At 41.4% G+C, this 144,179-nt stretch overlaps 2 protein-coding genes across 2 annotated transcripts; one reads left to right on the forward strand and one right to left on the reverse strand.

Moving 5' to 3' along the window:
- Positions 1–46,750: 46,750 nt before the first annotated feature.
- On the reverse strand, positions 46,751–74,954 carry LOC124604528. The gene is made up of 4 exons (XM_047136486.1): positions 74,745–74,954; positions 66,945–67,064; positions 48,428–48,606; positions 46,751–48,339 (listed from the first exon to the last, which is right to left on the reverse strand). The coding sequence occupies exons 1-4, from the start codon at positions 74,803–74,805 to the stop codon at positions 48,253–48,255; spliced, it is 447 nt and encodes a 148-aa protein (XP_046992442.1). The 5' UTR covers positions 74,806–74,954; the 3' UTR covers positions 46,751–48,252.
- A 138-nt stretch (positions 74,955–75,092) lies between these two features.
- LOC124604512 (pleckstrin homology domain-containing family A member 3-like) lies at positions 75,093–97,944 on the forward strand. The gene is made up of 7 exons (XM_047136485.1): positions 75,093–75,371; positions 75,443–75,559; positions 75,634–75,786; positions 78,624–78,748; positions 96,034–96,198; positions 97,401–97,447; positions 97,527–97,944. The coding sequence occupies exons 1-7, from the start codon at positions 75,332–75,334 to the stop codon at positions 97,534–97,536; spliced, it is 657 nt and encodes a 218-aa protein (XP_046992441.1). The 5' UTR covers positions 75,093–75,331; the 3' UTR covers positions 97,537–97,944.
- Positions 97,945–144,179: the final 46,235 nt, after the last annotated feature.

The raw sequence follows: 144,179 nt of genomic DNA on the forward strand, positions 1-144,179 counted from the left end.
CGCACCTCTGTTACAGACGCCGTTTTGAAGACTACGAATAGCTCCGTCATTTATTCGAAGTTCATGAAACTATAGGGGTGGAAGCAGGGATATTTCACGATGTCCGACAGTGTTCCACATCTTTTCAACCGAAATTATGTTGCATTACTCAATGAACACCCCTCGTGTTTCTGGCTTTACCAGCCATCGTACCTACACTACTGTCCATTAAAATTGCTACACCACGAAGATGATGTGCTACAGACGCGAAATTTAACTGGCAGGAAGAAGATGCTGTGATATGCAAATGATTAGCTTTTCAGAGCATTCACACAAGGTTGGCGCCGGTGACGCTGGCGCTGACGCTGAAAAGACGAGCCTATCCTTGGCTCGAGGTGAAGCAGTTTAGACAAAATTTGTCATTCCTGCGGTTCCTGTAAAAGAGAGAAAGATATATTACCACTCTGGTTGATTCATCCTAGCTGGTGTAACCTGAAAAAGAGAAAGACACACTCTGTTGAGGGATCAGTAAAACTTAATCCCTCAGCAGGTCAGGCCAACGCGTGGTTGGCCTGTGATGAGGTTGTTGGCCCAGTCCACGGATGAGCCGGTTGCGGGAGCGTCCCGTCTTCGCGTAGAACTTCCTGGCGATGATGCGAAACCTGTCTCGGAGAGGCAGGATCCCGCTGTCCTCGTGGAGTTGGCGCGTCGAGAAGCGCCTCGGAAGATGCACAGCAGTCTTCAGGGCGCGGTTCTGTATCCGCTGCAGAGTCACAATGTGAGCATCTGCGGCTTTCCCCCAGACCACGGCCGAATACTCTAACAGTGGGCGAACCAATGTTAGGTAAAGCGTGATGCCGTGTTGCGATGGCAATTACGACTGCGGGTTTAGCAGCGGATACAGGGCGCGAAGGCGTCCTATTGCTCTCCCTTTCACATCACGGATGTGATGCTTCCAGGTGAGCCTGCGGTCTAGGGTAACCCCTAGGTATTTCGCCGTCCCATTCCATGGGATAGGTTCTCCCAGGATTTCGACCGGCGTAAGCCCTGGCGGCAGAAGTCTTCGGGTGAAGACGACTGCCTGGCTCTTTGTGGAGTTGAATTTCAGCCGCCACTTCGTTGCCCATGAGCCCAAGGCGTCGCACCCGCGCTGGAGGCGGTTTCTCAGCACTTGGGCGTTCATGCTGCGGGTGAACAGGGCTGTATCATCAGCGTACAGCGCCAGTTCGACTCCTGCCACTTTCGGCGCGTCGGCAGTGTACAGGGAGTACAGCGAGGGGCCGAGAACCGACCCCTGCGGCACCCCTGCGCGTATCTGCCGGTCTGTGGACGTACCGTCGTCAGCCCTCACGTGGAAGGTTCGTTCGGACAGGTACGACTGCAGCATCGTCATGTGGGATGTCGGTATCCCTTGTTCAAAAAGTTTGAACTCCAGACCGTCGTGCCACACCGAGTCAAACGCTCGGGAGACGTGAGGAACACTGCCCCAAAGAATTCCCTTGTTTCCAGTGCCCTCATCGCCGGTTCTACCACCCGCAAGAGCTGGTGGGAAGTGGCAAGTTCTTCTCGGAACCCGAACTGCTCGTCCAGGATGATGCCCTCCTGGGTGACGTGTCGAATCAGTCTTCTCGCGTACAGCCTCTCGAAAACTTTCGAGAGGAACGGGAGCAGGCTGATGGGTCGGTAGCTCGATGCCTGGCGTGGGTCCTTGCCGGATTTCAGAATGGCCACGACCTCCGCGTGTTTCCACGCAGAGGGGTAGGCACCTGATCGGAGAATCTCGTCGAAAACAGCGGTTCTTCTCGGTGATCGCGTCCAGGATAGGGAGCGGTAGCTGTCGCGAGAAGTCTCGTGGTCCTTGGCGACGTCTCGGCGTGGCTTCCTCCGCTGCTCGGAGTATTCTTCGGGTGAAGAATGAGAGGGTGGAGTCTGCCCCTACCACGGCAGGGTTTGGCGCGTCCTCGAGCAGTTCGAGGGCTTTCGTCTGAAAGCGCTCGGCGTCGAGCCTGCGATAGCTCGGACGGCTGTCTGGAAGAGAAGCTCCGGCCAAGTCGAGGCCAAAAATGACCGGTACGTGGTCGGGGGAGAGGACGTTACGCGTCTTGGCGGTCGCGAAGTGCCCGATGCCCTTCAGAACAGCAATATCGAGCACGTCCGGTTGTCCCCGTGCAGGGAAGATCGTGGGGTCAAACGGCCCCACGGTGATCGCGCCGTTGCGGTGAACAACGCAGGAGAGGCGGCGCCCGCTGCGGGTAACAGTTCGCGAGTTCCATTCGGTGTGTTTCGCATTGAAATCCCCGGCAATGAAAGCTCGCCCCTTCAGCGACAGCAGGACGTCGAAGTCGGCTTCGCCTAGCGGTCTGCTAGGCTGCCGATACACCGACACGAAAAGAATCTTTCCGGCGGTGGTGTTGACGGCCACTCCTGTGGCTTCCAGCGCGTTGAGCGCCGACAGTTGAACCCGGTGGTGGCGCAGTGACTTCTTCACGTAGATGGTAGTGCCGCCCCCATGGATGGCTCTGTCATCTCGGTAGCAGCAGAAATTTGCTGCTCGCATGTCGACCCCGGGTTTGAGGAAGGTCTCCTGCACAAGGCAGATGTCGACCGCCTCGTCCCGTAGGAATTGGCGAAACTCGCCCTGCTGGGGGTGGAGACCCCGAGCGTTGAACGTGCAAATGGTTAACCCATAAATATGGTCGTTATCCATTTTAAGGCTGGCTTCTCCCGGCGGTGGCCTGGAGGGCAGCCGTCACTGCTCCCACGAGGACCGGTAGCTGCGTCATCAGCTGGCTGAGCGACCGCAGAAGCACGGCCAGCTCGGTGGTGTCTTCCTTCGCCGTTTCGGGAAGGTTTGACTCCTTCGCGACGTTTCCCGTAGTCGGCAGCGGAGCGGCGTGCTGGGAACGCCCTGCGCGGGCGGCAACCCTCCCTACAGCCGCGGGCGCCGGCAAGCCGGTCTCCCCGACTGCAGGTGGTGCCGCGGGCGAGGGCAGCTGGGCAGCTGCGACGGCTGCAGTGCCGGTGCGGCCTCCCCTGCGAGCGGCCGTGGTCTCTCGGAGGGGGCGGCCGGCTTCCCCTTAGCAACGTCCGCGAAGCTGCGGCTCGGGTTTCCGCGGCTGGCGCGCTTGTCGCTCTTGAATGCGGCGCATCCACGGTAACAGGCGACGTGGTCCCCGTTACAATTGCAGCTCGTCGGTCGGTCTTCCTTCTTGGGGCAGTCCCGCTTCGGGTGCTCCTCGGCGCACTTGCAGCAGCGCACAGGCATCCTGCAAAACTTTGCCACGTGGTCCACGCGTTGGCAGTTGATGCACTGGGCTCGTCTGCCTTTCGCGCGGAGTGGCTCGGCTTTCTCGTCGAAGTCGGCAATGTTTTCAACCTGAAAAATTTTCCGGTTGTCGACATTGTCGACTAAAACCGCAAGGAACAAGGGCATGTCCCTGTGGGTCCTTAGCGACATCAGGCCGACGTGGCGGGTCTGGAAGCCGAGTTCCTCCAGCTGCCACTGTAGGAACGCCGGTTCCATCTTCAGCGGCAGGTGACGAAAAACGACCTTCAGCTGCTTCAGCTGCTCCGTGCTCTGCGTGAAGCAGTCACACTTCTCGGTCTCACAGAGTTGCATGAGTTTCGCATGGTCCTCTATGCACTCTGCTCTGACCTTGTAAATGTCGTTCCCCGCGATCATCTTCCGCTGTTTTGCGACGGAGTAGAGCTTCTCTCTGAGCTCGCTATAGCCCTCACTCCACTGGATGGTAATCAGCGGCGGGCTGCGGGGCGGTTTCGTCGCCGTAGTCCGTATGGTCCCGTCCCCGTCGGTCTCGGCTACTTCCGGTAGGTCTGCAAACCGGTTTGCAGCCTCGACCTGTTCCGGCGTCACCAGTTCGAATGACCTAGCTCTCGCCGTGTGGCCCGGGAGCGCGCGATGACGCCTTCTTCACGGGCTTCCTCGGCGATGCGGTCGTCCTGCGACGTACCCTCCTCTTCTTCCGCCTGGCACTACCGGAACTTGCCTGGAGGGAGGGAGTGTCCTCTACGGCCGCGGCTGGGCGCTTCCGTGAGGTTCGCTCAACCTCAGCAGGCTCGTCGGGTGTTGCCAGCCTGGACGTTGGTGAGGGCGTGGCGGCTTCTGTAGCCACCACGGCTGGTGCGACTGCTGGCACGGCAGCTGTAGTGGCAACTGCGACAGGTAATTGCCTGTCGCGACCCACATGTACCATGGACCGGCGTCTCGTCAGTACCTCCACCCTGTCCGCATCGGTTCCCATGGCCAGGCGTTGCATGCAGATGCAACTCTCCTCGGGAGTCAGCATGGCGATGGTGGCGGCAAATTCCTCCTTTGTCAGGGGGTCGGCGGCTCGATGCGTCATTTCGGCAGAGAGAATGTGCGGGCGCGGCACCGTCCGTTCGCGGAAATTTCCACGTCCGTCCGACGGCCGCGAGCAACACTCTCACTCGTCGTCCTCGTCGGTGATGGGGGGCCAGACGCTGCCGTCGTCCGGGAAACTTCTCTTAGAGCGCTATCTGCCACACCCTGCGACTCGCCGGAGCGATCGTCTCGTTCCGGCTCCTCCTCCATGTCGTACCCCCAACACAACAACTTTGCCTCTTTAGAAAGACACGACAGTTTTTCCTTTCTCAGAGAGTAGGGTCACGCCACGTGGATTTTGCCGCACGAGTCCCAAAAGGCCCTTGCAGGCTGATGTCGACTCTGAAAGAAGGACAGTAAACGCTGGTTAGCGAGAACACGCAAGATGAATAGCCAAATGCATGAACCCGAGCAACCGATCGCTACAAAATCACGAGCGAGAGGTTAGCCTCGGCAGCTTCAGCACAGAGCGTCCGCACACTTCGGCAGCCACAGCGCAAGTGCGTGTGCGTGCGTCGCGTCGTGTTGGCGCTGGTAGCGACACCTACAACGTGCTGACACGAGGAAAGTTTCCAACCAATTTCTCATACACAAACAGCAGTTGACCGGCGTTGCCTGGTGAACTGTTGTTGCGATGCCTCGTGTAAGGAGGAGAAATGCGTACCATCACGTTTCCGACTTTGATAAAGGTCGGATTGTAGCCTATCGCGATTGCGGTTTACCGTATCGCGACATTGCTGCTCGCGCTGGTCGACATCCAATGACTGTTAGCAGAATATGGAATCGGTGGGTTCAGGAGGGTGGAACGCCCTGCTGAATCCCAATGGCCTCGTGTTACTAGCAGTCGTAATGACAGGCATCTTATCCGCATGGCTGTAACGGATCGTGCAGCCACGTCTCGATTCCTGAATCAATAGATGGGGACGTTTGCAAGACAACAACATTCATCTACATTCATCTACATTGATACTCCGCAAGCCACCCAACGGTGTGTGGCGGCACGAACAGTTCTACGACGTTTGCAGCAGCATGGACTATCAGCTCGGAGACCATGGTTGTGGTTACCCTTGACGCTGCATCAAAGACGGGAGCGCCTGCGATGATGTACTCAACGACGAACCTGGGTGCACGAATGGCAAAACGTCATTTTTTCGGATGAATCCAGGTTCTGTTTACAGCATCATGATGGTCGCATCCGTGTTTGGTGACATCGCGGTGAACGCACATTGGAAGCGTGTACTCGTCATAGCCATACTGTCGTATCACCCGGCTAGATGGTATGGGGTGCCATTGGTTACACGTCTCGGTCACCTCTTGTTCGCATTGACGGCACTTTGAACAGTGGACGTTACATTTCAGATGTGTTATGACCCGTGGGTCTACCCTTCATTCGATCCCTGCGAAACCCTACATTTCAGCAGGACAATGCATGACCGCATGTTGCAGGTGTTGTACGGGCCTTTCTGGATACAGAAAATATTCGACCGGTGCCCTGGCCAGCACATTCTCCAGATCTCTCACCAATTGAAAGCGTCTGGTCAGTGGTGGCCGAGCAACTGACTCGTCACAATACGCCAGTCGCTGTTCTTGATGAAATGTGGTATCGTGCTCTGTACACCCCATCCAAGCTCTGTTTGACTCAATGCCCAGGCGTATCAAGGCCGTTATTACGGCCAGAGGTGGTTGTTCTGGGTACTGATTTCTCAGGATCTATGCACCCAAATTGCGTGGAAATGTAATCACATGTCAGTTCTAATATAATATATTTGTCCAATGAATACCCGTTTATCATCTGCTTTTCTTCTTGGTGTAGCAATTTTAATGGCAGTAGTGTAGTTCCAAGATTCTTTCTTCAGAGCAGTAGAGCTTGCAGCATTAGCCGTAAGACGTAATCTATGGTTTGACATACCAGTAGCAATCGTATCTTTCTCGTGGGGAAGACTACCAGAATTTTATTCCATCAGTGTGACTGGCTGAGACGTTCAGACGCTGCACGCCAGAATGCCAGCTTTCTTTCATTAATATTTTAATAACGGTGCATTAAACGTGCTTAACGTTCTGGAATAGGTACCTCTAAACAGCAAGCTATCGCGTACTTCTTTTTAAAGTCAGAATTGCTTGTAAAACTATAACTAAAAGCTAAACGAAAAACAAAAACCCCTGTCTGCCGGCAAGTTGTTCACAGCTGTGACTCCTACGATACTGGAATTTCCGTGCATTCTCACTACAGAATATCGACGGGTCACAATCTAACAAACATTCTCTGATTTGACGCACATAGGAATTAAACAGTTTCTGGACTTACCAGTTAGCATTTAAAGCATCGTTTTTGTATGCGGACACCATACATTGGGCACCAAACAGCACTCTCGAAATTATGGAACGGTTGCTCAAAGTACTGATGGCGATTTTCTGATGCATAATGGTGCACGTTCCGCGAGTTCGCATAACCTGATAGGCTGAAATAGGATGAAAAAATCCTGTTTCCATTTCACTCAGGAATGATCGACAGAACCCCACATGCGGAAGTTCATTAAGACAGTTTAACTCATGTACCACAGGAGAATCGTAAGGATAAAGATGCAGATCCTTTACGACCATCTTTCGACACAATCCTCTAAATACCGCTAGCACAGGTAAACGCCGCTCAGATTTCGTCGGACTTAGTTTCAGATTTCCTTTCTGGTGTTTGAACTCTTTTCGGATGGTTACAGTTTTATTTTTTTTTTTTTTTCACTGCTCGTTTCACGCCATTTTGCTGCTACGTTACGCATAGCGGACATTGCTGGACGTTCTGCAAATCACTTCCAGTTTTTAACTATTGCCCAACCGTTCCGCACATGTTGCCCAAGAACTGTGCTTCGCATAACACTCGGCAGTGAACACGTTCTGTTATACCGTGAACATCATTTACTGTTGCCATCATCTGGTCAGTAACAGCGTCTGCTCTCTCACTCACTCAAACGTAATGGCACAGAGTAATACTCAGTACAGAGCAAGCGGGAGGTGCACATGTACAGATATGTGACAGCAGCCAACTGGTGGATCAAAATCAACGGTTTACAGCGTTATATGCGATGGTCATTTCCCCTGTTCATTAACAAGGGTCAGTTTAGTGTCAGTCTTACAAACATTTTTCAGACCAGCTGTATGTTGCCCATCCAGCATATCTACATTCCGAAAGGTAGCTTATGATATGCGGCGGAGAGTATTTCTGATACCACTGTAATTTTTTCCCCCTCTGTTCCATTCGCGAATTGTGCGTGGGAGGAACGTCTATCGATAAACGTTCATATGAGCTTTGACTTTCTTGTCGTGATCATCCCAGTAGACATACACTGAGGTGCCAAAAGTCATGGGATAGCGATATGCTCGTATCCAGCTGGCGACAGTATCGCATACACAAGATATGAAAGAACAGTGTATTGGTGGGGTTGCCATTTGGACTGAGGTGATCCATGTGAAAATGTTTCCGACGTGATTATGGACGCACGACGGGAATTAACAGACTCTAAACGCGGAATGGTGCCGCATGGTACATTTCATTTGGGAAATCGCTATAGAATTCTATATTCTGAGATCCACAGTGTCAAGAGTGTATCGAGAATACCAAATTTCAGCCATTACCTCTCACCTCTGACAACGCAGTGGCCGACGGCATTCTCTTAACGACAATGAGCACTGGCATTTATGTAGAGTTTTCGGGGCTAACACACAAGCAACCCTGCGTAAAACAACCACAGAAATCAATGTGGGACGCACGACGAACGTATCCGTTAATACAGTGCGCCGAAATCTGCCGTTAATGGAATATGGCAGCACATGCCCGAAGCGAGTGCCTTTGCTAACAGCACGACATCGCCTGCAGCGCCTCTCCCAGACTCGTGGCCATATCTGTTCGACCCCAGCCGACAGGAAAACTGTGGACTGGTCAGATGAAACCCGATCAAAATGATTTGAATTAGTAAGAGCTGACGGTAGGGTTCGAGTGTGGCGCAGACCGCACGACTCAGTGTACCCAAGTCGTCAACAAGGCACTGTGCAATCTGGTGGTGGCTCCATAATGGTGTGGGTTGTCTTTGCTTGGAATAGACTAGGTCCTCTGGTCCAACTGAGCGAGCATTGACTGCAGATGGTTATGTAACGCTACCTGGAGACCATTTGCAGCCATTCATGGACTTTACGTTCCCAAACAACGACAGAATACACTACTGGTCATTAAAATTGCTACACCACGAAGAAATGCAGATGATAAACGGGTATCCATTGGACAAATATATTATACTAGAATTGACATGTGATTACATTTTCACGCAATTTGGGTGCATAGATCCTGAGAAATCAGTACCCAGAACAACCACCTCTGGCCGTAATAACGGCCTTGATACGCCTCGGCATTGAGTCAAACAGAGCTTGGATAGCGTGTACGGGCCCATGCAGCTTCAACACGATACCATAGTTCATCAAGAGTGATGACTGGCGTATTGTGACGAGCCAGTTGCTCGGCCACCATTGAATAGACGTTTGTGATGACTGGCGTATTGTGACGAGCCAGTTGCTCGGCCACCATTGAATAGACGTTTTCAATTGATGAGAGATCTGGAGAATGTGCTGGCCAGGGCAGCAGTCGAACATTTTCTGCATCCAGAAAGGCTCATACAGGACCTGCAACATGCGGTCGTGCATTATCCCGCTGAAATGTAGGGTTTCGCAGTGATCGAATGAAGGGTAGAGCCATGGGTCGTAACACATCTGAAATGTAACGTCCACTGTTCAAAGTGCCGTCAATGCGAACAATGGGTGACCGAGACGTGTAACCAATGGCACCCCATACCATCACGCCGGGTGATACGCTATTATGGCTATGACGAATACAGGCTTCCAATGTGCGATCACGGCGATGTCGCCAAACACGGATGTGATCATCATGATGCTGTAAACAGAACCTGGATTCATCCGAAAAAATGACCTTTTGCCATTCGTGCACCCAGGTTCGTCGTTGAGTACACCATCGCAGGCGCTCCTGTCTGTGATGCAGCGTCAAGGGTAACTGCAGCCTTGGTCTCCGAGCTGATAGTCCATGATGCTGCAAACGTCATCGAACTGTTCGTGCAGATGGTTGTAGGCTTGCAAACGTCCCCATCTGTTGACTCAGGGATCGAGACGTGGCTTCACTATCCGTTAAAGCCATGCGGATAAGATGCCTGTCATCTCGACTGCTTGTGATACGAGGCCGTTGGGATCCAGCACGGCGTTTCGTATTACCCTCCTGAACCCACCGATTCTATATTCTGCTAACAGTCATTGGATCTCGACCAACGCGAGCAGCAATGTCGGGATAAGATAAACCGCAATCGCGATAGACTACAATCCGACCTTTATCAAAGTCGGAAACGAGATGGTACGCATTTCTCCTCCTTACACGGGGCATCACGACAACGTGTCACCAAGCAACGCCGGTCAACTGCTGTTTGTGTATGAGAAATCGGTTGTAAAATTTCCTCATGTCAGCAAGTTGTAGGTGTCGCCACCGGCGCCAACCTTGTGTGAATGCTCTGAAAAGCTAATCATTTGCATATGACAGCATCTTCTTCCTGTCGGTTAAATGTCGCGTCGGTAGCACGTCATCTTCGTGGTGTAGCAATTTTAATGGCTAGTAGGGTATTTATGGATGACAATGCGTCATGTCACTGGACCACAATTGTTGGCAATTCTAGATAATTCGAGTGAATGATTTTGCCACCCAGATGGTTCGACATAAATCCCATAAAACATTTATCCGACGTAGTGCACAAAATTCCGCACCGGCAACTCTTTCGCAGTTATGGACGACTATAGAGGGAGCTTGGTTCAAAATTTCTGCAGGGGAATTCCAACGTCTTGTTGAGTCCACGCAACGTCGAATTTCTGTATTATGCCGGACGAAAGCAGGTCCGACACGATATTAGGAGGCATCCCATGACCTTTATCATCTCAGTATACTTGGCAGGAAGTAATATGTTGCCCGACTATTTCAAATGCTCAGTCTCGAATTTCGGCAGTAAAACTCTTCGTGAAGCGCAACGCCTCTCTTGTATCTGCAGAGTGAAAATCTCATTCTGGAAACATCCCCTAGGCTGTGGCTAAGCCATGTCTCCGCAATATCCTTTCTTTGAGGAGTGCTAGTTCTGCAAGGTTCGCAGGAGAGCTTCTGTAAAGTCTGGAAGGTAGAAGACGAGGTACTGACGGAAGTCAAGCTGTGAGGACGGGGCGTGAGTCGTGCTTGAGTAGCTCAGTTGGTAGAGCACTTGCCCGCGAAAGGCAAAGGTCCCGAGTTCGAGTCTCGGTCCGCCACACAGATTTAATCTGCCAGGAAGTTTCACGACTGCAAACATGTTGCCTGGTCGGACGAGTCTCGTTTCAAGTTGTATCGAGTGAATGGACGTGTACGGGTATGGAGACAACCTCATGGATCCATGGACCCTTCATGTCAGCAGAGGACTGTTCAAGATGGTGGAGACTCTGTAATGGTGTGGGGCGAGTGCAGTTGGAGGGGTATAGGACCCCTGACACGTCTAGATACGACTCTGACAGGTGTCTCATACGAAAGAATCCTGTCTGCTCACCTGCATCCGTTCATGTCCATTGTACATTCCGGCTCACTAGGGCAATTCCAGCAGGACAATGGGACACCCCACACGTCCAGAATTGCTACAGGGTGGCTCCAGGAAGACTCTTCTGAGTTTAAACACTTCCGCTGGCCACCCATCTCCACAGACACGAACATTATTGTGCATATCTGAGATGCCTTGTAACGTACTGTCCAGAAGACATATCCACCTCCTCATAGTCTTACGGATTTATGGACAGCACTGCAAGATTCATGGTGTCAGTTCCCTCCAGCACTACTTCAGACAGTAGTCGAGTCCATACCGCGTCGTGTTGCAGCTCTTCTGCGTGCTCGCAGGGGCCCTACACGATATTAGGCAGGTGTACCAATTTCTTTCGCTCTTCAGTGTATATTTACGTTCAGAGTCAAATGCCAGTCTCTGCACCAACCACCAATCCTCAGCAGGTCTTCCTGCATTTTGGAACAGTTTCCTACCCTTGTAGCATTTCTATACACCATCATCTACAAACGATTTCATCAAGTTTCCAACATTACATACTACATCATTTATATACGTATTGTAAACAGTAACTTCCCTACAACACTCTACTGGGGCAGTCTCGAAATTAGCTTTACATCTATCGATTTTGTGTCATTAATAACAACTTGTTGAGTTCTGCTTACCAGAAACTCTTAAGTCCAGTCATAAATCTGGTCTCATACTCACTCAGATCGTATTTTGTCCACTAAATGATCGTGTAGAAATGTATTGTGCATCCTCTGAAAGTCAAGGAACACGGTTTCAACCTTGGCGCCTTTGTCTGTGGCGCTCTGTGTTTCATGGAGATAGGTGGGAGGAGGGTGGTTGGAAACTGGCAGCTGGTAGGAGGATAGGAAGAAAGAGAACGCGATCCGACAGTTTTATCATCAACACCAAAAACAGGTATCTACCACTGCCAGAGTTAAGTGGAGAAAAGACCCAGGTAGAACGATTAGCAGGAAATGTGCAGCACACTTCAACCGAGGCCAAGAAGCCTACGAATGTACAAAGTCTTAGGAAGAATAAAGTGCTGCTGCTAGGTAGTAGCCATGGGCGCGGTGTAGGTCCTCAGTTAAAGGAAAGTTTAGGGGCAGCGTACCAGGCCACCAGTATTTTCAAGCCAAATGCAGGGCTAAGTCATGTGATAGAGGATCTAGGGTACTTATGTAACGAGTTTACAAAAGAGGACCATGTAGTGGGTGGGGCAGGAAACAGTTTGGACAGGGATGGGGCACATGACATAGGTGGTGACCTGGACAAGATGGCTTCCCTGACTCATGGCACCAACGTACACTTTGTTGAGCTGTTCCAGCGTCATGATCGACCACACCTTAATGGAGCTGTGAGACGATTCAGTGTGGGGTTAGGGATGGCTCTGAGGACAGCCAACTTAGCTTATGTTTCTCTGGTGCCCGTCGGGATTATCAACAGATGGGGTTTCACTAGGCATGGCCTACACCTAAACAGGACTGGGAAGGGAAGATTGGTACATCTGTTTCATGAGAGTGTAGGGGTGGATCTCGGGCCACCCATGGTCAGATACCTGTCGTCATAGATAGGAAAAGTAGGTCTTTTTTAGGACAACAGGTTCCCCTGCCGAAAGAGTATCTCCAGCAGTTTAAAAAATACTGAAACAATCACTCACAAAACAGATTTTAACGCTTCAAATATCACATATACCAGATGTCACAAAGAGAAACAAACCATTGGAAATAGTAACATGGGGCATTTCACAGACTTAACAATCCTCCATCAAAAGATGCAATCAATAAAAAATAGGCCTAAAATACAACTATTAGAAGTTGAGCTCCAATCTTTGAACTGCACAGTAGTTTGTATTACTGAGGACTGGTGTAGCGACACAGAAATCCAACATGTAGTACTATCATTGTATGAAAAGGCAAACTCTTAGTGCAGAACTACTTCAAGGGGTGGAGGATCATGCATTTATATCAGAAAAGGAACACAGTTCAAATCAAGACATGACCTCAGTGGTAGTGTGGACACTTTTATCAATAAATTAACAGAAGTTCTAGATAACGTCTCAAGTACAAAGGTCAACATACTTCTGTGTGGGGACATTAACATCAACACTAATATCATAAATGAATCCAGCAACACCTTCATAAACTTCCTTCAAAGTTTTGGCATATCCCTATTGGTCAACAGTGAAACAAGGGTTACTATAATGACTGCAGCAGTAATTGACCATGTGGCCACAAATATGGACAGGGAAAAATGTGATGGAGCTGTAAAAAATCTCGTACTATCAGACCATCTCTGTCAAATAACAACAATAAAATCAGGCATCGAATCATTCTCTAAACTACAAGCCTACAAACGACATCTATCAGAAATCAAAATACAAGATTTTTCAAAAGAACTAGAAAAACAAAGCTGGGATAAAGTATATGAGGAAACCAATGTAAATATGAAATTCTCTAAATTCTCTACATTGTTTAAATTAAACTTTGAAAAGGCATTTCCAGAAATATGCATGCCTGTATCAACATCTCACAAAAACAAGTATTAAGAAGTCCCAAACACTTGAACACTGTAGCACCTAGCACCACTTGGCCACCCCGGCCGGCAAAGCAGTCTGAGATGTTGTAAAAAAGGAAATGGGGAGAGGCAAACAAACGCAGAATAACATACTGCTAAGGGAGGGGGCTAAGGTAATAAATGATCCACAACATTAGAAAACTATGTAAATGAGAATTTTTCAAGTATTGCAGAGAAGTTACAGCAAAAATTCCCCAAAACAAATATAACACTTGTAAATAATGTTGCACTAAATACAATGATGTTACTTCCAACCACAGAGAAAGAAGTCAATAAAACTGTTCAAAAAAATAAAAAGTCAGTAGGCTTAGATGAAGTACCAATGTGTGCACTTCAACAATGCATAGGGATTATACAGGGCCCTTTAACAAATATAATAAATGAATCCTTCACATCGGGGAAATTTGCAGAGCAGTTACAACAGGCAAGAGTTGTATCTTTGCTTAAGAAAGCTAATGCAGAAGACATAGAAAATTACCAGCCCATTTGCCTGCTGTCAGCATTCTCACAAATAATAGAAGCAAGTATGAAAGACAGATTAATGAATTAGCTGAATAAATACAATCTTTGAAGCGAATCACAGTTTGATTTCCGAAGTGGCAAAAATACAGAGTCAGCCATAGTAGAATTCACAAAAGTTGTACTTGATGCTCTTGAAAAGATGAGTGCGTCACAGGCATCTTTTTGGATCTTTCTAAGGAGTCTGATACAGTTGACCAGAAGATGCTATTAAATAAATTAGAAGCATTAGGAATAAGAGGGGTAGCTAATGACTGGTTTCGATCATACCTAACAGGTAGGGTACAAAGAGTAGAGATAACATATACTTCAAATAGACCTAAACATTTAGTAAAACACTTATCAGAGTCAAAATACGTTAACATAGGGGTTCTGCAAGGTAGTATATTAGGACCAATACTGTTTGTAATATATGTCAATGACTTTCCCAGTAGTGTTGCTCATGGTGAAAAAATTCTCTTCGCTGTTGACAGCAATATTATAGTCACTAAGAAAACAAGAGAACTCCTTGCGAAGAAAGCAAATGAAACTCTCAAGGAAGTTTATGATTGGTCAATAAGCAATAAATTGACATTGAACATAAAAAACTAGTGCCATGAATTTCAATTTGAAAAGGAAATATGACAATGTTAAATTAAATATAGATGACACATCTATAGACTGTGTAACAAACGCGAAATTTTTAGGTATGAATATTGATTCTCAGTTGAAGTGGTGTGAGCACACAAAGGTTCTTGCAGACAGAATATCATCAGCGTGTTATGCCCTTAGAATCCTGTCATCAGTGTGTAACATGCAGTGTCTTTTACTTACATATTATTCATATGTACACTCAATTCTTAGCTATGGCATTCTTTCTTGGGCAACAAGCACACAAAATATGAACACAATTTTCAAACTCCAGAAAAGAGCCATAAGAATAATAACCAAAAATACTAGTTTATCTCATTGTAAAGATGTGTTCAAAACATTGGGGATTTTTAACTGCGCCATGTGAATACATTTACCAGTCAGTTGTACAAATCAAAAATAACATTGGTAATTACTGCACAAACAGCTCTGTCCATGACCATGCAACAAGAGATAGACTCAACTTACATTTACCAAGAAAAAATAAACATAAAACTCAAAACAATATTTTGTACCAAGGAATAAAACTGTACAATAAATTACCAAAAGAGATTAAAGAAACTGCAAAAATACGCTTATTTAAAAAAGCAGCTAAAAAGTACCTGTTATGCAATACATTTTATACATTGGAGGATTACTTAGATAAAACAGAGTAGGGGCTTGATAAAAATGTTATACAAATAAATAACAATAATAATGATTATAAACATCCAACATTCCACATAACACCTTCACTTTCTGTTTTTCCCTCCTTTTTTCCTTTCTAGAAATACTTAGATAGCACAATACTAACACCTCTTCCTCTTTCTGAGCTCAACATCTCACTCATTATGGAGGGATGCTGACTCAGTTTTTCAGTGTAGCAAATGGGAAGTTGCAGTACAGAAAATAGTCCAGAGATCACCAGTGTGTGTGTGTGTGTGTGTGTGTGTGTGTGTGTGTGTGTGTGTAGTGAGTGAAGTGTTATGAAACAACGTGTGTATAGTGCGTGCAGTGACTGATAGTGAGACATGAGTGAACAGTGTGGCATTGCATTATTTAATAAGTTATTTGTGATAAAAGTATTGTATACCAGGAGTAAATCTAATGATTGTTTCTAACTAGAAGTCTGTAAATATATCTGTATATGAATTAGCTCATTTTAAATTGATCTAAACTTGTAAATACTTTGACATGTCCTATATCCTTGTAAAAAGAGATCTACGGATGAATAAAGCTACTACTACTACTACTACTAGAGCGAGCTTGTTTGCTAAAATCGCGAATTACGGAATCCATGTCGATTACTACAGAAGCGATTCTCGTTCTCCTAACCATCTTAATGTATACCAAGCATGAAACATGTTCCATAATTCTACAGCAAATTGGGCTCAGCACCACAGGCCTATAATTAAATGCGTCTATTCAACGAATCTTTTCGAAAACGGAAGTGATCTGTGCTTCTTTGCAATCGCTTAGTATCTTGCGTTACTCCATTGCTGCTAGAAGGGGAGTAAGGTACATGGAAAAATCTCCATAGAATCTCCTACGTATCTCATCTGAGGGTAGCCTACACAACAAGACATGATGTTTCCTGGTCAGTGTTTCAATGTAGTAGCTGAGTTTAGAATCATATGAAGAAATGTTCAATAGAGGCCGCCGTAAGGAGTTTCAAGCATTTGCTACTGTTTTTGTGGTTGTGACACATGAGGTTGCGTTTTGTGCAACATTTTGTAGCCCTCCATCAATTTTTTGATGCTACAGAGTAACACGTATAGCAGCGCTATCATGGCTCTTGCAAAAGGTCCGTGGAAGCCGGCGAATGCAGAGCTGATTGAAACACTATTACGTCAGATGCAACAATACCACCAGACTGATTCCACATTTTGGGCTGAGTGAGAGTGCTCAGAATAGTGTCAACACAGCAGAAAGGCAGTGTGACCACAGCAGCAATAGGCCAGTTGTTACACCTAATTTTGGTGTTCATGGTTGTAAGTTGTTCCTTGGCACAGCAGGCAAGTACCAAACCTATATAAACACCCATCATTTTTAGCAAAAGGCATCTCATTCTGCCAGCACTGTTTACGAGTAGAGGATCATGTCAGGTGACAGGTGACATGGTTCTGCAAACAGCCATTATGTCACTTGGGTTCCACCACCGATGAGCCTACTGTTGGTTCTCAGTCCTCTCCCGTGGACTTGATGGGTTCCAGCTGGTGGGCAACCTCCCAGTTCACTTCAGCCACAGCCAGCCTTCTCTCCTGAAGAGCAGTCGTTCATGACTAAGGCGGTGCAGCCTGCACTTGTGCAGGCAAACTCACACTGTACACATCTGCTTGCAAAGGTGGACGCCACCACTGGGGGCTGGCTTCCTCTAGAAGAATCACAGCAGGCACCCACTTCTGCCGGCATGCTGTGGCCTGATTTACAGATTCACACGAAGGTGGCTCATGTGCCGCAATGGAAGTCAAGATGGCCGCCGAGTAAGTGACGCCAGAAACGATTTCCAGAAAGTTAAGTGATTTAGACAGGAATATAATTTAGTTTAACGCCGACAACAAATTAAATACGTGCATTAGTGTATCGTTTAGTCTTGACATTAAAGGTTTGACTTTTCTTTGCGTATTTTTTCAGAAAACACGAAAAGATCGTAACTTCGCGAAGTCGCGCTTAGGCTTAAATTTTGTAAACGTGTTTGTTTCTTGTTTCACGGTAATTTAACTAGTTTCTCGGTAACAAATAATTAAACTACCGTAAATAGCGTATAACTTCATTGTTTTAATACAGATTTCAGAAAAACAGCGTAACTTTATATCAGAAACTTGCCTATATACATTTGTTTATAGGCCTAATTCTCGTAACGTTTTTGGAGAATCAAAGTTAAAGTATCTCGTTTAATTGTCCTTTTTTTTCATTCCATCAAGTGAAATATATAATAAATAGCGTATACCTTCATTGTTTTAATACAGATCTCAGAAAAACAGCGGATTTTAAATCAGAAACTTGCTTATACACATTTGTGAATAGGCTTAATTCTTGTAACGTCTTTTTTGATTTTCGGTAATTTAATTGATTTATTCTAGCTAAAGTATTATTTTTGCCATGAGTGAGAAGTGCCTGACTTGCCGTAGAATTGTTAGTTCCGGGGTTTGGTGTGATGGATGTAGTAGTTTTTTTCACTGGGGGGACTGCAGTGGCGTGGGTGTTGGGAAAGTGGATCAGGCTCATCAGTGGTTATGTAGGATTTGCAGCAGAGATAGGAAGATAGTGGAACAGGAGGGGAAAATTGCTGTCCTTCAGGCTGAGCTAGATCAGGCTAGGGAAGATCTGGACAGGTTAAGGAGGGAGAAGGGCAAAGAGAGGTGGGAAGTGGCAACAGGTAGCAGAAGGAACAGGCCTAGAACTAAGTCTGACAGTTTTGTGGTGAATGTCAAAAATAAGTTTGACCTGTTGCTTCAGTTAGAAACTGATGAGCCTCAAGCAGAGGTAGGTGTAGACAGGACACAACAAACTTTCAATGGAATGGAAATGAAGTCCCATGCTTCTTTACAGAGCGTAGGGGAACGATGCGGGAGATCCGCACCGCCTTACTAGGCAAGGTCCTAATGGAGGTGGTTTGCCGTTGCCTTCCTCCGACCGTAATGGGGATGAATGATGATGATGACGACACAACAACACCCAGTCATCTCGAGGCAGGGACCCCCTGCTCGGGAAGTGAGAACGCTACCGCGAGACCACGAGGGGCGGACAAACTTTCAATAGGAAATTGAAAAAGAATGTAGGAAAGTCATCGAAAAGGAAGAAAGTTTTGTTGTTAGGCAGTTCTCATGCCAGAGGTGTAGGCCAACTTCTGCAGGAGGAATTAGGACCAGAATACCAGGTCACAAATTTTTTCAAACCAAGTGCTAGTCTGGATCAGGTGACAGAGGATTTAGGTTCACTCTGTAAAGGATTTACCAGGGAAGACACCGTGGTTATTGTGGGAGGGCCAGGGAACAGCATCGACAGAGATCCTGGGTACAGTATAGAGTGTGACCTGGTAAAGATTGCGTCGGCATGGAGACACACCAATGTTGAATTTGTATCTGTCCTGAGACGCCATGACCGGCCTCATTTGGACTCTTCTATTGGGAGAGTTAATTTGGAGTTGGAACGGCTGCTTGGGTCAGGTGTGGGGGCTCATATTGGTGTGGTTCCTGTTGATTATCTCAGTAGGTGGGACTATACCAGGCATGGCCTACATCTCAACAGGAAAGGGAAGGGGAAACTGGCTGGGGTAATAGCAGGAAATTTAAGGGGGGGAGGCACTGCCATGAATGGTAAAATACCAGTGGTTACAGGTGTTGGAGCAGCACCTTTTTTAGGATAGGTAAGACAGAAAGATGTCAAGTTCTACGAGAGGTCAGGATTGAAACAAATCTTCAGTTTAGGAAAGAAATTAAACAGCACAATTCTAGCACATTTGATCACCAATCACAGCTATCAATTAGAAATTCTCACCAATCACCAGAAATTTTATCTCCACCAAGTTGTATCTCAGTCCTAGGTAATTGCATTGATGAATTAAAGTCACCCAACCCAGTTGGCATAATCTGCCTCTCTGAACACCATGTGACCACTGGTATAGGAACTAGGCCTAAGCACAATGAGAAACTCAGACAGGAGAGTACTGCAAATGTTAGAATAAGGAAAGGTTCTCATAAAAGTATAATTAAAAATAATGTAAGTATATTTCATCAAAATATTGGGAGTTTAAAGAATAAAGTAGATGAGCTTCTGGTTTGTTTAGAAGATTTAGAAGCTGAGAATGAAATAGATATACTATGCCTGTCTGAGCATCACATTGTTACTGATATGGATAAGGTAAATGTAAGTGGATATAAGCTCCCTGCACATGTAATGAGAGAAAATATGGAGAAAGGAGGAGTTGCCATATATGTCAAAAGTTATCATTGTGCAAAAAGTATAGAAACAAAAAAGTTTTGTGTAGAGAAACATATAGAAGTATGTGCCTGTGAGCTTAAATTAAATAAAGGCACATTTATAATTGTAACTGTATATAGGTCCCCATCAGGAAATTTTCATCTATTTCTGAAAAATTTGGACTCCTTGTTGTGCTATCTGTCAGACAGGGGGAAGCAAATTATTATTTGTGGGGACTTCAATGTAGATTCTCTGAAAGAGGGTAATAGGAAAAATGACCTTGAAGTATTACTCGGTTCTTTCAATTTGACACCCATTATTGATTTTCCTACTCAGGTGGTAAAGGATAGCAGCTCACTGATAGATAACTTCTTTATAGACCAAGATAAGTTTAACCAGATAAATGCTCAGCCTGTTGAGAATGGTCTTTCTGATCATGGTGCTCAGCTAGTTACAATATATGACATAGCTCCATTCAGCAATACTAAACAGTCCTCCAAAGTAGTACGTTCAATCAATGATTTAACAATTGCAAATTTCGGGGGAAGCCTACAGCAGTTAGACTGGGATGAGGTGTACCGTGAACCTGATGCCAATTTAAAATATAATTTATTTCATGACATTTTTGTAAATGCATTTGAAAACTGCTTCCCCAAGAAAATAGTTAAATATACTCATAAGAAACCTTGTAACAAACCATGGCTTACTAAGGGTATAAAAATATCTTGTAACCGGAAAAGGGAAATGTATCTGACAGCAAGAAAGAGTAGTGACCCAGAAACTATCAAAAATTATAAAAACTACTGTGTTATATTAAGAAAAGTTATTAAAAAATCCAGGAGTATGTGTATCATGTCTGAAATCAGCAACTCTGATAATAAAATTAAAACAATTTGGAATATTATTAAAAGAGAAACAGGTCAACCAAGAGCAGAGGAAGACAGTATTACCATCAAATTGGATGAAAACTTTACGAACAAAAAGTCAGAAGTTGAAAATATTTTTAATAATCATTTTCTAAATGTTGTGGATATAGTAGGATCCAGGTGTTCATTAGAAGATGCTAGGTTGTTAATGGAAGAGGCCATACTTATGCAATTTGATACAATTGAAATCTCACCCACTTCTCCCTCTGAAATTAGGAAAATAATAAACTTGCTTAAAAGCAAAAACTCACATGGAATTGATGGCATTTCCAGCAAAATACTAAAAGCTTGTTCTCAACAGATAAGTAAGATTCTCAGCCACCTGTGTAATAGCTCTCTAGAACAGGGCATTTTCCCTGATAGACTGAAATATGCTATTGTTATACCTTTGCATAAAAAGGGGGATAGATCTGATGTCAACAATTACCGTCCAATCTCCCTTCTAACAGCTTTATCCAAAATTTTTGAGAAAGTAATGTATTCAAGAGTAGCTTCACATATCTGTAAAAATGAAGTACTAACAAAATGTCACTTTGGTTTCCAGAAAGGTTTTTCAACAGAAAATGCCATATATGCTTTCACCAGTCAAATTTTGAATGATCTGAATAACCGAACACCACCCATTGGGATTTTTTGTGATCTCTCAAAAGCTTTTGATTGTGTAAATCATGAAATTCTGCTAGACAAGCTCAAGTATTGTGGCATGAGTGGGACAGTGCACAAATGGTTTAATTCGTACCTAACTGGAAGAGTGCAGAAAGTTGAAATAAGTAGTTCTCGTAACATGCAAAGATCAGCATATTCCTCAAACTGGGGAACTATCAAGAATGGGGTTCCACAAGGGTCAGTCTTGGGTCCTTTCTTGTTCTTATTATATATTAATGACTTGCCATTCTATATTCATGAAGAGGCGAAGTTAGTTCTCTTTGCTGATGATACAAGTATAGTAATCACACCTGACAAACAAGAATTAACTGATGAAATTGTCAATACTGTCTTTCAGAAAATTACTAAGTGGTTCCTTGTAAATGGACTCTCACTGAATTTTGATAAGACACAGTACATACAGTTCCGTACAGGGAATGGTATGATGCCATTAATAAATATAGACCTTAATCAGAAGCATATAGCTAAGGTAGAATATTCCAAATTTTTAGGTGTGTCCATTGATGAGAGATTAAATTGGAAGAAACACATTGATGATCTGCTGAAACGTTTGAGTTCAGCTACTTATGCAATAAGGGTCATTGCAAATTTTGGTGATAAACATCTTAGTAAATTAGCTTACTACGCCTATTTTCACTCATTGCTTTCATATGGCATCATATTTTGGGGGAATTCATCACTGAGGAATAAAGTATTTATTGCACAAAAGCGTGTAATCAGAATAATAGCTGGAGTCCACCCAAGATCATCCTGCAGACATTTATTTAAGGATCTAGGGATGTTCACAGTAGCTTCTCAGTATATATACTCTCTTATGAAATTTGTTATTAACAACCTAACCCAATTCAAAAGTAATAGCAGTGTGCATAACTACAATACTAGGAGAATGGATGATCTTCACTATTCAAGATTAAATCTAACTTTGGCACAGAAAGGGGTGAATTATACTGGCTCTAAAGTCTTTGGTCACTTACCAAATAGTATCAAAAGTCTGACAGATAACCAACAAGTATTTAAGAAGAAATTAAAAGAATTTCTGAATGACAACTCCTTCTACTCCATAGAGGAATTTTTAGATATAAATTAAGAAAAAAAAATAAAAAATAAAAAAATTAAAAAATAAAAATAAAAAATAAAGAAAAACAAAAAAACAAAAAATAAAGTTGTTATATTAACTTAAGTATGTTGTTAAATTAACCTAATTATGTCATGTATTGGAAAATTCGACTCGTTCCACATCATTACGAAATATCGTATTTATGATCCATGGAACTAGTATTAATCTAATCTAATCTAATCTAATCTGTGTCAGTATTCCGCTGCTGGCTACCTGTTTCATCAGTACCGTCAGGTGTATTGCTGTCAGCACACGCCAAGGGGGCGCTGCCACTGTAATATCATGCTATGAGTGCTGTAGCTCGTTTTCTAATTAATGTTAATGATGTTTTCTTGAGCCATCATCGGTCATTAGCCTGAGGACGACACACACCCTCAGCTCATCACTGCACCACTGCAGAGGCCACACACCCCGGGTCTCTACAGACATCCGCAAGTGGACCCAGTATCAAGTCGTAGCCACAGCGGTTAGCTTCAAGAGTTACAGTGGGGTGACTGAACGAAATGTTTTTGAGTTCAAGGCGATGACAACTTGTGAGTAACATTTGCAAAGCCAGAGGAACCAGCTGCTTTGTAGCAATTCTGTGCCAGTGCCACGGAACGTTATTTGCAACCAGTAAGGTGCTCGCAGTGCAACCTATTAGGGCACAATGCGCTGCGTGCTGAGTCAGTATCAGTGGAGTGTTCTACATGCCACTGTAATATCCATACTACTAACCAATGTACTGAGTCAAAGTAGATCATGATTAGATGTAAGAAGGAAGTAGTATTCTATGATTCTGTTTATTGTCCCGATATTGTTGTTTTAGTGTACTTGATTGTGCATTGGGGATAAAGGTTCCACAGTGACTGAGTCCGGGGTCCATGGTGTTTCCAGAGAGGAGGAGATTCAGTCATTAATCAATCAGGTAGTGCAGTTATCGGCGGGTAAGGCAGAGATGCAAGGCAAATGTTTGCTATGTACGAGGGTAGGGAATTACCCAGCAGGGTGAAGACCTGCAGATGGTACCGATGCCTTGACCAACGACAGAAGAAGCAAGGGCGATTGGTGTCCTCTCTCTCCTTTCTGTCGTGGTGCCGGAATGAAGAAGCCACACCAAAGTTCTTGAACTGTACGCTACTGGCCACCACTGCACAAATACACAGTATCTACAATAGAATGGAATGTGCTTTCCTTCATATGCAAATACATGCAACACGGAGATACTCGGAAAGATCGGATGAGGAACTTTTGGACTAAATAGCAGCATGCATCGACAGGGACAAGGTTGGCAGCATAGCTCACATGTGCAAGCAGAACGAACTCGACTGCTGCACTGAACGACAGAAGATAAAGTTTGCAAGTTGCGGGAAGCAGATTGATAAGACGATTCCTGGTATGTCACGCATAGTGGTTGCTAGTACCGATGCGGCCATTTGAGCCCTTCCTTGTGAAAGAACTGAGGAAATACGCACTGAAATAGATAGAATACTGTGTCGAGCAAAACGACCAATTTGCAAGCTGAAGTAAGATGAGTTACAAATTATCAAGAGTCTCAGCACCGATAAGGGTAAATTGGTACTGCCTGCCGATAAGGGAAATGCGACCTTCGAAATGATACCGAAATTGATGAGCAGAAAATCCGGAACCTATAAGATTCAACAACGCACCGAAAACTACGCGCTGATCCGACGCAGCGGATCACACAGAATACAAATCCGTTAATCAACGTCACGCACTTGCTCAGTTAAGATGCATAAAGTTGCAGCAATGTCGTAAATTTTTATTCGACGGTCTTGCATTACTATATCATTGTCAGTAGTTTCATTTGTGGTGACCTGAATTGGATGGTCGGAGTGCGCTTCGCCCTTGGTGGTTGTCCACCTACATTTCAGTTTATTAACCTAAAGAAAATGGTGTTCAGCGATCGGGCGCAATCTGCATGACTTTCATCCAGTTCTCTTTTGATTTGTGTGGCAGTCCGAGTCTTCAAACGAAAATGTTTAATAACAGCACGAAACTCAGTTTTCTCCATTTTCAATCGCAGTGGACACACTGACCAATTCAGAGGGCTATCTAAAATGAACTGCACGCTTTATATTGTTGAAATTCTTTATAAGATCCTTGGAATAATCAAGCTTACCAATCATGGAGACGCAACAAAAATGTTCCATTCTTTCATGGAAATTTACCGGACTTACCAAACAACCCTCACGTATTACTATATTAGCAAAAATCTTCTGTAAAAATTAATTATATACAACGCTTGTAACTTACTTCAACTGAATGTGAGGCACTGTTATAACCAATCAATGGAAAATAATGTACTGTTCTTTACTAAATGAAAATTGTGTGCCTACCCTACCCAGTCGTAACCTTCGAAATGTAAAAGTTACACAAAATGCTTTATCTTTGGTATTAATGATTGTAATTGAAAAAATAGGAAATTCGAACGCAAAGGGTATCAGGATCAATAAATAGCACAAATGAGCCAAACTTCAGGTATTTATGAAACACTGCTTCAAAATAAGTGGAAGCACCATTATTTTGTAACTGGTGATGACGTTCATTTTGAAGAGTTATGAAAGACTGTCATCTGAAGATGGAACGTAGACCCCTAAAACTGGTCGTGAGTAATATATCGAAATCTTAAATGATTAGCCACAAAGTATTTTGTAGTTTCCGTGAATTATCATATAACAGGAGCATTACAAATTATGTAGGTGTGTAAAAAAAGAATTAAGGTCTATTCACATTTTAAACTCGTCAAATATGAGAAAGCAGCAGTAATGTATTACTGGACAAAGTTTGTATGTTAACAGTAGATTGTTACATCTACCTGAAAAAGAGAAAATACCTAAACACGGAGCTCCACAGCAATAGTTACTTAAATAACTTTTATGACATATGAGACATCATGGTTTATTATAGTTTACTAATGAATGAAAACAGAAATATTATCATATCTTGCAATACTAAAAGAAGTCAGAACAAAAGCAATATCAGAACAATTAGTCATTTGTACAGTGATGTCAAATATACTGCCTGACAAAAAAGTATAGTGCTTAGAAGGGGAAGGGGGAACAAAACAAATCTTCACTGATGAGAGGGTATGTGAAACTATTGCAGTTATTAAAAATCTAGTTAGATTCATAAAGAACTTGGCAGTTTGAGCCCACTTATCAGTATGGAGTTGCATCCACTCTGGCTTGGGTACATGCATTGATTCATTTAGGATGGGTGTCCACTATTGAGGTAAACTGGTCAATTAATTGTTGTAATTCGTTCTTGATACCATAGATATTGGCATTGTGACAGAGCAGATCTAGGAATCTTGCCGGCCACAGGAGTACTTCAACGTCGCACAGAAGTTCGTAGAGACATGTGACAAGCGTGCACGATCACCAGCTTCCTGAAATTTGGTACCATGATAATGTCGCATGAGAAGTAACACACGAGGACACAGGACGTCCGTGATATACGTTATATCGTCAGAGTTTCCTCATTCACTACCAACTATGACCTTCAGTCATACCCAGCGGCTCCCCACACGATGACGTCAGGAGTATCAATGCGGTGCCTCTCCAAGACATTGGAAGAATGAGACCTCTCTCTAGGTCATTGCCATATTCATCGACGATGATCATTTCAGGTAGTACAGCAACACGATTCGACGCTGAACGCAATGTGACACTGCTCGACAACGATCCGCATTTTCCAGTCGTAGGACCACTCCAAACAAGACCAACTGTGTTGTGGTGTTAATGGAAACCTACACAGTGGACGGTAATTTCCTAGCCCAGCTACTGTTTGTATCCAGCCAATGGTGTTTAATGATTCAGAACGACATTGGGAGTCCATTACTTGTTCTCAGATGGCAGGCATGGATATGAAGGGGTTACGATGTGAGTGGTGCACACTATGGTGATCCACCCTTGTGGTGGCCAAACTGGTCCGTCGGAACCTGCCCTCACATTCCAATGGAGTCCACCATCAGGCCATTGCCACATCCAAATGGTCCACAAATCTGGATCTTGTATAATAAGACCAGTTGGCCTACTGGAGACCCGCAATGATGCCCCTTTTAGATTATGCCAGGTGCAGATAACACCATCTTATACAAGTACACGCCATCTCTGTGTCCTTCACAGTGATAACTTAACATCTGGTGCTGTTCACGCCCCACTGTACCCTACCAGGTCTGGTAACATCACTAAACACGAATGACGCTAATACAGTCTGGTGGTCATTCTACCTATCACAGACAGTTCAATCCTAATCATTTGGATATCTGCCGATGGTGTGTACGTGTACAAAGTTACATTGACACATAACCATGGCTTCTGGGTGCTTCCCTTTTTTGTCAGGCAGTGCATAATCACCCACAACTTGCTGTGATAGGTACTTCTCAACACTCATTTGATTTAGAGGTGCTGTATAACACCTAACTCATGATGGCAGGAAGGAGATTTCAAATCACTTCCTCCTGACTACAGATACAGTATCTTAACAACTCTGTAACCTTCAGCTCAGCCCAGCCCCGTGTGCTGGCACATAAGGTGTCGAGTCCTTCGGATCTCTCAAGTGATATCCGCTGGCCTGCTCTCCTACTAGAGATTTATCATCACTTATAAAATTATCTCTTCTTAAATTCATTTCTTCTATACTATGCGAAATCTTCAATTCCTGTTGCGATCTTCATTAATCTGTTTCCAGAAAACTACTTTATTCTTTGTAGCGTAGTCGTTGGGGTTAAGTCTGCAACAAAATAAATGTGAACTCTATCCACAGACCCTGACGGGTCCATTGGTGCCGACCGACGGCCGTACCATTCTCCACCAATGACATTATTGGATACGGTATGGAGGGGCGTGGCCAACACACGGTGTCGATTTTTGTTTACCTGGAGCCGCTACTAACTGGTCAAGTAGTTTCTCCATTGGGATCATGAGCTTAGGTTCACTCTGTTCCAGTCCTCCCACCAAGGAAAAGTTCTTGACAGCTCAAAGAATTGAACCTGAGACCTCCACACAGCAACCAGCAGCTCTGACCACTCAGCTATGTAGGCTGATCTATAACAGAAGTGTTGTGTAGGTATTTAAAGAGAGTTATTTTGAAATATAATTGGATCTTCCCCCAAAATGTAAACAGTTAATCTCAGCCTGGTGATTAGAAGCTCACTGTAGAAACATTTGCATGTGAACATGAGAGGAATTATGTAGTGTTTCCCACTACTTCATTACATTACAAGTAGACCAGTTAAAAAGAAAAGTTGATCCACTGCATGTGCAAGATAGGCTGTCCACAGAAAATTGAACCCTAGCCACGAGACTAGATGCTTCGTCACCTGAAGTACACTCCGGATTTGCCAACCTGCCCATGAGTTCATCTTTTCTGCTTTCTGTTTACGCAGATGGCACCCATTAAAAGTGCGTTCGTATGTGGATATGCCTCGCATTATATCCAGAGCGATGGCTCTGAGCACTATGGGACGTAACATCTGAGGTCATCAGTCCCCTAGAACTTAGAACTACTTAAACCTAACTAACCTAAGGACATCACACACATCCATGCCCGAGGCAGGATTCGAACCTGCGACCGTAGCAGTCGCGCGGTTCCGGACTGAAGCGCCTAGAACCGCTCGGCCACCACGGCCGGCTCCCAGAGCGATGTTCAGAGAAGGATCCACCACGAATCACATCTGGGATAGTTCTCGAAGGTGGACCAACCACGCGTTACGTCCGAAGATGTGTTCTATGATGGGAGTTTAGTCCACCAGCGAGAGGACCAGGTCCTGGGAGCCATCTGCGACACATGCATACATACAGAAAACAGAGCAAACGCACTGCAAATGTAGGATATGTGGGTGGAGGGGACTGCATGCAATCGACTACAGTGATATATGCCGCCCGACCAGAAAAAATAGTGCATTTATGCTAGGTGTTGGCTGCTGTACTACATTTACAAGCAATTTTAGAACACGGAACGGCTATTGATGTCATGTCCGCATGGATAGACGTGACATAAAATCGACAGAATTACGAAAAATGACGGAAAATACGTATAAATTGAGGGAAAATACGCCGAAATGCGGGGAAATTGAGGAAGTACTTGTGTGTCTTCTGTTTGGCGCAAACAATCTTTGTACATGGGAATGAGTATGCGACAGCAAGAGGAATCCGGAAAACATTGGTATGGAAGTGCCGGGAACCAGGGAAACAGTCACTTATTTTAACCGTCGAGGCAGCATTCTACTATATATCTATTGAGGTAACAATGATACATGCGAGTTGACTACTGTATTTGACGCTTGCCACGGAAACAGAAAACCATCTGCCTCTAAACTTACATGCATCTGCGTTAAAGGATGACAGAGAGTGGTTGGAGTGATCAGTTGAGATGGAGCTGTAACGAGGTATGATTTAATGGCAGTCTGATGATGCATTATAGAGAGGGAGGGAGATGTCGCTGCAGGTCAAATGGTTCAAATGGCTCTGAGCACTATGGGACTTAACATCTATGGTCATCAGTCCCCTATTACTTAGAACTACTTAAACCTAACTAACCTAAGGACATCACACAACACCCAGTCATCACGAGGCAGAGAAAATCCCTGACCCCACCGGGAATCGAACCCGGGAACCCGGGCGCGGGAAGCGCGAACGCTACCGCACGACCACGAGCTGCGGACGCTGCAGGTCATTTGACCATTTTTTCCCGTTGTTCTGTCAGGATGCATCAGCTGCGAGACTCATATACAATCACGTGTTCTGTGTGTGACTTAGAGAACTGTCTACTTGCGATCTTTAGCAGCAAACCTCTCGGTAATCAGAGGACTTCCATCTCATGTGTGATGAAACATGACCATCCTGTTTCGACACATTCATCTACACAAATGAAGATTTATGTGACGTAATCCATTCCAGTGCCGCATCTTGGATATACAATCGAGACTTCAGTTTCATATCTAAGGTAATTCTAAGTTAGTAACAGGTGTTTGTAAGGCACTGCAATCCCCGTGTATATATCTGCTTGAGTTAGTGGCGATATGACGTGTAACTTCACATATCAAAAGCCACTGCCATGCGTTTATCCGTTTCCTTGTAAGACGTATTCTCCATTACAAATGATCATTTTATAAAGGACTGATGCAGATATAGTATAATATCTGAACAGTGATCGGAAGTGAAAAGTGGACGCTATACATCTCTGGAAGGCTATATTGTGCATGTATCACAAGGAATCGATGTTTTAAGGAAATAGTTTATCACAGTTTACAGTTTGTTACCATAGATTAAAGCAAAGAAACCTGCAAGAAGGATGTATGTCATGCGCTGGAGATATATTTCTTACACTGGAATAGTAACAGCGTTGCATTACACACGACTAATAGGTCAGGAACTGCAGCGACCTAACATTATGGCCCATTTTAAATGCAGAACCATGTAGCCTTAGGAATGCGTGTGTTTATGTTCTCTCTTACAGATACCTTCCTGGTACTGATCTCCGGCACTAGAACAATACTTTAGAATTGCTAGCGTTGTTGATTTACGTAAAATGCTTCGAACCCCATCCGTCTGGAGCTCCATCATTCTTAAAACCCACCCGTTTCTTTTTCTTCTTAACTGTCTCCTATTACATCACAACAATTTCAAATCTACTACTACACACCGATAAGGGGTGCTAACCTCCTAGACATGCGGGTTGGTCAAAGACAGTGCAAGAGGATCTTTCAGTCTCTAACTATGTACTACACTACTGGCCATTAAAATTGCTACACCATGAAGATGACGTGCTACAGACGCGAAATTTAGCCGACAGGAAGAAGATGCTGAGATATGCAAATGATTAGTTTTTTAGAGCATTCACAGAAGGTTGGTTCTGGTGGCGACACCTACAACGTTCTGACATGAAGAACGTTTCCAACCGATTTCTCATACACAAACAGTTGACCGGCGTTGCCTGGTGAAACGTTGTTGTGATGCCTCGTGTAAGGAGGAGAAATGCGTACCATCACGTTTCCGACTTTGATAAAGGTCGGATTGTAGCCTATCGCGATTGCGGTTTATCGTATCGCGACATTGCTGCTCGCGTTGGTCGAGATCCAATGACTGTTAGCAGAATATGGAATCGGTGGGTTCAGGTCGGTAATACGGAACGCCGTGCTGGATCCCAACGGCCTCGTATCACTAGCAGTCGAGATGACAGGCATCTTACCTGCATGGCTGTAACGGATCGTGCAGCCACGTCTCGATCCCTGAGTCAACAGATGGGGATGTTTGCAATACAACAACCATCTGCATGAACAGTTCGACGACGTTTGCAGCAGCATGGACTATCAGCTCGGAGACCATGGCTGCGGTTACCCTTGATGCTGCATCACGGACAGGAGCGCCTGCGATAGTGTACTCAACGACGAATCTGGGTGCACGAATGGCAAAAAGTCATTTTTTCGGATGAATCCAGGTTCTGTTTACAGCATCATCATGGTCGCATCCGTGTTTGGCGACATCGCGGTGAGCGCACATTGGAAGCATGTATTCGTCATCGCCATACTGGCGTATCACCCGGCGAGATGGTATCGGGTGCCATTGGTTACACGTCTCGGTCACCTCTTGCTCGCATTGACGGCACTTTGAACAGTGGACGTTCCATTTCAGATGTGTTACAACCCGTGGCTCTACCCTTCATTCGATCCCTGCGAAACCCTACATTTCAGCAGGATAATGCACGACCGCATGCTGCAGGTTCTGTACGGGCCTTTCTGGATACAGAAAATGTTCGACTGCTGCCCCGGCCAGCACATGCTCCAGATCTCTCACCAACTGAAAACGTCTGGTCAATGGTGGCCGAGCAACTGGCTCGTCACAATACACCAGTCACTACTCTTGTTGAACTGTGGTATCGTGTTGAAGCGGCATGGGCAGCTGTACCTGTACACGCTATCCAAGCTCTGTTTGACTCAATGCCCAGGCGTATCTAGGCCGTTATTATAGCCAGAGGTGGTTTTTCTGGGTACTGATTTCTCAGGATCTATGCACCCAAATTGCGTGAAAATGTAATCACATGTCAGTTCTAATATAATATATTTGTCCAATGAATACCGGTTTATCGTCTTCATTTCTTCTTGGTGTAGCAATTTTAATGGCCAGTAGTGTAAGAATACGAGAATGCCCTGTGACTCCCATCCACATAGAGAAAGATCGAGGTGCCAGAAATATGTAGATTGCTATCTGGTATACTTTGTTGATGTATATGTTCGAGAATTAACAATGAATAAACTTACTGCATAGTCATCTATCCACATTCGCGATGGTACTCGCAAAGTAGAGGATGGGCGGTTTAGTGATGATACTGAAATTGGAAAGCATACTGTAGCATCCCTTCCCCCATGAACCAAGGACCTTGCTGTTGGTGGGGAGGCTTGCGTGCCTCAGCGATACAGATGGCCGTACCGTAGGTGCAACCACAACGGAGGGGTATCTGTTGAGAGGCCAGACAAACGTGTGGTTCCTGAAGAGGGGCAGCAGCCTTTTCAGTAGTTGCAGGGGCAACAGTATGGATGATTGACTGATCTGGCCTTGCAACACTAAGCAAAACGGCCTTGCTGTGCTGGTACTGCGAACGGCTGAAAGCAAGGGGAAACTACAGCCGTAATTTTTCTCGAGGGCATACAGCTTTACAGTATGATTAAATGATGGTGGCATCCTCTTGGGTAAAATATTCCGGAGGTAAAATAGTCCCTCATTCGGATCTCCGGGCGGGGACTACTCAAGAGGACGTCGTTATCAGGAGAAAGAAAACTGGCGTTCTACGGATTGGGGTGTGGAAAGTCCGATCCCTTAATCGGGCAGGTAGGTTAGAAAATTTAAAAAGGGAAATGGATGGGTTAAAGTTATATATAGTGGGAATTAGTGAAGTTCGGTGGCAGGAGGAACAAGACTTTTGGTACAAGTGGACTTTTAGTACAAGTTTATATGCCAACTAGCTCTGCAGATGATGAAGAAATTGAAGAAATGTATGATGAGATAAAAGAAATTATTCAAATAGTGAAGGGAGACGAAAATTTAATAGTCGTGGGTGACTGAAATTCGGTAGTAGGAAAAGGAAGAGAAGGAAACGTAGTAGGTGATTATGGATTGGGGGGAAGAAATGAAAGAGCAAGCCGTTTGGTAGATCTTTGCACAAGGCATAACTTAATCATAGCTAACACCTGGTTCAAAAATCACAAAAGAAGGTTGTATACATGGAAGAAGCCTGGAAATACTGACAGGTTTCAGATAGATTATATAATGATAAGACAGAGATTTAGGAAGCAGGTTTTAAATTGTAAGACATGTCCAGGGGCAGATGTGGACTCTGACCACAATCTATTGCTTATGACCTGCAGATTAAAACTGAAGAAACTGCAAAAATGTGGGAATTTAAGGAGATGGGACTTGGATGAACTGAATAACCAGAGGTTGTACAGAGATTCAGGGAGAGTATAATGGAAAAATTGACAGGAATGGGAGAAAAAAATACAGTAGAAGAAGAATGGGTAGCTTTGAGGGATGAAGTAGTGAAGGCAGCAGAGGATCAAGTAGGTAAAAAGACAAGGACTAGTATAAAACCTGGGGTAACACAAGAAATATTGAATTTAATTGATGAAAGGAGAAAATATAAAAATGCAGTAAATGAAGCAGGTGAATGTAAATACAGACGCCTCAAAAATGAGAGCGACAGGAAGTGCAAAATGGCTAAGCAGGGTTGGCTAGAGGACAAATGTAAGGATGTAGAGGCTTATTTCACTAGGGGTAAGATAGATACTGCCTACAGGAAAATTAAAGAGACCTTTGGAGAAAAGAGAACCACCTGTATGAATATCAAGAGCTCAGATGGAAATCCAGTTCTAAGCAAAGACGGGAAAGCAGAAAGGTGGAAGTAGTATATAGAGGGTCTATACAAGGGTGATGTACTTGAGGACAGTATTATGGAAATGGAAGAGGATGTAGATGAAGATGAAATGGGAGATATGATACTGCGTGAAGAGTTTAACAGAGTACTGAAAGACCTGAGTCGAAACAAGGCCCCAGGAGTAGACAACATTCCATTAGAACTACTGACAGCCTTGGGAGAGCTAGTCCTGACAAAACTCTACCATCTGGTGAGCAAGATGTATGAGACCAGCGAAATACCCTCAGACTTCAAGAAGAATATAATAATTCCAATCCCAAAGAAATCAGGTGTTGACAGATGCGAAAATTACCGAACTATCAGTTTAATGAGTCACAGCTGCAAAATACTAACGCGAATTCTTTACAGACAAATGGAAAAACTGGTAGAAGCGGACCTCGGGGAAGATCAGTTTGGATTCCGTAGAAATATTGGAACAAGTGAGGCAATACTGACCTTACGACTCACCTTAGAAGAAAGATTAAGGAAAGGCAAACGTTCCTAGCATTTGTAGACTTAGAGAAAGCTTTTGACAATGTTGACTGGAATACTCTCTTTCAAATTCTAAAGGTGGCAGGGGTAAAATACAGGGAGCGAAAGGCTATTTACAATTTGTACAGAAACCAGATGGCAGTTACAAGAGTCGAGGGGCATGAAAGGGAAGCAGAGGTTGGGAAGGGAGTGAGACAGGTTTGTAGCCTCTCCCCGATGTTATTCAATCTGTATATTGAGCAAGCAGTAAAGGAAACAAAAGAAAATTTCGGAGTAGGTATTAAAATCCATGGAGAAGAAATAAAAACTTTGAGGTTCGCCGATGACATTGTAATTCTGTCAGAGACAGAAAAGGACTTGGAAGAGCAGTTGAACGGAATGTACAGTGTCTTGAAAGGAGGATATAAGATGAACATCAACAAAAACAAAACGAGGATAATGGAATGTAGTCAAGTTAACTCTGATGATGCTGAGGGAATTAGATTAGGAAATGAGACACTTAAAGTAGTAAAGGAGTTTTGCTATTTGGGGAGCAAAATAACGGATGATGGTCGAAGTAGAGAGGATATAAAATGTAGACTGGCAATGGCAAGGAAAGCGTTTCTGAAGAAGAGAAATTTTTTAACCTCGAGTATAGATTTAAGTGTCAGGAAGTCGTTTCTGAAATGGATGTAGCCATGTATGGAAGTGAAACATGGACAATAAATAGTTCAGACAAGAAGAGAATAGAAGCTTTCGAAATGTGGTGCTACAGAAGAATGCTGAAGATTAGATGGGTAGATCACACAACTAATGATGAAGTACTGAATAGAATTGGGGAGAAGAGGAGTTTGTGGCACAACTTGACAAAAAGGACTGGTTAGTAGGACATGTTCTGAGGCATCAAGGGATCACCAATTTAGTATAGGAGGGCAGTGTGGAGGGTAAAAATCGTAGAAGGAGGCCAAGAGATGAATACACTAAGCAGATTCAGAAGGATGTAGGTTGCCGTAGGTACTGGGAGATGAAGAAGCTTGCACAGGATAGAGTAGCATGGAGAGCTGCATCAAACCAGTCTCGGGACTGAAGACCAGAACAACTGTAGCTGGTCGGTGTTGAAATTACTGTAAAATTCCTAAAATTGTTCGCACTATCAACTGTGATGCTTATTATTACAGCACATCGATGGTGTCTTTTCCATAAAATCCATTCACTGGTACACTGTTGATCATCACATAATGATTGAGTGACATCGCTTGTTTTGAGATGGAGAAAGAGTTTTGGTGGAGGGGTAACACCTTTTGGGGATGGCTAGCACTGAAATAGTGATCATTTACATGACTGCAACATGAGGAATCGAAACAAAACACTGAGCCATCAGCTACAGCGTCACTGTGACAGATGAGTTTAAGTGAAGAGGCCATCAATCACCTTCGGACAGCAGTTTGGAAACGCTTCACAATACCGCAAAACTCTTCCAGTTTGCTTATGTTGTGACTCTCTTTTATTTAAAATCATCCAGTGTGTGTGTGTGTGTGTGTGTGTGTGTGTGTGTGTGTGCGCGCGCGCGCGTATGTGTCTTTGTGTGTTTGTTATGGTAGCAGCAGCAACAACATTATTTACACTGTGCGACTTCTAGTTTTCTGTGAGAGGCAATGGATCAGAATGTGTTAATGTCATTGTAGAACCTGACACAGACCTCAAAGTCATGGCAGAAGAAACAAAATGTACAGACTGTCTTGCGACCGATAGTATCGTCTGTGGGGTACAGTCATCCTCCTACAGTACAGGCGATGAAACTTTACACTGGTCTGTGGACTGGAGCAATATCTATAAATTTAATAGGATTGCCACATGTGCACGATGATGGCATGCAGACGGTATTTGTTTTCGATATATGGGAAGAGGGAGATGCGGTAAAACTCTTATCGCGTTCTCTATCAGATGAAATTAGCGGAGCTTTTATAGCTCATAATTTTTTTTCTGTTGGATGGTACAGAGTAACGATGATAGAATGTTGGAGTGATAGGCGTGAATGAACCCTGAGGGATGCAGATCTGCTTCGAACTGCAGTACCTGTGTGATGTTGAGTCTTCCTGATTTTCCTGATAAGAAACACCATCATAATTGTTCGTACTGTCATTATACTACTTTGTGCTGCAGGAGCGGGCTTCGTTTGCCGCCAACCTTACACATTGTGCGTGGTTCGCAGAGCTACAACATGTTCCCATTTCCACCAAATGGTCAAACCACAGTCCTGTCACACTAACTCAGCTTAGCCTGTTTCTATACAGACTGCAGAATGTGGTAGATGTAGCTTTCTCCGACTTCTACTCAGTGGAATGATCACATGCGTAAAGCTGCAGAGATGGTAGAGCAGCGTCTGAGGAGCAGTTGCAAGATGCATAAGGACTACCTAAAACCACGTTGGAATATTACTATATCAGATAGGTTCGAAAACGGTGACCCGTTTCGAGGTATGAGAATGACAGAAATATGATTCACTAGTGACTTCTCTATAGGATCCAACGCAGATACGTGGCTGAAAGGAAAGACTTGATTCCAAATCGCAGATAGCATTTCTACCGGAAAGTGTAGCACTAGTGATCCGAAAAGCCTGTGTACATTCCTATTCCTTACAACCTCAATCAGCACGCCATCAGCTGTTTGTGATCATTCTCAATCAACCATTGCCTATAACCCAGAGGATATATCGCAGAACCTCTGACATGGCATAGAGACAGAATGCATTACAAATACTGGAGGAGTATCTGGTGGCGGTATGAGGGAACTGCAAATACTGGCTTCAAACTGTGTCCTTTAGCTGAATCACTTTCTGAATTCAGTGATTTTATTACGGGCTTACACCATCAGCGACGTGTTACCGCACTTTCATTCTGTTAATAAACACTCCGGCGATCACCATCTTTTTTCAGTATCATGGTATTCGCGTAGAAAAACCACTTCATTTGGACGTAATGCCATACCACGATTTTTAAGACTGCATAGTTCTTAACATGGTTATCGTTAGTAATGCTTGTGAGCACCTGTAGAAACAAGACCGCTTGTGACAGTAACATAGTCGTTGTGATCGTGTTTTTAACATCTGACGGATTGTAAGACGACTACGTCTCTCTTTCTAAGACACTGTGGTACCACTCGCAAGAAAAACTTATGGGACATGTCCACCCATCGCTGATTTTTGCTCAGTATTTTTTCGTATCGCCAGCAATCTGTTTTTGTTAAAGTATTATACTTAGTAGTAGGGGATGCATGATAGGTTCGCCTTGAGCATTAGGCTCATAAAGTATGTACGTGTGTTCTGACATGTGCAAAGAAAATGATTATGTCCTCCTGTCAATGAGGGAAGGCAGGCTATGGGTTTGAAGTGGAATACTGCCATAGCTGCAAAGGGAATGAAGGATTTTTTTTTTATTTTTTTTTTTTTTATTATTTTTTTTTTTTTTTAGATGAGTATGTCAAGTCATAAGAATGGTACAGATATTTCCATTTCCTGAGCCACAGCTGTCAGCAGGGGCTATTTCCCATACTTTGCTCACTGTCGAATGTTGTCCAATTGAGACCACAATCGTAATATTTAATTGTAAGCATATCGATCAGATATTTATGTCGCCGGTTTCCTAGGACGATTGTGTCTGGGGGCATGTGGCACGCAGCAGTAGTGGCCTGTGGCAGGAATGATACACGTTACCGGCTAATGGCAGGAGCTGTCTAAATGGAAAGGCCTGTTGGGGTATAGGAATGTACCTTACCTAACCGTGTCGTCCTCTAGACAGCTGAATAGCGAACTAATAGTATGTTTTGGGCAGCCTTCATGATTACATGTGTTCTCTGTGAAAATTTGAGAAAATTCAATATGGACGTGTGTTTGTGCTGGACCATTATTCCCTCCCATGTAAATTGTCCGATTGACTGCTTCTGCATATTTGCCGTCTTTATTTGGTTGAGAGAACATCGATTGTGGTGTGTGTTGTGTGCATCTAGCAGGTGAAAGACGGGTGAAAGACACATTTGCTGGCTCCCTAGACATGAGAATCACCTTAGTTGAGTTTGTAAACTATAGGGATTATTTGGAATCTGTTATATCACCAGCACTGGTATCCGTGAGTGAAAATATCAATTTCCTCTAATTTATTTATTATTTTTTTTTTTTAGAGTTTTCACGTAAAGGTCTTTGCAGACAAGATAAGTTTCTAGTTACTCAGTGACGGCCGCTGTGGCCGAGCGGTTGCAGGCATTTTGGTCTGGAACCGAACGACCGCTATGGTCGCAGGTTCGAATCCTGCCTCGGGCATTGATGTGTGTGATGTCCTTAGGTTAGTTAGGTTTAAGTAGTTCTAAGTTCTAGGGGACTGATGACCTCAGATGTTAAGACGCATAGTGCTCAGAGCCATTTGAACCATGTAGTTACTCAGTGGTTTACAGGACACTCCATACTGCTTAAAGTTTCGGGTTTCTAGAGAAATAATTTCCAGTCTATATCTTCGGAATTATAGTGTGCAAGCATACTGCTAAGTGCTTGATATCGAGAAGTATTGCGAAAATGGTATGATATTCCGGTAAACCATGTGAAAATACATATGTTCTTGTAATCCCAGAGTCTGGAGATGGGTGTAGAAAGCAAGCAAGCATGCAGGTGGGGCCAGAAACAGTAATGCCTTTGTGTCTTTGTACAACAGTTTGGAGAGTGACCTCGGTCTGCTGAGGGCATTCTGGTCACGCTTCGGGCCAGTTTGTGTGTGGAGCGAATGACTTGTGATCATCGGCTCCTATGGATGACCGCCCGACCTCGCGGGAAATATCTAGTACTGCGAGGAATATAGATGGTGCAGGTGCTTATGCTGTCTGGCTTTGCGGTATATGTTCGAGTGTCTGGTGCTCGATAGTGGAAATACGGAAGCGTCCGATCCCTCCCGTCTGCTTTGACCCATGACGTCACAAATATGGCGGAAACAAAAACAAACACACACACTTTCCACAAGAAGCCTAATGACACTAACGGGACAAGCGCGGGAAATGGGGTGTTTTGGGTGGGGGGCAAACTAAATATAAACAAATTTAGACGCCTTGCGTAGCTACAACGTGTAAGTGAAGACAGCCATGCATGAATACCCACCCACCTCCCCAGGGGTCGTAACCCCTGCAACCCATAGAAGATAAAGATGCTTCAGTAGCTGATTAGTGCTTTTTGTCTTTAAAAAAAAAAAAAAAAAATCTCACGGGATAGAACGAACAGATCAGAAAGATAAATATAATAAACTAAAACAGAAATTCGAGGAAACAGATAATTAAAATAAGTAATAAGTGTTTTTAAATTTTAAAAAAAATCTCACGAGATAGAACGAACAGATCAGAAAAGTAAATAAAATAAGATAAAACAGAACTGTAGACAGCCACACTCAAACCAAACTCCGCGCCGTCATGACGTCACACACGACAACACCCTTACGTCACGGGTCAAAGCCGACGCGTGGGATCGGACGCTTCTGTCGACCCTCGATGGTTATATGCAGGATGCAGAAGTGGCGATTTTGTATGGCGCAGGATATGAATTGTGTGTTTATTACATCGATATGGTATGTGGAGACCAGTTTCACACTGACAGAGTCAGTGACAGAGCAGTGTAATTGAGGAAGTATCTTTCCGTATTTGACGATCTGTAGACCACTTTGGCAGGGTTCAACTGTCAGTGCAGTATGGCGATCTGTACAAAATAGTTTTGCTGCTGGAAGTCTCATCTGCAGAAAAAAATGATGGACAGTGCTCCCACACTAGCAGCAACAGCAGTTTCGCAGGTAAATTCAGTAAGAGCCAATCAGAATGCTCCATTCATTCACAAGAAATCATTTGTGCTGTAACATAGGAGCCTCTTCAGACTGGTTCGAACAAGATGGGGGCAAGGTATCTATGGAAAGTTCAGAGAGTAAGGTGATGTATTCTTTGTTCAAGTGTCCAAAGACAAGTTGAAGCAGACCATCCACCTCTGACGTGATGCTGTCCCTTATCCAACATTGTGGCATTAGGACATCTCCAGACCAGTAGCTGTAGGGACACTGAAAATTCCAGCCACGTTACGCAAACATCTCACGTCTATGCGTCAGCCACACTGGGCAGGTAAACACTTGCACATGGCTGATGTGTCTCACATGTTTATGACTCATGAATGATTCACTACTTGATCCAGTCGTTTTCCTATACCACTAAAAACAATTTTTGTGAATATCCTTATATTATGAAGCTTTTTGTATCATGTTTGTCTCCGTTCTTGTGAAGAATAACAGTTACAGTACTATTCCAATTTCGAGTGAGTCGCTACTTTAGCTGAATTTTCTGAAAAAATTATTGAAGTTCCCTTTCTGTTATCTTTTGTTTGAGGTATTTTTCCTATTGATGCATCAGTATCTCAAGAAGACATTCCTCTCATTGTATCTTGATTAGTTTTACACACATTTGTCATGATGTTCATTGTTAATGTATCTGTAATTCAGATTCACTTATTGCACTTTACAAAAATTTTCTTTGATGAAGGACATTCTACCATGTGTACATTCCTCTTTGCTTGAAACATGGCCCTTCTCTTTGATAACTGCCACCATTTTGCAACCTCCCCCCCCCCCCCTCTCTCTCTCTCTCTCTCTCTCTCTCTCTCTCTCTCTCTCTCTCTCTCTCTCTCTCTCTCTTACCCTACACATATTTTGCCATTTGGCTGAGTACCTTTGTTAAACGTTGATCCTTTCATCTGTTGTTGTTGTTGTTGCTGTTGTTGTTGTTGTTGAAGTGTTCAGTCCCTGCTAGCCTATCCTGTGCAAGACTCTTCTACTCTCTATAAGTACTGCACCCCAAATTCATTTGAATCTGATTATAGCCTTGGTCTCCCCTTACACTTCCCTCCATTTCCAAACTGACAGTTTCTTGAGGCCTGAGCATGTCCCCCATCAAATCGATCTGTCTTTTAGTGAAGTTGTGCCAGAAATTTCTTTTATTCCCAGTTCAAACCAGTAACTTACCATTAGTTACCGATCCTTCTTTCAGTGAAGTTATGCCATAAATTTATTTTGCCTCAATTAGAATCAGTACTTTACCATTAGCTATCCAATCTACCAATTTGATCTTCAGCATGCTCCTGTAGCATCCTTTCATCAATCAGTGTATTATTTCTGTTTTCTTAGATTCTCTACTTTTCATAGAGTAAACCTGAAAATTTAAGATGAACTGGAAATCTCTGCATGCGTGGCAGTCTATTATAGTCCTTTCCATGGGACGTATTTACATATTTTACATGAATATAAATAAGAACTGAATCCAATCAGTCTCTTGAGGTGTCAAAAATTTGTGATCAGAGATGTTCTACTCACTAAATGGAATCCCTAACACCTGCTCATTGTCCTACAGCCAGGCATGATACAAAATTTATTTAATCAAAATGTAAATGGACACAAACAACACACCATAGTGACAAGTGAACAATCCTCTGTTGTAGCAGTAAGTAATGGTAGTGTGGTATACACCCACTGTTTTCTATTGGCGGGCTCTTTTTCTATCAGAAAATTCACCGCTGTAAATTCCATATGCTTCCTGACTGTTATATAACACTTTTAAGTCAAAGCAGTTATAGCATTGTTCCCTCTTTCCAAGAGAACCAAACTCCCTTTGTACAACATTATTCATGCCAGATGGGGCACATCCATAGGTCAAGCTTCCTTTTTGGTAAATGTAACAATCAATACTTGATGATAATTGTAATTTCTGTCATTCATCCTCCTATGTATAGCCTCAAAGGTCTCAAACCCTTACACAATCAGAATTTTTGTTATGGCTTTCTGATGTACATGTAATAAAACTTGCCAGAATAATTATCTAAAAATAATATATTCTTCATCATGTTATGGTGTTTCAAGGTGTAGCAAATCCCCTTCAATACTTTACACCATTGCCTAACTAATTAATTCATCAGAGTGAGATAAAAAGTGTTCCTACCATGATAAATTACTGTGTTGGACACGCTAACAACACAAGTTGTTCCTCACGAATTGACCAACTCGTAAATGGTCCAGCATACCTGCAAGTTCCCTACTCCACCGTTAAGATGTCTGGTAACCTCGTGTCGTGTAAAGCTGTTTGCCAGTCATGTGTCCAAACATGTATCCAATCAACTATGAATGATGGAATGGCAAGTGGAAAATTAACAGAACTACTTCGATATAAATCTATAAATAAAAGGATGCCACCATGTTTTTAATAAGAAGTAAGGAAAAACCAGTTTTATAATCAATCTAACACTAATATTTGAACTTAAGTTTGTGGATTCTAACCTTCACTCACCGAGCACCATTTCAAGTTCATAAATTACTTCCACATGACTTTAATGTCAGTGCAAACTTACAAATTTGCATGAGCTACCTTCAGTGTTTCACATCTGCCAGCACAGGGCATGTTACTGATTTGTTAGTTTACTCATTCAATGACTGAGAAGTTTAAATAAATTCTAATTAAAATGTGAGGTTGACTTTGGAGTTACTGCAATCATGACATTCTAGTTAATCATATATAAACATTTAAACAGTTAATATTAATAAACAAGGTTATGTTGTTGCCAAGACACGCAAGACGGGTCAGTGTATTCTCTGTTTACTCCAGTACAACACAGTTCATACACGCATCTCCATTCTCATGCTCAGTGACCATCTATTGGTCTATAGGATGATGATTCCTTCCTGTCGTAACTGCTTGTTGGCAGATAGCAGCATAAGCTTTTCTACTCTGTATCATGAAATCTAATGAGATATGTGTTGGCATGGGACATATGTCATATCCCCTCCCCCTCCCACCACCAACTAAAATGTTTAAGATTTTCTATTTTCATTTTACAAAAGGAACATTTAAAAATATAAAGAAAACTCTAACCCTCTTGGGGATTTACCCATTATGACATCTGTGTCTGACATTAGTTCTTCTGAATCTCATCATTCCCCATTTCATAATATTGATGTACTTGAGTTTCATTACTAATAACTTCTCCTAACATCTCCTTTCTGGTACTTATTTTGTCATTTTCAGTATCTGCATTCTTAGCAATTAACAGTTTTCATGCCTGTTAATTCATCTTTACTACTTTGAGTCTTCAAAAACTTTATTTAAATGAACAAGTTGTTCAGTAGTTGCAATTTATTTCATTCAGTGTCTTCACTCGAATCCTCATAAGCCTGTTTCATCTGCCTGTCCAAACTCTTCAATTCTCGTAATAATAAACTGTATACAGCCTGCATCAATCCATATTCTTTTTATCATCGACTATACCTGTTTTACTTAAGCCATTATTTTCATTTTGTTTCCTGGCCATCGTCACTGTGATATCAACCCTCAACCCCTGAGACTATTAGCTTCAGAAATCACAGTACATTTATTATTAGTTAACATATTAACATTTCCCTTCATGGGTGTCTCATTACCCATATTCTCCCTAACAGTGCTCCTTTTGCCTTAGTTATTCTATAGCAACAGCCCACAAATCGTAAGTCCTAAAACAGCACAGTAAATTACCACAAAAATCTCATTCAAAGTCCTTATCTTGAATAAAACGCCACTTACCTTCGTAAACAAAGTTGTCATACTCTACAACCTGATAGTAACTTAATGAAATAAATACCAGTCTCACTGCTAGTTAACTTACGAATATTGTTCTCATTATTAACATTACTTCCTTGGATCGTAAACTCCTTCCCATATCTTCACTAAGATTCATCTTGCCTGCTTTAAAATAGGATTTAAAAACTCATTGCTATTATCGTTATTATTAACACTTCCTTGGAGGAGAATCGCATTACCTTTTCATTAACTGAAATCATCTTGCCTGAATGGCAACAGCAATTATTTACAAAACACAAAATTTGTAAGACCTAAAGTTGCAAGATTAAATCTCATAGAACTGAAAAACTTCCCCTCTTTAATGATTTTGTAAAAGCAACATACATTAATTACTGACAAGTTAGGTGCCACCTCCATTTGTCACATAGCTGAAGCAGTGTGTATCAAGCCGATAACACAGGCAGGTCACCATCAATTGCCAGAAGTCTGCAGGTACTGCCTGCCGCACTTGAATTCTCACACACCGTTTGGTAATTACCACTGATTCCACCACGTTGATGTAGCACAGCCAATTTGATTTTTTGGCAGGCTCACTGTCAGTTGCAGGTAACATGCATTTGCAATTGCCGCACTCTTATCGTGCACACCGTCCAATGATTACATCATCTTTATTCACCCAAATTCACAGGCAATTGACATGCCATTGCCAGATTAATAATGTGGCAATAAACATCCACTCATAGTTCTCGATACCCACAATGTTCCACAACAGACCAATCAATGGCTTCTACTGTCAGTTATTATCTGTCACTGCTACACATAGTATACAGCAACATTCAACATCACTGTTCATAACAACATAACCCTCAATACCAGTTTTGTGTGTCTATCAACATGCCAACACTTTCGTTTGGTAAGTTACATCATCTTTGTTTTCTGATATATAACTAATTAATTAGGGCGAGAAAACGAGTGTTCCTACGATGACACGTTACCGCAGCAGATATGCTTGATTAATAATTAACACTATCTCATATAATAAAATACTAATTTCAACACAATATTCCTTAGTTAACAAAATTAGGAGACTTTTTTTCTTTCAAAGGGTTTTATTTACAAAAAGTATCACAAAATGTGCTTATATTTTCAGTGTTAACACAGCCATGTCAGGACGGAATTACAAGGACGGCATATTTTATAATAATTAGATAGTAATACAAAATGAAAATGTGGTTGAAATGATGTTCTTCAGTGTACTATAACTGTCAGTACTGTATAAGTAATATAATCTTTTACACTGGTATAAGCTCCTTATTTGTGCAAACATTTTGGAAATTCAACTGTGAATGATCATCATTACAGTGGAAGATATCAAGAGTCCCAACGGATGTTTTAATTATAACAGCTATGACATGCATGAATTATTTTTTATTTATTTATTTAAGATGTGGTGTTAGTTTGTATAGTTTTGCTCTGAACTAGTATAAACATATTTTACAAGGAATCATCGAACTTAACAACTAATACTTCCATTAATCACAAATACTTATGCACTATATAACAAAATTCTTGTAAGTATTACATGTCCAGTTGATTGTTAGATGTTATGGCTTAAAACTATGATATGCCCTCCACGTAAGAGTAGTCTGGTATTACACTTAAATAAAAAAAAGATACTATAATTAACAAAAGGGTCTTTCAAACAAAATTTCACATTTATAAAGTATTAACAAATAATTAAAAACTACCTGAATCTGAATCTCATGAGACCAAGCACAGGAATAAAGACTGAAAACAACAAGGTTTGATGTTTAAAAATGATTGTTATGAGTAGCATGCATGTACTACATTTTTCATTTTTTTTATTTAAAATCAGGCAGTGTGTTAGCTAATGTTGTTTCTGACCACAGCCTCATAATTTAATTTGTTGTTGTTACGTCCATGTTATACACAAAAAATTCTTGAGCAGATACATTATGAGATCTCAGCTTTGTGCCTATGCAATACAACAGCATCCATTCCTGCTGTGTCTGTTAAAATACGATTTTATAAATTGAGATTGTCCTTTCATCCATCTGAAATGAAAGTAGACCACAACTGCACTCACAAGCTGTGTGAATAACAGAATGCTATAAGAGCTTTGTTTATAATATTCTCATTAATCATTTCACTTCACACAACTTCTCTGGCACACAATGCCATGCTCACTGCTGTTTTATCAATTCTCTCACTACCATAAATGCATATTCCCTTTAAGTGATTTCAGTACCGGTATCGTGATTTCAACATCACCGGTCATTGAACTATTATAACACGGCCTACAGCATTAGAGCATCTCCTACAGATAACACTATCCAACAGGTTATTTTCATTTGAAGCTGCCACACAACATTAGTCACTTTCTCATACAGTGATGTGAGGCATCAATGATGCAAAGAACTTTGCAGAAGAGGGTACATACACAATTGTGTAACTGTAAAGAGAGAATACATTAACTTTCACACTTCAAATTTGGGATTACTCTACAGCGCTTCACTGAAGTACATACTGATATCTCAATATGTCACACTTAAGTAGTGTACATAGAAGCAGAATTAAACTGATATCGCAATATGACACTTTAGTAGTTTAAATAGAAGCAGACATAGAAGTGGTGGTGGTGGTGGTGGTGGTGGTAGTAACAGTGGGGTTGGATTGATTTGAGGGAGCAGGCCAAACAGTGAGGTCATCGGTCTCATCAGATTAGGGAAGGATGGGGCTGGAAGCCGGCCATGCCCTTTCAAAGAAACCATCCCAGCACTTGCCTGAAGCAATTTAAGGAAATCACAGAAAACCTAAATCAGGATGACCGCATGCGGGATTGAACTGCTGTCCTCCTGAATGCAAGTCCAGTGTGCTAACCAATGCACCATCTCGCTTGGTGTGGTAGTCGTAGTTGTTGTAGTAGTAGTAGTGGTGGTGGTGGTGGTAGTAGTAGTAAATAAGACACCTAACATGTGGGTCATTAAAAAAGAGTACAGCAATCGAAATGCAAACATTATTCTCGTTAGATCACTCAATCAATATGAACCAGCCCTGGAATAAATGTAAATCAAGGTATTAGCTTCACTGAAGGTTGTCACCAAAAGAAGAGTCAAGAACAATATCAGAAATACAAATAATGTTCAAGATAAAGCAGTTATAACATGGATCTGAAATGCAAACTGAAAAGCTACCTTAGACTGTGATTAAATTACAACTATGAAGGCTTTCACGACCGGATGACATATCTTCTGGTAAACCTTGCGGGATGTAAGGTCGTGGTCCATGAAACTCTTCAGCTCCTAACGTTTCGTCCAGAGCTGCGCTGGACATCTTCAGAGGGGTGTTTCTCCTCCGGTGAGTCTTGCCGACTCGGCAAGACTCACCGGAGGAGAAACACCCCTCTGAAGATGTCCAGCGCAGCTCTGGACGAAACGTTAGGAGCTGAAGAGTTTCATGGACCACGACCTTACATCCCGCAAGGTTTACCAGAAGATAAATTACAACTGTTGTCCATCTCCAGAATTCCCCTATAGAGTATTTTGTTCAACATAATTTGATCTTATTCATTCTTCAAAAAGTTTTTCCACCTCCTCTTTTCATTGTGGTTCCCAAGAAAGTGAATTTTGAAATCCAGCACTCACTCTATAGTTTTACTATTTATCATACAACAGCTACTACCAAAGGCAAGTATGCTGCTTTTAATATTATAACCTTCTTCAATGAAATCTTATACAAAATGTGCACGTTGTACAATTAATAACATGAGTGTCCAGGAATGAACCACAGTGAGTCATAGTCATTTTCAGCACTTTTAAGTAGATTATTTAATTAATCTACACAATATCAGAGTAGAAGAAATTAAATACTCAATCAAAAATCTTAACTTATAGCTACAACACTAGCAAGTTTAAACTGTACCAATTTGCAAATGATACTAGTCATATACCATAATAAAAGTATAGCCTGGGCAAACTATGAACTGGACTGAAATTTTGCTATTATGAACATATCTGAGATCTGGTACCCTGAGAGTATCTACCCCTTACTTTTCCAAATTCTTTCCCCAACAGTGAGCTTTTTATCACTTGTAAAAGCTACATTTACAGATTTGTTTTCCACTTTCCCTGAGAACATGATCAGCTTCAACTGTTTCCTTCCTCCCACAATACAGTGCTACCCTCATTATTGGTACACTGTGTTTGGTCAGGTTATACATAATGTATTGGGCGACTCCATTAATATCTAACAAGTGCAGATAAACAAAGGTGAGTTTGTTTACCTGTATTTTCTTTTAAGTTGTGTCACTGTTGAATGTAATTGTGTCTAAAATTACAGTTTTTATCTCCATAAATATAATACTGCATTTTATCTTATGTAAAAGGAGTTGTACAAAATGATATTTTGTGCCTATAAATTACAACAAGCAAAATTCAAACAGCAACATACAAATTCACAATCTACTTCACAATTTTTCCTCACATGTGACAATCTCTTTCTTTCTTTCTTTCTTTCTTTCATTCTTTACTACCCCCACCCCCGCCCTCTCTCCTTCTTCCAGTTTCAAGCAATACATTTTACTGTTCCACATTCTTTCGAAAAACTTCCATATTAGTAAAAATACAGTTATTTACTTAGCAGATCTGTAAAGTTATTAACAATGAAAAGTCTGTCATTGGTAAAAATATTTATGTTACAGTACCAAATAACTATAATATTCGACAGATTACATGTCAAAGGCAACAATAACATTTATAATCAAAATAGAATATTACTCCTCCAAAAATGTTTCCTAAAATGTAAAATATGCATTCAAAGGTTTTCTTAGATACAATGTTTGCTGAACCTCCAATACTACTTTAAAATTAGCACAACTCCGGAGCTAAAAATGAGAGGCAAATTACTGCTGGACGGTATAATGAAGGAAATTTCATTTCCAAATCATTTCTACTGAAGAAATCTGCCAACAGCCAAAATGACAGAAACTGAAGCAAGCACCACAAACAAACTTGAACGAGCTGTGCTTCCACTCAGCTGGAACAGGTTACAAAGAAAAATTAAAGTGTGTTGAAATATATTACATCATGATAAATGCATTTGAACGAGGCTTCAATCGACTTACAAACACATAGAAATTGCAACGGTCACCCTGACAACATTCAGCACACCTCCAATCCTGATACCAGATGTGAGTGCAATATGGCATATTCTTGCTTCTAATCTTTTCACATGCTGACTTCGTTGAGCATCTCTTTGAAACATAATACTGCTTCTGTGCTCCCTGAGACCAGTAAGGAGTACCTAGAGAAAAAGCACATACAAATATCACTAATTCACCTTTATCATGCACAAAGAAGAAAAAAACACTCTGAAATTAGTTTAGCAATTTGATACCTCCTTGACAGCTACTATGCATATCTGTCCAACTAGCTTGTCATATGGCTTCATGAGGGTGAGCAGAATATGTCATAGACATTTTATCACAGGAAAATCTGATATGAACATGAGAACTGAAGCTGAGAACTCTACATCAATAGTAATGCCGACCACTAGACTATAGACACACTCGTTAGAATTAATGAAAATCAATCTTTTGCTTCTGTATGAGTCCAGTGATTGAAAAAAAGTATCGTTCTGAAGTCAAAAATTATCATTTGGAGGGGGTGGAACTTAGGCTTCATGCATTTTAATACTACGAGTCAACAAATTAATAAAAAGTACAGTTTTATTTTCAAGTTTTATACTTAGAAGTGGTCGGAATGAAGGAAGACACTGAAGTAATTCAGAGGCAGGCTTCTACATTTGTTACCAGAAGGTTCGAACAACACATAAGTTTACTGAGATACTTGGGAAACTCAAATAGCAATCCCTGGAGGGAAGACAACGTTATTTTCAAGAAACACTATCTAAAAAATGTGAAGCTGACTGCGAAACAGTTCTACTGCCACCAACATATATTGTGTGTAAGTACCATGAAGATAAGATACAAGAAATTAAGGCTCATGCGGAGGCATACAGGCAGTTGTTTTTCCCTTGCTCTGTTTGCAAGTGGAACAGGCAAGGAAATAACAAGTAGTGGTACAGGATACCCCCCGCTACATACCATGTGGTGGCTTGCGGAGTAGCTGTGTAGATGCAGATATAGATATAGATGTTGATCTCTCAGTTTATAATTATAACAGTCTTCTGAATTTCAGTTCTGAAAATACCAGTGCTACCTGAAGTTCCTGGAATGTATGTGCAGCTGTTGAAGCCTAGGTAGTATGAAAAAAAGCTGCCAGGTGGTACCTCATACAGCCTTTGAGAGTTAGTGGCTCAAGCAGCTTTGCAAAAGGTGGTCTCATTTAGTTTTTATGCACATTCTCATGTGTTGCATGTTTTTGTGAAAATGACAATGGCGGGTGTCTGGAAACAATGTACGTACATAAATTTTAGTTTCAGAGCTGCAAAAACTGCTACATAAACACGATATGTAGAAGCAATCAGTTGTGGAAGACACACAAATAATTCAAAAACTGAGAAGAAAGATTTAATGATGATATGAAACAATTCTTCTGTAGATAAGGACAAATTAGACAGTGACAACTGGTGCACTGCCTTTGTGCAACACAGCATATAACAAATCGATGTGGATGGAACAGTACATATCAGTTATTTGAAAATCTAAGAAAGATAGATAGTACCAAAAATGGAATACAAATTGAAGTATTTGATAAAGGTCAAATACATGTGCAGGTGTTGAATGGACAGAAATGGAGACTCGCTATTTCAAAGATGTTTAGTTTTCTCTAGATGGATCTTGTACATATTTTCTGTTAAGAACGTTCCACAAAGAGGAATATATCAAATAACGATGACAATTTGTATTTTTCCAAGAATAAAATTGTGACTGCTGCAGCTGCATCCAGAGGTAAAAATGAGCTCCATCCTTTGGCTGTGAAGTTGTTTGTCAGGGAAAATCTTGTCTTGTTGCCGAAACTGGCAGTCCAGCTACAGCGGCCAGAGACAGTGGTCAAGTGTGTGCGAGTTGTGATTGTGTGAATGTGTGTCTGTTTTCTACTCAGAAGAAGGCCCTTCGACCGAAAACTTAAATGTACAGCAGTCTTTCCACTGAGCCTGTCTACAACTCAGTGACTCGTCTATATGGTGAGTATCAATCTAACCTTTTCATAGTATTGTTGTTATTCCATCCTGGACTTTCCTTTGTTTGTTTTTACTAGCATTCTTGAATATTCAATGCACATATAAATAGGTGCACTCTCCGTCCAGGAGATCAATCTTTTTCTGGCTGTACGTTGGGGTCAGTAATAAAAGTGCTTTCAGTTCTAAGCTATGTACTACACTGACAACCCTGGCTTTGGCTTGAGACTTGATTGTGGTTTCAATGTGATGCTGTTTGGTGGAGATACCAGATACTCCACAATGTTTACATCTCCGGGCTCCAATTAGGCAACATAAAAACCATCACCTGTGTCAACAGTAACCAGTACACAAGCAGTAAATTGTTCCCAAGATTTATATATTAACATGAAACAGATGAATTCCAATGCAGCAGTAACTCAACTGCACATCAAGCATTCATCAGTGTTTTCTGGAGATGCTGGTCAGGGCCTGTTGAACTGATTGAAAGAATTTCAAGAGACTCCCAGTTCATTTTCTTCAGTATCTCTGTGAAACTCATCTGTGGGTCAAACAAACCTGTGACCATCTGTGCTGCCCTTCTCTGTATACATCCCATATTCCCTGTTAGTCCTATTTGGTACAAATCCAACACACATGAACAATATTCTAGAATGGGTTGCAAGACAGATTTGTAAGCAATCTACTTCGTAGTCCAGTTGCAATTCCGCAGTATTCTACCAATAAAACCAAAGTCCACCACCTGCTTTGCCAATGACTGGGCCTATGTGATCATTCCATTTCATATACCTACAAAATGTTATACTCACATATTTGTATGACTTAGCCAATTCCAACTATGACTCATTCATGTTATAGTCCTATGATATTACAATTTTTTGTTTTGGGAAGTGCACAGTTTTACATTCTGAACATTTAAAGCACGCTGTCAATCTCTACACCACTCTGAAATCCTGTCAAGATCCGACTGAACATTTACGCAACTTTGCTCAGACTGAACTTCATTACAGATAACTGCATCATTTACAAAAAGTCTGAGGTTACTATTAATATTGTCTACATAGTCATTAATATACAACATGAACAGCATAGGTCCCAACAAACTTCCGTTGGGCACCACTTCTAAAACTGACAATGACTATCCATCCAAGATAATATGCTTTCCTACCAAAAAATCATCAATCCATTCATAAATTTCACGTAATACCCCATACAATCAAACTAGATAATAAGCTCAAGTGTGATACTGAGTCAAATGTTTTTCAGAGACGAAGAAATACTGCATCTACATAACTGCCTTGATTAAAATCTTTCAGAACATTATGAGATAAGTGTGAAGAGTGGGTCTTCACATGATCAATGTTTTTGGAATCCATGCTGGCTGGCATAAAGAAGGTCATTCTGTTCGAGATACCTCATTGTGTTTGAGCTCAGAATACGTTATAAGATTCTACATCAAACTGATGCCCAGGATGTGGGACAGCAGTTTTGTGGATCACTTCTATCACCCTTCTTGTAGATGGGTGTGACCTGTGCTTCCTTCCAACTACTGGGCTCAGTTTTTTGTTTATGGGATTTATGACAGACTACAGTCAAAAGAGTAGCTAACTCAGCTGCAAATTCGATGTAGAATCTAATAGGGATCCACTGGATCCTGGAGCTTAATTCAGTTTTAACAATTTTGATTGCTTCTTAACACCACAGACACTAGCACTTATTGCACTCATCTTTTCAGTGGTATGGGGATTAATATGTGGCCATTCACCTGAGTTTTCTTTTGGAAAGAAACATTTGCTACCTTCAGTTTCAGTTCCTGTCTCATTTGCTAGGGATTGCACACTAAATTTCCAGAGAGCTTTGTTTTCCATCTATTATCTATGCTCTCATTTTACATCTATTATCTATGATCTCAGTTTCTCTGTAAATTTGTTTATAGTGACAATATACCATGGAGGGTCCCTCCAGTTATGAGCTTTTCTACTTGGTACTTATCAAACCAATGCAAGGCCAATTATTCTTTTGGATTTGAGTAACAATTCCTCTACATGCTCCTACCCTGTACTGTAAGTTTCAAGGTCCTCATTGAGATATGACATTCTCTCCACATCACATTGTGGTCACTGACACTAGTTTCAATATGCATATCCTCAATGAGATCAGGTCAATTTGTTGCCATTCCAGCCAACATATTTCTATCATAAGCTGGTTTCCAAACTATCTGCTCTAGGTAATTTTCAGAGAAGACTTTTAGTAATGTCTCACAATATGTCTTGTCATGCCCACCACTAACAAAATTGCAAGTTTTCCAATCGATTATCAGATAATTACATTCTCCACCAATGATTACATTATGACTGGCGAACTTACATACAAGAAAGCTGAGACTCTCTCTAAAGTTTTTGGTTACACCAGGAGATGAGTCTAGTGGGCAATAACAAGATCCAATTACCATTTTATGCCCAACCCCGATACCAAATCTTGCCCAAACAATCTTGCATGTGGCTTCAGTTTCTATCTCAGAGGATTTGACTTTCTTGTCTACTGTGACAAATAGACCATCTACATTTCCCATAATCTGTCCTTTTGAGAACACTTAAATTTCCCGAAAAATCTCACTGGTATCTATTTCAGGTTTCGACCAGCTTTCTGTACCTCAGATAAGTCCACGTAGCAGAATAATAATTGAAGAATGGGACCCAACATCATGGAGAAATGACAGTTATAAATGTACATTATGTTTTGCCCCTTAGCAACACTATGGACACGAATGTGACAGAAGCTGACAAAATTTCACACTGATGAAAGAAGTCACGGAAGACATGTAGCAAACTCTCCTGGTAAATGATGTCAAGGCAACAGAAGAATTCATCAAGTGGCGCCAGCACATCAAGAATATGCAACAGAAAATGTCAGACAAAACAGGTATGACTGACTCCCGAATGTGGTCCCTATGTCAGTTGTGGAAGATAACCAAACCTCGTTTCTCTCATATCCCAGATCGTAAGAAGAGAGATACAGCAGTGTATGCTAGCCAGAAATGTCACACTGATTGCACAAGAGATAGCAGCCATGTATGTCAACCCATTACGCCAAGAGGTAATACACAATGTTGCAGAAGATGTGTATCAATCTTTGGCATCTATCTCCACCACCAGTTAAGCACACCATGAGGAATGACTTGGACTTACACCACTGCCAACAAATGACAACCCAGCTTCTGACCAATTTAGGTACAACCAACTCCTCCACCAAGTAAAACGCCCACAGAGAAACAGATATTTGGAGGGCGGAGGACAACACAACTGTCTGTTTTCAGTGTGAAGGGCCTGGATACATTGTGCGCTATTCTAGAGAAAGATGTCACAAACCTCATCCAACACAACAGTCCTATTCATGTCAGTCAACTGTGGACAATTATAGTTGATCTGTGATGTGAAGCTCATCATTATATCCTGGATTAAGTTGCTCCACAACTTGCCATAGCCATCGCTCTCTGCCACACAGTGGTGCAAGCAGCTTGCCTTACCACCAAATTCAGGAAACCTAAGCGAAGAGACCACATATGGAGGTGAGGCCACCACAGATGAAAATCCTCCATGGGCGTCAGTTACCAAAATGACAGCAAATCTCATTCACACCATCATCGGTGGCCAATCAGTCCGGGCACTAGTTGATTCAAGGTCTTCTTTTTCTGTAATGCTGAAAGCTTAATGTCACCAGAAGAAGAAGATTTTTCCATTATATGAAAGCAACTGTGCTGAAGGTCGCAAATGGGAGATACATCCAGCCAATAGAGACATGTATTGCAAGACTGAACACGGTCCTTCAAACTTGTCATATTAACAGAATGTAGTCATGATGTTATTCTTGGATGTGACTTCTTGCAGGCATCACAAGCAATCACAAACTGGGGAAGGTCAGAGCCCCAAAATGACAAAACTATTCCAACAAACACATACAACAAAGCTTGTTCCAAGCAGTTGTTTGCCTTTGAAGAATCTGTTATCCCATCATCATCAATCAAACAAGTTCCAGTCACCCACTGAGATGTACATTTCAACTGTGAAGCTTCTGATGCCTGCAAAAAACTACTCAGCTCACAAAAGAAACCTATATGCCAGCAATGACTGTAAGTGTTGCGCATGACAGATGAGAACTTTGGACCACTAATCGTCATGAGCAGCCACAACTCATCCCTAAAGTTGTATGTGTAAAGACATCCAAGCCAGCCCAGGAAGGACATCACACAAGGGAATGGTCCAATAAGACAGGTCGAAACCTACCCCGAAATTTTTTACACAGGAAGAAGACAATGAAAGAAACGTACTGTCAAAACTTTAGCTGCTAAAAGGCACTGCAAGTATTTTGTGAAAAATGTTGAAGTTACACACTTTTGCCGCACGAAGAACAGCTTATAACAGTGATTTGTACAGCCTGCCCACCTAGCATGCAACTCGGCGAATCACTCACGCTGCGCCACATAGCGGAATTATCCAGAGCTCACAGACACCAGTTTTAAGCACCTAAAGCCTGGTTTCCAATGGAGCGAATGAAAGCAAACACAAGCAAATGAGCATTCGCACAGAATTCACTACCATTCACTTGTATATGGGTAGAACTGTTTATAATAGAGGGAACAGAAAAGCACAAGAGGTAGCAAACATGCCTATGAATGCTGTGTTGTTAGTTTCTGGAGCTAATATTCGGTAGGATACAACTCTACTGTCAGAGCCATAATGTGAAACTTTGCTATTCAGGGAGGGTTATTTTGCATCGCGAGCGCACTGTTCTTGATGAAGTATACAAAATGGCACAGGGAAGGAAGAATTTAAATGTCTCAGTTTGTATGGAAGCATGATACGCGTGGAGATCATGCACTTTACACAGAATTGCACCTCCATCTCTCCTTAGCATCGGTCCAAACTTTTCCTTGTATGTCGGCTGCCATTTTTCCATGGCTTCTCATTACCATTCAGGGAAATTTTTAAGCAGAACACTAATTACCAATGTTGAGCATCATCTCAAGCTGTTGTGACACAGCCACTGTTTCCACTACACATGTAAGGTCTAATGGTCATATTATTATTATTATTATTATTCTCCTCTCACTCTCTCTCCCCCCCCCCCCCCCTCTCTCTCTCTCTCTCTCCTAAAACAAAAATGGTCCGGTGGCAAAGTGCGCGCTTCATGATCCAGAGAGCACGTGATCAAATCCCGATCAGACCACAACTTTTTCATTATGATTTTTAACCGAGCATTCACTTCTCACAGATGTTGGAGTGGCCACAACATACATGTGGTTCGGATTCCATGTTAAACTACAGGTCTCCATTTTCCAATTAGGTAACTGGGGAAGGTTAGGGACACGTAAGTAGCTCCAGTGGCATCCAGTTGAAAGACCTGCAAGACGCCTACCGTGTACACCAGACAGAATTCTCTTTTGCTCGTGCTTGTTAGCTTGTTTGCTCCAGTGAAAATCTGGTTTAAACTATACAAACATATTTTTGAATAACTTCATATTGACAGTTCAATTCTTGCACATGTAATTCTGATAAAAGTGGCTAGCAGAGGAAATAAAATCATAACAGTGTTTGATGTCCCAGATGGCTTCCGTCAATAAGGACTTATAATTTGTTGAAATGAAATGTCTTGCAGTACAACATTTTATAACAATTCCTGTAGGCCATTCCTTATAATAATGTTGTACATTTGACTATCAGTGAAACAGATCTTTGTTTATTCCCTGCAGTCATCCTGAAAATACAAAGTGTCTACTGAATGACAGAAACAAAACATTTTTCTTGCACCAGGCACACTGAACAAAGGAAAAATTAATGCAGTCACGCACTTCACAGTAACCACTAGTTTCATTTAGACAGAACTGAAAGGGAGTCAGAAATGGTCCCGGCCATTGTTCTGCATATTCCACTGCTTACCAGGCATACTTGGATCAAATTTGTAAAACATGGCAAAGAAAACTGGTAATGCACTAATGACTGGAGCTTAAGAATACTGTTGCGCTGATAAATCTGAAATGAGAGAGAGGTATCGGAAATGTTGTTGTCTGATAATTTCCTGAAAAATGCTCTCCACTGTCAAAAAAATTCTTTGTCAAGAGATTGAACTGCACTAGTAGTTCCAGGCAGAATCCACATTACATCTATAGATTTTTCATCGTCGTCCACAATAAGAGAGTCGTCGTTATGTCCAGACCATGAATCCAACAAAAGCAACTAATTAGTTTCCACAGCTGGTAGGAATATGTTTTGAATGAAATGTTGAAAATTATTCTTTCCCATTTTTCCAGATCTCGATACGTTGATTACAAGATTTTTGCAACTAAACAGTCCATTTTTAATTTTTGGGTCTAATTTGCCTTGCGGTTCTTGAAGACGAATATTCAGCTGTGTAAACCGTAAATCACTCATACTTATCACTGGCATTAACATATATGAATGTGTCACTGCATTCATTGATTGGACAACCAACTCCGTCTTTTTTTCACCCTGAAATGACAAAGTGTGGTGTGCAAGCAGTTCTTTCATGGAAACTGACTGATCAGCATTATAAACAGCACCCAGTGATAACAGCAAGTTTCACCTTTACGTCAGCTGTGAATTTCTCTATAGCACTGTCTATCATGGCAGCTGCTGTACACGTTTGCGTGACATTAACTTGGTAATTTTGTGACTTCCTACTCTGTACAATTTCTTGAACCCGCATAGCCAGGTCGATGATTCTGGAAATTAGCAATGCTCATGTCAGATGCAGTTTGGAGGGCCCAGTCTCATATATCCCCATAGATAATGGTGCATAGCCTCTAACGAGCAGTTCTAAATCTTCTGAACAGTTTCTCATTCAGATGGTTTCGAGTTTCTATTTGGCGCATATTTCTTAGTTCATGTAATTCATTCTTCCATTTGTACAGTTCACACTCTGATTTTATGAAACAAAAACACCTTTGCACGCCGCGTAACTTCAAGTGTTTTTTTCCTCCTTTGTTTAACCAATATTTCACTGCCTTTTCTTTGTCGCTGAAAGCTGTTGCAGTACGTGCTTTTTTAGGCTTGGAAGGTATTCTTCTTCAGAAGTGTTACTGGCACAACTGACATCGTCCGAACCACAATTCATGGAATCATCAGAGTTATTTCCTATTTCTTCTAACATGTCCACAATTTCAAATGAAATGTTAATATGATTTGAATGAATATGAAGGAAATCAAGTAACAAATGACACATATGTATGTCTTCAGGAGAAGTAGGTGATTTTGGCTGGAAACGATGTTCTTCATATTTCATCATTGTTAAATTGAGAATGTTAATTGGATTCCACATTACTGTAAAACTGGAAGATAAAAAAAGGTACTATTAGCGGGCATGCCTTGTGAAAGCACAATAAATATTAATTCAGGTTTATCTGTAGTGACAATGCTTACCAATACTGCAAAAAGCAACTGATAATTTATAACAGATGTTACTTAAGAGGCTAATTCGAGAGAATAGTAACAATGTACTGCAGTGTCAGAGAAACTGTCAACGAATCGTAACCTGAGACATCCTTTACAAATTACGATCGGGTTGTGTTGTGTTTCCTGTTTACAAATGTACCATCGACCTCGGCTGAGTGTGTGCCTAGTTGCACATGCACAATTGCCACAGCGCCATCAGGGCTGTACATTTCTACCGTCACCTGGCGCCCTATTAATGTGGCAATTTTCACTTTTTTTTTTTTATATACTTGCAGTGCCTCTTAGCAGCTAAAATTTTGACAGTGCATTTCTTTCATTGTATTCTTCCTGTGTAAAAATTTCAGGGTAGGTTTCGATATGTCTTATTGGACCATTCCCTTGTTAGTGTCATTGATGAAAAATCATGCTCTGCTACCAATACAGACAATGCCAGGGAGAAAGGTATTATCAAATTGCTAATAGGATATGGATTGACTGAGGAACAATGCCAGTGAAGTGATTATGTGTCAATTTTCAAATGCTTTCAAATTTGGAGTAGAGAAAAGACAGACCAAGTGATCCATGATAAAACACTGGGACCATCCACCAATTAGCCAGCATTCGTAGTGTGAGTCACCAGCTGAACAACAGATAATCCAGGAGGAAGTGGAGATGATGCTGTATGTGACATCAGTGAACCTTCAGAAAGTTCTTGGTCCTCTACGGAGATCCTTGTGAAAAAGAAAAACAGCGTGTGGCATTACTGTGTCAACTATCACTGTCTGAACAAAATCAGAAAGATATCAATCCAGTGCTGTGCATTGATGACACAATGGACTGTTAAAAGGAGCAAAGTATTTCCCAACTATAGGCATGCAATCAGGCTGCCAGCAAATTGAAGCTGATGAGGATGATAGAGAAAACAACTGTAATCATAACTATTGACAATTACAAGTTCAGTGTTATGCTGTTTGGACTATGTAAGGCTCCAGGCACCTTGAATGTATGACGGACAACGTGCTTTGACACTATAAATGGACAATATGTCTTTGCTATTGCATGACGTTTTCTTACAGACATCTTAAGAACGTCTAAGCCTCCTGACAACAGTTGTGAAGTGTGTTCATACTGTGAGTCTCTGCCTGAATCCAAAAAGCACCTCTTCGTCAGCCAAGAAATAAAAATCTTGAGGCACCTAGTGAGGGGTGATGGAATCCATCCATATCCAGAGAAAATAAGAGCAATTACAATTTTCCAATGCCTCAGCACATTCATGATGTGAGAAGTTTTCTTGGATGTACTCATACTACCAGTGGTTCATAAACAACTTCTGTAACAAGATATGTTTCTTGTAAGAACTATTGCAGGGAGATGCCAAATTTTCCTGGAATGAGGTGCAAGAAAGATCTTTCCTTGTCCTTATGGATAGTTCTAACATTGTATGATGAGAATGCCAAGACAAAACATCACACCAAAGCTAGCAGCTTTGGGATAGGGGCAGTTCTAAAACAAATTTAGGAAGTCCTGAAAAGGCAATAGCTCAAAATTCCAGAGTATTCTCCAAGTACAATTAAGAAACACTGCCTTGTGGTTGTCTATCATCACCAAGTTGCAGCCATATTTAATTGGCAAACCATTCATCATTGTGACACATCACCATTCTCGACGCTGGCTGACTACCCTGAAGGACCCGTCAGGTCGACTAGCAAGATGAGCACTGAAGCTCCAGGTAAATGACATCGCAATGGAATACAAAAACGGTTGCAAACACAAGGAAACTGGATGCCCTTCAGGCAATCCTTTGGCAGATCACAGTAGTGTGGATGATATTTCTGTCAAGCTACATTAAATGACATTGCTGCTGAACTGAGGGAAGATCCAGCATTACTGAAAACCATATAAATCTTTAAGGATGAGGAACTGACCAAAAGGAGGATTCCAGTTAGTAAATGGAACATTATACAAGAGAAACTATGATCTGCTGGTGTGGAAATGTATGCTTGTTACAGCTCATCTGCAGCCAGCTATCCTGAAGTATATCCATGACATTCCAATATCTAGTCACCTGGGATTCTTGAAGATTCCAGATCGAATCAGACACAGGTATCACTGGCCTGGTCTCCAGTGATCCATTAAAACACTATGTGAACCACTGCAAGGAACGTCAATGACAGGGCACATGCTCTGAGGCACCTAGCACCAATCCCGCCCTTGGCAGCACCATTCTACTGAATTAGAATTGACTTCTTGGGGACTTTCCTGAAGCCGACAAGTGGGAATCGATGGATAGCAGCCTACACTGTCTACCTCAGTTGTTATGCTGTCACCAAAGCTGTATTGACTCCTGAAGCTACAGAAAGTCCTAAGTTCCTTGTACAGTTTTCCATTCATGACAAATATCGGAGATAATTTCAGATTGCAACATCACCCACAAGATGACAACTGCCTCCCAGCCACAGATGAATGGCCTCACAGAATGCTTTAATAAGATATTGGCAGACATACTCTCAATGTACGTTAAACATAAAGACTGGGATGTAATACTGTCAGTCCTGACATTCACTTATAAACGCGATGAAGTAAGACCCTACAGACTTCACTCTGTCCTTCCTGCTCCACAATCATGAAGCTGAGGCAACAATGGATACACTGTTCTTGTTTCATCCAGATGATACTCAGAATGAGAACATTAAAGCCTCATCACCAGGACCAAAGAAGCAAGGCAACTGGCTTGTGTACAGACCTTGGATGCCCAGGACAAAGACTGAGAACACTGTGAAGTCTATCACTTGCCAGTGAGATACTGTTGGAGTCTTGGTATGGATTTTTTAGCCTGTATGGAAAGTAGGACTATCAGAAACATTATTAAAGTGCTACTCTGAACTACATCGCATCCTTTGTCACTTGTCAGAAGTCACTTACGAAGTCTAAGATTACAAGCCTTCATCAAGATGACAAAGTGCTGAGACATTGTCCATGTCCTCCATATGACGACCTACTACAGTCCAAATGCAGACTGACAATGGTAAGTTCAAGGAAACTCAAGGCCCACAGTACTGACAGAAGCTTCAACAGGAGGGGCTACCATTGATGATCATTCTACTGGAGAGGATGTACCAACATGACCAGAACACGAGGATCCACCAGGGCTGCCATAGAGAGGACCATCAACAAGATCCATATCTAAGGTGCTACTATTAGTTCCAATGAGGGCATCTGAAACAGCAGGTCACTGGTCCTGGACAGGAAGCTATGCTGCAAGCTCTGGTGCCATTAGTGCGGAGTAGTGGTCAGCGTCACTGGATGGTGTACTGTGGGTCTGGTTCGAAGTCGACTGCACGTAATTATTTATTATTTCATATTTATCATTTCTGGAAGGTGTCTGAAACTTATGCTTGTTATGTTTGTATATTTGGAAGGTTCAGTAGTTGTAGAAATTAGGCACACATATATAAGTGCACTCTCCTTCCAGAGATCTGATCTGTTCTGTTCTGGCTGGACACCGGTGTCAGTAATAAATGTGTTTTCATCGTTAAGTGTTGTATTTCACTGACAACCCTGCCTTCAGATATAGACTTGATTGTTGTTTCAATGGGACAATATTAACTCCTCTTTCATCTACACCACCTTACTGGGTCATTCCATGTCAGTTCAACCAGGGGCTCCAGCTCATAGTCTCAGATTTGACTGAAATTCAGTACACAAATTCTACCATGTGTGGAACACTCGTGTACAAAGTATTAGTTTCCCCTGCCAATTAGTTCCAGAATTATGACTTGTGAAAGAAGGTGGCGTGACCCGGAAATTGCAACCCGCATCTGGCAATCTATCTTCAGATCCAACTTCAGGTCTTAATAACTTTGGAACTATTCCACACAGTCCAGTGAAATTTTTACAACCCAGTAACATCAATTTAGAGAACACACTCTGTAAATCAAAACACCGACAACATATTTCTGAGGGAAAATAAAAAATTCCAAAATGTGATTAAAAAAATGTAATATGTTAAAAGGTACATATTGTAGGTGCCCTCTATGCCAAATATAATTCACTCAAAAAGGGTATAAATTTTTTGTGGTAAGCTTAATGTGGCCTAAACACACACAGAAATCATCATGCCCATATCACTCACAAAAACTGAGTTACATGCACACAAAAATACAAAAATTTGAAAAATTACCTGAAAAACATGGATTTTTGAAGCGTGGTAGCACAAAAGGGACAAGTGGTATCCAAGCCAAATTTCACACACTGCATAAGAAACAAATACATCACCTTCTGCTTCACAGCACTCTGCAAGACATCCTAAGTACCATTTGTCATCATAAACAGCAATAACATAGAAACCTGGTTGTGTCACACACACTGTGAAGACACGTGTTGTGCATGAACCATTAGTTATAACCAGACAGTCTGCTCATCTGCACATTGTCAGAGTCCGCTGGAGAGAAGTGATGATGGCTCCTTATGCCCGCAACAGTTTTAACGTGTTCTAGTCTGCTTTTTAGCAACTCTTTGGCAGATTTCACCTCATCTTTCGAAACATAGAATGACTGTACGCCAGAGATATTTTTCTGTATCCAGGTAAATAATTGAAGAGGTGTTAGAATGTGACCTTCTGTAGGTTGCTGCAGACTAGCTCGTGATGCCATGAGCTTAATGGTAGCACCAGTACCATCACATACATTTTTACCATGACTTGTTGTGAAAAAATTCCATTCTGAATGAATCTGAAAATCATGGTAATGCATGCATAAATTTTTGAGATTTTTACAGTTTTTGTACTGACTAGCTGCCCCATCACTGAAGTGTTTCGCAAAACGTATGTGAGGCAGCTTGTTTTTCACATATGCCATGACAGTGCGAATGTGGGCATGAACTGTAATGGCATCATGAATTAAACAGTCACTAAAAACGCACAGGTTCCTGACAGACACATCACATGATTCACCTCTATAGTAAATCGCAAATGCCTGGAGAGTTGCTTGACTGTTGTCCCAATGCCGGCCGAAGTGGCCGTGCGGTTAAAGGCGCTGCAGTCTGGAACCGCAAGACCGCTACGGTCGCAGGTTCGAATCCTGCTTCGGGCATGGATGTTTGTGATGTCCTTAGGAGGAGGATATTAGTGTTTAACGTCCCGTCGACAACGAGGTCATTAGAGACGGAGCGCAACCTCGGGTGAGGGAAGGATGGGGAAGGAAATCGGCCGTGCCCTTTCAAAGGAACCATCCCGGCATTTGCCTGAAGCGATTTAGGGAAATCATGGAAAACCTAAATCAGGATGGCCGGAGACGGGATTGAACCGTCGTCCTCCCGAATGCGAGTCCAGTGTGCTAACCACTGCGCCACCTCGCTCGGCGATGTCCTTAGGTTAGTTAGGTTTAACTAGTTCTAAGTTCTAAGGGACTAATGACCTCAGCAGTTGAGTCCCATAGTGCTCAGAGCCATTTGTTGTCCCAATGACATCCTTGGATGGCATCTTGAACTATAAATACATAATTTTCAGAAAAGTTTAGTATTACTATAATTTCATCTTGTTTCAAATTATCCTTAAAAAACTGGAGATAAGCCAATTGTGCTGTTGCTGTGAAGCTGTGTGTGGTCAGTTTGTCCGTTTTTTGACAACACATTTCAACAAAATCTTCCACTGTACTTTGCTTTGCTTTGTTTCAAGACTTGTGCGATCCATGTGTGTCCATTGTTTATAAAAAACAAGTTCATCATCCATAAGGAGTTCACCATACAGTTTGTTACACATGTGTTCTGCAAGATTTGCCTTGCCAGGACACTTTTCACACCTGTGTATCATGCACTGGTAGGAACTGATGTCACACAATAGCAGCTTCATTGCACCTTTGTAATCCAGACCAGAATCCTTTATAGCAGCAAACATCAGCTTAGCATTTTGATGGGTCTCACATACACAAACATTGTGTGTGCTCCTTGCACTTACAGGCACAACCCATTTTCGCTGAAGATTGAAAAAAGATGATAAACCTACTTTGGTATTGGGATACTTTTCCTTGAATTCTACATATAGTTCTGATACGTTGCGTAGCAACAGTCTTTTTTGCATCTGTACACGTACATTTAGCATTTTCACCATTACGTAGTCTTTTTTTTTTTCCAGGCATTATTCGGCTGTAGTCATTATTCTCACAAAACTCCGACACTAGCACCTTTATTTCTGAACTCAATTGCTTACCCTGAGCCTGCTGAAGTTGTGGAAGCACTCCTTGGGTTGCTTTTATTTTCCTAGCCTGCTTTACCATATATGTAGAAACATTGAATTCCTTTGCCGTTTAGTCAATAGACCAGCTGGAAGGTGCAAGGGTAAGAATAGCTACTTTTTTCTGGCATGTGGATATGGCACATTTTTCTTTCAAATCATGCACAATTTTGTCCAAACCAGAGTATTTCTGGCATGATTTCTGTTCCTTTGGAGCAGATAGTTCTTCCTCTTCCACAATTAGTTTGTCAGCTATTTTGTGTTTTAATTCCTTTTGAGCTTCTTGTAGTTTTCTTCTACCATAGCTGGGCCGTCTCTTTTCCCAACTTTGTGTGTCTTCATTGGAGACAAACCAAGAGCAGTCACTGAAGTATTTAATTGCTCATCTGCTGTGGTTGTAGGTAGCTGATACTCTTTGTCACTGTCATGTAAATTATCAGAATATTCTTCATTTTTTAGCAGTGTAACACACCTGGAGCATAACTTTTGTACTGGTTTCATGTTAAGTCCCATGCACTGATTCACTTTCAATACTGATTTTATATCAATTTCTCTGAAGGTACACTTCACTGTCTTCTTATGAATCCGAAATGGATCAAAACAACTTCTTTGTAGGAAAGAATACTTATCCAGAAACACTTTCATATGATGATAACAAACACTAAAGTTTCCTGGAACTGTACTTCTTGTGCCGACATTGTGTTTCCCAGATCTCCATAGCAACAAATCTTGGTCCGATTCATTCAGATCATACAGTACAAAGCGAATGCCACATTTTGTTCCATATGTTGTTTTATGACATTCAGATATTTGTGCTCTACCAATACTGCGCCAGCGTGGCCGAGCGGTTTTAGGCTCTACAGCCTGGAACCGCGCGACTGCTGCAGTTGCAGGTTCGAATCCTGTCTCGGGCATGGATGTGTGTGATGTCCTTAGGTTAGTTAGGTTTAAGTAGTTCTAAGATCTAGGGGACTGATGCCCTCAGAAGTTAAGTCCCATAGTGCTCAGAGCCAATACTGCAACTTGTTTGAACAAGAGCACCACTAGTACACTCTTCTGCCTCCATACTGACTTTGCACAACAGTATTGGCCAGTCTGAACTAGAAACTTAAAAACATGAGTAACCTGTAATTGTTGCTTGTTTCCTTTGTTGTTCCTGCCTAACAATGACTCATTATGTGCCTGAAAACTACCATTGTTTAACTTTCTGTTGCCTAACGGTTTCCAACAATTGCTGCAGCTTTATCTGAGACAAGCTGTCTGCATCATCACTATTACTTCCTAAGTCATGTTAAAGGAAACGTAACCAAATACATCTCTGTCAACTTTTATTGTACACAAATGCCTTGCAATAACAAGTTGAAATTTTGCCACATATTATATTATGGTCTAATTATGCAATCTTTGAAATTTTGTTAGGACATCACTTGTCCCTTTTGTGCTACCACACCTAGAAAATCCATGTTTTTCAGGTAATTTTTCAAATTTTTGTATTTTCGTGTGCATGTAACTCTGTTTGTGTGACTGATATGGGTAAGATGAGTTATGTGTGTGTTTAGACCACATTAAGCTTACCACAAAAAAATTTACACCCTTTTTGAGTGAATTATATTTGGCATAGAGGGCACCTACAATATGTACCTTTTAACGTATTACATTTTTAAATCACATTTTGGAATTTTTTATTTTCCCTCAGAAATATGTTGTTGGTGTTTGATTCATAGAGTGTGTTCTCTAAGTGGATGTTACTGGGTTGTAAAAATTTCACTGGACTGTGTGGAATAGTTCCCAAGCTATTATGACCTGAAGTTGGGTCTGAAGATAGATTGCCAGATGTGGGTTGCAATTTCCGGGTCACGCCACCTTCTTTCACAAGCCATAATTCTGGAACTAATTGGCAGGGGAACTTAAAATTTTGTACATGGGTGTGCTAAATTTCAGCCAAATCTGAGACTGTCAGCTGGAACATTTTCTCAAATTGGTTGAATTGACATGGAATGACTCTACTGTCAGATCCTAAGGCTCTGAAAATATTGCCCCAAAGTAGTTAAGTTTCTATAACCCTTATTATTTGGTCAAGCTGAAGTTTACTCAGTCCACTACTCCCAACATTCTTTCAGCAGCACCAGTACACAATCGTCCCTGAAACTTGTAAATGTCAGTATGGCTTCCAATTCGTAAGCCACAGTACTCAAGGCTGCAAGAGTCCAAAGATTTTGGTAACACATCAGCAGTGCTAAAGCTCGGCAGAGATAGGGCCATGGCAGTCCCAGGTCCAATTTCTGAGCCTAGAATCACCACCATCGCTACCACTACTAGTTTGCATGGCAGCAGTCCTCAAGTAAATACTGTCCTTTAGCAGTCAGTCTGTCTTTGCTTGATTCGTAATATATCCAAGTCATGCCTATAGTGCTGCAGACACTGAATCCCCACGCTGTCTACAGTGTGGGATGTAGAGTAGCCCAACACTATTTGTCCCCACAAACTGCCCTATCAAGAAAGTTGCCTTATGGATACCAAGTGTTGCAAAACATGAATGTCTGGTTTGGACACTTGGATATCCCAACATTAGTCTACTTAATCCTTCTAAAATGTAATTGAGAACCTACCAGCCAGTTCATGGAAACCCTGTCTCAAGTTATGTGCACAGAAAGAGCAATCGCAAAAAGCAAAAGTATGGTCACAAGAAATGAATACATTTTATTTGAGAACAAAATTATCAGTTACATAAAATCAAAATATGGAGAAAACAGTTTTTTAAAATTGGTTTATGCCAATCTGAACAGGACAGATCCAAAAATATGTAAGCTTCCGTTACTTACTTCCCCACTTTATCTCTGTCAGACACACATCCTCTCCTTGTTCACAAGTCTTTATGGTGTTGAGGCACTTCTCTCCATTTGTCTCCTGTGATGTGCACACATAACATTCAAGACTTTCACCTGTGAGGGAATAAACAAACAAATAAAATAAATAACTAAAATATGTCACAAAGTTTCCTAATCCAATCAGTATGATGTGACTAAAGATAAGATTGATTTAAAACAGAAAAATCATAATTATCAGCTAAAAAACCTATTCTAATAAGTGTTGCAGACCAGCACCAATAGAGAAATAACGAGTTACGAATGAAGAATTAAATTTATAAGATCATTATTCTAAATAATTTCTTTGTATTCACAACTGTACATTACGGAAAATAAAATTGCATAAACTGTAAATACTTAATAGAGAACTTTATTATCACTTATCAAATGACGTTTACTTCATAGCCCACTTGAAAATGAACAGATAATTTACACCAATGTTATGAACACATTCTTCATACCTAAACACAAATCTTATGAACAATCAACCCATTCAGTCCATCATTACACAGGCTGAACCTGAACTCACCAAAACAATTTTGGAGGTTGTTCAAGGATATCTCCTGAGTACTTTAATGTAAGTGACCCATGGTCTCTGTGGCTCGTTACAGAGTAAACACATTTAGTTTGATTTTGTACTTCCACTTACCATTACATCTCTGCTGCATAAAAATATCTGCACAACACTGCAAATGTTGACAGTATAAGCTGTGTGTCTTGTTTTGGAAGAAAAAAAATTGTTTGTTTCATTCATGGTAATTGCTGCTGACTATAGTACTTCCTGCTTTATTCTTCATATTTAATTTTGCATTCAAAAATGTTCAAATGTGTGTTAAATCTTATGAGCCTTAACTGCTAAGGTCATGAGTCCCTAAGCTTACACACTACTTAACCTAAATTATGCTAAGGACAGACACACACACCCATGCCCGAGGGAGGACTCGAACCTCCGTCGGGACCAGCCGCACAGTCCACGACTGCAGCTCACGAGACTCTTCGGCTAATCCCGCGCGGCAATTTTGCATTCAGTATTGCTCAGTCCTGCTTGTCTTGATTTAATTTTCCCAGCAGTGCTAGTTGCACATTAAAAGTTATTCACTGCAGTATGAATAGGTTTACTAGGAAGAGTTGATCAATATACACCTCATGTATAGATCCACTGAATGCAATCGAAGAGCAACACTACGATGCTTTGCTGAGCTCTTCTTGCAGCAACAGCAATCAAATCCTGGTGTCTTACATCCTAAATTTTTGTTACAAATGGAGGGAGAATTTCTTCAGGTTCTGGGCTAAGATGCCATGGCATTATATTGTGAATGAGATCTCGACACCGACCAGCATGATGAGCTACTACAAATACTGTTCTCATGAGGAGAAGCTGATGAGACTAATGTTAATTCCTCTGCTTTCGATATACTCTTGCAAGCATGAAAAAACCTGGAACTACATTTACCAGATGCAATAGTAGTAGAATAGTGCACCACGTACGCGAATATTTTTGTGAAGCTCTGACACACAGTTTCATACAGCAACTAGCAAGCATATTTTATTTTTCCAAAATGTTCCTCATAAGACCCATACTATCATGGTTTCTTACTTTCCTTCAATGAACCACAAGGTAGTGCCAAAAGATTTAGTTTTTCAATGTGAGATCTGAATTAATTTATTGTACACTACAGTGATACAGTCATTACCAGTAAGCTTCTTGTGTTCCCCTTTCTTCCCACCTTGGCAAGGACTCCACGACAGCTGGGGGAGCACAGGCAGGTCTTTTTAAGGTTACAATAACTTAATTTCTGATCCTTGTGGTCCGAAATCAACAGTAATGTTTCCCTTTTTTTTATCATATTTTTCAATCAATTACCCTTCCCTCCCATTTACATGGTGACACTTATTGAACTACGTGAAATAAAATTGTTATAACTTCCGAACAGGTTTTGTTAGGATGTTCACACAGCGTCGTTGGCCACGGGGCATGATAAGAATTAGTATGCGCATTGTAGTTTGGTTTAACGACGAAGCCCACTTTCATTTGGATGGGTTTGTCAATAACAAAAATTGTCGCATTTGGGGGGACTGAGAATCTGTGATTCGTGATCAAGAAGTCTCTTCACCCTCAACAGGTGTCTGTGTGGTGTGCAATGTCCAGTTACGGAATAATTTGTGCGATATTTCTAGATGGCACAGAGACTACCGAATGGTACGTGAAGGTTTTGGAAGATTGATTTCATCCTCATCATCCAAAGTGACCCTGATTTTGACAAGATGTGGTTCATACAAGACAGAGCTCAACCCCATCGAAGCAGGAGAATGTGTGACGTCCTGGAGGAGCACTTTGAGGACCGCCATTGGCATCGGCATCGACTGGCTGCCATACTCTCCAGATCTGAACACGTGTCACTCCTTTTTGTGGGGCTACATTAAAGACAAAGTGTACAGTGATAACCCCAAAACCATTGCTGAGCTGAAAACAGCCATTCAGGAGGTCATCAACAGCACTGATGTTCCAACACTTCAGAATTTCACTATTTCTCTGCGCTACATCATTGCCAAAGATGGCAGGCATATCGAACATGTCATAACCTAAATCTGAGTATCTGTAGTGACATTTACATGTTGAATACAGTGTGTACACACTGTAGTTTGTAACTAATTTACATTTTATTCAAATAGTTCAATAATTGTCACCCTGTACTAAGTTCTTTTGGTGAGAAGATGGCAACAAAGCTTGGTGGCATGTATGTTGGTGGTATTTAATCTGCAAGATGGATGGGAGAAGAGACCACAACATTCTTTAAATTACCAGAACACACTCCCTGATAAGCACAGTCCCATCACAAAGGGTACATATTTATAAACAGAGGAAACAGCAGACTCAACTTTGTTGACTGTGACATCTTATTTTTGTTGTAAGCATTTTCAGTGGTAAAGTGAAAAATGTAATTAACAGAAACTACAAGGATTTGAACATCGTTTTTGTCTCAGCAAACGGTACACATTTAATCACCTTTATTCCCTGGACCTTTTTCTACTTTCAACAAATCAAAAAGTCTCTCTTCCACAGTGGATATTTGTCCAAATATTTTAGGCAAATGTCTGGGGTTGCATCTGCCACACTTAACATACATGCTGCTTACCCATAGTTCCTAAATTAGTATGACCTTTACAAGTTAAGGTCGGCCACATTCTTGGCTTTTGAAACAACATGGTTACTTACATATAAATGAATTTTAGGATGATGAATGCTCTCCTAAGACAATATTTATCCAGATAGTAAGATTCTCTAAGGAGTTAAAGAGAAAGAAAATTCATGTGGAAATCATTTATTAGCTCACCAATTATTAACTCTGCATCATGAAAGTTCTGGCCAACTACATATGACTGCCACAAGGGACGACGATTGTATTGCACACCAAGCACATTGTAACCCCATCACATCTGCACCTACCATTCGAGAATAAGTAATAGACTTCCTGCAACATTCTGGGCTGTCCCACACCATGAGTTGGAGACCAGCAGCATACAGACAAGGGAATTACCAGCCTATGCATATGCTTCCATAACACTGCTAGACTGTCAACCATGCATTTGGAGTTGTGCCGTGTCTGTGAAGCTTGGGCTGCTGATGAATGGAATCACATTTGATTCTGCATTATCCTGGATGACCATCGTGGACAAGTATAGTGGTGACTTTGGGAGGGGTTCCATTATTTTGGAAAGGCACAGCGTTGTTAGTCATGGTGTCACAGTCCGGAAAGCCATCAGGTAGGACTTCAGATCATTGCTCATAGAGACTGAGGGAATCCTGATGGCGCAACAACACATCCTCAACCTCCTGAATCCTCATGTATTCTCTCTCTTGTGGCAGTATTGTGATGCAATTTTTCAATAGGATAATGGTTGTCAAAAAATGGCATGTCTCTCCATGAACTATTGACATGTTGTTGAGGTGCCTCCATAGCCAAAAATATCCCCAGATCTGTCCCTGACAGTACGCTTGTGAAACCAGGTTGGATGTCAACTGTGCCCCAGTGCCAGATTTTAGGATACCAAGGACGAGTTAGAACAGTTGTGGGCCAACTTGCCAAAGAAGAGGATACAATGGCTTTACAACACCTTTCCTAAGTGAATCATTTTGGGCTTCCAGGTCAGAGAAGGTGCAACATCTTAGCTCATACTGTCAAGTTATTTCTAAATTTCACTCAAATTTGTAATCACTGAAATAATATCACATTCCCTCTCAATCTGGGAAATTTCATTTCATTTCATTTCTCTCTCCCCTTCTGAGTGTTTCACTATATTTTCTTTCTTTGGCAGACAGTGCATTTATTCCATAATAAGCTTCACTGCTGACAATCATGTGCACTATGAAGTCAATGAAATGCATAAGGATCACAATACATGAAGAAGGACTGACCTCCATTGTGATTTCAAACATCTAACTCGGGTATACAAAGGTGCACAGCACTTCAGTATTAACATATTAACTGTTCACACAAATCAATTTGACGTTGGACATGGCAGCCGAATAGAGCGACCGTAAAGGCATCAAATGTCTATGTAGTAACAGCACATTATTTAAAAATAAAATAAAGCTGTATACACCTGATAAACCTTTCATTTATTAGATGAATTTTTTCATACAGAGTTTTTACACATTTTACGTGCACATTTCTAGTGCTCGTTATGAACCGTACTGTTGTGCAATATGTGTTAATCCTTGTGTGACAGCCCTATCTTTTTTCTCCACTTTGATTCTGTCTGTTACACATTCTGTGTAATTTACATTTTAGATATTCTTTAACTTACTCCGCATCCCAGCATTACACAAGCATAAAAGGATATACCAAATTAAATAAATAGTTCAGCAGACATATATTTTTACAGTGCATATTTTATATTCTGATAAGACGTATCTGTTAGTTTAAATATTTTTCCATCCATCTTAGATAATAATCAGATGAGTGTGGTAACTATTTTGAATGTGAATATGTGTGTGTGTGTGTGTGTGTGTGTGGAAAAAGAGAGAGAGAGAGAGAGAGAGAGAGAGAGAGAGAGAGAGAGAGAGAGAGAGAGAGACTGACTGCAATGTCGGCTGCATCAGAATAGAGTTTATCACTGTCACAGTAATTGGTTGTTTGTTCACTGTATTACCACACCAAGCACTGGTGTACTACAGAGAAGTACAGAATGAAAGATGCTTTAATGGACTGCTGGATTTGTTTCAAATTTTGATGTTAAGAAACATCCTGGTATTGCTCCATTTTGGGGAAAAGAGTGAGAAAACCACCTTTAATGGCTTGAGCATGTTCTTAGTATAGATGACAATACAGTGGTGAAGCCAGGCTACATAATGGTGTCCATGAAAAGAGGCACAAGGGCCCCTGAAACAGAGGTACATAAATCGTTTTTGTTTCAATGCTCTTGCAGTGACCCTGTTTGCATATAAAATTACTGAATATAAGGTCCACCGATTATCCAAATGACCATTTCTTTCATCTCAAGCCAAGGATGTTTCAGCACTTTTCTGCCATCATCAAGGGATAATCTTTATTCTAATCTTTAAGGGCCATCTGCACATTATTAAATATATTGGTATGACAAGCTCCCAGCATCTGATAATGTGCAGAGGGTCCTACACCAGGAAAAAAATTAAGATTTGAATAAACAAGAAGACGAAAGCTCTGTGTAGCACACTGGATGATGCACGGTGAGGAGCAATTTAAGTACTCCATCACCCTCACATTGTGCTGCCATGACAAAAGTACTTTGAATTTTAAATCAACCAATTACAGAAATAAAAGTCAGACATGCTTCCCAATGTATTTCAACCTTCCTTCTCCGAGGAGTCATAGGTAGTGCCCACGATGACAATGAATTACCAAATTACTCATTTCAAAACAAATTACAAAATTAAAAAACAAGCTACTCTATAAGTAATAAAGCATCGTCAGACTGCTTAAGTTGGCAGTGGTCACACAAAAAACACTAGTAGCCTAATGTATTCCAACTTGAGTCATTCCAGACTCAAAGATTCAACAATAAGGAAAAGTTTTACACACAGTGCACAGTGATCTTCACACCAGCAAAGAACAAAACTGTGTAAAATATAAACAACAGATCCATATGAGAAATCTTGCACCATGACAGTTTAAATGATAAGTGTGGAGAAAAAATTCACTAGAAATTAATGGAATCTAGGCTTGAAATCAGCCACTTTGTGTGCTACATGCTTGGTTTCTTCAAGTTACATTTAACATAGCAAAACTCTGAAAAAGCTACTCTTCCATCAGTTATATTAAATAGCTGTTGTTTGCATACAGTTGCTAGCTTAGTATTCTACATGACCACAGCCAATTATTATTGGCCGACCACCTGTCCTACCCTCTCAAAGCACGTTATGTATGCCGTGTCTTGCATATCTTGAGCCATTAATTTGCATTGTATTACAGTTACAAATCCTTTATCAATGTGAGATTATTTGTGGATAAATAAATATAAATAAGAAATTAAAATCATATATCACTAACTGGATTCCTGAATCCTTGAATTCAGACATATTGTACATGTATATCATTCATCTGGTATTTTCACTGATTAAAATATAACATCCCCGAGGAGTTATGCTTTCATTTTGTTTTTGAATGTATTTTACTCGTTTGTTCCAAAAATATATATGTATTCATTTTCAAAATATATATACTCATCTGTGCTTTGGTTTTATACTAATTCCAAAAATATTACAGAGAAGAACTTTCTACACATCATAATGAATTAATAGGTAATATTACAAAGATCTTAAGAGTCATCTCAGACATTAAAAGCATCAATACATATTAATGTAACTTATGGTATCGAAAAGTACTGAACACAAAGTATATAGTAGTATATAGTCATAACTGTATTATTACAAGTTCAGACACACATGCTTTTGGTTTTGTTTATATACACTGCGCTGCAACATTGTTGTGATCTTCAGTCCAAAGATTGGTTTGGTGCAACCCACATCCATTTCAACTCACTTTCCCTTATACCTCCCTCTAAAGTCCCCACCATACTTCCTTCCATTATTAAATTGACAATTCCTTAGTGCCTCCGGATGTATACTACCAACCAATCCCCTACTTTAGTCAAGTTGTGTAACAAATTTATTTTTTCTTAAAATTCAAATCAGCACCGTACCTCATTATGTGTTATTCAATATACCCATATAATTTTCGGTATTCTTTTATAGTTCCACATTTCAAAAGCTTCTATTTTCTTCTTGTCTGGACTGCTTATTGCTGACGTTTCACTTCCAGACAAGGATGCACTCCACACAAATAATACCTTCAAAAATGAATTCATAAAAATTAAATTGATATTAGATATTAACACTCTGCGTTTTACACTCTGTCTACTTCGGCCATGATCTGTTACTTTGCTGCCAAAATAGCAAAACTCATCTAGTACTTTTACTATCTCATTTGCTAAACCAATTCTCCACGCATCACCTGATTGAATTTCTCAACATTCCATTAGGCCCTACCCTTCCTTTAATTTTGTTGGGGCTTATTTTCTGATTTCTTTTCAAGGCCCTATCTATTCCAATCGGCTGCCCGTCCAACTCCTTTACTGCCTCTAACAGATTTACAATGGTATCGGTAAACCTTACACTTTTTATTTCTTCTACCTGTCTCAATAACATATATTAATTAAACGGTTACTTCTATATATATTAACATCTTACGACTGTCAGAACTGAATGATGCTCACCGTAAACGACAAATAACAATATGATGCCAAGACCTATGGGAAGCCTTTCCAAAATCCACATATTGATACCTTACTTTCACTTCAACAACTCATACCACACCCTACAATATTTGTAAACTTTAATTCTTTGTCAAAGATGTTGCACGTCGTCGCAGACACACCATACCGCATGCCGATAATTTTGATGAGAAGTCGAGAGTTTCGTTGAGAACAACGTAAACGTTTTAAGTAATTCGTGTCAGTGGTTGAAAATAGTTTCAACAATAGTCTTTCTCAAGATGTTTACTCATTGTTGACACTAGATAATGTAGGAGGTCTACAAAGCAAGTTGCAGCTGCTGTTGTCACAACATACATACTTTGATCCGAGCTGTTGGTGATGCCGCCGTGTGAATGTCAAAGAAATACTTCGTTTGTTGACGTTGACGTTGTGGAAGACGCGAGCGGTGGAAGTGCGTGATAGTACATAATCGATGTGTGGAAGGAATTTTGACAGTAGGAGAACAAGACAGTCAGTTTGATGGTCTGATGAAAGGACGTACACTGAAACCTGAAAATTGTCAGTTATGACATCCTGCTGGATTTAATATGGAAGGAGTTCTTTGGAAGTGGACAAACTATTGGAGCGGTATGTTAGCTTTCAAAGATTGCTTTGTACAGCAGAAATATTAGGAAACTTTGATATATTAATTGTTACAGGATGGCAGACACGGTGGTTTATCTTGGATGATGGCGTGCTTGCATACTATAAATCTCAAGACGAAGTTAATCAAGGATGTAAGGGGTCAATGAAGGTGTCAGCGTGCGAAATAATAGGTAAGTTTAGTCTGTAAACATACACGACAGAATTATTATGTACGTAAGTTTAGAGATTACTGGTATTGTTGTAGTGAACCCCGTGGATAACACTCGCATGGATCTCGTCATACCAGGAGAACAGCATATCTACTTGAGAGCACCATCATCTCAAGAACGTCAACAGTGGCTTGTAGCATTAGGCAGCGCTAAGGCATGTGTCACAACTAGAAGCCGGAAGGATTCAGGTACTGGTTACAACTCCCTCTCTCGTTGTTGCCAGAGGACTGCTTAATTGTTACGTTGCATTATTTATTTAAATTGAACACAAGAGAAAAGGAGATACATCTACCATTCTTACACTATGAATTTGAAGAAAAAGTTACAATTTTACGTGTTTAAAAATTCTGGTGCACGATAAAAACAGTTCTTTGTAGTAATGTTTGCTCTTAAATGCTGTGTCTGAAGCATTTTTTATTTATTTACTTATTTTTTAGTGTATTGTAAAAATGTAACAATACAGTAAATTACACTTTTCTGACCTAGTGATGCTCTCAAAAACATTAGATGGCTATTTGAGTGTCCTCTGCCACTATTAACTGTATTCCTTGTTCTGTAAATGAAATAATCGCTATTTAAGGATATTGTTTCAAGGATAGACAAACGCTGAACACTTATTGCTGCAAGATCACCAGGCAAATGCCAGACTAGTGTCTTCAACAAGACTACAGCCAACCACTTGTCCTACCTTCACCTAAATGAATTTAATTTTCTATGTATTAAGCTGTTAAATGCTATATCATTTGGGGTCAAGGGAAGCATCTTATTCCATCCATTTGGTTTGACATGTGTTATAGGTGTGTTGAGTTGTGTGAACCAATATTTTTGAGTTGGGTCTTGTTTGTAGATGGTGTGTTATAGTATTTGCTGAAACACACTTGTGTTAGACAGTCATGTTTGAAGATGTTTGTGTTGTGGGCCATTTCCTTCTGTCAACCATATTCTAATTTACAGTCTGACATTTATAGCCTTATTGTATCAGGTGTTCATAAATGATCCCTACAACGTTGACAAGGGATGTCTCAGAAATGGGGTTGGAGAAAGGTATAGTTTGCAGCATAATGTTCACACATGAACACACACATACACCTAAAGTTTTAGTAGCTGTTTAACAGATCTCAGTGTGTGCACAATGTGTAGGAGACAAGATATCCAGGGTATTAGAGTTCCTCCCATGTCTGGCCAAGCAAGTTCTCACTGAGATATGGTAGAAAGTGTTCTTCACAAACACTCAAACAAACAAAAAATCTAGTGGGGTTATGTCTGGAGTCCTTCAAGGCCAGGAAATGGTTCCTCCTCTGCCAATCCAGCGACCTGAAAATGATGTCCAAAGCCTTGATACAGTTAGATGTCCAATGAGAAGGGGTACCATCCTGTTGTAGCATGTCAAGTTGCAGTTCTTCAAACTGTGAAAATGCAGATTATTCCAACAGGTCCAGATAAACACTCAAAAGTTGTCGACACCTCTGTAGAGAAAAACCATCTAACCTCAGTCGTGTAGCAGACCATTCGACACATTTACCTTTGGACTGTCACTCACAGTTTCCATGCTAAAACTGGGGTTCACAGGGCATCAGCTCCTCACATTTTTTTGGTTTACTTTCCCAGAAAGAAGAAACTAAGCTTCATCTGTGAAATCATCATTTCGTATAGTCCGGGTCATTGTTGATGTAACTCAGAAACTCCTTTGCAAATGATCTGCACTTTGGCCTGTCATCAGGTTGAAGCACATTCAGTAGCTGCTGCTCGTAGTATAAAGCTTCAGTCTCTTGTGTAGCACCCAGCGCACTGTGGTTGGAAGTAGCTGCAACAGTAAATACTCTTGATGGATTGAATTGGTTGGGCTCTGGATAAAAGCCTGTTGCACCCATTCTGCATTTGCATGTCATGCTGACACCCAGAACTTGTGCTGTTCATGATACTTCCTGGTTCATTGAATCTCATGTACCACTGTCAGATGGGCAGACTTGAAGGTGGGGTGCTTCTTTAATGTATCCAGAAGTGCTGCTAGAACTGGATGTCAAATTTGGTCTCTGTCAACCATTCTACAACCCATGTCTTCTCTTGAGTAGTGGCCATTTTTGTCAGTAACTAAGCTGATAAACAAAAAGTGAAGATCATTTGGAACACACTGCAGTTATCATTCATTTGACAATTTCATTAGCACAGTTGTAGTTTCAAGCATATATGTTCAAGTCATATTAAAGTTTGTAACAACTTTCTACTGTCACATACAAGCCTCTTGCACTTATTCCACATTTGCATCAGTATGCTCAGACTCCCTGAACTTGGATGTTTCACTGTTCAACTTGTTACCATTGAATTATAAAATAGCATATGAACATTAGTACTTCAAACTTTACCGCTAAGTATCCAAGATATTAAAATTTGCAGTTAGCAAGTAATATTAAAGTATTTAATGACAAAAGTAATTTGACTGCCTTTTCAATAATTAGTATTTCGGCAGCACATTGTGTGGGTGAAGCATATTTTTTTGTAATTGTTTGATTTGTCATTGTTGTTTCTGATGTTATTTAATTATTACAGATGTTATTTTGTGCACTTGTTACTGAATTTAGTTAGAAGTATTGCCGTATAGCCTCTGACTTGTTTGTTTGCTTTCCAGATTTATCTTTCATTTATTGTGCTCTGTAGTGGTCCAGTTTTGAGACATTCCTGTTTTTATATGAAACTCTCTTAGTACTCATACGTTTACTGTGTAGCTTCACTATAAACAGTGGAGTGTGGTAACTTGTCACCATTCAAGGAATCTTTTTTGATCAACTCTGGTCGATATTTCTGACTACTTAAATTTGCAAAAAATTAGGAAAGCATATAAACAATCAATGCCTGAAGACCATATGGCATGTTATAAGAAAATTTTTTCAGTAGAACTATATATTTTCATTTCATTAGCACTGCGGGTTGATTAAATTATGTATACTTTCTTGTTCCATAGCTTGTTCATTAACAGTTAAGGCCTTTTTGTTCATTCCACTGGCTTTATACAGTTTTAAAATTTCAGCTGATTCTAACCCTGATACCCTTAAGACAAAGAAGTCTGAGTTAAGATTGTACTGTGACCTGTTGATGCAGCAAGTCCATATGGTTAAAACAGCAGCCATGAAAGAGGGTGGACCAGAGGTGGAAGTAAGTACTAGATATTTTGACTGCAGTAGTTTGTTCAAAAGAAACATCTCTTCTAATGAGGGAAAAATTTGCAGCCATATGGTAATAAGTAGTCAGTTTTAACATGTGCCTCAACCATTACTTGGACAATAATTTAAACACCCATCAGTACAGCACACTACCTGCAAACTTCATGAATGATAACTGAATAGTAGCTACAGTTTCTGTTGGTTTGGCTCCATGTCCACTGAACAAAATTTCTGAGAAACCGGGTTATAGCACTTGCCGTGTTCTTGTCTGTGCATGAAAACGTATACCCCAGATTATGTACTTACCACCCTGTTTTCTTCATTTTTAAGTACATTATTTTCTTCAATGTTAAGTGCATTGGCTATCAAAATTTCTTTATTGTTCATGTGGATGGTTTCAGCAAGGGGGCACCCCTGGTGATTCAGCTATTTTCCTTGATAGGGGCTTTCAAAGTGCGCCTTCCAGAACAATTTATAAATTATGATGTGGAGTTATATGGCATTGTTACAGCACTGGAATAGATTCACAGGCATCACAATACAAGGTTTCTCATCTGTTCTGACTTGCTCAGTGCACTATAAGTGGTCCACCAAATGTATTTGGTAGATCCGTTGATCCAGCTCATCCATGACTCTTTAGAGGCTCCACCACTGGGGCACAGAGGTGAACTTTTGCTGGTACCTGAACATGTTAGATTCAGGAAAAGGACATAGCCAACAAAGCAGCCAAAGAAGCATGTCGGGTTGGTGTTTTTACATTGATCTGGCAGCCTCTTGCACACCGTCATTTATTATCTGACAAATGAATCGTCATGTCAGTGGTAAACTGAGTGGTTGGAGGTGGGAGAAAACAAACTCCAGTCACTCAAATTGACCACACAGTCATGGTGGACTTCTTGCCAAACTCACCAATGGAAAGAACTTCCTGCTAATGAGACAGCACATAGAACATAATCATTAACACACAGCTTCGTCCTCCAGCGGGAGGATTCACCACCCTGTCAAGTTTGTAATGTACCACTTTTCGTTCAGCATATTTTGGCATATGTCCATCTTATGTACTGATATTGAGGCAGACCTCGGTTTGGCTGGAGACCTGCCCACCATCCTTCCTGATACTGGCACCAGCGGGATGTGGAATCTGAAATTTTATGAACTGTCAGGTCTCATCCCATAAGTGCTGAGGAAGGGAGGCAGTTTTAAAAGCATTTTAAACTACTCCGTTCGTGGGGACAGTCTGAATCGCAGAATAAAAAAGTACACTTTAACAGAATTGTGGATAGAAATAAACCCAACATAGCTGAGGAAATACTAAATGAAATGTGTGTCTTTTGAAGAAAGAGATCTATACACACTAACAGTGGAGGTAATTTGCAACAATATATACGAGGGGTGTTCAATATATAATGTAACACTTTTTTATGAAAGCAGGTTGGTTTTTATTCAAGATTCCAGTACACCATATTATTCTCCACTCTTTTGGCTACAAAGCCCAATTTTTCAACGTAATCTCCATTCAATGCGACAGCATTACACCACCTTACTGAGAGGGTCTGTATGCCCATTGGTACCATGTCTTGCTGCATCAATAACCTCCTCATCATCATCATCATCATCATCATCCACATACTGCTTCTTGCAAAGTGTATCCTTCATTGGACCAAACATTTGGAAGTCGGAATGTGTGAGATCTGAGCTGTTGGTTGGATAGGAGAAAACAGTCCAGTGAAGTTTTGTAAACTGCTCTCAGGTGTCCAAACTCTTGTCATGGGGAAGGAGGTGTTCATTTACATTTTGTTGTGGCAAATGTGCTGAGGTCGTTTCTTCAAACTTCTGAGGTAGCACAATACACTTCAGAGTTGATCATTACACCATGAAGGAGAACCTCAAACAGAATAATGCCTTAAGAGTCCCAGAAGATCACCACCACGAGTTTACCAGCTGAGGATGTAGCACTGAACTACTACTTCGGAGGAGAGGTAGTGTGGCGCCACTCTATAGATGCTGTTTTGTTTCCAGTTCGAAGTGATGAACTCATTTGTCATCACCTGTAATGATGTTAGACAAAAAAATTGTCAGACTCGTAAAACATACAGGTGATCCTTTGTTATTTTTCAGTCTTTTATGAATCAGCTAGGAACCCAGCAGGCACACACTTCTGTGTACCCCAGCTGGTGGACTAGTGTCAGCACTACCAACAGAGATGTTCAGTTGTGCAATGAGGTGTTTGACTGTGATCTGTTGAGATTGCACACAGGATATCAGAGGTTTGCGTGATCTTGTTGCTATGATGACAGATGCCTCACCCAACGACACATCATGGTTAGTTTACTGCAGGTCTCCTTAGATGTTCTGTAAGTGCCTACCAAAATCTCAATGCTTGGGTTGTCCTTCAAAAGAAACTAAGTGACAGCTCTCTATTTAGAATGCATCTGCATTACAAACACCATTTTGAAGGGTACATATAGGAACTTCACGAAACTAAAGGGTCCTGAAGCGGGAATATTCCACAATATGTGTCAAAAAATTCTGCATTTTTTCAACCTAAATTAGCCAAGAAAAAAAAATGGGTTGCAATACTTCCTGAAATGCCATTCTCTATAATCACATGCAGCGCTCCTCACAAGGGAACATCCCCATCGTACCCCCCTCAGATTTAGCTATAAATTGACACAGTGGATAGGCCTTGAAAAACTGAACACAGATCAATCGAGAAAGCAGGAAGAAGTTGTGTGGAACTATGAAAAAATAAGCAAAATATACAAACTGAGTAGTCCATGTGCAAGATAGGCAATATCAAGGACAATGTGAGCTGAGGAGCGCCGTGGTTAGAGTTAGCAGCTGCAGAACGAGAAGTCCTTGGTTCGAGTCTTCCCTCGACTGAAAATTTTACTTTCTTTATTTTCGCAAAGTTACGATCTGTTCGTTCATTCATTGACGTCTCTGTTCACTGTAATAAGTTTAGTGTCTGTGTTTTGCGACCGCACCGCAAAACCGTGCGAAAGGACGTGCCTCTCCAATAGGAACCGAAAACATTTGATCGCAAGGTCATAGGTCAACCGATTCCTCCACAGGAAAACGCGTCTGATATATTCTATACGACACTGATGACAGCATGTGCGTCACATGACAGGGATATGTTGTCGACCCACCTAACTTGCACACTTGGTGAATGGGTAAAAAGATTCTTCTACCTTACCCGATTTAGGTTTTCTTGTGGATGTGATAATCACTCCCAAAAATGTGATGAAAACATAAGAGTTTGTCAGATAAACTGCAACAAATGAATGCAACAGTTTCACAGTCGCACAGTTTTCCCTGTGCTCTGTCAAATCATGTTTTTTTACGTTTTCAAATGTTTCTGTGTGTAGACCGTCAAATCCTGCATATGTCCAAGCAAATCTGAACATGGCCTGGAATTTTGGAGAGCGAAGTTGATTATGTGTGAGTGCCTGAACTTTGATAACTGTCTGAAGATAAAAAATTAAACTTTTCACTAGAGAGAAGACTTGAACCAAGGACCTCTCGTTCCGCAGCTTCTCACGCTAACCACGGCACCACGGCGCTCGTAAGCTCACACTTTCCTTGATGTTGCTTACCTTGTGCATAGACTACTCGGTTTGTATATTTTGCTTATTTTTTTCATAGTTCCACACAACTTCTTCCTGTTTTCTCAATTGATCTGTGTTCAGTTTTTCAAGGCCTGTCCCTGCGCCAACTTATAACTAAATCTGAGAGGGGTGTGACGGGGAGGTTCCCTTGTCAGAAACAGTACAAGCTAACTTAAAAAAGTTTGTATTATCAAGCAAAGTCCAGTCCAAGTCATGTCAGAGTCCTGTATATCAGAAAGTGTGTGCACCAGAACAGTACTGTAGCCAATAAGATAGCACTTGGTAACACGCACTCCACTACTCTCATCTTGTATCCATAGGCTGGTTTGTGTGTGTGTGTGTGTGTGTGTGTGTGTGTGTGTGTGTCTTTTCTGAAGAAGGCTTTAGCCAAGAGCTAAATGTGTAACAGTCGTGATCTTTATGCTGAGGAGGAATCTGTCATCTATCCTTTTCCTGATGTTGTTGATATTCCACTATTTGAACCAATCCCTTACGTTCCCAAAACTCACACACATGACTGCAGTCTCAGGCAGCTGAAACCACACTGTGACCAGCAGCACCAGTGCATGATGACTGGGTGGGGGTGAGGAGGAGGCAGGGGCAGGGAGGGGGACAGATAGTAGGGTAAGGGTGGTGGACAGTGAAGTACCTTATCTTTCTAGTCTCCCACCATCTCCCAAAGTCCCACCGTCCGGCCACAGTGGAGCGTTCCCTCATAACTCAGTACCACCCAGGACAGGAACAGCTGAATTACATTTTCTGTCAGGGTTTCGACTACCTCTCGTCATGCTCTGAAATGAGAAATGTCCTGCCCACTATCCTTCCCACCCCTCCCACAGTGGCATTCTACCATCCACCGAACCTACACATCCCCTGCTCCCAACCCTTTACCTCATGGCTCATATCCCTGTAATAGACCTAGATACAAGACCTGTCCCATGCATCCTCCCACCACCACTACCACCACCACCACCACCTACTCCAGTCTGGTCACAAACATCACCTATCCCATCAGCGGCAGGACTACCTCTGAAACCAGTCACGTGATCTAAAAGCTAACCTGCAACCACTGTGCTGCATTCTATGTGGATGTGAGAACCCACAAGTTGTATGCCCGCATGAATGGCAACCGACAAACTGTGACCAAGACAAGAAACAAGTGGACCACCTTGTTGCTGAGCATGCTGCCAAACATGACCTCCTTCATTTCGATGACTGCTTCACAACCTGTGCCATAAGGATCCTTCCCACCAACACCAACTTTTCTGAATTGTGCATGTGGGAACTTTCCCTGCAATACATCCTATGTTCCCATAACCCTCCTGGCCTCAACCTTCATTAGTCACTGTTCTCATCCATCCAGCCCCTTCCCTGTTCCCATTTCAGCACTACACAGCCCTCATTACACAATCGTATCAACTCTTTTTACTTCTCTCCTTTTCCGCAATGCCCCCTCCCTACCTCTCCCCTGCCCTTCCCTTCTCAAACCTGCAGCACGTCAATGTCCGCTCCCTCTACCCTACTACTCCTTCCCCTCCCTGCCCCAGCCTCCTCCTTATCCCCACCCAGTTGCCACTCCCATCATGCATTGGTGCTGTTACTCACAGTATGGCGCCCCCAGGGGCTCAGCATTCATTTGCTGGGTACGGGCTTGGCGACCCCGGGGTTCCTGAGCTGGGGACTGGTAAGCGCCGCCAGTCCCTTGTCACCGTAAGCTCTGAGCATACTTCAGCGACCACCGTGCGGCGTGGCAGTGGAACGTTGTGTGTCTCAGGGAATGGGGATCTTGGCTTGACCGCCTGGATCACGAGGATGGAATAAACCTCTATAAACAACCCCTCAATCTCAAGGTGTCCTGCGCGCTGATGAGATGCATGGCTGTTGAGGTGGAACAGTTGTTAGCGGGCAACCTCTGGGGAACCTGCCGCACCTCAGTTGTATAAGGCTTACCTAGGCACGCGGGGCTCTGTCTAGGTGGACTTCTAGTTCCCTAGCTGCTCGTGGGACCGAGATGGAACCCTCGAACTTTTATTCTTCTCCTGCCAGCGGAAAGGATGGACCGCTGGTGGGTTCTAACACCCAATTCAACAAGAGGGCTCATGTAGCCAGTCCTCCTGATTCAGTTACTAGTAACAGAATGCAAACTGCTTCGCAGAATGTGTTTCTCATAATTAAAACAAAGGAGGGGAGTTTTGATAAAGTTTCACCATTTTATATACAGAAAGGCTTAGAAGGCATTGCTGGCACCTTAAAATCTGTCAAGCACTTGCGAAATGGAACCTTGTTGGTTGAAACCTCTAGTTTCCAGCAAGTCCAGAACCTTCAGAAAGCACAATTTCTTGGGGAGTTTGCGATAGAGACTGAATTTCACAACACCTTGAACTACAGCAAGGGTGTTGTGACTTGCAGAGATCTCGTTGACATTCCCCAAGACGAATTGAAGGCTGAATGGTCCCGGGAAGGAATTGTCGACATGCAACACGTTATGAAACGGGTGGATGGTACTCTCATAAAGACCGACTCATTTATCCTTACATTTAACAGCACCAAATTGCCAGAGCATGTGAAGGCAGGTTTCCTACGTCTCAGTGTGTGGCCTTATTATCCCAACCCCATGCGGTGTTTTAAATGCCAACACTTTGGACACACTACTCTCGGCTGTAGAGGGGAAGCCACTTGTGGGAATTGTGGTAAAGCATCCCATGAGGGAGTTGGTTGCTCCTCTCCTCCCAAGTGTGTCAACTGCTCTGGGGATCACCCTGTGTGGAGTAGGGAATGCAGAGTTTTCCTTGAGGAATGGAAGATCCAGGAACTTAAAACCACAAAACACATCCCATATGGTGAGGCAAAGAAAATCTAAAAGTCCATGCAGCCGCCCACATTCGCTGCCTCCTTTTCATCCGTTTTGAAACAGCCAGTCTTGAAAACTGATGCCACTACACAAACGGAGGTTGCTACTGTCAGCACTAGCACCTGCATTTGTCAATGCACGTGTGCTGCTGCAGTTCCTGTGTAGCTTGCCGCTCCTCCCCGGCCTTCTGACCAGGCCATGGTAGCTGACATCTTGGACCTTCCTGCACCTTCCCGGGTCCAGTCTTGTGTACTGCCCAGCGCTGCTACACCTCTTACTGCTTCTGAGGATTTGGCTCCAGTGCCACCTCAGACCAAAAAACCTAAGCCAAAGGTAAAGACTCGCCCGCTGAAGGAGACTGAAGTTATACAGTCTGCTGATGTCGATCTTATTCTCTCTGACGTCTCTCTCGACTCCTCCTCAGAGGCGATGGAGGTTGATGTCAGACTGAGGCAATCTTCTCGCCCCAAAACTGAGCCTCCACCTGTTGTGGGCTCTCCTCCCCAACAGAAAGTGAGAATGAAGGTACTCGCACCCTGATAGATGGCTCCCATTATACAGTGGAACATGAATGGATTCCGGGCACATGTGGAGGAACTGAACCTCCTAGCACAGCAACGCCCCCTGTGCTTGTGTTTACAGGAAACGCATTTCAAACCATCTGATGCTCCTGTACTAAGGGGCTATACGTTATATCGCAAAGATGACCTGACTGGAGAAAGGGCCAAAGGCGGAGTTGCCGTGTTTGTCAATAATGACGACCACCACCCCTCTGCTCTCCCCCTGGATACTGACCTGCAAGCAGTTGCAGTTGAAATTCATTCACGTCGGCGACTTACCATTTGCTCCCTTTATATACCTCCTCTGGATGCAGTGAACTTAGAGGCTCTCACAAATCTTATCGCACAACTCCCCCGTCCATTTCTCCTCCTGGGCGACTTCAATGCCCATCATGTCCTGTGGGGCTCCATTTCTCTTTGCACTCGAGGTCGAGTTTTGGAGAGCCTCCTAACGTCTCAAGTGTTGTGCATCCTCAACATTGGTACTCCGACTCATTTCTCTGCTGCTACTGGGTCATTCTCAGCCATTGACCTATCTTTCTGCTCTCCAACCCTCACCGACTCTGTTCACTGGGAGGTCATTGACGACCTTCATTCCAGCGATCACTTCCCCATCCGCATTCATCTCCTGGATGGTGTATTGCTGGAGCAGAGGCCGCCATCTTGGATGATTGGCAAGGCTAACTGGCCACTGTTCAGTCAGTTGGCTGTGTTTGAACGCCACAACAGCGTACAGGAATGAGTGGATCACATCACATTTGTGATCCATCATGCTGCTGTCCTCTCCATACCACAGTCTTCTGGCCCTCTTAAGCGGTGCCTTGTGCCTTGGTGGACAGAAGAGTGCCATTCAGCCATCCGGGACAGGCGTGCAGCTCTTCGACGATTTAAATGCTGCCCAACAGCAGTCAATCTTACCGCCTTTCGAATCGCGAGAGCCAGGGCACGCCGTGTCATTAAGGAGAGCAAGAAAAGGTCATGACAGGAGTTCCTGGACTCCATCAACCGTTCCACTTGTTCCACAAAAGTGTGGGAAGCCATCCGGAGGATTTCCGGTCAACGCAGTCGTTTACCAATAGCTGCAGTCCTGAACCAGGGATGCCTCCAAACGACACCCAGAGCCATTGCTCAGATGCTGGCAGAGCATTTTGCACAACGTACTGCCACTGCAAATCAGGATCCAGCGTTTCGTCGCTACCGTGCAACCGTTGAGAGAGCAAACTTGGACTTCCGGTCGAACAGTTCTGAGGCCTACAACTCCCCTTTCTCCCTGTGGGAACTTGAATTGGCTGTTACTGAGACTTCTGATACTGCATCAGGTCACGACCGCATCCGGTACTCCATGCTTTGTCATCTGCCAGCGGCGTCAAAGGAAATCCTCCTTGAATGTTTTAATCTCATATGGCAGACAGGAGTGTTCCCCACCTCGTGGAGGGAGGCAATCCTCATCCCTCTCCTCAAACCAGGAAAGGACCGCACTTGTCCCAGTAGTTATCATGGTATCGCCTTGACGAGCTGTGTCGGAAAGACCCTGGAACGGATGGTTAACCAACGTCTGGTCTGGCTGTTAGAAACCAGGCAACTCCTTAGCCGCTCTCAGTGTGGATTCCGAAAATTTCGGTCCACGGTCGACAACCTGACCCTCCTAGAGGCGGCTATTCAGCAGGCTTTCCTCCGTCAGCATCACTGTATCGGTATCTTCTTTGATATCAGTAAGGCATATGATACTGCTTGGAGACACTGTATTCTTGCACAACTGCATCAGTGGGGCTTTCGTGGCCGCCTCCCTATTTTCATTCGGTCTTTACTGTCTCAGCGTTTTTTTCGGACCCGAGTTGATAACACACTGTCTGATCGCTTTGAGCAAGAGAACGGTGTCCCCCAGGGCAGTGTTTTAAACGTTACCCTCTTTGCCATAGCCATCAACACCATAATGTCTACAGTGAGGAGTCCAGTACAGTGCTCCTTATTTGTGGACGACTTTGCTGTTTTCTATTCCTCCTCCAGTGTTGCAACCGTGAGCCATCAGTTGCAGCTAACAGTGCGGCGGTTATAGGAGTGGGCTTCAAAGACGGGTTTTCGGTTTTCTGCCGATAAGTGTGTTTGTGTTCATTTTAATCGTTCTCGTCGTCTTTTTACTTTGCCTGCTTTGCATATGGGGGATACTGTCCTACATTTTAGAGACACAGTGCGGTTTCTGGGCCTAATTTTTGACTCCAGGTTGTCATGGCTGCCACACCTACGCGACTTGAAAGCCAGAACCCTGAAGGCACTGAACATCCTCAAGTGCCCCAGCCACAGGTCTTGGGGAGCGGACAGGGCGCGTCTCCTTCAGTTTTATCGAGCTTTTGTGCATTCACGGCTGGACTATGGGTGCACAGTGTATGGGTCAGCGAGGCCGTCTTATTTGCAGATCCTTGACACTGGCCACCATGCTGGGATTTGACGGGCCACGGGTGCTTATCGGACCAGTCCCATACCCAGCCTCTGTGCTGAGGCTGGGGAACCGCCACTTACCATCCGGCGGCAGCTCCTGTTGGTGCGCCAGGCTTGTAAGTTTCTTGCAGCTCCCACCTCGCCTGCTCACCATCTTGTTGCTCATCCACCTCTGGACCGCCTTTTTTCCCACCGTTCCCAGGCTACGTTGCCGTTTGGGATCCGAGTGCGACGTGTGCTAAAGTCCCTTGGTGTGGAGTCTGTTCAACCCCAAAGCCTGGGTTTTAACCGCCTGCCACCCTGGTTACTGAAGAGGCCCAGAGTGATTTTAAATTTATTGCAGTACACTCCTGCCATCATTTTTAATGCAGCATTTTTTGCCATTTTATCTGAGCACCACGACTATGTAGCAGTTTTTACGGATGGGTCAAAACAAGGGGATTCCGTTGGTTGCTCTGTTGTTTTTCCGGATCGTGTCCTCAAGGTCCGACTGCCTAAGACTTTTACTGTCTTCTATGCAGAATTGTCTGCGATCTTGCGGGCACTGGAGCAGATGAGACATTCTTCCTGTCTTAAATTTATTGTCTGTTCTGATTCACTAAGTGCCCTTCACTCATTGCAACGTTTGTATCCAGCAGATAAAATAGTCCAGACCATCCAGGATGCCCTCCTCCAACTACAGCGATTGGGGAAGGTGGTAGCTTTCTGCTGGGTTCCGGGGTATGTCGGCATTGCTGGGAATGAAAGGGCAGATCTCGCAGCCATGGAGGCGTGTCTCGATCCACAAGTATCTCGGTGTGCTATACCCCTGCACGCACTTACCTCGCTGTTGAGCTCACGAGTCATGCGTGAGTGGGAGGATGAGTGGCTGGAAGTAACTGACAATAAGCTCCGTATAGTCAAGCCCACAACGTGTGTGTGGTGTACTTCCTATCAGCTCCGTCGACGGGACGAGGTTCTCCTCACTCGGCTTCGGATAGGCCACAGCCCTATGACGCATGGCTTCCTGCTGCGGCGGGAGGACACTCCAATGTGTGGTGCTTGTGGCGTTCAGGTCACTGTGCGCCACGTTTTATTTGATTGTGTTTTATTTTCTGACCAGCGGGCCGCGGCTGACTTGCCAGCAGACCTGCCATCTCTTTTAGACAACACTCAGACGAATGTGGTTAAAGTTTTCAAGTTCTGTGCCACGTCAAATGTTTTTACAAAGATTTTAGGGAGAGGATCTTAATTTGCTGTGTGACAAGCCCGCCCATATTTTATGTAAGTGGCCAGCCAATGACAATTTCCCGTGGCATTCTTGTTGCTATGTTTTCCCTTTCCTTACGTTTTACTTTCTTATGTAGCATTTACCTTCTTTTCCTGCTTTCTTTGCATGTGTGCTTCAGTTTTATTAGGTCTGTCCACATTCGTTCCTTTTAATGTGTGTCAGGGCACTGATGACCTCGACGTTGAGCGCCCATAAGCCCTAACACACACACACACACACACACACACACACACACACACACACAGTGGTGTGTGTGTGTGTGTGTGTGTGTGTGTGTGTGTGTGTGTGTGTGTGTGCCATCTATTTTTTTTTTTTTTGACAAAGGCCTTACTGGCCAAAAGCTTTATTTGTGACAGTCTTTTGTTGTGCCTATCTACGACTCAGCATCTCCGCTATATGGTGAGTAGCAACTTTCCTTTTCATAATATTGTTACATTCCATCCCAGATTTTCCATTTTTTTAATTTAAGGATTATGATGAGGTGCTCAATAAAATATAGCCCATCCCCCACACCACGAATGCGAATGACATACAAATGTTTCTGGGTAAGGTCAAACCTAGCAGAACTTTCTTACTCTCTGACCCAGTTGCAGCACCTAGGTGCGCATTTTGAATGGTCACTTGGATGTCAACATGCTTTCAAGGCTTTAAAAGATTGCCTTAAGTGGGCACCATGTTTAATTATGTATACACCTGGTTTAAAAGACTGCCTTAAGTGGGCACCATGTTTAATTACGTATACCCCGGGTTTGCCTCTGGTAGTAGCAACCGAAGTATCCACCCCTGATGCTAGTGCAGTACTATCCCATTATTATTATTATTATTTCTTTCCTTTCTCAGGCGTTATGTCTGGTTAAAAATGGAAAGTGACGCGGACCTTGATCCAGCGTGACTTCATTTTAACTGTACGGTATATGTTACATTGCATTTAGGAACTTTCGGGTAATTGAACATGTATCAATAATTACAGATTTCTGTAGTTGTATATATAAGTTTGGATGTAGCTGTATTGCGTTGATGTACTAGTGGATATTGTGTGGTATGTCTCCTGTAGTTGATAGTATAATTGGTATAATGTCAACTTTATCCTGATGCCACATGTCCTTGACTTCCTCAGCCAGTTGGATGTATTTTTCAACTTTTTCTCCTGTTTTCTTCTGTATATTTGTTGTATTGGGTATGGATATTTCGATTAGTTGTGTTAATTTCTTCTTTTTGTTGGTGAGTATGATGTCAGGTTTGTTATGTAGTGGTGTTTTATCTGTTATAATGGTTCTGTTCCAATATAATTTGTATTCATCATTCTCCAGTACATTTTGTGGTGCATACTTGTATGTGGGAACATGTTGTTTTATTAGTTTATGTTGTATGGCAAGTTGTTGATGTATTATTTTTGCTACATTGTCATGTCTTCTGGTGTATTCTGTATTTGCTAGTATTGTACATCCGCTTTTGATGTGGTCTACTGTTTCTATTTGTTGTTTGCAAAGTCTGCATTTATCTGTTGTGGTATTGGGATCTTTAGTAATATGCTTGCTGTAATATCTGGTGTTTATTGTTTGATCCTGTATTGCAATCATGAATCCTTCCGTCTCACTGTATATATTGCCTTTTCTTAGCCATGTGTTGGATGCGTCTTGATCGATGTGTGGCCGTGTTAGATGATACGGGTACTTGCCATGTAGTGTTTTCTTTTTCCAATTTACTTTCTTCATATCTGTTGATGTTATGTGATCTAAAGGGTTGCAGAAGTGGTTATGAAATTGCAATGGTGTATCCGATGTATTTATATGAGTGACTGCTTTGTGTATTTTGCTAGTTTTTGCTCGTTCTATGAAGAATTTTCTTAAATTGTCTACCTGTCCATAATGTAGGTTTTTTAATGTTGATAAATCCCCTTCCTCCTTCCTTTCTGCTTAATGTGAATCTTTCTGTTGCTGAATGTATGTGATGTATTCTATATTTGTGGCATTGTGATCGTGTAAGTGTATTGAGTGCTTCTAGGTCTGTGTTACTCCATTTCAGTACTCCAAATGAGTAGGTCAATATTGGTATAGCATAAGTATTTATAGCTTTTGTCTTGTTTCTTGCTGTCAATTCTGTTTTCAGTATTTTTGTTAGTCTTTGTCCATATTTTTCTTTTAGTTCTTCTTTAATATTTGTATTATCTATTCCTATTTTTTGTCTGTATCCTAGATATTTATAGGCATCTGTTTTTCACATCGCTTCTATGCAGTCGCTGTGGTTATCCAATATGTAATCTTCTTGTTTAGTGTGTTTTCCCTTGACTATGCTATTTTTCTTACATTTGTCTGTTCCAAAAGCCATATTTATATCATTGCTGAATACTTCTGTTATCTTTAGTAATTGGTTGAGTTGTTGATTTGTTGCTGCCAGTAGTTTTAGATCATCCATGTATAGCAAATGTGTGTTTTTGTGTTGGTATGTTCCAGTAATATTGTATCCATAATTTGTATTATTTAGCATTTTGGATAGTGGGTTCAGAGCAAGGCAGAACCAGAAAGGACTTAATGAGGCTCCTTGGTATATTCCACGCTTAATGTGTACTGGCTGTGATGTGATATTATTTGAATTTGTTTGGATATTAAGTGTGGTTTTCCAATTTTCCATTACTATGTTTAGGAACTGTATCAATTTAGGATCTACTTTGTATATTTCCAATATTTGTAGTAACCATGGGTGGGGTACACTATCAAAAGTTTTTTGGTAATCATTGTATGCATAGTGTAGCAATCTTTGTTTAGTTTTAGCTTGATATGTCACCTCTGCATCTATTATCAGTTGCTCTTTACATCCTCGTGCTCCTTTGCGACAGCCTTTTTGCTCTTCATTTATAATTTTGTTCTGTATTGTATGTGTCATTAATTTCTGTGTAATGACTGAAGTTAATATTTTGTATATTGTTGGTAGGCATGTTCTGGGGGGAGATTATTATTATTATTATTACCATTATTATTATTATTATTATTATTATTATTACATCCATTGTAGAGTAGCAATATAACATGCAAACACAGACTTGCTGTCCCGATTCCCCATGGACTCTGACCTGGCCTTCGACCAACATCAATCAGTGTGCTTCCAGCTAGAATTAGATCTGTATTTGGACACTTTTACCTTTCCCTTAACATCACACCATGTAGTGGCTGCCACTCATAACTCAAAAGTTACGACCCTTATTCACTTTATACAAAGCGGGTGGTCTGACTCGCCTCCCGGGTGCAAATTTTGTCCCTATTGGCTACAACAGCATTAACCATACCTAAATCAATTGCTTCAGCAGCGAGTGCTGCACCTCCTGCACGTTCCCCATTAGAGCATGTTCTGCATGATAAGTTTGATACGACATAATGTGTTCTGGCCAAATGCTGGCTCTGACATCATGACCTGGGCCGCCAATGTTCCGCCTGTTAGGTACATCAACACTGCATCTCTCCAGCAGTACTCTCCCTGGCGAGATGATGCAGGACCATTCAAGCATATCCACTTAGAATTCACTGGCTCAGTTTTGATCTCCATGTGGTTGGTCATGATTTATTACTTTCCTTACTCCCTCCTTATGGTTCGCATGTCCAGGTCACTACTGCCACTATCACTGTGGTCTTGGAAACAAGTGTTTGCCCTTGAAGACAATCCATGCACTTTGGATTCTCATAATGGGGCAGTGTTAATCTACATCTACATACATACTCCACAAGCCATGGTATGGTATATGGCAAAGGGTATCTTGTACTACTAATAGTCATTTCCTTTCCTGTTCCACTCGCAAATGGAGTGAGGGAAAAATGATTGCCTAAGTGCCTCTGAACAAGCACTAACTTCTCTTATCTTCGTAGTACCTTAAAAAATTTTGTGTTCTGCCGTACGGCAGGTCTTGTCATGGGTGAAGCCTCATCAGAGAAGTCCACTGCATGAGCGTCTTGGGAAGTGATTCCAGTGGTGGTTTCCCGTTGCCTTCCATTGATGATGAAATGATAATGAGAACAACACAACATCCAGTCCCTGGGTGGAGAAATCTCCAACCCAGCTGGGAATCGAACCCGGGACCCTTGGCGTGACAGACTACCACGCTGACCACTCACCTATCGGGGACTTGTGCAAAAAGTATGTTGTCAGCAATAGACTCTTTCTGCAGTCTTATCTTCACGGTACTTATATGAAAACTGTTTGCACCAGCAGAATCTTTGTGCAGTCAGCTTCAAATGCTGGTCCTCTAAGTTTTCTCAGTAGTGTTTCAAGGAAAAAATATTGCCTTCCCTCCAGGGATTCCCGTGTGATTTCACGAAGAATATTTGCAAGTTGATAAAGCTTAATGGTAACAAGTTAAGCAGCATGTCTCTGAATTGCTTTGATGTCTTTCTTTAACCCAACGTGGTGGGGATGCCAAACATTTGAGCAGTACTCATGAATGGGTTGCACTAGTGATCTGTATGTGGTCTCATTTGTAAATGATCTTAACTTTCATAAAATACTCACAATAAACTGAAGTCAAGCTTTTGACTTCCTTACTTTTGTCCTTAGGTGCTCATTCCTTTTCATATCACTTCGCAATGTTATGTCAACATATTTGATCCAAGCGACTGTGTCAAGTAGCAAACTAATAACGCTGTATTTGTATATTATAGAATTGCTTTTCTTTTCATCTGCATTCATTAACACTTTTCTACATTTAGATTAAGCTGTCATCACACCAAATAGAAATTTTGTCCAAGTCATCCTGCATCCTCCTACATTCACTAAACAATGACACCTTGCCGTGCACCACAAAGAAGAGAAAAACCCTGCAGATTGCTGCCCAGTGTTTGTCAAATCATTTAAATAGGTAGAGAACAAGAAAGATCCTATCACACTTCCTTTGTCTCAGATAAACACTTGTTATCAAGTGCAAAGCATTGGGTTCCGTTATATAAGAAGTCTTCGAGCAACTCATACCTGGGAACCTAATCTGTACACTCACACCTTTGTTAACAGTCTGCAGCAGGGCACTGTGTTTCCCCAAGTCTATAAATATGTAATCTGTCTGTTGCCCTTCATTCATGGCTCACATGATTTTGTGTGAGAAAAGGGGAAGGTGAATTTCACATGAGTGATGCTTTCTAAATCTGCGCTGATTTGTGAACAGAAGTGCAGCTGAACTGAACAGATTTTACTAAGTGCTCTGTTCAGGAAAGAACTTATTCATTCGCATAAAAATTCTAAGAACTTCGTCGGTGGGATCTTTACTCCATTTCCTATGTGTCTGCAGATCTAGTAAGTCATTAATCTACTACGATAATCGGTTGCATTCATAACTACCATTGCATTTCCCTTGTCAGCGGGAAGAATGACAGTTATATTGTCATCATTCAAGTGTTTTATGGCATTCCTCTCATCGACAGTTAAATAACTTTTCATGAACAGTTAAACAACTTTTTGGAGACTTTGTTCAAGCTGATACTCTTACAGCTTTGTTCAAGCTGATACTCTTACAGCTTCTACACAGGATTCTTCGGCTGTAACCCTGTCCGCACTGGATGTCTGCTTCTACACTGGCTACTTTTCCACCCCTGGCAAGCACAAATCTCTTGCCATCAGATGGTGAAGTTTGAATAATTTGATAACCATGCAGGAAGTGGCTAAGTGGTAGTTCATCAGATTGGGTTGCAACTTATCAAATTTAAGAAGCAGGCATTTGTAGTATGGACACAGTTACAGCTAAAGAAATCCATGTAGAAGCTATAAGAGTATTGTTGCATGCAAAGCGTCCAGAAATTAATTTAACTATGAGTAAGAGGAATGCCATGTAACATCTGTATGGGTTTTTAATGTGAAACCCATTCAACTATGACATAATAGTGCGGGATATTTTATTAATTGTTACATTTCCAGACCATGAAAGTTTACATTTATCCATACACACTGTATGCACCTGAAGTTCCTCCCCATCCTTTGCTGCCATTTCACTATGGGGTAAATTTATTCACTATACGTTTGACCTGCCAATGATTAATAGACCCCTACCCTTTTCCGTTTCCCTCCCATTGACACAGGACATGCATGTTTCCCAGCAGATGAAGTGAGACTCACTGACTCAGCTTCAGTGGAAGCCACCGCCTCAAACTTATTGTGCACAGAGGCATTTAAGCAGTCATTCTTTCCACTCCCTGCACATAAAAGAAATGGGAAGAAACTGTAAGGTGCAGCGTGATGGGACATACCTACTGACATACACCTCATAGTGGTTTTCCGGTGTAATGTAACACATGTTATTCATTTTTAGAAATGGATTTTGCAGAAACTTCATCAGTTGAAGTGATTATTGACTGACTAAACATTACTCTGGTAATGTTGGCTTGGGTGTTAATCAATATTCAACAAGGTGAAAAATACTTAACTTTTAAGAACTGAGAACTAAAATTCATCCTACATGCCAGTGCAAACCATTATTGTGTGTACAATAATTATCTGGTTATGTTCATATAGTATTGCTTTATTTCTGTGTACAGGGTGGTATTCTACGTATTTATTGTTTTTCTTTACTGCTTATAGAAATTAGATGAAGCAACGAGTTTACTGGGAGCAACTTGTGATACGTTCATCAGAACGCTAGAAGACTGCATGAAACTCTCGAATGCAAATTTTACATATGAGCTTCCACATCAGCATTTGACTGACACTGCTCTTCCTCCTGTCTCCAACCAGACAAAAAGCAAGGTGTGTATGCTGTACTACTGTGTTTTAGAGCATTGTTTTTTTTCTTCCATTTCTGAAACTGGGTAACTCCACTATATTCAGAATTGATCAGCATATTATCAGTGTGTGGACAAGGATTTTGGTAGTCTGATATAAAGTATGTTATGCATCAGAAAAGAAAAGCTTCTCTCCAGAAACTTCCATAGACTCAGGATGCTTCCTTCATGTTAACCACAGCACCATCAATATATCATAGTTTACATCATAGGTGCAAGTGATCAGATCAACTCAAATCCATCATAGGTGCAAGTGATCAGATCAACTCAAATCGCTCCCTCTCTGAATTTACATTGAAGAATTCTCAACAGATTGACACTAATAACTTATCTTGGATGGTGAGTCGTCATTAGAAAAAAATGTTATGTCAGCTATCTCCCGACCTCCTCCCCAACAACACTAATTATGATGCAGTTCCTTAGGTATGTGCATAAGTAGGAGAACAAAAGTGTTGAAATCTAACAATGGAAATTGTTTTTGAAAATATAAGGATGTTACTGACCACATAGGAAAAAATCTGAATCACAGTAATCTACAAATCCCCCGGAAGATAGAGGATCACCTTATATTTATTGAATAAAGTAAATTGTTTGGCTTTTATTAAAACATTAATCGCAGACCTGGCCAGTGGACTCGGAATAAACTAAATGCATAATTGGAATAGTTCTGGAAAGGTACTGCCTTTCATGTAGTAAGTTCCATGTAACTTTATTGTGACCTGTTAGTGACAGTGTCATTTGGTATCCTATCAATTTAACACAAAGAAATTAGGCGCGGTAGTAATGAATGAATCCAGATACATAATATTAGTATTGTTAATCTGTTTTGAAATGTATAATTGAGGACATTGCATCTTTGGGAAACCACGGCCACTGTTAGTATAATGAAACGAAGAATGTCTAGGTTGCACACCCGTTTTTGATTTTGTGCACATATCATCTTCAGATCTAAAACTAGTGCTGCAACATGCAGTTTCTCTGGCAGGGTGAGGATGTCACAGTAGACCATTCACCATTATGTCCTTGCTCTGTTGGACAGCTTTTTACTGTAGGGTTTAAAACTGCTAGCTGAGGAAAGAGTTACTTACTTAAAAGTACATGCAAAGTAGCTTATTTTCATGGTATAATGCCTTTCTTGGAATATACAGAAGCATTAACCTGTTCCAGATCATAAAACCAGCCATGCCTGTCATTCGATCAAACTCCAGTGACAAGTAAGTCACCATTTCTTCGATCATATATTGTTTCAACCATTTACATTCACGCAGAAACTAACATATTTTTTTGTTGCAGAAAAGTGTAGCTGTTTGTCTACCAATATTTAGAGAATACTGTGGCTTTGAAAAAGACGTCCTAATCTTTTGAATGTATTTACTCAGGACTTGAAAAAATTTAAATATCAATTTATATGAAAATGTGCAACTGAAATGTCTTTCAGTGATGTAAATAAAGTTATGTTGTTATGTATAAGTTAGTTAAGGAACAATTTATATATTTTCATGTTGACAGATAGTTTACTGCAGCCTGTGTTTTCTTCAGTTCATGCAGTTTACATATTTTAATATATATAAAAAATAATTTATTTTCACATTGTAAGAAAGTGTTTTCCAAACTGAGATGCCAAAGTAGTCTACATTTTGGAATCTATTTACTGAATGGATCGCACTTATGTTTTTAATAAGAAATTTTACAATAAAGGCATTAAATTTGATTAGTGTGTGTGTTTAGATTCATGTACCCTATTTATACTCCTTAGTTTTGGTGTCTTTGTATATTCATAACCAGAAAAAGTAAATTTGACAACCATAAATTTCTACAGACTTATCATTAATTGGTAATAATTCAGTACTTTTCTTCTTTTAAACTGGCACTTATATTGGAAGCATCACTATTCACGTATTTGGTAAGTAAAGGGGAGTGTTTAACAGTTCTGGCAATTGTGTATTAGCAGAATCCTTTTATACAGTTTTCATAATATGCTTTGAAATTCCATTAACTTCTGTGTCAGCGGGACATTAAAGTGAACTGTAAAGAAATGTACGGAAAGTTCTGGTTGAAAATTACAATTTATTTAAGGATAAAGGAGACGACTCACTGAAATGCAGAAGCGTTGCCTCGACAATAGACACACAAACATGAGATATGGAGCTTGCCTATGTTTTGGAATGCACTCTTTTTTTAAAAAAAAAGGAAAAATATGCACACGCACGCTTGCCTCCCTACATTGTGCTCAGTCGACTGCCAGGTCTTTATTCAAAGAGTAAAGAGCAGGCATTTGACTGAGCACAATGTAGGGAGACAGGCATGTGGATGTGAGTGAGGGTGTGTGCATATTTTTGCTACAGCTAGCCGAAAGCTAGCCAAGCTCTATACCTTTTGTTTCTGTGCCTATCAACAATGCAATGCTTCTGCCTTTCAGTGAGTCGTGTCCTTTATTCCTACACAATTCATAAAGAAATACCATTGTTTTGTGCTAATGTGAAATGAAAAATAAATTCCTCTAAATGATTGTTAGAAGTACACCAACAGTTCTAGGAACAATTATAGTATTAGATAACACCATTGCTTCCGCAGTTTGTCTCTAAGTTTAAAGCTTAATTGTGAAAAACATATAAAAACTCTACATCACTGGCCAATAATTTCTATTGTCTTTTGGGCAGCATATGAATCCTCCAGCTGAAGAACTGAGCATATTTTGAAGAGACCCCTGAATCACTTCACTTATAGCGCTTCTTCATATGACTGGAGGCGCTGGTCAGCCAGGACATGTGCAATTGATCAAAAAAGGTGGTAGTCAGACAGAGCAATGTCTCGAAGATGGCAGGTGGGGTAGAACTTCCCAATTCAACATTTCCAATTATCTTTTGACGGGTTTTGTGATATGGATTGATGACTGTCATGCTGCAAAATAATCTTTTCTTGTCTATCACTGTACTGTGGCTGCTTCTCCTGTGACTGTTTCCGTCAGTTTTAGTAGCTTCAAAAATCTTATCTTCCTCCACCATAATGTTCTTCGACATCAAAATCACCATTCTTGGAGCACTGAAGTTATTCTCTCCACATTCTGTCCTCACTGTTGGTCTCACACAGAATTTTATGAGCCTCAGGTGCAGATTTCTTCATATTAAAATGGAAAATTAAAACTCCCACAAATGACGAGAAATGGGCTTGGAAGTTGACATATTCATTCAAGAATAACTTTATGATGCAATCACAAATTGACTAATACTTTGATAGTATTATGTTTACGGATGCTTAAGTTTCTAGTAAGATGCTAACAACCATCCACCCGCATCACCACTTGCCATATATTGCAAAATGGTGGAAACAAAGTTTTAGACATAATAATGTTTATGATTCATACATCTAACAGAATTATAATGAGGTTGTGTTATGAATTGCTGCATTGGATGTGGGGTGTCAATTACCGGTATGTGTTATTACCAGCAGTTCAGGAATGATGTATATGTTCAGTATTTTGGTTGCGAGCAGCAGTGGCATATAGATTCATGCCTGTACTGCAGTATCGCAGAAGTAGTCGGTGTTGGTTAGCTGTTAACCACAGCACAAATTAGATCAAACATTGTACCCAGTATAATGACAACCTAATTCTGTTGTATGTTGAACAGTACTGTATGCATTCAGTCCACTCTGCTATTGAGCCTACTATGTCAGGGAGATGTGCTCCTTCAGTAGTGTTCTTGCACCAAGTGTACTAACAAAATTATCCTCAAATGAAAATTATGAGGTAGTGAAAAACAAAATTTTAAAGTGTTGGTTGCTTAAATTGTCAATTGTAATTCTTTATTAGTATTATTTAAGGGGCGAGTTTATGACTGCCTGCATACAATGCATACATTTGATAAACTTAGAGGTTTTCTACTCAGAAATTTGAGAAATGGTAATGACATGGTTTCTAATTATATTTTGTTTTCGGTTTACATGCTACAAGAACAAGGCAGAAAGATTGATTTGTGGGATATAACTGACTTTCTTAGGCATACTTTATGATTTTTGAAAATCAGTTTTGAACACATTGCAAAAGTTCTCTCTCTGCCAAGTTGTTCCTCAGTAACTACTGACATTTCACACAAGAGAAAGTTTATTATGTCAACAATGTAGGAAATGACACACAAGCAAGCACATCTTGTGCACACACGGCCGCCAACTTCAGCATCTCAACCCGAGGTGCTGGAGTTGACTGCCGTGTGCATGAGATGTGCTTGCTTGTGTGTATGAATGGTGTGTGTTTCTGTTTTCCTGATGTAGGTTGTGGAATCCAGGAGAGAACTCTATAAGTTTTTGTAAGGAGAAATGAGTCAAAATCACACTAATCACTATATCCCTTGGAATAATTGTTGGAGCATGTTTTGGTAAACTGCATTTGTTTACATTAATACCACATGTACATTGTTTCAAACAATGGAAAATCCAGGATGGAGTGTAACAATATTATGAAAAGGAAAGTTGCTATCCACTATACAGGGTGCCCATGAAGTAAGTATCCATTTTGTGGAAAATGTACACATGGATTATTTCTGTTACAGGTACCGTGAAGAGACATCACAGTGTTAACAATTGCCGAAAGAATCACAATTCTGCAACATTGTTTACATGGCGAAACTTATGTTGAGAAAGTATCGGAAGGATGCCCCTAGAAGACTTTCCATTCGGAAGCTTGTCAACAAATTCCGGTGTACAGGATCTGTAACTGAATAAGGACGCACTGGGCGACCACCAGTCAGCCCACAATCTGTACAATTTGTGAGGGAAGCTATCAAAAGAAGTCCAAAGGCATCTACCCACCGGCTGAGTCATGAACTATCTATGCCAAAATCGAGTGTGGAAAGTGCTTCACTATACCCTTAAGAAGGAGGCATATCATATCCAGGTTCTTCACCAGCTAGAAGATGAAGACCATGTGGCACGAGCAGCCATGTGTCGTGGCCTGTTGGAGGCTGTAGCCAAGGAGGACCTGATGAATCATGTTATATTCAGCAATGAGGTGACATTTTGTGTCTGCTGCATTGTCAACAAACACAATTGCCAGATCTGGGCAGAGGAGGAACCCCATGAATGCACTGGGTGGCAAAGGGACTCTCCCAAAGTCAGTGTTTGGCTCCCAAAGTCAGTGTGTGGCTTGGTCTCATGAACGATGTTTACTGAAAAGACAATTGCTGGAGCAACCTACCTGGACTTGCTGCAGTTGTTCTTGGAGCCACAGTTGCAACAGGGTGGTATCCTGTTGCCACATTTGAATGAACTGAAACGGCGAATACGAGAGACATGCTTGTTAATAACCCCTCATACGTTTACAGCGCGTGTTCCACGCAACCACAGGGCGATGGGAACAGTGTGTAGCCAATGAAGGTGGACATGTTGAACAGTATTAGCAACTCTCTCTAAATATAATATTTATTTTGCTGTAGCACATCTGGAAAATGAAAATGGATACTTACTTTATGAGCACTCTGTATATCTGAGATGCTGAGTCGCAGATAGGCATAACAAAAAACTGTCACAATATAAGCTTTCAGCCAACAAGGCCTTTGTCGAAAATAGATTACAGATACCCAGACACAGACATACACACACACAAATGTTCCGCACACACAGGACTGCAGCCGCTGAAGCCAAAATCTGTACATTTTTTGTTGTATATCACATTAAAAGTGTACAGTATTAGCATGTTTTGCTGCAACATGGAACAGATTTTACCTCTAAAAGTGCAAAATAAAAACCTTTTTTACATGAACATTATCCAGGGTTGTCACAAGTTCTGAAAATCAGGAAATTTGAAACATGTCAGGTAAATCAGGGAAATATCAGTGAAATTTGAAGGAAAAAAGAAAGCTAGAAAAATCTCACTTTTGTGTCAGTAGATGAAATGGTTTGTTTACTGAGATGTCATGCATTGTCACTGACTGTGCGCAGCAGAGTACTGCTTCCCTGCTCCCTCAATCTTACTGCTTCTCCCCTTGCTACCATTCCCCTCAGCTTGTAGTCAGCACCGTCACTGCTTCTTGAGTGGTTTGTTTGGATCTGATTCTCAGAGACTATTGACGAAGTGGGCAGCAATGGCAATCATGTGTGCATGAGTTGTGTCTGAGTGATTATGTGAAAGTGTGTGTGGTCTAGTTTTCTGGCAAAGACTACAGCAGAAAATTTAGTTGTGAGAGTGTGATATTCTTTTCTACGTGCCTCTCTGTGGTTCATCGATCATCTTCATGGTGAGTTGCTACCTATCCTCATTAGCATTGATTCTCAGAGTATTTGTGCAAGTTATCTGTTGCTTGGATTGATCATTGCAGTCTCATTTCATCAACATGGTATCTGTGATATGTGAATAGCTGGCCACATGAGTGGGCTTCCACAATGGGCCAAAACCACAGGCCATTTCTGTCGGTATCTCTGATGGATTGGGCCTACCGATCTGAAGTCTTTCATTTCCCACTAATTTGCAGGTCCTGCCCATCAGATCTAGTAGCACCAATCTGCCTGGAGGCTGGGTCTGTTTGTGTATGGCAGATTTTCGTCATATACCCAGTACTCTGGTGTTCCTCGGCAGGCCAGAGGCCATGGGTGACAGATTTCAAGAACTGCGACTGTCTTACCGCACGTACATTCTAAAAATTTCTCGAAATAAAAATCACACAGTGCCTGTAAAGTGAAATGATTGTGTGGCATTTATAGCCGGGATGCCCTATCCAGGGAAGTTTGGCCACCGGCTTGCAAGTCTTCATTCACATGACACCACATTGGCAACTTGCATGTTGGTGATCGTGAACTAATGATGAGGACAAAACAACACCCAGTCCATGAGAGGAGAAAATCTCCAACCCGACGGGAACTGAATCAGGGCCCGCTGCATGGTAGGCAAACAAGTTACCACTCAGCTAAGTAGGTGGATACACAAGACCACAAAAATAATAGACATAACACAATATGTAATAAATGAAGATAATGAACATAGTTGGACCAACATTTTATTGGCGACCACCTATACTGTTTGTTTACACAACTATTCCTCGCCTTATACTCTTCTTTACTCACCCTTCAGATCTCAAAATTTGTCAGGGAAAAATGCTAAAACTTATCTGTAAATCAGTGAATTTCACTTGGGGAAACTTGTGGCAAACCTGTTATCGTTAAGTGAATTTACCTCCTTCAGTCCAGATATTCAGATAAATTACTGAAGGAATGACTATAAAGTCATTCTTTTTCTTTTTAATTTATGAGAATTTCCAACTGTCTGCCTTATGTCTACTGACAATCAAAGATATTTGCACTAGAATATAAAACTCTCTTCCTGAGCACAATAGTCCTTAGTCCGTGATTGTTCTAAGTGGGCTTGGTGCAGCTGCTTCATGCCTATGCCACACCCATCACATAACACAATTTTGTTTGTTTCTTTAGTAAAAACTCATTGTTACCAAATCAGTAGCCAGCTGTTGCCCACTAACTGAAGACCTGGTCAGAGTGCCGGCATTGTCTTGTCTAAAGGTGAGAAATGAAGAGGATGCAGTAAGTGCACACTCCATTATTCCTGTGCGTCAATTAAAATAACTCTTGATCGACAACGTATGAAAAGGATAGATTGCTGCTCACCATGTAGAGGACGCACTGAGTTGCAGCCAGGCACAATGAAAAGACTGCTTTCGGAAAAAAGTCCTAGATATCTGTGGTGGTGAGTGGAGTTGCCAGCTCAAACGCAGTATGCCATATGGTCAAGCAATCAGTCATTGTGCATACACAAAATAGTACATTGTTTCTATATGGCATGCCTTGTCTGGCAAGATTCTGCTGCCTACGCCAGCAGACAGGCAACCTATTGAGCACATGGAACCCAAGAAACATCTGCCATTGGCTGATGCCCAGCCTGTATCACTGATTTGCAAAATCATCAATCATAAAGTTATTTTAATTGAAGATATAAATGCAGCACTGCCTTACACTATGTGTCTGTCTGCTGACGCCCTACATATATCACAATTAAAAACTGATTGGCTTAGCTTGTTTCTTTGTGCACCTTTTAAAAGCAAATTCCGTAGACAGAGGATTGTTTTTCTATTGCTTTGCTGAACTTGAAACCCAGTCCCATCCAACAGAAGCTGCTAAGTTTTCACAAGTTAGCATTTCCTTTTGTTGTTCATAATATTTCAGAAATTGCTGCCCAATTACATGCAAGTACCTATCCATATCACCACGAGATTTTTATCATGTGCAATTCAATGCTTTTTCTTTGTGGTAGATACATTAATTCCACTATCTCAGAATCTTGTCTGTCTTAGTGTAATTTGCACACCACGGACGTACTCAGCTTTTAACATTACACTTGCACAATTTGTTGGTTTTTCCATCAGTAAGGGTTGTTGTTCTCCCCTGTCACCACCATGACATTAACAGCAAGTTGTTGCAGCTGACTCAGACATTATACGTTATGGCTTTCTCTGTGTGTGCTGCAAGGTAACAACACACATTAGTTTGAACTGGAACTTGGCTGTAGTGGATCATCTTTCGCTGTATGAAATACATGCTGGTATTCATAGTCTGGAAATTTACTTCTATTATTTTGTTTATGAATTTCACAGTTTACTATCAACTGCCTCATATTACGCAGCACAAATATTATTATAAAAATGTGCTGGCTTGTAAGTGTAAGAATATCTGTCCCAGAAAGGTCTTTGGTCAGTTGTTTGCTTCTCAACTTTATGTAATATTCTTACTGCATTCCTGTACTAATGTCTAGAACGTGGTTTTGTGGTCTACAACTTGGATCCACTAATGTGCTTGAAAATGCTGGAGTCATTACACCATGAAATCATCAGACTGGCCACAGGAGCCTACAGGAGAAGCCCTATACTGAGGTTACATATAGTGGCAGGTGAGGCCACCATTATGCAGTTGATGGAGGTTATAGTGGCTAAATAAGAATTTAAGCTTTAGTTGTTTTCAATATTACTGGCTTTTTCTGTAACAACTAATATCTGCATCACCTCGGAATGACTTTACAGAAATAGCCCACAATTATACAACCGAAATAGCACTTAACAGATCTTCTTCTCGTTTTTCTTCTTAGCGTGCCTGTCCTCTTCGGACATTGGCAATCATCATGGCTATTCTGTCTTTATCAGTTGCAATGCAGAACAGTTCTTCAGAGCTAATATTAAACCAAGATCTAAGTTTGCCAAGCCAGGAAATTCTTCTTCACCCCAGAGGTCTCTTTCCCTCGATTTTTCCTTGTAGGATGCATTGAAGCAACACTTGATTATGTTGATCAGCTCTGGGCTTTTGTTAACTCGGCATAGAACCTTGACGTTTGTCATTTTTTGAGTCCACAACATTCTCAACATTCTTCTGTATAGTCAGAGTTCAAAGGCTTGTAGTCTGGCAGTGGTTGCCTTTGTAAAGATCCATGTTTCCACACTGTATAAGAGAACTGAGAACACCCAGCACCTGAGGAGCCGCATTTTTGTGTTCATGGTAAGATCATGACTCTTGAAGGCTGAGCTCATAGAGTTGAAAACACTTCTCGCCTTTCTGATGTGACACTTTATCTCCTGCGAGTTGTCCCATGCCTCGTTAATGATGGTGCCCAGATACGGGTACTGTGAAACTCGCTCTGTGATGGTGCCATTGATATACAGATTCACACCTCGAATGTTCTTCCTGCTGATGATCATAAATTTTGTTTTGTTTTTGTTGATGTCCAAGTTGTATTTCGTGCTTGTCTCAGAAATTTTGTCCCCATTCGCTGAGATTCCTTCTTCCACATCAAGTAAGGCTTCTTTGAATATGTGTTCTGAATACAGGTTAAAGAGTATCGGTGATATTATACAGCCCTGCCTGACGCCGAGTCTTATTCACACTTGTTGTGATTGGTCTTGATCTATTCTCATGTCTGCAGATTGGTTCCTGTATAAATTGGCTATTATTCTTAGATCTTTCCCATCAGTTCCTCTTTCCTTTAGTACTTCTATCATTTGTTCATGCTTCACACGATCAAATGCCTTCTGATAACCAATGAGGTAAGTAAATACATCACAATTGATGTCCCTACATCCTTGGAACAATACTTGTACACTAAATACTGCTTCTCTTGTGCCAACTGCGTGTAGAAACTCGAACTGGTTGGGTGCTATTTGGTCTTCACAAATCTTGTATATCCGCTTGAGGATCACTTTAAGAAACAGTTTTAGCAGCTGGCTCATTAAACTGATGGTATGGTAGTCCCCACATACTTTGGCATTCGGTTTCTTGGGTAGAGTAATGAACTCTGATGTAAGCCATTTTGGAGGGATTTTGCCTGATGAGTAAATGTGGTTGAATATTTCTGTGATCATTTTTACTTTTTCTTTATTGAGTAGTTTGAGGAATTCTGCTTGTATCCCATCTGGCCCAGCTGCTTTCCCTTCCTTCATTTGATGTACGGCCGCTTCCACTTCACTTACTAGGATATCTGGTCCCTCTGTGTCTAATATCTCTAGTTCTTGCCTCCACTGGTTATCTTTGAAGAACTGTTCTCGATATTTCTCCCACTCTATCTTTTTTTCCTTCCTTATTGATTATGAGGTTGCCACTGTCATCTACTAGCTTCCCACTGTCTGATTTAAGATTTTCCTGTTGCATCTCTGACCGTCTGATGCACGTTAAAATAATCATACCTACTCTGATAAAGCTCAATTCCTGTACATAATTCAGTTTTTCCTTCTCTTTGGCTTCTCCGATTTTCTTCCTGATTGTATTCTGTATCGCTTTGTATTCCACCAAATTACCTTTTTTCTTCCTCCGTTCTTCCATGAGGTCCAGAATCTCACTTGTCATCCAACTTTCCTTCTTCCTAAGGTCCAGTCTCAAATACTCTTCTTTAACTTCTTGTACTTCTTCTGTGTGTGTGTTTTTCATTAGTGTCATCCCCACTGTCTCTCCATTTGTTGTTTAGGGCTGTCTTGACTGTCTGCTCTAAGGTAGCATCTTTCAACTTTCTCAGGTCATATTTTCGTGATATTTTGGAGACAACCTGTTTCATTCTGATTTTGAAATTTACTATGAGTGGCATATGGTCTGATTGTGTGTCTGCTCCCGGATACATTCTGACATCTGTGCAACTATTTCTGTATCTCTTGTTCACTAGCATGAAATCGGTCTGATTCCTCACAATTTGTCCTGGTTTGTCCAATGGTGATTTCCATGTGTATAACTTACGTGGTGGAAGTTTAAACCATGTATTCATCACCACTAGTTGATTTGTTTCTGCAGATACTTCCAAGTCATCTCCTCGGGTGTTCCTATCCCCTAGACCAAAGGGTCCAACAGAGCTTGATGTTTTTCCTGATCCAAGTTTTGCGTTAAAGTCACCTATGACTATACTCAGGTCTTCTCTTTTTAGCTTGTTCAGAATATGGTCGATGTTATCTCGTTTGTCTGCTGTAGGTGCGTAGACTTGAATAATGTTAAGTTAACTGGTCTAGCTTTGATTTGAACTAACATAACACATTCTGAGACTGGGGTAATGCTGTCAACACATTTTGCGATTCTTTTGTTCAGTATGATTCCACCTCCAAGTTGATGCAATTCATTGTCTGCACCTGAGTGGTAAACTTGGTGATCATCTATGTTGATGTTTCCAGTTCCTGGCCATTGCATTTCACTTATTCCCAGTATATCTGTTTTCATTCTTGTCATCTCCTTTATTGCATTGTGAATCTTCCCTCCCTGGCTCATCATCCTGCTATTCCATGTTCCAATTTTGATTTTATCTTGATATTTCAATCTTCCTATTTCTGCACTTGTAACGGGCCCCTCCCAGAGATCCAATTGAGTAGCTTACGCTGGATGCTAATTTAGCTGCAAGCGTAGCCATAGTGATTAGTAGGACGTATCCATTCGGGATGTTTAATGAGGTGAGTGTCCAGTCTGCTTCCTCATTCTTATGCCATTGACCACATTCTGTAGTCCATCCACCTTCAGAGCCAGTTTCCTGATGCCGGGGCAAAAGAATGCCCTTCTCTTTTTGGCTCATCCATCCGAAGCTGTTGCCCAGCAAGAGTTTTTTGTTCTCTGTTAATTAAACCCCAGCAGAGAGAGTTGGTGTCTCCTCCGCCTCCTTGACTGTTGAGGAGTATTTCCTTTTTCCACTCCTGGAGCCGTTGGACATCTGACGCAGTCACAGCCGCCTCACTCCTGTCGCTGCTCTCCCGCATTGTGGACTATACTTGGCTTCCCCTCACCTCTTAACAGCCAGCAAGCAAGCTGTCCCGGTTGATTGGTTCATTGGGTACTGAGCCCTCCCACCACGTCAAGGTGATAGTTCCATGGAGATGTAGGTGTGTTTAAGATAAACATACAGAGACAGTTTTGGAGCAAAGCATCACCCTGGTTGTTGATGAATTGTAGGATATTTAGACTTAACAGAGAAGAATAAACCATTACTCAAGATGATGATTTTGAAGAGGAATTTTGTACCATTGTAAATGATCACAATGATGTTAATGAAGTATGTACTAATGGCTCCAGACATGGAGACACAACTGTCTGTTCAACATCTACATGACTGCTCTGCAATTCACAACTAAGCAATGGTGATAATTCCAATTTAAATTGTTCATGATTGTTATCCCTCTGAATTTAATTTAATTGACAGCTTTTATGTTTGTGTGCTCTTATTTTGTAATCAAAATTTAGCTGACTGATTTTAGAACTCATGTGGCTGACCTCACACTTTTCATTATTTAGAATTAACTGCCACATTTTGCACCATACAGATATCTTGTTTAAATCATTTTGCAATTGGTTTTGATCTTCTGATGACTGTGCTAGATTGTAAATGATGCCATCACCTGCAAACACTCTATGAGGACTCCTCACATTGTCTCTTAAATCATTTGTATAGAGTAGGAACAGCAGAGAGCTATAATGCTTCCTTGGGGAACACTAGATGTCACTTCCATTTTACTTGATGACTTTGTGTCAGCTGCTACAAACTATGACCTTTCTGACAGGGAATCAGAAATCCAGTCACACAGTTCAGATGGTAATCCATAGGCAGTTTGTTTAGTATCCTCTTGTGGGGAACAGAATCAAAACCCTTATGGAAATCTAGAAATACCGAATTAGTTTGAGAACACCTGTCAATAGCACCCAGTACTAAATGAGAATAAAGAGCTAGTTGTGTTGCAAAAGAACAATATTTTCTGATCCCGTGCTGTGCTGAGTGCGTGTCAGTAGTTTTCTTCCAGATAGTTCATAATGTTGAAACATAGTCCATGTTCAAAAATTCAGCTGTAAATTGATGTCAGTGATGTGGATTACTTCCGTTTTCTTTCTTGAGTGTTGGTGTGACTAGTGCAACTTTCCAGTCTGTAGATATTGATCTGTCGTTACGTGAGTGGTTGTATGTAACTGTTAGGTATGGAACTATTATGAGGTATGGAACTTAAATAGTGGCAACTATTTATTCACAACCAACACACAATAGTTGCATGCTTGCACCTGTTACTGTCCTTCAGAGTAGTCACCAGCATTGTGTAGTTGCAAGCAATGTGGAAGATATAGTATACCATTAACAGAGCCTGTTCTGTTGATGGTGTGAATGGAGCGGTTTGTTGCCTGTCGAATCTCTGGAACAGTTCTGAAGTGAATGCCACAGTTTGGTTCCATCATCTTCAGAATCAAATCAAAGTCACAAGGACTTAAGTGTTGTCATTGTTCTGTGGCAGGTATCTCTTCCAGGTCTTCATGAAGAAAAAACCTGAAAAGTGCAGTATACTTATACAAAAGCTCACAGACACTAAAACCAGATATTTTCTTAGCATGGAGCCGTATGCAGGGAAGAAAAATGATGGTCTATAACAATCAAATTCAGCTGCAGCTGTAGTGAAACGCCTGGTTGTTGTTGTTGTTATCTTCAGTCCTTAGACTGGTTTGATGCAGCTCTCCATGCTACTCTATCCTGTGCAAGCTTCTTCATCTCCCAGTACTTACTGCAACCTACATCCTTCTGGATCTGCTTAGTGTATTCATCTCTTGGTCTCCCTCTATGACTTTTACCCTCCACGCTGCCCTCCAATGCTAAATTTGTGATGCCTTGATGCCTCAGAACATGTCCTACCAACCGGTCCCTTCTTCTTGTCAAGTTGTGCCACAAACTCCTCTTCTCCCCAATTCTATTCAATACCTCCTCATTAGTTATGTGATCTACCCATCTAATCTTCAGCATTCTTCTGTAGCGCCACATTTCGAAAGCTTCTATTCTCTTCTTGTCCAAACTATTTATCGTCCATGTTACTCTTCCATACATGGCTACACTCCATACAAATACTTTCAGAAACGACTTCTTGACACTTAAATCTATACTCGATGTTAACAAATTTCTCTTCTTCACAAACGCTTTCCTTGCCATTGCCAGTCTACATTTTATATCCTCTCTACTTCGACCATCATCAGTTATTTTGCCTCCCCCCCCCCCCCACCCCACCCCCCAAATAGCAAAACTCCTTTACTACTTTAAGTGTCTCATTTCCTAATCTATTCCCTCAGCATCACCCGACTTAATTCGACTACATTCCATTATCCTCGCTTTGCTTTTGTTGATGTTCATCTTATATCCTCCTTTCAAGACACTGTCCATTCCATTCAACTGCTCTTCCAAGTCCTTTGCTGTCTCTGACAGAATTACAATGTCATTGGCGAACCTCAAAGTTATTATTTCTTCTCCATGGACTTTAATACCTACTCCGAATTTTTCTTATGTTTCCTTTACTGCTTGCTCAATATAGAGATTGAATAACATCGGGGACAGGCTACAACCCTGTGTCACTCCCTTCCCAACCGCTGCTTCCCTTTCATGCCCCTCGACTCTTATAACTGCCATCTGGTTTCTGTACAAATTGTAAATAGCCTTTTGCTCCCTGTATTTTACCCCTTCCACCTTTATAATTTGAAAGAGCGTATTCCAGTCAACATTGTCAAAAGCTTTCTCTAAGTCCACAAATGCTAGAAATGTAGGTTTGCCTTTCCTTAATCTATTTTCTAAGATAAGTCGTAGGGTCAGTATTGCCTCACGTGTTCCAACATTTCTGCAGAATCCAAACTGATCTTCGCCGAGGTCGGCTTCTACCAGTTCTTCCATTCGTCTGTAAAGAATTCGCGTTAGTATTTTGCAGCTGTGACTTATTAAACTGCTGTCAACACCTGCTTTCTTTGGGATTGGAATAATCATATTCTTCTTGAAGTCTGAGGGTGTTTCGCCTGTCTCATACATCTTGCTCACCAGATGGTAGAGTTTTGTCAGGACTGGCTGTCCCAAGGCCGTCAGTAGTTCCAATGGAATGTTGTCTACTCCCGGGGCCTTGTTTCGACTCAGGTCTTTCAGTGCTCTGTCAAACTCTTCACACAGTATCGTATCTCCCATTTCATCTTTGTCTACATCCTCTTCCATTTCCATAATATTGTCCTCAAGTACATCACCTTTGTATAGACCCTCTATATACTCCTTCCACCTTTCTGCTTTCCCTTCTTTGCTTAGAACTGGGTTTCCATCTTAGCTCTTGATATTCATACAAGTGGCTCTCTTTTCTCCAAAGGTCTCTTTAATTTTCCTGTAGGCAGTATCTATCTTACCCCTAGTGAGATAAGCCTCTGCATCCTTACATTTGTCCTCTAGCCATCCCTGCTTAGCCATTTTGCACTTCCTGTCGATCTCATTTTTGAGACGTTTGTATTCCCTTTTGCCTGCTTCATTTACTGCATTTTTATATTTTCTCCTTTCATCAATTAAATTCAATATTTCTTCTGTTACCCAAGGATTTCTACTAGCCCTCGTCTTTTTACCTACTTGATTCTCTGCTGCCTTCACTACTTCATCCCTCAGAGTTACCCATTCTTCTTCTACTGTATTTCTTTTCCCCATTCCTGTCAATTGTTCCCTTATGCTCTCCCTGAAACTCTGTACAACCTCTGGTTTAGTCAGTTTATCCAGGTCCCATCTCCTTAAATTCCCACCTTTTTGCAGTTTCTTCAGTTTTAATCTACAGTTCATAACCAATAGATTGTGGTCAGAGTCCACATCTGCCCCTGGAAATCTCTTACAATTTAAAACCTGGTTCCTAAATCTCTGTCTTACCATTATGTAATCTATCTGATATCTTCTAGTATCTCCAGGATTCTTCCATGTATACAACCTTCTTTTATGATTCTTGAACCAAGTGTTAGCTGTGATTAAGTTATGCTCTGTGCAAAATTCTACCAGACGGCTTCCTCTTTCATTTCTCTCCCCCAATCCATATTCACCCACTATGTTTCCTTCTCTCCCTTTTCCTACTCTCGAATTCCAGTCACCCATGACTATTAAATTTTCGTCTCCTTTCACTACCTGAATAATTTCTTTTATCTCATCATACATTTCATCAATTTCATCATCACCTGCAGAGCTAGTTGGCATATAAACTTGTATTACTGTAGTAGGCATGGGCTTCGTGTCTATCTTGACCACAATAATGCGTTCACTATGCTGTTGGTAGTAGCTTACCCACACTCCTATTTTTTTATTCATTATTAAACCTACTCCTGCATTACCCCTATTTGATTTTGTATTTATAACTCTGTATTCACCAGACCAAAAGTCTTGTTCCTGGTGCCACCGAACTTCACTAATTCCCGCTATATCTAACTTCAGTCTATCCATTTCCCTTTTTAAATTTTCTAACCTACCTGCCCGATTAAGGGATCTGACATTCCACGCTCCAATCTGTAGAGCGCCACTTTTCTTTCTCCTGATAACGACGTCCTCCTGAGTAGTCCCCGCCCGGAGATCCGAGTGGGGGACTATTTTACCCCCGGAAAATTTTACCCAAGAGGACGCCATCATCATTTAACCATACAGTAAAGCTGCATGCCCTCGGGAAAAATTACGGCTGTAGTTTCCCCTTGCTTTCAGCCGTTCGCAGTACCAGCACAGCAAGGCCGTTTTGGTTAGTGTTGCAAGGCCAGATCAGTCAATCAACCAGACTGTTGCCCCTGCAACTACTGAAAAGGCTGCTGCCCCTCTTCAGGAACCACACGTTTGTCTGGCCTCTCAACAGATACCCCTCTGTTGTGGTTGCACCTACAGTACGGCCATCTGTATCGCTGAGGCACGCAAGCCTCCCCACCAATGGCAAGGTCCATGGTTCTGGTTGTTACCATATGCAATTCAGGTTGCAATGTCACCAAAGATAAATATTAAACTTCAGTTGATTTGGCAAAAGATTTGTGGAGGAATCACAAGCTAACTTTTGTGGGAACATTACAAGCTAATAGGAAGCATATACCTCCAGAACTGAAAGACATCTCCAGAAGAGAATTATATTTCAGTAAATTTGCTTTCAGTGATTCTAGTACTGGAAATATCCCAGTCACAATTGTTTCTTATAACCCCCATGACCCCTTCCCCCCCCCCCCCCCCCCCAATCCATTAAAAAAACAACAACAACAACTACTTCTGTTGCTGTCAACTCAACATTATGATGCTGCAATTGGTTCACCTACTCACACTAAGAAGAAAACAGTGATAAATTTGTATTATAATGCGGCAAAAAGTGATCAAATGGTGAGGAAATTTTCAACTAATATGGCTACAAGAAGTTGTCCACTATCTATTTTCTGTACTCATGTGAACGTAGCAGTGTTAAATGGTTGTACATTGTTTCTGCTCAGCTTCCCAGGGTGGAATAAGATAAAATGTAATAGCGACGGCTTTACTTCAAGAATTGGGACTACAGCCCACGAAACCATACACTGAAAAAAAAATCAAGAATATTGCAGCGCTCCAGAAATACGTGGTTTCAGCCTTGGGAGGTATTCTCACAAGGAATATCAAACAGAAGTTCACTGCAAAGGAAGCTGAAGGAGGAAGGGGAAGATGTCATTTGTGCTGTCATGAGAGGCAGTCAAAAGCAGTGAAGCACAATAAAGTGAACAAAACAACAGTGATCCATAACAACTGTAAGAGATACACATGCAGTAAACACAGCAAGAAAGCTGTTATATGTTCCAAGTGTGAAGACGTTTCCAAATAAAGTGATCCCAGAAACTATGTAATATATATATGTCTGTATTTAATGTGTTCTTCAATAACTCTGTAATAACTTTTACTATCAATGTAAAGAGACTTTGCTCAAGAAAAAAGACTTTTTCTTTCTTTCGGTTTCACCTTGTTCCACAGCTTTCACAGGGTCAGCATTGTTACGACGGATTTGGCATGGTTAATGGAAATGGGTTGCCGGATGCCCTTCCTGCCACCACTCCATACCCCCCCAATGTCTGTGAGTCATGTAATTGAGGTGGAACTTCGGGACCAGTGCGATATTCACCTAGCAGGATGTGGAAAACCACCTAAAAACCACATCCAGGCTGGCCGACATACCAGCCCTCGTCGTTAATCCACCGGGCGGATTCGATCCGGGTCCGGCGCGCCTACCCAAGTCCAGGAAGCAGCGCATTAGTGCTCTCGGCTACCCTGGCGAGTCCTCAAGAGAAATAAGACTAAATAAACTTAAGTGATGAAACAAGTGAAAAATACACTCCTGGAAATTGAAATAAGAACACCGTGAATTCATTGTCCCAGGAAGGGGAAACTTTATTGACACATTCCTGGGGTCAGATACATCACATGATCACACTGACAGAACCACAGGCACATAGACACAGGCAACAGAGCATGCACAATGTCGGCACTAGTACAGTGTATATCCACGTTTCGCAGCAATGCAGGCTGCTATTCTCCCATGGAGACGATCGTAGAGATGCTGGATGTTGTCCTGTGGAACGGCTTGCCATGCCATTTCCACCTGGCGCCTCAGTTGGACCAGCGTTCGTGCTGGACGTGCAGACCGCGTGAGACGACGCTTCATCCAGTCCCAAGCATGTTCAATGGGGGACAGATCCGGAGATCTTGCTGGCCAGGGTAGTTGACTTACACCTTCTAGAGCACGTTGGGTGGGACGGGATACATGCGGACGTGCATTGTCCTGTTGGAACAGCAAGTTCCCTTGCCGGTCTAGGAATGGTAGAACGATGGGTACGATGACGGTTTGGATGAACCGTGCACTATTCAGTGTCCCCTCGACGATCACCAGTGGTGTACGGCCAGTGTAGGAGATCGCTCCCCACACCATGATGCCGGGTGTTGGCCCTGTGTGCCTCGGTCGTATGCAGTCCTGATTGTGGCGCTCACCTGCACGGCGCCAAACACGCATACGACCATCATTGGCACCAAGGCAGAAGCGACTCTCATCGCTGAAGACGACACGTCTCCATTCGTCCCTCCATTCACGCCTGTCGCGACACCACTGGAGGCGGGCTGCACGATGTTGGGGCTTGAGCGGAAAACGGCCTAACGGTGTGCGGGACCGTAGCCCAGCTTCATGGAGACGGTTGCGAATGGTCCTCGGCGATACCCCAGGAGCAAAAGTGTCCCTAATTTGCTGGGAAGTGGCGGTGCGGTCCCCTACGGCACTGCGTAGGATCCTATGGTCTTGGCGTGCATCCGTGCATCGCTGCGGTCCGGTCCCAGGTCGACGGGCACGTGCACCTTCCGCCGACCACTGGCGACAACATCGATGTACTGTGGAGACCTCACGCCCCACGTGTTGAGCAATTCGGCGGTACATCCACTCGGCCTCCCGCATGCCCACTATACGCCCTCGCTCAAAGTCCGTCAACTGCACATACGGTTCACGTCCACGCTGTCGCGGCATGCTTGTACAGCCCTCTCGCAGTGTCCGGAGCAAGTATGGTGGGTCTGACACACCGGTGTCAATGTGTTCTTTTTTCCATTTCCAGGTGTGTACTAAATGCATTTGTGTAGAGTGCTAGAAGAAATTTGCAGTTTCTGGACCTTTATTACACATCATCAGCTCTTCATACAATATTTTGTTAATATAGATCAATAAAAATTAAAGAGCTTTGAATAACAGAATTTTTTTGTGGTGGACACAAAGTAACCCTCCCCCCTCCTCTCCCTTCTTACTACTGCACGTTATGAAAAATACTTTGGTACTTTAATGGTTAAAGCCTTAAACCAATATTGTGTATTTAGATGACATAATTGTTTCTTCAACAGATATACCAGAGCATCTGGGAAAGCTGGAGGATGTGATTAGGGTATTACAGTCAGCACATTTTACATTGAGCATGGACAAGTGCCATTTTGTTCAAACTTGAGTTAACTATCTGAGACATATAATTAGTGAATGTGGTGTGCAGACTGATCCTTGTTTTACACAAGCAATTTAAAATTTTCCGGCATCACGAACAACCAAACAGATACGTAAGGAATTGTGCAAAAATAGGCGAACCTTTGAAAAAATTTCTCAAAAAGAATATAAAGTTTCAGTGGGCACAGGGGTGTCAGCTAGCATTTGAGAAACTGAAGGAGATATTGATTTTGAAAAAGAGTTCATCCTCTCATTTGTTGCTTCTAGTGAAGCAGTTGGCTATATTTTGGGTCAGATGGTTAATAACAGGAACATCCAGTAAGATATGCTTTGAGGAAATTGAGAAAAGCAGAGAGTAACTACTTGACAACTGAGAAGGAAATGTTAGCAGTCATATATGGTATTATGTATTTCCAGTGTTACTTATATGGAAGAAGATTTATGGTTGTGACTGATCATATATCATTGAAACGGTTGCTTAGTCTAAAAGACCCACTTAGTCATCTGACATATTGGGTTCTCATGCTTAGTGAATTTTATTATGAGGTCATCCATAAGCCAGGTAGAAAATACATGAATACAGACATATTAAGTGGTAAAGTGGCCATATCGAGTAATTTGGGCAAGAGTGTGTTGGAAAAGCAGTAAGCACAGGCTGAGTGTTTTAAGTCATAACTGCACTTTATCATACATGAAAATTTTTTTGTGCAGTCATGAAATGTGGACCATGTGTCATGGTCCCGGCAGTTTTTCAAAAGCATGTGTTACAACAGGCTCTTGACCATGTGTTGTCAGTTCTTGGTGAGTGACAAGCAACAGTTAGGCATGTTGCAGAATGGTTTTGGTGTAAGAATGTGGAGCACAACATGGAGCAGTATGTCATAGATTGTGTACCATGCATGCAAAAAGTGGATATTTCACATCAGATAATCCCTTTGCGGACGTTATCAGGGGTGTCAAAGGCATTTCAAATACTGGGCTTGACATTTATGGACCATACAATAAAACACCTGCACGGAATAGGTATGTGCTTATGATCAGTGACCATCTTTTGTGGTTTCTAGTAATGGTAGCAATTCCAGACCAATAGGCCAGTACTGTGACAAAGGCATTAGTTAACAGTTGTCTTGTGACAGCCAGAGCGAGAGCACCAGCAGCAGCGAGTACTGTTTGTATAAAGCGTTTATTTTGCATTTTGTTTATGACCTTCCACTAAGGAAGGGATTCTATTTGTGTTTATCTGCTCTGCATAGTAACTAACAGTTCTTGATAAAACTTTACGTAGTTTTCGTGTTAGATTTCTTAGTGTTTTCTTGATCGTTTAGAACAGAAAGCGCCCTAAAACCGTCTTTTGTTTGTTTCGCGGCCGTTAGCCACTAGTCACTTGAATCAGGAGTTGTCTTGTGACAGCCAGAGCGAGAGCACCAGCAGCAGCGAGTACTGTTTGTATAAAGCGTTTTTGTACTTATTTGCTGCGCTTAGCTTTTAAATAGTTTTTCTGGGAAAACCTAGCGTAGTTTTCGCGTCTCGTATTTAGTGAGTGTTTCTTGATTATCAGAGTAGCTCATCAGAAGATTATCTTGGGAATCTGTCACCGTATAGAGTAGGGTAAACATAGTCATGTGTAGGGACTGTGGTTGTTGTGAGCGGACGCAAGGAGAATTGGCCACTCTTCGGGGGCAGGTGGAGGCTTTGTCTGTTAGGCTCATCGAGCTCGAGGCGCAGGCGTCGGCTCGTAGTGGCGTTGGGGCAACTGTGGTGAGACCTATGCCTACTTTGGTGGCCTTGGAATCACATGGAACCCCTGATGTCGCTGCGTCTTCCGGCAGTGAGCATCTTACCGGTCAGCCATCACTCCAGGGTGAATGGCGGACAGTGGTGGGCTCGCGCGTGCCTGGCCGAAAGGCGAAGGTGGGATCTGGCCGCGTGGCAGCTGCCTTACCCCTTTCCAACAGGTACGGGGTGCTTCCTAGTGGTGATGACATCGTTTCCGAGCCACCACAGGATGCCTCGCCTGTTGGGCCAGTGGCCGATTCTCCGGCAAGGTCCCGACAGTCACAGAGGGCGGGCCTATTAGTTATAGGGAGCTCCAACGTTAGGCGGGTTATGGAGCCCCTTAGGAAAATAGCGGGTAGGTCGGGGAAGAATGCCAGTGTGCACTCGGTGTGCTTGCCGGGGGGTCTCGTCCGTAATGTGGAGGAGGCCCTTCCGGCAGCTATTGAACGCACTGGGTGTGACCGGCTGCAGATAGTAGCACATGTCGGAACGAATGACGCCTGCCGCTTGGGTTCTGAGGCCATCCTTGGTTCCTTCCGGTGGCTGGCTGATTTGGTGAAGACAACCAGCATCGCACGCGGAGTGCAAGCTGAGCTTAATATCTGCAGCATAGTGCCCAGAGTCGATCGCGGTCCTCTGGTTTGGAGCCGTGTGGAGGGTCTAAACCAGAGGCTCAGACGACTCTGCGACTATAATGGTTGCAAATTCATCGACCTCCATTATTGGGTGGAGAACTGTAGGGCCCCCCTAGACAGGTCAGGCGTGCACTACACACCGGAAGCAGCTACTAGGGTAGCAGAGTACGTGTGGCGTGCACACGGGGGTTTTTTAGGTTAGAGGGACCCCCCCCCCCCCCTTGGGCGAAATGATAAAATACCTGACGGCTTACCAGAGAGGACATTATCATCGTTGATAAAGAACGTCCGTCCTCAGAGACCAAAAACAGGAAAAGTTAAAGTAATATTGGTAAACTGCAGGAGTATCCAGGGCAAGGTTCCTGAATTAGTATCTCTTATTGAAGGAAATAGTGCGCATATAGTATTAGGAATGGAAAGTTGGTTAAAACCGGAAGCGAACAGTAACGAAATCCTAGACACAGAATGGAATATATACCGCAAGGATAGGATAAACGCCAATGGTGGAGGAGTATTTATAGCAGTAAAGAATTCAATAATATCCAGTGAAGTTATTAGCGAATGCGAATGTGAAATAATCTGGGTTAAGTTAAGTATCAAAGGTGGGTCAGATATGATAGTCGGATGCTTCTATAGACCACCTGCATCAGCAACCGTAGTAGTTGAGCGCCTCAGAGAGAACCTGCAGAACGTCGTGAAGAAGATTCGTGATCATACTATTGTAATAGGGGGAGACTTCAATCTACCAGGTATAGAATGGGATAGTCACACAATCAGAACTGGAGCCAGGGACAGAGACTCTTGTGACATTATCCTGACTGCCTTGTCCGAGAATTACTTCGAGCAGATAGTTAGAGAACCAACTCGTGAAGCTAACGTTTTAGACCTCATAGCAACAAATAGACCGGAACTTTTCGACTCCGTGAATGTAGAAGAGGGTATCAGTGATCATAAGTCAGTGGTTGCATCAATGACTACAAGTGTAATAAGAAATGCCAAGAAAGGAAGTAAAATATATTTGCTTAACAAGAGTGATAGGGCACAAATCGCAGAATATCTGAGTGACCACCATCAAACGTTCATTTCTGAGGAAGAGGATGTGGAACAAAAATGGAAAAAATTCAGGAACATCGTCCAGTACGCCTTAGATAAGTTCGTACCGACTAAGGTCCAAAGCGAGGGGAAAGATCCACCGTGGTATAACAATCATGTACGAAAGGTACTACGGAAACAAAGAAAGCTTCATCATAGGTTTAAGAGTAGTCGAATCATAGCTGATAAGGAAAAGCTGAACGTAGCGAAAAAGAGCGTAAAGAGAGCAATGAGAGAAGCATTCAACGAATTCGAACATAAAACATTGGCAAACAATCTAAACAAGAACCCTAAAAAGTTTTGGTCATATGTAAAATCGGTAAGCGGATCTAAATCCCCTATTCAGTCACTCGTTGACCACGATGGCACCGAAACAGAGGACGACCGAAGAAAGGCAGAAATACTGAATTCAGTGTTCCGAAACTGTTTCACTGCGGAAAATCGTAACACGGTCCCTGGCTTCAGCCGTCGCACGGACGCCAAAATGGAAAATATTGAAATAAACGATATCGGAATTGAAAAACAACTGCTATCACTTAGTAGCGGAAAAGCATCCGGACCAGACGAGATACCCTTAAGATTCTACAGTGATTATGCTAAAGAACTTGCCCCCTTTCTATCAGCAATTTATCGTAGATCGCTGGAAGAACGTAAAGTACCTAGCGACTGGAAGAAAGCGCAGGTCGTTCCCATTTTCAAGAAGGGTCATAAATCAGATGCGAATAATTATAGGCCTATTTCGCTTACGTCAATCTGTTGTAGAATAATGGAACATGTTTTGTGTTCTCGTATTATGACGTTCTTAGATAATACAAATCTCCTTCATCATAACCAACATGGATTCCGCAAACAGAGATCATGTGAAACTCAGCTCGCCCTATTTGCCCAAGAAATTCACAGTGCCGTAGACACTGGCGAGCAGATTGATGCCGTATTCCTGGACTTCAGGAAGGCATTTGATACGGTTCCGCACTTACGTTTAGTGAAAAAAATACGAGCTTACGGAATATCGGACCAGGTTTGTGAGTGGATTCAGGATTTCCTAGAAGAAAGAACACAACATGTCATTCTTAACGGTTCAAAATCTGCAGATGTAGAGGTAATTTCGGGAGTACCGCAGGGAAGCGTGATAGGACCTTTATTGTTTACAATATACATAAATGACTTAGTTGACAACATCGGTAGCTCCGTGAGGCTATTTGCAGATGACACGGTTGTCTACAAGAAAGTAGCAACATCAGAAGACTCGTACGTACTCCAGGAGGACCTGCAGAGGATTAATGCATGGTGCGACAGCTGGCAGCTTTCCCTAAACGTAGATAAATGTAATATAATGCGCATACATAGGGGCAGAAATCCATTCCAGTACGATTATGCCATAGGTGGTAAATCATTGGAAGCGGTAACGACCGTAAAATACTTAGGAGTTACTATCCGGAGCGATCTGAAGTGGAATGATCACATAAAACAAATAGTGGGAAAAGCAGGCGCCAGGTTGAGATTCATAGGAAGAATTCTAAGAAAATGTGACTCATCGACGAAAGAAGTAGCTTACAAAACGCTTGTTCGTCCGATTCTTGAGTATTGCTCATCAGTATGGGACCCTTACCAGGTTGGATTAATAGAAGAGATAGACATGATCCAGCGGAAAGCAGCGCGATTCGTCATGGGGACATTTAGTCAGCGCGAGAGCGTTACGGAGATGCTGAACAAGCTCTAGTGGCGGACACTTCAAGAAAGGCGTTACGCAATACGGAGAGGTTTATTATCGAAATTACGAGAGAGCACATTCCGGGAAGAGATGGGCAACATATTACTACCGCCCACATATATCTCGCGTAATGATCACAACGAAAAGATCCGAGAAATTAGAGCAAGTACGGAGACTTACAAGCAGTCGTTCTTCCCACGCACAATTCGTGAATGGAACAGGGAAGGGGGGATCAGATAGTGGTACAATAAGTACCCTCCGCCACACACCGTAAGGTGGCTCGCGGAGTATAGATGTAGATGTAGATATTGAAGTTTGTAGTGTCTGATACCTTAGTCGTGGATCAGAATATGAGCATTGTTTCAGAAATTATGAAACAAGTATCCCATGTGTTACATATTTGGAGGTTACGAACATGCCTGTTCCACCCTTAAACCAACTATAGGATGGAGCTTATCCATAAAACCATATTGAAGACGCTAAGCTTCTCTGTGAATGCTAGACACAATTATTGGGATATCAATCTTCTATGTATGATTTATGCATACAACTCATATGGGAACAGATGTAACGCCATTTGAGGTGGTGAACAGGATGAAGATGACATCCTCCTTTAATGAAAATCCTAAATTGGGACCAGATTGTGAATCAGTAAAGAAGTTTGCAAGAAGAATGTGGGAAATAAGGAGAGATATATAAAAGGCAAACACAAAGGCTCTGGAATGCCAGGAACAGCCAAATAGGCAGATGGGTAAACTACCAAACTATCATTTAGGGCTGTGAGTATTGGTCAATGATACCTATACACTGAAGGGAAAGACAAAGGAGATCTTGACCAAATATCATGGATGTTATCAGGTCATGGAGATAACCTCACATGTTAAAGTAAGGATACAGTTTCCTACCAAAATATCTATTGCTCATTCAGTAGGGGTAAAATAGTTTAACAGAATGATGGATGGGACACCACAGTTATCTGCAACCGACCTGGTATGTAAAGGTACAGCAGGCAGAAAGAAGGAATATTTAGCAGTTGGTGCTAGGCAGTTGACATGCATTTTACTTGGAGGTAACATAATTAGTTATTTGATTCTTTGCAATGTCTTGGTGTTGTTAAATATATTCTTGATATTTTAGTGTATGGATATATTTTACATTGTTTGCGTCTGGATAGATTTAGTGTTTTCATGTCATTGCCACATGTATTTTTCTTTATTGTAGTAGGATAGTTTTCTGGTTTCTTTGGTGTTGTTTCTTGTTTTCTACTTGTTGATAGTTATTTGTTTCAAAAGGAGGGGGGTACGATGTACCTTTCCTCAGGTGGTGATTTCGTGAGGACATCCTGGGTGCTTGGGAAATAGATACATATAAGGATGGAGGAGGGGCTGTTGATTTCAAATAGTAGGGAAGCTTGTGTAGCTATGTTGTTAGCAGATTTGGAGAAGTGCACTCAAGGGAGTATTGTTGTCTGCCCAAATGGACTGATACAGACTGATATGTAGGCATGTGAGGCACATATGTTTTTGGTGAAACTGAATGAGACAAGTTGCTTAAAGGGAATCTTGCCCACATCGTCCTACTTCCAAATGATGTGGATGCACTGGCTGTACTTGATCTTCTTATCTTCTTGCCAGAAACTGTGTTGGCTAGTCACTATGAAAAAAGCAAATCTGTGGGATTGAGGGAATTAGAGATGCAGGGAAGCGCTAGGGCTTGTGAGGTGGTTGGGAAGGATTTCCAACTCCCAGCTACACTCACTGGTATGACTGTCAAGGCACTGACGCAGAATCATTGTATTGGCCTGAAGGGTCACTAAGGGTATTATTAACCCAAAATTTAACTTACCTTAATGCCATGCTCAGCTCTGAACTTGTGTATTGACTATACAAATCTATCGTGTCACAGCAGGGGAAAATTTCAGTGGAGCAAATGTTACAACATGTTCAAAATTTTAAAGAAAATCATCAGTACAAGAGTATGTGAATAAGCATTTCACCTTCCAGTTGTGACATGTTTCTACTAGGTATTTACATATTTTATTTCTGTAATAAATGCAGATGTGCAGTACATGGATCCACTGATGCATCAGTTGCCACTCGAGTGGTTAGCCAGCATGGTCTGAGGGAACAGTTTGTAATATTACCCTTCCACACATCACTATTAAAATTCTCTTAGTCTCCTCACTATTTTCAAAAGCTTTGAGAGGCATAAGACACACAAAAGAAAAACTTTTCGCTTATCTTCATTATCTCATTGTTGTTGGCTCCAAGTCTTGTGTCTACGGGTAGGGTGACCAGATGCAATTGTTTAAAAAAAGAGGACAAACAGCTTCAAAAAGGAGAACAAAGAAAGAAAAAAGAGGACACATCAAACAGGTCAACTGCAGATGAGGATACCACCCGTCAGCTTCGGACAAGTCACGTGACTGCCGGGAATTACCGGTAAAACTAGTACTTAATTGTTACTGGTGATCACGTGGTGATTCCCAGAGCAATAGTTTTTTATTTTAAATTAAAAACATTGATTGTGGTGGCAGTGTGGCATCAGTTGTTTTTATATTTACGCGTAGTTTTAAGATTTAACAAAGACGACTGCCTAAACGACACTCCAGATTGGCTACTTTCACGTGACTTGTCTAAAGCTGACAGGTGGTATCCTCATCTGCAGTATTCCCTATCAAACATATGTCCAATTTTAATAAATGAGTTTATTATTTATAGACATAACATACATACATTCCTTAACAATTATTGATACTTTAAGAAAAGAGCAATAGAACGAGACAAATTGTAAATTTAACTGTTCAAATTTGCGAAAAAGCCGGACACTGTAAAAATCCGCCCGGACCCCGGACGAAGAGCTAAAAAGGAGGACATGTCCGGATTAATCCGGACATCTGGTCACCCTATCTAGGGGTACATTCTTGTGGCAGAAATTTCGACTTAGTGGGTTCCTAATAATTGAATAACTGATGAAGATTTGCCTATTGCTATGAATATCTTTTTATTTAATCCCATTCTTCTAAATCACACCAACTTTACAATTTTCACTTCTGTCACACAACAAATTACATTCTTGTTGACAAACTTAGAAAAACGTCTACTTCCATCTGAGGCATGCCCACCACTCCTACATTTAGTGGTCCTCACAATGTTCCAAAAAGTTTACAAAACAAGAGAGCTTCCAAACTTTCTGGTCAAAAGAAGAATCACCACCATGATATAACATTATTTTACAAATGAATCTAAAAATCAATTTAATAATTATCATCAGATTGTGCAATTAATGAAAGGAATTTTTAAGTATACCAGAAATTTTGTAATTTCAAATATTTTTAAAAGAAGAGTAATTTTAACTGTACATACAAAGTACTACCAAATTAATTTCTTTTTATACATTGTAGCCTGAAATATAATACATTGTATACAAAATCATATGAAGTTCATTCAGTTAAACAGCTGATATAATGTTCAATATATCTAAAAACAAAGATGATGTGACTTACCGAACGAAAGCGCTGGCAGGTCGATAGACACACAAACAAACACAAACACACACACAAAATTCTAGCTTTCGCAACCAACGGTTGCCTCGTCAGGAAAGAGGGAAGGAGAGGGAAAGACGAAAGGATTTGGGTTTTAAGGGAGAGGGTAAGGAGTCATTCCAATCCCGGGAGCGGAAAGACTTACCTTAGGGGGAAAAAAGGACGGGTATACACTCGCACACACACACATATCCATCCACACATATACAGACACAAGCAGACATATTTAAAGACAAAGAGTTTGGGCAGAGATGTCAGTCGAGGCGGAAGTGAAGAGGCAAAGATGATGTTGAATGACAGGTGAGGTATGAGTGGCGGCAACTTGAAATTAGCGGAGATTGAGGCCTGGTTACCCACCAACTGCTACCCATGGCCCAGGACAATGAACGTCGTCAGTGTAATTGGGGCATTCTGCAATCAGGCGCCAGAGTGCTGTATGAGGCTGCTTGAATAAACACCTGCCAATACTACCACTATTTGGCTGCATGCCCTGGCGTGACTCTGCCTCTCCCTCAGTATTTCTCTCACCCATCCTGATACATAGTGACCTGGAATAGGCCAAATCATTGCAATACTTGTAAGAAGTGTATAATATGTGGTATTCCTCACTCACTGTGCTAAGTATCTTTTTCTTCCCAGCTTGCTGATGGATTTCTATGAAGATTTCATCCAGCCTCGAAACCTCATTTCTTAATGCTCACTCAATGTATATTATCTTTATTGGAATGCAACATCTGCAATGCTGGCAGCAGCCAACTGGAATGGCCTTGCATAGCTCTGTTGCAGAAACAGGTAGCAGCAAGTGCTGTCAGCAGTTCTGGAGGCAGCAAACAAGATTCAGTATGGCCCGAGTCAAACCTAGGATATCCATAGAAGATGGAGTGCTAGGTTCTGGCATGCACTGAACGAACCCCCCCCCCCTGCCCCCCCCCCCCCACGGAGTGGACAAGTTCATTGCCCAAGAGCATCATGGTGGCAGGTGCTAGCAGGCTCATGACTGCATCTAGAAGCCAGTGCCAACTGAAGAGACAGCTGGCTGGTGCTGAGACAGCATCACTGGTGAGCCTGGAGCTGAAGCCAGGACTGAATCTGAAGCACAGCACAGCATCAATGGTAGTCCCATCAGAAGTCCAGTCTGACAGGCCTAATGTCCTAATGTGGGACAGGACAGGCCTAAAGCCGGGTCATGAGAGACATGCCCAGAGTGCAAGTGACCTTCAGCTGGACTGCAGGTCTAGGTATACTCCTCTGATTGACATTGTTGTGACAAGAAGCCCAGCTTGTGACATATTTTCGGGTGAAAAGTGCTGCCCCATGTGTTGGTGTGAAGCATTGTGGCCCATTGTAAGGCAACTTGTGGATTACGGGAAGCTGAGGAGCAACATTACGGTACCTGCCATTGGAATTTTATAATTGGCGGCCTACTTGCCTGCGTATCATGTCCAGCTTGAGCCAATGCCAAAAGAATTACCAAGAACTATTCAATCCTGTTACTTATTTGGTTTGATATTTTTAAGCATGTTTTTTTTCTATTGATTAGTTGGCAATATGGAACTGTGTTGAACATTTTCTGCAAGTCAAGGAACTGTCACCAACTGGGACTCCTTTCCTCTACACCCTTCTGGGCCTCATAAACCAAAACCATGATGAACCACCATCACATTTACAGAACAGTCTGATCTACCAAAATGTCACCATATGTGAGCCCATCTCATGTCCCATAGCTTCGCAACATGTTAGTGCTTTAGGTCTGTAACTTTGTGCATCTCTCCCATGACTATCTTCAAAAACCTGGGATGACGTAGGTGTTCTTCCGATCGTGTGGAAAACTCCTTGGCTTCAAAGATCTACATTAAACTGCTATTAGAAAATAGCCATTTCTTATGTATGCTCAATGTGAATTCTAACCCGTCATGTAAAATGGTCTTCCCTGTATAGAGCAACTTCCATTAGTTCCCAATTTTGATATTTTCCCACTATATCTGTCATCACTGTGTACATGAAATTGTCCATATTATCACCAGTAGCTTCCTTGTCATGCCCATTAAGTACAAAAATATTCTTAGATTTCTTTCTACTACAGAAATCCACGATGCTACAACAGTATCATGGTCACTTGTTTCTTCCTTTACATTTGATTTATCAAAAATTCACTCCCTGTTTATTGTCAGGGGTATCTCTCACTGCCACCCATGCTGAAAAATCTGTGCCTCCCAATTTATTTCTGCCAGATTGAAATCTCCTTCTATTGCTATACCTATAAGGAGGGAATTAATGCACATGTCATTTTGTTCGAGATAACACATCATGTTAGATCCCTGAATGTATCCTAACATTAATCAGCAAATGGATGTAAAAGATATGGTCTGGTAGTTTTGTGCATCACCTACAGCATTCTTCTTATAAAGTAGTTGATATGCACTTTCTTCCAACCACTCGGCACAGTTTTTTATTTCAAGGTATCTGCAAGGTATGACAGTTAGGAGAGTGGGTTAACTCAGTGGCAAATTCTGTATAGGAACTGAAAGGGATTACATTGGACTTCCCGGTCAGCCATAACAATTTCTACTGTGTCTCACTGTCATTGACAATAATCTCTATATCATTCATCTTCATGGTAGTATGAGAATTAAATTGGGGCAGCATTTGTGCATCTTCCTTTGCAAACGAACATTTAAAAATCAAGTTCACTGTTTTTGCATTTGCCTTCCTGCCCTCATACCCTCACTTGTGGTTACTGTGTAATCCATGAGAGTATTGGCACTACTTTTGATGCCACTAACAACTGTTACACGTTAACACAATTTCTTTGGATTTTGTCAGACTTCTTTTGATAATATTCTGATGTGCTAGCTACTGAAGGCTTCACATATAGCCCTTTTGACAGCCAAATGCATTTCATTTAGCATCTATCTACAGCCCTATTCTTTGCACTAGTCTCTTTTTCTTTAGAAATTTCTTTACAGAGACTGTGTACCATGGATCCACTATCACTTACTGTTCTAATAGGTATGTACCATAATCCCAATGTGGATATATTCAAAGAGGTCAGATGTATTTGTTGTCATTAGATGTTACATATTTCTGTCATGACTGAGCTTCCAAACATCAGTTCTAGGTGGTATTCAGAGAAGGCATTTAGTAATGCCACTTTGACAGCTGCCACCCGTTCCATACCAAGAAGTCCCTTCCATACAGCCTAGCCACCCGTGGTCATCACATATGCAGTGATGAGCAGTCCCTCTGGAAATATACCGAGGGTCTCACTGAAGCCTTCATTGACCATAATTATCCTCTCGACCTTGTACAAAAACAAATCTCCCATGCCTTATCTTTCCAGTCTCCCACCACCTCCCAAAGCCCCACCGTCCAGCCACAGAGAAGCGTTCCCTTCATAACTGAGTACCACCCGGGACTGGAACAACTGAATTACATTCTCTGTCAGGGTTTTGATTACCTATCATCATGCCCTGAAATGAGAAATGTCCTGCTCACTATCCTTCCCACCCCTCCCACAGTGGTATTCCGCTGTCCACTGTACCTACACAACACACTCATCCATCCTTACACAACACTGCTCCCAATCACTTACCTCATGGCTCATGCCCCTGTAATGGACCTAAATGCAAGAGACCTGTCCCATACATCCTCCCACCACCACCTGTTCCAGTATGGTCACTAACATCATCTATCCCATCAAAGGCAGGGCTACCTGTGAAACCAGTCATGTGGTCTACAAGCTAAGCTGCAACCACTGTGCTGCATTCTATGTAGGCATGACAATCAACAAGCTGTCTGTCCGCATTAATGGCCACTGACAAACTGTGGCCAAGAAACAAGTGGACCACCTGTTGCTGAACACGCTGCCAAACATGATTTCCTTATTTCAATGACTGCTTCACAGCCTGTGCCATATGGATCCTTACCACCAACACCAGCTTTTCTGAATTGTGTAAGTGGAAACTTTCCCTGCAATACATCCTTCATTCCCATAACCGTCCTGGCCTCAACACTCGTTAGTCACTGTCTTCACCCCTCATCCAGCCCCCTTTCCTATTCCCATTCCAGCACTACACAGCTGTCATTCCACCACCACTCCCAGTCTTTTTATTTCTCTCCTGTTCCACTACTCCCCCCCCCCCCCTCCCTCCCCACCTCTCCCCTGCCCTCTGTCTAAGCTGCAGCACTTCAGTGACTGCCACCCCCACCATACTATCCCTCCCCCTTCCCGTCACAGCCTCCTCCTTACCTGCACCCAGTCACCACTCCCATCATGCACTAGTGCTGCTGCTCACAGTATGGTTCCAGTTGCCAGAGACTGCAGTCGTGTGTGTGTGTGTGTGTGTGTGTGTGTGTGTGTGTGTGTGTGTGTGTGGTGTTGACAAAGGCCAATTGTGAAAGTCTTTTTGTTGTGCTTATCTGTGACTCAGTATCTCCACTATATGGTGATTAGCAACTTTCCTTCTCATAATATTTTTACATTTAGTAATGTAGTCATTTAGTAATGTTTGAACATGCTACTGGCAATAAAATTCCGGAAAGAGTGAATACCATATGATACCAATGAGTAATCCACTGGAACCAGAGTAGTGCAGAGCGGCCCTCTGCCCAGCACTCTGAGACTGCGGACTTCTCTGTCCCAGTCCACTATATCCAACATGACCACCTGCCAGCTCGTGACTCTCGGTTGCCAGGGCAACACTAAGTGGAAGTACCGCACTAGTGAGTATCCCCATGAGACTTGCAACATGCCAGGTGTTACTTTGCAGCATGCACACTGTCACCTGCCCTTACTGGAAGATTTTTTCATTGCAGATGTCTTGCTTGAATTTGTTAAGATGTCTGGAAATGCATCATTGCAATGGTAGATGGTGGTGACAAATGGAAGTTCATCTGACCACATGCCATGTGTCCCTTGTGTGTTTTGTGGGCTGTGTGATTGATGCAGCATACTGTAAGCAGCAGAACGGTCCAGTATTCATGTCAGGAACAAGCTGAGATGGTGTTTGTGTATGGCCAAACACATGGATATGGTCAAGAGGCAGCTTGGTTATATCAAAATAAGTACCATCACAGACATCAACCACATCACACAACATTTCAAACGCTTTTTGGGCATTTGGATGATCACGGTTCCTTTCAGACAGACGAACTTATATGGAGGCAGTGGTTTTCTCTAAAATGGTATTTTTTTTTAAATACTAAATTTTAGAAATGATATGTTGAGGCTTAAATAAAGCTGCACAATGATAATTTGGAAATAAACTGAACTTTATTTCATTTCAAAAGTTCAAAACTGATTTAAATAGCAGTGTATGTAAATCACACAAGCAACAAAATGTGCAAGGAACAAAAATTTTCCACCACTACAAACGGCATAAAACAAAACTTAATGTCCAAAAAGAGTTTCAGCATTATTTTTTATTTGGAGAGATACTGTCAATGAAAAGAAGAGCATCAACATGGTCTGGGTGTAAAAGTGACACAATTAAAATTTTGTTTCAGAAGCTGAGCTAGATGCTGGTATGCACAATATTTTTCTGCAATCTTCTGAAGAGTCAGAAATTTTGCCTGCTCGTTTTCCAATAAGAAGCCAAATTTTCTCCCAATTGCAACTTTGATTTTAATATCTCTCCAACTTACTTATCAGAGTGTATCTACCCACAAAGTAAACTTCTTTGCTTTCTCTGGCAGAGGAGTTTTATGGAATTTGATGAAAGAATTATCTCTTTGTGGCTCACATGTGCCTCTTTCAACATAATGTTTTTTCCCTGAATGGCGAAATACAAAAGTTCTTTAATACCTAGATTTGCAAATCTGTGACAGTGTGGATCCAACTCTGAATATGAAAGTATATTGAAAACAAAAGTATTCACATATATTCATTTCTCTTTGGACCTGGCCACTTAGGAGCTATTAACATAACAATAAACAGATTGTACATTTTACTTCTGTCATGACTTTGTGCCTCTTATCTTCAAATCTCATTTTTAAATGATGAAATGGTGGCAAAAGGGAAGTTGCTACATCTGGACAATTAACTTTTTTCCAAGTATAATTTGACGCATTCACATAAAAACTCTATTTTAGAGACTTCTCTGTCCTCAGGTGCCTGACTCAAATACTGTTGAGTGTCAGAAGGTGCAGTGGATGTGATTTCTCTAGCTCTCATTTGTTGGAAGCCTCCTTCAAGAGCTGCAAAAACTTTTGTGTTTTAAAAATATAAAATAAACTGTAGTGCTTAACAATTACAGTAATACAATAGCATACATACCGTGAGAAAAGAAATTAGTTTGTTCATCATCATGATGTTAATTCCTTCAGTTTGAGCTATTTCTCCCTTCTCTGAGAGCTTTCCACACAAAGCTCAGTTATGACTTTCTACTGATTCTAACAACACCAACTGTGTATCCAACGAGTGAGTATTGCTGGACTGTTCCAGTGACCTGTCAAGAGCATTAAGAAGACCACTTTTCTTTGTGAGACTGATGAGTTCTTTCACAGTCAAAAGACCATGAATTTGTTGACAGATAACACATATATACTCTGCATTAAAAGTATTTTGTAGCACTGTACAAGGTCTGTTCATAAAATTCCAGAACATTCGTAATTTTGCACCAGTAGTATGTTGGAGCGAAATGTGGTTGGTACCCTGCGCACGCCTGTGTTTTTGTAACTGCCAGAAGATTCGCTGTTGTATGTCTGTTAGTTATTGTTCAGTGCTGCACTGAATAGAATGTTGTCACACAGTTTGCAAATTTTGAGATGGCAGAGTTAGAGGAGCAACGCATCTGCATTAAATTTTGCGTGAAATCCAAGAAAACATGTACACGGACACACCATATGATGCAGGAAATCTACAGCGATGAGTGCTTAGGAATGATTCATATGGTTTAAAAATGGCTGGATAGAGGTTAAAGATGACCCTCATTCAGGACGCTCATGTCAGGAACGTTAACGAATTGTGCATGCCAATCGAAGAATGCCAGTCCGAGTGACTGCAGAAGACTGTGATATTTCAGTTGGATCATGTCATGAAATCCTTAAACAGCATCTTGGAATGCATCATGTTGCCACCAAGTTTGTCCCACGGCTCATGAGTCAAGACCAGGAAGACCTTTGCCTCGCAGTCAGTGAAGAGCTTTTGGATCGAGCAAATGAGAATGAGATGTTCCTTAAGAGAATCATAACTGGTGACAAGGCGTAGATCTACGGTTATGATCTTGAAACCAAGGTTCAGTCTCCACAATGGGTCAGGGAAACTTCTCAAAGACCAAAAACAAGCTCGCCACGTCAGGTCAAATGTCACAGCTATGCTGATAGTTTTATTTGACTTTGAAGGATTAATTCATCATGAACTCATGCCACAGAGACAAATTCTTAATCAATGGATATGTTGTGATGCCTGCATGAAAATGTGAGAAGGAAATGGCCTGGAATGTGCTGAAACAATTCACGGCTCTTGAATCACAATATCACTCCTGCACCTTTATCCCTTTTGGTGCATGACAATTGCCAGAAAACGAGATCACTGTGGCTGCTTCATCCTCTGTACTCTCCAGTCCTGGCCCCTGCAGACTATTTTTATTACCACAGTTGAAAACCCCATTGAAAGGATGAAGATTTACAATGATAGAAGAAATAAAAGAAAATTCGCAGGCGGCACTTTGTATGATCCAGCTAGAGGTATACCAAGATTGCTTCCAGAAGTCAAAAAGGCACTGGGAGCAGTGTATCAATTATAGAGGTGAGTATTTCGAAGGGGACCATTCACAATAAGTAAAAGATAAGCGTAGAAAAAAAAGTGTGAACAAAGTTTTGGAATTCTTTGAACAGACCTCTTATTTATTATATAAAGTTTTGGAATTCTTTGAACAGACCTCTTATTTATTATATGACAGGAACAATTCAATACTAAATAATAGTGCAGTGCAGTGACAATGTTGGCACCTCGATCAGTATTAAAGCGCACATCTTTCAAAGCAGTCATTGATGCCAAAAGAAATAAATCTTCTCAACAAACATTACCCCTTGTTTTTGGTTCATCTAGAAACTGGGTTGTAAACAAAGCATGAGACCTGAGAGTCCAGTCAACAAACACACACAGTAAATGTCAGATAATAGTTTCTCCTCGTGCTACATGTCTGCAGATGCTGAGCATTCAGTTTTCATTATATGAGCAATTACCTCAGGCATAATTGTATGTCTTAAGCTTTTAGCACTTTCTATCATGTGCCGCAACATGATTGTGGTATGAGGTTTAATAGCCTTCGCAGATACTTTTCTGTAAGTCGCTCCAGTGTCAACTAATGTCTGAACAAGATCCAAAAAAGCTTTCACTTCCTATAATTCTGTATGAACTTAGGTCTTGTGCACACTTAGCCATGCATTTATTGATAATTATCTCCTGGATAGGAAGGCATTTCTCATCCACACAAGACCCTTGTTCATTAAACATGCACAGATGGCGAGAAATGTGTGAAGTGCCAGTTGACCCTTTAGCATGAGCGTAAATTTTACTGCACAGCGAGCAGCAAAGAAAATTAATGTCTTTCCCATCGCCATCCACTATAGGCTTAAGTACCATCCAAACTGAACTTTTAAGATTTATATGAGGCTGTACTGACCACGGATTAGTTTTTCTTTTATTTCCCTTTTTCTTGAGATGCTCTCCTTCCTCTGCGGACCAAGTTTTGTTTCTGCACTCATTTTATGTGTTCAGAAAAAATAGAACAGAGAAGTTGCACTGCTCGCGGACCTTGTCTGCATTCACAGTATACAACAGTCGTCAGACGCTGTCACCAAAGGCAGCCCAATAGCATCAGCCGACAGCTTGGTCACTGTGCGTCCGATCTCATTTGTCGGTTTTAGATAGGGTCAAGGCAGTTAGCTTAGGTTAGAACCTATTCTATGCATAGTGTAGGTTAGATTTTAACCTCAAAGGACAGAATGGATACCATGATGCCTCTGTACTTGGAGACAAGTGCTGCCTGCAGAGAGGCATTTGGTATTAAAAAGATACCTAATGCATGTAAATAACCTATATCTATCTCAAAAAGAACTTGGTGAGTACCATACACTCTGTCACCAGTTACTGGAATTACACAAGTTTTATGAATATGAAATGAAGGGGGAAACGCCATGCTACAAAAGTTGAAAATGCTTTAACTTTGAGACAACATTTTCCTTTTCCCACCAAAGATTAGCATGAGGAGGATCCGCTATCTTTGAATCTAAAACACCGTTCTTCATGTGTTACTGAGCAAGGTGGCGCAGTGGTCAGCACATTGGACTCACATTCGGGAGGACGACGGTTCAAACCCATGTCCAGCCATCCTGATTTACGTTTTCCGTGATTTCTCTAAATCACGTCGGGCACATGCCAAGATGGTTCCTTTGAAAGGGTACGGCCAACTTCCTTGCCCATCCTCCTCTAATCTGACAGGACCAATGACCTCACTGTTTGGTACCCTCCCCCAAACCAACCAACCAACCAACAAATCTTCATGTGTTCCATATTTGCATGTGCATATTAAGAGAATATGTAGTTTCAATGATACACCGCATTAAGGCTCTCTCTCAAACAGAGGCGGCTCATGGGTATACATTCTGAGTATTGACAAATTTTTAAAATCAGATAAATAACACAGTGTGAAATTAATAGCATATGCTGTATAACAATTATCCTTATCAACATATCTATACAACTTCAGCTGCTGTCAGTAATAATAATAATAATAATGGTAATAATAATAATAAACCCGGTGGAGGCCCGGGAAAAGAATAGGCCTCTGGTATGTTCTACCAGTCATAAAAGGCGACGAAAAGAACAAACCACTAATAGGGCTAACCCCCTTTTAGTGTGATTAGTTGGTTCAGGACAGAACTAATGAAGCCTTGGACAAGCGCTGTCATGGTCGGGGACGATGCTTGAACCCTATGCCCGTCCACAATGGTAACGGCACTGCTAGCCACACGGAAAATGATTTAAATCCAAATAGAGGTGTTTTGCAGGATATGCTTCCTGCAACCACTCTAGAAGGAAAACAAAGACAGAGGATGAGATGGTCAGATGAAGTTAACCGACACCTCATGTTCTGTTATTACCAAGCAACAAACTTAGGAACCAACACAACAGAATACAGATCACAAGTATACACAACATTTATTATCAGATACCCAGAATTAAACTTTTTAACGGAACGACGACTAACTGATCAGATCCGTGTAATAATCAAAAATAATAGGATACCCCAGTCAGAATTAGAAAACATCAAACAACAAGTACAACAAATACTGGAACAAAATAATATGCAATCAGAAGAAGAAGAAAATACAGTAATGGAAAATACAAACATCCCAGAGCAAACAAAGAAAGAACATCACGCATCATTTAAACAATCAGAGGAAAACGAAATATTAAGACAGCCACCAGAACAAGCACAAATAGAACACATGTTAGATATAGAAGAAAAATTTCAGCTGACATATATAGAACACAAAGATACAAATACAGACATTAGACCATTCTTGCATAGACCACCAAATAACCCACAAGTCGAAACAACAATAACAACTATCAACACAATCATACACAACAAAATAAATGAAAATACAACTATGGAAGAGTTACAACTACTGGTTTATATAGGAGCACTCACTACACTAAATATACACACTAGGCAGAGATCAGAACCAACCAACACACAGAAGAAACCCACAAAACCAGCATGGCAACACAGGCTACAGATCAGAATAGAAAAACTGAGAAAAGACATCAGACAGCTAACACAATTTATAAGAAATGAAATATCAGACAAAAAAAGAAAAAGGTTAGGTAAAATCTCACAACAAGAAGCGATAGAGCAATTAGATGAAAAGAAGCAGAAATTACAAGCATTGGCCAAACGACTTAAAGATACAAAAAAGTGAAAATAGAAGGAAACAAAACCAAACATTCAATACAAACCAAAAGAAATTTTACCAGACAATAGATAACACACACATTAAAATAGACAATCCACCAAACATAACAGACATGGAACACTTGTGGAGCAACATATGGTCAAACCCGGTACAACATAATAGACATGCACAGTGGATACAAGCAGAAACAGACACATACAAGATGATACCACAAATGCCTGAAGTGATAATTTTGCAACATGAAGTCACCTGAGCAATTAATAATACGCACAATTGGAAAGCCCCTGGAAAAGATAAAACAGCAAATTTCTGGCTAAAGAAGTGCACCTTAACACATTCACATCTAACTAAATTATTTAACAGTTACATTGCAGACCCATACACAGTCCCTGATACACTTACACAAGGAATAACTTATCTAAAACCTGAAGACCAAGCAGACACTGGAAACCCAGCAAAATATCGCCCCATAACATGCCTACCAACAATATACAAAATATTGATGTCAGTCATTACACAGAAATTAATGACACATACAACACAGAACAAAATTATAAACGAAGAACAGAAAGGCTGCTGCAAAGGAGCACGAGGATGTAAAGAGCAACTGATAATAGATACAGAGGTGATACATCAAGCTAAAACTAAACAAAGGTTGCTACATTACACATACATTGATTACCAAAAAGCTTTTGATAGTGTACCCCACTCATGGTTACTACAGATATTGGAAATATACAAAGTAGATCCTAAATTGATACAGTTCCTAAACATAGTAATGGAAAATTGGAAAACCACACTAAATATCCAAACAAATTCTAATAATATCACATCACAGCCAATACACATTAAGCGTGGAATATACTAAGGAGACTCATTAAGTCCTTTCTGGTTCTGCCTTGCTCTGAACCCACTATCCAACATGCTAAATAATACAAATAATGGATATAATATTACTGGAACATACCAACACAAAATCACACATTTGCTGTACATGGATGATCTAACTCCTGGCAGCAACAAATCAACAACTCAACCAATTACTAAAGATAACAGAAGTATTCAGCAATGATATAAATATGGCTTTTGGTACAGACAAATGCAAGAAAAATAGCATGGTCAAGGGAAAACACACTAAACAAGAAGATTACTTGTTGGATAACCACAGCGACTGCATAGAAGCGATGGAAAAAACAGATGCCTACAAATATTTAGGATACAGGCAAAAATAGGAATAGATAATACAAATATTAAAGAAGAACTAAAAGAAAAATATAGACAAAGATTAACAAAAATACTGAAAACAGAATTGACAGCAAGAAACAAGACAAAAGCTATAAATACTTATGCTATACCAATATTGACCTATTCATTTGGAGTAGTGAAATGTAATAACACAGAAGTAGAAGCACTCAATACACTTACACGGTCACAATGCCACAAATATAGAATACATCACATACATCCACCAACAGAAAGATTCACATTAAGCAGAAAGGAAGGACGAAGGGAATTTATCAACATAAAAAACCTACATTATGGACAGGTAGACAATTTAAGAAAATTCTTTATAGAATGAGCAGAAACTAGCAAAATACACAAAGCAATCACTCATATAAATACATTGGCTACACCATTGCAATTTCATAGCCACTTCTACAACCCTTTAGATCACCTAACATCAACAGATACAAAGAAAGTAAATTGGAAAAAGAAAACACTACATGGCAAGCATCCATATCATCTAACGCAGCCACACATCGATCAAGACGCATTCAACACATGGCTAAGAAAAGGCAATATATACAGTGAGGCGGAAGGATTCAAGATTGCAATACAGGATCAAAAAATAAACACCAGATATTACAGCAAGCATATTATTAAAGATTCCAATACCACAACAGATAAATGCAGACTTTGCAAACAACAAATAGAAACAGTAGATGTACAATACTAGCAAATACAGAATACACCACAAGACATGACAATGTAGCAATAATAATACATCAACAACCTGCCATACAACATAAACTAATAAAACAACATGTTCCCACATACAAGTATGCACCACAAAATGTACTGGAGAATGATGAATACAAATTATACTGGAACAGAACCATTATAACAGATAAAACACCACCACATAGCAAACCTGACATCATACTCACCAATAAAAAGAAGAAATTAACACAAGTAATCGAAATATCCATACCCAATACAACAAATATACAGAAGAAAACAGGAGAAACTACTGAAAAATACATCCAACTGGCGGAGGAAGTCAAAGACATGTGGCATCAGGATAAAGTTGACATTATACCAATTATACTATCAACTACTGGAGTCATACCACATAATATCCACCAGTACATCAATGCAATACAGCTACATCCAAACGTATGTATACAACTACAGAAATCTGTAATTATTGATAGAATAGAATAGAACAGAATATTTTTATTAGCCTTTCAGTATTTTTCATACAATTGGCTTTGTCAAAGTTTACAGACGGTTTTAGTTTCAGTACGATATTCAAATAGTTACAGAAAGGGGAGAAAAGGAACTAAAGACCTTTTCTTCAGCAATATGTAAAACAATGTTTTATACAGTAATTAAATACACACATAAGAAAAGAATCACAGTAAATAACTAGCTTATATAATATCAAAACATTTTCTTCATAACTTAGGTAAAACATATATTTTGATGGTTAGTTTCTAAGAATTCTTCAGTTGTATAGAATTCGTTGTTTTTTAGCCAGGTTTGCAATGTATTCTTATATTTATTTAGTGGTACTGTACGAGCTGAGCATTGTAACTTATTGAAAAATTTTATGCTTAAGTACTTATAGTTATTATGGAATACAGCAAGTCTTGGGCATGCACGTCACATCTCATGTTCAATTTTTTCAGATTTTCTCTGGCATATATTAAACAGTTATATATGTACATGCTTGGCACTGTCATTATGCCAAGAGATTGAAAATAATTTCTGCAGGACATCCTTGGGTGCTAACCCTTCCATGCACCTGATTGCTTTCTTCTGCCATCTGAAAATACATTCAGCCCCTGAGTAGTTACCCCCAACATGTAAATGAATATCAGAGAAACGAGTGAGACAGCTTTTCGTGAATGTTCATATGTAGTACGAGTACAATGTGGGCCTACAGTCCAGATAAACCTGACCCACCATAAGATCAAAAAATGTTACAAGCATGAATCAATGCTAAAGTCTCACAATGTGCTTTATGGTTCTCAACACATCAATTGGATTACCATGTGATAAAATCCAAAACTTAATGTACTACATCTCATTCAGAACCCCTCAAAACAGGTTTTTCTATCAGTATATCTATAACATACACTGATGACCAATCTGATTTTACTATATGGTGAGTGAATTGGCATGTCTGTGAAGTGTGCTACCGTCTAGTGGGATTTGTGCCAAGTGAACGTGGATAAAAGTTTGCTACAGTGTGCTACCACCTGGTGGCATTGATGTTAACTTGTAGTTGAGTGGTAAGGGTTAGTAGTGCTCACCATAAACTGTGCACATTCTTTATCAAATCTGTATATATTTGACCCATAAGGCAGTTATGTCATGCCAGTTGCCCATGTGCAGAAGCTCCTTAAAATGGGCGTGGAGGTATGCTCGCGACCCTGATGCCAAGTTTCAGCAAGTCTAGTGGAGCAATGTAGCACAGAACAGTAGACTTACTGCATCTACATTACGTTTAGCAGCATTCAAAGAAAAATAACCGATAAACCTGTAAGGTGTCAAAAGTTAGGATGTTCAAAGCTCTTGCGCTCTTACACAACAGCTGCCACTGCTCCCAAACGCATTGTTCTCAGCATAGTATATTATGCAACAGTGGTAGGATGTGTGACTTCTGTGAAGACAGGTTTTGCCAATCACATTATGAGCACATGATGGTTAAGTTATGTGATGAAAGCAGGTGCAGTTTCTATTATGTGATACACGGATAAAATTTGTGTGAGACTAAGGAAGAATTATATAATTAATGAAAGATAGATTTGTGGTTTCACAGCAGCTCACCTTATTCCAAAAATGGTGGAAATTAATGCAAAGTTGGTACAGTATTCAGATAATTAGATACTAGTACTGGAAGCTTCAATGCTCTTTTAAGAGCTGCTTAAACGCTTGCTCAGTGGATCTGAGAAAGGAAGTAACAAGGTTTCTGGTGGCAGTATTATTTCAGATTGAGTGTAGCTTTTAATAAAGAAAATCATCTATAACTTACCACCGTGTCTTTTTAGTGCATTTGCACAAAGCATAGCTTCAAAATTTGTTATAGAGTAAATTTAACATTTTGTAGTATTTTAGGTTCAAGAGTGAAGACATTAGCTTTTATATTTGTCTTTAGGACATTTTAAATAGCATCCAACATATCAAACAAAAACTTTGAAATTGTACTTTACAGAACGTGGTATAGGCTTGAATGTTGAAGAGATGTAATTGCCAGATATCAAATACTGAAGTGTCATGACTTTGCTTGTGCCAGAGCTGCATCTTTAATGTATCGGATTTTTTAACAGAGCTCGAATCACGCCTCTACAAGTACTCAAAATTAGCTTTTGTTATCCAAAAGTGTTTCACGTACGAATCTTCAGCTTTACATACTCAAGACGATTCGTGATGATCTTGAAAAGCAAGATTACAAACACTATGTTTTGCTGAATTTATTTTAAGTTGAACAGGGATACATTAATTAATCTTTGATGACTATCATTTAACATACCTGTGAAAGATAAACAAAGCTTAGAATAAGATACTTCCAACACCTAAAGCACTGAAAAGTGGACACACGTAACACCACATTTGCAAACCACTTTATGTAACAGACTCACACCCCATGGCATAAAAACGTCAGTAAGCAGTAATAATAATTTGTAGACAGCTAATGTACCTCTACCACAACTCAAAAAAGATCCACTACAGTTAAGCATAAGATATGCCATCCTTCTACTTTGAACAAATTATTTTTTTAGGTTATAATTCACCTCTAAAATTTGTGATACGATTTTGCCTACTTGTGGTTTCCAATAAACCTGTGATATCAATAGACAGACTCCGAACTATATTCCAATTATGATATTTTTATCCTCATGATGCCACAAACTCATTCTTTCTTGGATTAACCATCAGTTTCTCGCAGCTCATATGTGAGAACATCAGTCAATATGACCAAAGAAAACAAACTGTTTTTTTGAATTTCACCGATTGTCTTCCAATGTCTATACATTCGGGCGATGAGATCGACTATAGTGTGACTGCACTCATAGTGGTGTAACGATTTGAAAAGATCGACTGCCTTCAGCCGACGTTGGTCATCAGTGGAATTCACCAAAATCAGTGCCGCTATGACCGCAGCCTATCTCGCAACTGCACTCAGTGCTGTCACTGACCCATAGGCCACAGCACACGAGAGCTTGCTCATGGCACTGGCCGGCCCATCGAGGCTCATGGTCGGACACACGGCGCGTGCAGTGATGTCATGGGCTCTCTCAGTGCAGTTGTGGCCCACAGGTTGCACCTCTACGCGTAACTCTGCTGAGCCTTGTGCTTGCTGACAGCACTGGTCGGCCCATACGGTGGCATCAGAGGCACGCTTCAAAATGGCTCTGAGCACTATGGGACTTAACATCTATGGTCATCAGTCCCCTAGAACTTAGAACTACTTAAACCTAACTAACCTAAGGACAGCACACAACACCCAGCCATCACGAGGCAGAGAAAATCCCTGACCCCGCCGGGAATCGAACCCGGGAACCCGGGCGTGGGAAGCGAGAACGCTACCGCACGACCACGAGATGCGGGCGGCACGCTTCATCCGAGACTGTTGTAGTGCAGTGTAACCTGCAAGTGGGGCCTCTGTGCACAGCTGTGAGTGGAACCACCACAAGTGGAATTACTACTTAAAATTAATGTTTGGAAAAGATGATGATAGGCGGAGATTCATTGAAAGAATGTTACAGAAACAGTTCACTCACAAAATAAGTGTCTTACAAAACATTTCTGACACCAATTTATTAATATTGCTCATCAGTGCACAGAGTGAGGAGCAATGATGGCACTCGAAAAAGGCGATAAAATATTTTAGAAAAGTGATTATATGGTGACAAATTATTTCAATAAACAGTTACGGCATAAATGAATTGTTTTCATTTTTGAGAATCCCCTAGCAAAAAGGCCATTTTAAGACCATAATAAATTTCTCTATTATGGTCCTGGATGAGGCATTGCCATCTTCTCTTCATATAAATTTATTAATATGCACACGTACATTGGTAATTTGGTACTGGTTTTCGTAACTCACAAATAAAATCTAGATCACATTTTTAAAACTAATGTCATTCTACACTACAGTACTGGAAAAATGATCAAAAAATATTTTTGGATTACTGTTTCTTGAGAACCACAGCAAAATCTGAAGTAAACCCACTACGTTTTCTTTACTTCAGATTTTTCTGAATGTTTTCCACCTCTCTTTCTTCTACTTTCATGGTTTGTGCACCTTCCAGCATGCCCAGGGCCAACTTAGCTGCCTTTAAACATTTTTTTCAAAGTGCTTTTTTCAGTTTAGCTAGCTTGAGAGAGAAGTTTTTATCGTGCCTCCTTCAATAGCTGCTCTTTTTTCTTTTCTTTCAGAGCAGCTCTTTCACAGTCACTTGATTTTTTTTCATGTTATTCACTTTTTTCGTCTCCTCTTCAAGATGCTTTTGTTCCTCTTTTTGCTTTTCTTCTAATTCATGTTTTTTTTCCCTTCCATGTTCTTAATTATAAGCAGTATAATTTGAATGTGCTTGCGCCATACCTAATGAGCTGTGAGTCAATGGACAATGGGGTTATGTCTCAAAGACACCTCACAGTCAAAGCATTGTTTAAAAGCCTTTCGGTCATTGAAGCTTTGTCTTCTCCCAATATCTGTGTCGAAATGAAGTGTCTTCTATCTTTGTCCACATTTCCAAGGGGCAATGTAAGAGAAGCCTTAATGAGCTTTGAAATAGTTGGGTATTTTAACTCTGTGGCTGATAAGTCTCTTTTTGAGCTGTGCTGCTGCCAGTAATTGTCAAAAACTTTGTTATGTAAAGCTGGGTCATCTTTTTCAAGCAGTAGAACCTCCCACTCATCTAATAAGCAATATTGTTGGACATCAAACAGCACCATTTTTGCAACTTTTGAGATGTCACTGAATCTTCTGCTCTTTATTCTTTCATTGGGGCCTAAAAATCTAAAACTTTTCAGCAGTGTATGGTACTTGATAATCAATTCTTTTCCATCACATTTCCAAGCTGTGATGTAATGTTTTTGGACATTCTTTAGAAACCACAACTTGTGACATTCTGCCAGTTTACTAAGTTCTTCAGTTACTTGCCCACTAAAAAGGGGAAGCAGATTATCCATTGTAAAGAGTTCATAATGACGAACTTCATAAATACCGGTACTCTCAATTTTACTCAAAGCAGAAACTTCCAAAACACGAGACAATAAGATTTAAAGTATGTTTCCTATTTCTGTATGCAACTTGAGAATCAAAGGGGTTTGGTTTTGAAAGTGTTAAGTGGACTTACTCAATAGTTCTGTAGATGAAATTATGGAAGGAAGATTTGCTTCCATACAAGGGACCTTCTTTTTTTATTATTATGAAAGAATTCGTAGTGGCATTGTAGGATTTGGACTGAATAGTACCAGAATTATTTTTTTGAGGTACATGCTTAAGACAGTAATACTGAATAGCATCCCACTGTTCCAAAATCCTTTGGGCTGAAAGTTCTAAAGTAAGCCACCTTGTGGTTGCATGCCTCATAAACTTGTGATATGGAATCTTTAACTTAGACTGAATTTCGTTACATTCTTCCCAGCAAAAAAGCCAACCATCAAAATAATGGTAAATATTCACCAGAAATTTGGAGCCTTCTTCACCTAAACACTCCCAAGCCTTTACAAAGGCATTATGCATCGTATGACTGTTGCAAGCTCCAATGTTTATATGTTGTCTGCCTTGGGTCTCCTGGACATCACTGTCTAAAAGCGTAAAGCCTTAAC

The sequence above is a fragment of the Schistocerca americana genome, chromosome 1 (genome assembly GCF_021461395.2).
Source record: "Schistocerca americana isolate TAMUIC-IGC-003095 chromosome 1, iqSchAmer2.1, whole genome shotgun sequence".
In the NCBI taxonomy this organism is placed as follows: domain Eukaryota; kingdom Metazoa; phylum Arthropoda; class Insecta; order Orthoptera; family Acrididae; genus Schistocerca; species Schistocerca americana.

Bases quoted from the DNA above. Each gene is read 5' to 3' on its own strand.
- LOC124604528 (XM_047136486.1), bottom strand. From the start codon at position 74,805: ATGTGGATTTTGGAAAGGCTTCCCATAGGTCTTGGCATCATATTGTTA. The intron at 67,065-74,744 runs GTGAGCATCATT...ATTCCCTCACAG, and splicing joins ATTGTTATTTGTCGTTTACG to GTGAAAGTCTTGAATGTTAT. The intron at 48,340-48,427 runs GTAAGTCGATTG...AACCTGTTCCAG, and splicing joins GTTGCAATTTCTATGTGTTT to CTGAGTGGAAGCACAGCTCG.
- LOC124604512 (XM_047136485.1), top strand. From the start codon at position 75,332: ATGGAAGGAGTTCTTTGGAAGTGGACAAACTATTGGAGCG. The intron at 75,560-75,633 runs GTAAGTTTAGTC...GTATTGTTGTAG, and splicing joins GTCAGCGTGCGAAATAATAG to TGAACCCCGTGGATAACACT. The intron at 78,749-96,033 runs GTAAGTACTAGA...TACTGCTTATAG, and splicing joins AGGGTGGACCAGAGGTGGAA to AAATTAGATGAAGCAACGAG.